Raw genomic sequence first — 106,435 nt, 5'->3', positions numbered from 1 at the left:
TGACAAAAACTGCTATGCCCTCCTAAACGAAAGACTAAAAGTGACCTCTTTAACCTTGTGGGCTGCAAATATAACCACATTTTGATGTACGTAAAAGATGCGTAAAATTTATTCCTACAAACAAATTACTAGATACCTTGTAGTGCATTTGGACGGCTTCATATTCCTCGAATATGACTTCAGTGATGACATGAATTTTATGCTCTGCGTGAATAAAAAATATCTCCCGCATGATGTTACGGTTTTGTCTTTAAAAACAAAAATTACCGGCTGAGAGTTTATTCTTCTATGTCTGACTTAGTATACCAGATATCTGTTGAGATATATTCAATTTAATTTATAGTCGCAATGAGCACAAACCAAAATAATGTAATAATGTGCATCGGAAATTTGGTCCGAAATTTCGCGAAATTTCGTAATCGTCGAAATTGGATGTTTAATTTCGCGAAATTTTAGGCGGAATTAAGCGAAATTCAACGAAATTTTTCGGCAATTTCGCGAAACCGAAATTTCGCGAAATTTCGGGAAATTTCGAGTTTTGCGAAATTATACGAAATCATTCGAAATCTCGCACAGCCTTAATTATCACAATAAATCAAATGACTCTGGTCGCAGTGATGAATCCACACAGGAAAAATAAAGAAGGCGTACATGTGTCAAATACTACCTTCTTATGTTTTACCATTTTTTTGTACCATTGCGCTCAGTAGTTTTTTTAACTTTTGTCACATTGTCCGAACGATTTTGCTGTACGCAGATGGCTTGCTTCCCGAGCACAGATAACAATAACACGGACGAAATAAATTTTACTTCCTACATATTTTGACTCAACAAAGTGTTTTGGTTTGTTCCTCTTTCTCCAAGCTATGTGGCCACGCCCTAATGACGAAAATCTACGCTGAACTCGATACAAAAGACTGCGTGTAGAAAATTCAGCTTCAGTTTAGTTTGTCACACAATAGCGAGTGCGGTGCAGCTGTTAAAGGTACGCGACATTGAGAAACGAGAGCTGCATACGAGTCAACTTCCAGGCAGTGCGGAGCATGTTACCTTGATTTTTCATACGGCAGCAACAGTTACGGCAGCAACATACGGCAGCAACAGTACGCTGCAGGATATTTTGCTGGCACAGCTACTGGAGGGCACAGCGGAGAGCAAATTTTATGCGCGGCCAACAAAATATTCAATATTACCGGTGGAGATGCGATTATCAGCGTTCTGTAGCACGAATTTCATACTGAAAATTATGGAAACGGTTCTTTTCAGAACTGTAGATGCTTGAAGATAAGAGTTTCGAGAATTTTCACAACTACTACTAGGGAACCATTTTCATGTATTCATGCATCGTTAGTTTTACAATAACGACCATCAAATATAAACGCCTATGAACAGTTTGTCGCAGCATATAATACATACATTTAGTCCTACGTCACCATTTCATACAACCCCTAGGGATGTATACCTTGTAGTATTTGTTTAATAGATACACATTATATTCTAAATAAGTAAACACATATTTTTTTATACAAGTTACAACGGAAACCTGTACATGCACCGGAATGATGTCGCGACCCAGTGCAAAAGGCATATTTTCTGCAGCAGTCAGCGCATCAGCCAGGTACTAGGGTAGCGCTAGGTTAGCCTATTTTAGGTGCGATCGTGGGATCGCTAAACTTAATTTTAATCAATATAGTCAGTTCCATTTTATAACTCTAATAACGCAGCTCATGTTTTTTAAATGTATCGCCGTCCGCGCGTATATAACTTACATAACATGAGATCATGAGATGTAGGTTATACCGCAGACTAGTGTTCGACATCGGAACGAAAACGTTGGGTCCGTGTTCTGGTCCGGTCTGGTCTGGAAAATAATCGGATTTTGAAGGTTCCGGTCCGATCGGACTTTGGACCGGACTGGATCGGACTTTTACCGGACCCTACCCGGTCCGATGTCGAACACTACCGCAGACAGACGTTTAAGCTGGGTTCCAAACTTGTGTTAAAGTGTTTAGTACTAGCAATATGTAACCAAATAGCGCTACCAGTGACGCCAGCCTCGTACACCTGCAAAAAAATATACATTGCAGCAATAAGGTCACTAAGCGACGCAAGTGTACAAGTGATTTATAACGCATTCCGCTTTGAAAATTTAAATTTTCGATTAATGTTGTACTTCCTTGAATGTCTGTGTGTGGTTATACCTTAACGCTTCACGTGAACGGAGAATTTTGCAAAATTACCCTTTTTTCGCAAAAATGCTGATCGTTCGTCTAAAATGTTTCGTCAAAAGTCTTGCAGCAAGAGAAAAAATTGGCTTGAAATTAAAATTTCTTCGTTTCCGAGCAGCCTAGCAAAGCATTGAGTGCTACATTCCGATTCGAAACTTGATCTTCTGTTTATTATAAAAAGACTTCGCAGTCAACTGTTATGTGTACTGGATAATTACGGGGCTAGCGCTACGATTCTTCCGACACTTAATGGTTTTCCGAGGTCCTGGGCACGCTACTATTATTATAAACAAGCCTGCAAAAATTCGGCCTGATCGAGTTAACGATTCTTTAGAAACCATACTCACCACAAGCACACTTCTATGAAAAAATAAGTTTGAGATAATCGCTCGTGAAGTGTGACACGCAACAGCATATTACAAGCTTACAAAAAATTTTCAAAAAAGATACTCTAGTTGAAAAAATCAAAATATTTTTATTGCATTTTCTGGAAGTAGGTACATATCTTTTCAGAAAATGCAATAAAAACGATTTCGATTTTACACGGAAAATGTGTCGAAACAATATTGGTAATGATTTTTTTCAAATTGAAAAAACCAAATTAATCAACCTAACAGTGAGACCCAGCGACTTCAATTTTTAGAAATAAATACATCTTGAAAATTTCTGCCGGATTTATTTTACACTTTAAATAACGATTTTCTGGTAGCCAACAGCACAACTATACCGAACATTCAAAACCTAACATTCACACACACATGAGCGTACATTAACACTCACTTACACATGCTATTAGCTGAAATAAGTATGTTTCAAATAAATCACGCCAAAAACTCCAGATAACTACTCCACTTTTATTAAAGGCAGACAGTGTGTGCAGCCGGAGAAGCGGAAAATAAGCGAACTTACAATATGATACAGATTTGCAAAAATATACCGCATCCAGACGGAACTTCAACCCGCAGTCTTCCTACTACTTCACTGGTTGCCGGAATACATCCTAAAATGGCCAAATTCTGCCTAATCTGGGTATAGTACAACATCAAATTTGAAGGCCAAATATTTTGATCGTTGCTTTAGTTTTAAACAGTCTCCGAGCTAGCTAGTTTCTTTTCATACCTTTTAAACCACATGTTTGAACATTATGAAGATCATGAAGATTTAGGGTCATGAAGGTTTAGGGTTTTAAAGACAAGTTTATTTGGTCATTTGAATCCAACTATGTTCAGATCGGTTGTTTAGTTTCTGTGGTAATTAAGTTTCGTGATTTTTACAATTTGTTACATAAATGACAAAGTCGAAGTCGGATAACAGTGTAATTGAATAGCATTTTATGCGCAACTAGATCTTTTATCTGAGACTAATTTTGTGAAAATCGGTCCAACTATTCCGAAAAAATTGAGTGAGCTTAACTCATTCCTCGCGGGTGATGCCAATTATGGATGCGGTTACTGAGTAATAAGAGTTTGAATGTCATTGTTGATGTAAAAACTGATTTCTCTCCGCAGGGATAGGGTTAAGCAGTCTTTGGAATTGTTTTCTTTTAAACGTGATTTCCTTCTTTTATACATAACGAACAAAATTATAGTACAAATAAAATGAAATTCAATAGGGTCTTGTGGGGTAACTAGACCTTCACAATACGACACTAGCTTTTAAAAAATTGGTTCAGCTAATTCTAAGAAAAACTAGGGAGTTCCAAAGCCTCCGAAACACGTTTCTTTTAAGAACTTCTGAACCAGATGTTTAATTATTAGTTAAGGATTTTCAAGACAGTCTTCGTTCAAATCGGTCTAACCATCTCTGAGGAAAGTGAGTGAGTTTAAGCAGGCTTTGGTATATGCTTTGCTTTTATAACGTGGTTTGACATTTTTATAAATAACGGACACCAACCAACCGATTACAATTAAATTCAATACAACCTATGGAACAACTATGCCTTCCATTCGAGATTAATTTTGTGAAAATCGGTCTAGCTATCTCTGAGAAAAATGAATGAGTTTAAACAGCCTCTGGAAAACATTTCTTTACATAACTTTTGAACCATATGTTTAATGTTTATGAAATTTATAAGTTAAGGGTTCTGGCGATAGCTCGTTCATTTGACATCAGTTGTGTTAAAATCTGTTGTGTAGTTTTTGAGATATTGATATTTCGTGATATTTTGATACATAGCCCCCAAACAAAAATCCCATTATAATGAAATTCAAAAGCAACCTATGGGGCACATAGACCTTTCATTTGCAATTAATTTCATGGAAATCAGTCCAGCCATCCCTGAGAAAAGTGAGTGCGAAAATAAAGTTGCACATATACACACACATTCACACGTACATACATACATACATACATACATAAATACATACATACATACATACATACATACATACATACATAATACATACAGAAAACGCTCAACTCGTCGAACTGAGTCGAGTGATATACGACATTCGGCCCATTGAAGCACTTTCATTTAGTTTGCAGTGATTGCTATATCTTTCTAGGAGAAAGGCAAAAATGTTATATGTAAACTTATGGAATTTGATCATATCATATATTTGATCACATGGCGTATTTCCGGTTTCCCGGGTTGTAACCAATTTTCGGCTATTCCGATCGGGTTGCCACCCTGATTATTGAAGAATTACATGCATACGTTTTCCGCCTCTCAAACTTACAAGTAACAAAATCCATAACAATTTGATGCGTGGTTTAAAAGTTATGGAATGAAACGAAACTGATTGATCAGAATATGTGGCCTCAACATAATTCGAATTTGGTAGTCATTTTTTTATTTCGCTGTTTCTTTAGCACAAAATTACGTCAAACTTCACATTTTATACTTCAATTACTACATTAAATACAACATCAATATTATACAGCCCAAAGAGTGAATATTGTATTGTATTTGGATTGTATTCAGCAATTTTAGGATATTTTTGAGGAAACGGAAGAAACGAAATCGGGTTTCAGGATGAAGTATCGAGTTGATTCCCGGCCTCTGAGCACTATCCCGGTTCATGAAAAACTCACAAAATTAGAAAATATTCGGTCACTTTAGGCTCGTGTTCGTATTCAGCCAACCAGGAGTAGTCATCTGGATTTAGAATGGTGTTTGAGATCGGATTTTGGCTTATTGGTGACATCCTGGTTTTAAAAACACATATCGAATGGGGTACGGATGCACCTCAGGAACGAAAGGAATAATGTCAATAAAAGCAACTGCATTAGTGAATTTTTGATTTAATATATATAAGATCGTTCGAGTAAATTCATAAGAAGAGTCAGAAAACATATTTAAAAAAGAATTATGTCGTGTAGATATCTTTGATGTAAACGCAGTCAAACTTAAAAAAAAATTTTATCAGTGTATATTGACTTTTTTACCTTGAACTCTAAACGCCAATTTGTTTTGTTTTAATACATTTTTCTTATATATTTTTATTTATATCTATTTAATTTCTATTTTCGATTTTATATTTTTGTTTTTTTTTCTATTTTATTGCTATTTGTTTATTTCTTTTAAAATATTTTTTTATTTTATCAACATTTAAAAAAATAGTAAGTTCGAAAGAGAAAGGCTGGGTCTAACCACTAGATGGATTCATTTGGGTTTTTCTCTGCCCTAAACCGATAAAAACTTTATTTTCATTTTATTTCATTTCACATCGATTGTAAAAATGTTATTCCGAGAATACCACCATTGAAAAACTTTAGTACCCGAAAGTTGCTTTACGGGAAGGGAAACGTAGCACGCAAAAAAACACGTAAATCTCAAAATTTGATTGAAAATGCCAAGTAAATTCTGGAATCCACGTAAAAATATTTAGATTCCAGAATTTCGGTCAAATTAGTGAAATTATGCAATGTATAATGTCCTTCCAGTTGGTTACGAAACGAATTCGCTTAACCAGCAGGACGATTTTTTTCATCTAAGTCCCAGCGAGACACAACACTATTCGTCTTCTTATAAATCACCACACCAGAACAACACACCCACCAACCAGCATACTTTTCTATTCTTCCGTTTCAAATTGGCTGGATTCTCCATACTATCTCGGTTCACCCGCACTTCACCTTCATGAGTTTCACGATTAAATTCACAGGAAAATAACAAATTATCACTCTGCTGGAATTCAAAAAAACTTAGCACCAAAAAACCGCGCACTACTGGCCAGCAGCCGGATAAACACTTTCGACACTATTTAACCCTCCGCGACAGTATTTTCTTACTTTAAACACGCGAATTTTTAACGCGACACGAAATAATTAAACTTCAATCACAACTCGATTGAAAATAAAAAAATGTTTGCGCTACGTTTGCTTTCGATGAGAGTAAACCAGACCGAGTCATGGCAACTGTTTCCTGAAGCTGCCGCCGATGATGATGACGCTAGTGTTGAATATATGATCATAAGCTCCGTTCATTGTGCCGCATGTGTTACTGTACAGATTTTTTTCGTGCTTCTAACTAGATTGAATTTAGGGCTATCCAGAACGTGTTGAAACATGTTTGAACATGACCATTTGTGTCCTGCACAAAATCCATAGAACGTTTAAAACAAAACAGTCGTTCTTCGCTTTTTGCATTCCTACACACCACTTGCAGCAACAGTTGATCTCGCATGGACGGAGCTTATTCGGCTGTTTCGCAAGCGCTGACAGCCTTTTGATGGATAATCGAGCCAGAGAGCCAGAGAAAAACGGCTTCAAGCAAAATGTATGGGGATGACGTTCGTGACAGGGATGTGGAATAAACAAGAGTTCAATACACACACCAATACAATAAATCGTGCATCTGTTTGCGCGACGTTTGCTATCGGTGAGAATAAGGTCTGCGCCAAAGCGAGAAAGACAGAAAAAACCGAAAGAAAGAAGCATTTCGATCAGAACTTTCATCATTTCTGTCGGATGTGAAAGTTAATTTTCAAATTGGCCGCCAAGGCGAAATTCGTGTTTTGGCCGAATCTTTTGATGGCCATAAACATCTTTTACAGTATTTGACTGAAAAGATGTATAAATTTTATTCTTTTGATGCCAAAAACGAGAGACCGTTTAAGGCTGTTTTGAAAGGTCTTTCAAATGACCAAACTATTGAGGAAATTAAAGAATGCTTGTCAGAATCACTTGGTTTTGCCCCCAACCAAGTAATTTTGATGAAACGAAAGGCAAATGCCAAAATTTTTCAAACTGGAATACACCAGGAAAATTACTTAGTACATTTTGATCGTACCAAAGTACATAATTTAAAATGTTTGAAAAAGGCACGTGTTTTATTCAACGTGCGAATAAAGTGGGAAAATTTCAAGAGACATGGAGGAATTCATAATCTTACGCAATGTCGGATTTGTCAAGCCTATGGTCATGGAACTCGAAACTGCAATATGGCAGCAAAATGTATGATTTGTGGTGACACTAGTCACACGAAAGATATCTGCCCCGTGAAAGAGACCCCTAATAGTTTCAAATGTGTAAATTGTGGGGGAAATCACAAATCTAATTTCTTTAATTGTCCTGTAAGGTCAAAAATTATTGCTTCCAGACAACGTAGGAATTCTAAGCAACCTTTTGTCAATGTGGGTATACAAAAGACATTCAATACTGTTCAGGCATCACCAGCACTTTCATTAGCAGGTGTGTCTGTAGGTAATAATTTAAATTCAGCTAACAAATTTCAAAAAATCCTGTTCAGGCAACACCAGGCTGTTCATATGCCAGTGTCCTTACAGGTAATATTTCGAATTCAAACAGTAACAAACCATTCGTGTTTGGTGCTGAAAAGTCAGCCAGTATTGATTTAGGTAGTCCAACTCCAGAAAAGATTGAATACCTACAACAATCCATGCCGCAGCTAATGTCCGTTTTGTTGAACTGTAAGTCGATGTACCAGGCTGTTCAAGAAGGTATAAAATTTACAACTAATATTGTTATGAAATTGAAATTCAGCAATGATTTTAAATAATGCTGTAAATTTTCTAAATTGGAATGCTCGCTCTTTAAAGCGAAAGAGGGTGAATTTTTCAATTTTTTAACAGTCCACGATGTGCATATTGCAAATGTGACTGAAACGCTTTTAAAAACAAATATTAAACTAAAAAAGAACCCAAATTATATAGTTCATAGGTTTGATAGAATTGATGTTGCCGGTGGTGGAGTTGCAATAGTTATCCACCGTCGAATAAAACATCGTGCTTACCCCATCTTGAAACCAAAGTTATCGAGAGTTTGGGAATTGAAACTGAAACAAGTATTGGCATTTTATTTATAGTCGCAGTGTATTTGCCTTTTCAATGCACTGGTGAGCGAAAAAATTATTTCAAGGGAGATTTGCAAAAACTCACAAGAAATATATCTAAATTTTCAATCATCGGTGATTTTAATGCGAAACATCGATCTTGGAATAATGCTCAAAGCAATTCCAATGGAAAAATATTGTTTAATGATTGCTCGGCTGGATTTTATTCAGTTTTATTTCCAAATGGTCCTACATGTTATTCTTCTATTAGGAATCCATCTACAATTGATTTGGTACCAACAAATCAAAGTCATTCATGCAGTGATTTATTAACTCATGCTGACTTTGATTCTGATCATCTTCCCATAACATTTTCTATTTCTCATGAAACTATTTTAAATCCCACTAGATCTGTGTTAAATTATCACAAGACTAATTGGGATAGATATCGTTCTACGATCGAAGAAAATTTGAATAATGATATTATTTTACAAAATAGTGCTGACATTGACAGAGCATTAGATAATTTTAGTAGCTTAATTCTCAATGCCTGGAATTTATCAGTTCCTAAGGCTCGAGTGAAATTTAATGCACCAATTATCGACAGTGAACTTCAACTTCTTATACGTTTGAAGAACATACGGAGACGTCAATACCAAAGATCTCGTGATCCTGCTTTGAAAATTATTTTTCTAGAATTACAAAAGGAAATTAAACATAGATTCACTCTCTTGCGAAATGAGAATTTCATGAGAGAAGTTGAACAACTAAAACCTTATTCAAAACCTTTCTGGAAACTTTCGAAGGTTCTTAAGAAACCTTCGAAGCCCATTCCAGTCCTTAAAGATGGTGATTGCATTTTTCTAACGAATGAACAAAAATCTCAAAAACTTGCTCGGCAGTTTGAGAGTGTTCATAACTCCAATTTGAACGTAGTAAGTCCTATTGAAAATGAAGTAAACCAAAAGTATGATCAGATCACCACCCAAGAATTTCTTTCCGAAGAGGTATTGGAAACAAACTTGAATGAGGTGCGAACTATTCTCAGAAAAAAAAAATCAAAAACATGAAAGCACCAGGAGATGATGGGGTTTTCTATATTATCATCAAAAGACTTCCCGAAAACTCTTTAAATTTCTTGGTAAAAATTTTTAACAGATGCTTTGCACTAGCACATTTTCCTACGAAATGGAAAAATGCCAAAGTCACTCCAATTTTGAAACCCGAAAAGAATCCGGCTGAGGCATCAAGTTATCGACCAATTAGTTTACTTTCCTCTATTAGCAAACTTTTTGAAAGAATAATTCTTAATAGAATGATAACACATATTAATGAGAACTCAATTTTTGCAAATGAACAGTTTGGTTTTCGCCATGGGCATTCCACTACTCATCAGTTACTTAGAGTAACAAATATGATTCGAACTAATAAATCTGAAGGCTATTCGACTGGAGCTGCTCTTCTAGACATAGAAAAGGCATTCGACAGTGTTTGGCATAAAGGTTTAATAGCTAAAATGGCAAATTTCAGTTTTCCGCTTTACCTCACAAAAATGATACAAAGTTATTTAACTGACCGCACTCTTCAGGTTAACTATCTAAATGGTAAATCTAATAGATTGCCTGTTAGAGCAGGTGTGCCTCAGGGGAGTATCTTGGGCCCAATCTTATATAACATTTTTACTTCTGATCTTCCTGATTTACCACCAGGTTGTGAAAAATCACTGTTTTGTGACGGTACAAGCATTTCCGCAAAAGGAAAAAGCCTTCGTGTTATATGCAGTCGGCTACAAAAAAGTTTAGATATATTTTCTTCATACTTGCAGAAATGGAAGATTTCCCCTAATGCTTCTAAAACACAGTTAATTATTTTTCCTCATAAGCCAGGAGTTTCATTTCTCAAACCCACCAATAACCACGTTATTAAGATGAACGGTGTGGTCTTAAATTGGTCTGATCAAGTTAAATATTTAGGGCTTATTTATGATAAAAATCTTACTTTCAAGGAGCACATTGAAAATATTCAGTCAAAGTGCAATAAGTATATCAAATGTTTATATCCTCTTATCAACAGGAATTCTAGACTTTGTCTCAAGAATAAACTGTTAATTTACAAACAAATTTTAGGCCAGCAATGGTATATGCAGTTCCCATCTGGACAAGCTGTTGTGCAACCAGGAAGAAGACACTTCAAAGAATTCAGAATAAACTTTTGAAAATGATTTTAAAGTGTCCTCCCTGGTTTAGCACGAATGAGCTACATAGGCTCACTAATGTAGAAACATTAGAACAAAAATCGTTGCAATCCTCAATTGCAACGATTAGCTCACTCTATAGTCAGTAAGATAGTTTTAAGTTTATTTTAAGTTTCGTTTTATTCCTTTTTTTTTCTCTTGACAAGTAGGTTTAATAATTTTCCTACAATTACAATAACTTAACTGCGAAAGCTAATAACATTAAATAATATAGAAAAAAGCGTACAATATATATATATATATATATATATATATATATATATATATATATATATATATATATATATATATATATATATATATATATATATATATATAATAGTGTTGAAATGTCACCATTTGTGACAGAACACACAATATTAATTCTGAATAGATATTTTAGTACATAAATAAATCATTACAAACCACCCCCCCTATTAAAAAAAAAAAACCGAAAGAAAGAGCGTCCAACACATAATTCGAGCGAATTTCGTTCAACCCGCATGAATTTTGAGAGAGATGGGTCCGATGGTCCGATTCGCGTTCCATGAAATTCTGACTGGGGTACGTATGGCGATTGTTCTCTTTCGTATTCACATTCTGCTTCAATCAGCAGAGAGTGATTCATCGATTTGTACAGCTATCGTGAATTCAATTCATGAGAGAAAATGAACTAACGAAGGAAACGTCTGAGTCTGCTCTCTCACGAAGTGAAATCGTATGATGATTGTTTAAACCGTCTGACAGACGAAGTTGATTCAAACCAAATATCTTAAAATAACAATAAAGTTCACTCTCGAATTTCCCATATATTCCCGTGAAGACAGACAGGGAACACCCCCTCTTGTGGTGAAAAAGGTAACTAAACTCATTGCACAGTGGTACAGTAAGGCAATTGAGGCGGACATAAGCTTTTCGTTGCGATTTTGGTTTGCGGTTTAAAGCCATAGTTTTTGTAAAAAGTTGTTTCTTATACATAGTCCTCTATTTATGTGCGAATGAAAATTAGGATGGTCCTAAAATCAACGAAATAAAAACAAACTAACTTGTTTTTATTTGCATAAATAATTGTTAACATTCTTTGGCAAACTTGTAGACCAACTAATTCTAAGTAACTCTGTAAAAAAATTTTTTTGTAGACATGAAATTTGGTTTCCAAAGACAGTCTTTTCGCTCTATTTTTTCAATTCAAATTTAAAAACAAAGTTTTCTTCGGTAACTTTAATCAAAAATACGCCAATTTTGACGAAAAAACATTGTCGATATATTGTACAGATGAAGAGTTTTCACTATTTCTATTTTAAAAATAGGCCCTTTTGATATATTGATGGCTACGTTTAGGGCAAACATAAATAATATTTTTTGGTATCATTTGAAAGAACAAATATTGTGAAGAAATACCGAAAGTTGCTTAAAATTGGTTGATCCACAACTGTGCCGATGAATGTATACATTTATTTATGCAAATAAAAAGTTAGTTTTTTCATTTAGTCGATTTCAGGACCACCCTAATTTTCATCTGCACATAAAAAATAGACTAAATATAAGAAACAAGTTCTTAGAAAAAAATTTTACTCTAAAACCACAAAATCGCATCGAAAAACTCATGTCCGCCTACATTGCCTTACTGTACCACTGTGCATTGTTGTTGAATTTCTGTGGACGTGTGACATTCTCACACACGAAACTGAATTTACTCAATTTTAGATTTAGTTGACTCAATTTCATACTTTCACAGAAAAAAATATGTTGCAGATTTCGTGCGTATATTGTTTGTATGTAAAACTAACGCCATTCCGGGAGTTAAATATTGATAATATAATACATGTAGCTTATCGAGGCACGAAGAAGAAATATTCAAATAATTAGGCCACGACGTGTAAATGGTAAACTAATTCCAAGTTGCTATATACGTGGTTCCCTCTGTAACTTCACTAGCTCAGATCCATCATGGGAAGCAACTACGAAATGTGCGGCCTTGACGGCTCAAGCTCAATAATCAGGCCACGAAGTGTACAATTAAATGAATATTTCAATTACCTCGTGAAAAGATAGAAGGAGAAACCGCACGATGGTTGTCAATAGTCGTATATGGTTGTTGTGCAACTTTTAGCTTAGATAACACTTGAATGTTCTATCAATTTAACAATTTAAGTATTGACACATATAGTGTTGTAATTGGTTTAAAAGCTTTATTATATTATACATAAAAGATATTTAACAAAACAAACGTACAACTGTTATGCAAAAACTATTATTTAATGTTTAGTTTTCTTCGTTTTGAAAGTATTTTTTTGTTTTTTTTTTATCCCTCCGAATTTTTTGCTCTCGAGTTCTAATCTTCGTATTTATCACTTGCAGCTTTGCTTTAACCAGCATATTTATGTATTTACTATCTGACCCGCAAACTTCGTCCCGCCTATTTTTGTGTTTAATTTAATAATTTTCAACATTCCAAATTCATTGATTTCCTGCGATTTATTTATATCGTTCTAAATTATTGTTTTTATCGGAATGACAACATCCTCGACTTTTGCCTTTAGTACATCACCTATATTCCGAAAACACTCATATTGGTGGTATGTGTATTTGGGGTTGGTGGGTGGTATTCAGTTATTTTCGTTGTTTTCCAGAAACTGAAAGTGATCATCTTCGAATTCAAGATGGTGTCCAGGGTCAATGCTTGGCTTCTATACATTATTTCGATTACGGAAATATTCATATGCAGTAGTATTCGGCTGTTTCTAAGAAGTTGCCATCTTACAATTCAAAATGGTGTCTGAGGTCAATTTTTAGCCCCATGCATCATTCTGGTTAAAGAAACACTCATATTGGGTGGTGTTTGGTCCCTTTCGGCTATTTTACAGAAACCGGAAGTTTGGAGACAATTTCTGGCTCCTGAGCGTCATTCTGGTAGAAACACCAATAATAGGTGTTATTTAGTCATTTTCGGCTGTTTTACAGAAACCGGAAGCCACCATCTTAGAATTCAAAATGGTGTCTGTGGTCGATTCTAGCTCCTGTGTATCATTCCGTTATCGAAGCATCTCATATTGGATGGAAATCGGCCGGTTGAAGAAATACCCATACTACAATATCGCACGCTCAGCCTTGGGGCTAATAGCGGTCTCGATTAACTAGATTAGTTGAGAGAATTCGTTATCGATATTGTTTTTGGCTCATTTTGTATGTGTAGGATAAGTACAACAATACACCGTGCCCCAGTGCTGAGTCGAGAAAATTTCCAGCTCGGAAAGATCCTCGACTCGATCGGAAATCGAACCCGATATCACAACCGTGTGGGAGAGCTAGCCGACCGACATCGCTAAGCACAGAGCCACGGGGACCACAGAAAATACCAAGAAATACTCATATTGGGTGGTACTTGGTCATTTTCGGCAGTTTCCCATTCACCGGAAGTCGTTATTTTTAAAATCTGCTTTTCCTGAGTAAAACGTGATTTAAAAAATTTTTCTATCGTTGTCCTTCGCTTTTTGAATCAAGATTTAAAACTGCTCGAAATCTGCTCGATATCGCTACGATGACAATTCGCCCATATACCGACTGTCATTGTAGCGATTTGGAGCGAATTTTAATTCTTCATTTAAAAATCGAAGGATAATGATATAAGGTTTTAAAAAATCACGTTTTGCTCAGAAAATTACACTCTTTCAGATGGATAGATATATACAAATCGGAAATCTTTGAATAGCTAAACAACCCAATTCGTAATGTTATCTGAGGTCGATTTGTAGCTTCAGTGCATCATAACAATCCCGGAAATACCCATAATGAGTGTTATTTGGTCTTCTGCCACTGTTGTTTAGTAACCGGAGTCGCCATATTGGATTTCGAAATGGCATTTGGAGACAATTTCTGGCCTCTGAGCATCATTCTGGTCAAAGAAACACCCATATTTGGTTGTTTTTGGGTCATTTTCGGCAGTTTTCCAGTCACCAAAAGTCGCCATTTTACAATTCAAAATGTTGTCTGAGGTCGATTTGTGGTTTCAGTGCATCATCACGATTTCAGAAATACCCATATTGGGTGGTATTTGGTCATATCTCACTGTTTCTTAGAAACCGGAAGTCGCCATCTTTGATTTCAAAATGGTATTCGGAGACAATTTCTGGCCTCTGAGCGTTATTCTGGTTAAAGAAACATCCATATTAGGTGGTATTTGGTCATTTTCGTCTCTTTTCCAGTCACTGGAAGTCGCCATCTCACAATTCAAAATGTTGTCTGAGGTCGATTTGTGGCTTCAGTGCATCATAACAATCGCGGAAATACCCATATTTGGTCATTTGTCGCTATTTTTCAGAAACCGGAGCCGCCATCTTGGATTTCAAACTGGCATTTGGAGACAATTTCTGGCCTCTGAGCGTCAGCCTGGTTAAAAAAACGCCCATATTAGGTGGTATTTGGTCATTTTCGGCAGTTTTCCAGTCACCGGAAGTCGCTATTTTACAACCCAAAATATTGTCGGAGGTCGACAAACGTACAAACCGTGGAACACCACCCATGGATTGCCTCATACATAGGCGAACTTTATTATTATAAAATATTCGGCTGAGTCCACTTCACAATAAAATGTGCATTTTTTTCAGTGTACCCATTAGGGTAATATTATTGTCAAAATTTACTCTTTTTCGCATGTCGTGTAGAACAAAATCGGAAGTGGCGCACCTAGCGGTCGAAAAGGTGACTAACGCTTCTGTCATTTTCAATTTGTCTTCATAATTTCACGTAAGTGAACTATATTGGTATTTGATATATTTGTTCAAACACTGAAAAAAATCGAATGTGTATCGCTGTTTTTATCATCGATCACCATCATTGGACGCAACAGAGCAGTTCCACAAAAAATGTTCCAATTTCAATACACTAAAGTCGCTTTTTACGCGGGGGATACGTGCCGCGTAAAAAAAACCGCGTAAATTCCGGAATCCGCGTAAAAAAACCATCGTTAATTTTGCATTCCGAGTGAAGGGAAACCGAAATCCGGGCAAAAAAATACCGCGTAAATTCAGGAATCCGCGTAAAGAAAAAACCGCGTAAATTCCGGAATCCGCGTAAAAAACAAACGCGTAAATTCCGGAATCCGCGTAAAAAACCGCTTAAATTCCGGAATCCGTGTAAAAAAAGCGCGTAAAAAGCGACCTTAGTGTATTTGTTTTCAATTGTCATTTTTGTTCTAGCTTAAACTTCGCATAAACGTTTCTATGGGCAAAAGATGCCATTTTGGACTATTGGTTTAAATTTTTAAAACATGACTCATTTTTTAGAAGATATTTAAAAATGCTATGTTGATAAGGTATTCATAATTTGATTACAAATATTTTTAGAGCCAAAACGGTTTGTTTAATCGGTGTGACGTCTTCGGCGAAGTTGTAGAATTGGGTTGTTTAGCTATATCAGTTTTTATATCATCTGAGAGAGCTGCATTTTATAAGCAAAACGCAATTTTCAAAAATTTTCTATCGTCATTCAATTTTTTAATCACGAGTTAAAACTGCCCTAAATCGCTACAATGACAGTTCGCTCATATACCAACTGTCATTGTAGCGATTTTTATTTTTTGTTTAAAAATCGAAACACAATGATATAAAATTTAAAAAAAACACGTTTTGCTCAGAAAATTACACTCTTTAACCTAATATAGATAAAAATCAGAAATCTGTGTGTCTTTCTGAAAAAAAAAATTCACTCTGAAAAAAAAGTTAAAATAAAAATTAATTATCTCTAGTAGCTCATTTTTTATGAAAACTACAAATAATTAGCTAACCAATGAAAACTGTTCGATCATAAAAAAAAAATGTTATGACCTGAAAAAAAATTTTTTTGGGATACATTTTTTTTACAGTACAAAATTATTATCTAGAACTTTGCTAAAGACACTCTGGCAATCACACGAACCATGTTGGATGTAAAAATATTTTTAGTCTCCAATAGAACACTCTAATGGTTGTGATGCATTGTTTAAATGCAGATCAAGGTTTCTCGACAGTGGCTGTTCAAAGCCCAAAGAGATTTGGTCTTAGAAACTTGGAAGCATGTTGATGCAGGGACCCGATCATCTAACGATAGTGATCAGTGGTGCTTATTACGGGAGTCACTTCACGGTGAAATATATTTCACTCTCACGCTCACTTCACTTTTTTAGACCTATTCCCGATTCCACCTCAAGTGAGGTGACAAAAATCCCCTCCGTGGAGTGAGATTGACAGTGAAGTGAAATTGAGAATAGGACAAGTGAAATGAGATTGTTTCCCAGCTCAAAAATCTCTAAGTCCCAGAAAGTCGTTTTTTCCCGTTTTTTTAGATAACACCAGATCTTGACGTGTTCTGCATTTCTAAAACATTCGGCATCAAAAAAAAGTTTTTTTTCGGTATCGAAAATTACCTGCAAACTAGTTGCATTTTTTTCACCGGGCAAAAAATGATAATTTGACCGCTTTAAGGCACGGAACAAATTCTGATTCGTTTCGTTACTGAAGAAAAAATTTAATATTTACCATTAGATCACAAATCAATCAACTTTAAAACTTATGACATCTTCGTGGAATCATTTCACCGTCCAAAATGGTCGTGAAATAATTCCACGCGATACGTCGCTTTTTCCGTTCTCACTTTACTGATATGACACTCATAATAACCCAGATTCCGCGGCAGATGTCACTTTGCGACGTTTTTCTCACTTACGTGAGTTACGTAATAGAATTTTGTTCACTTCACTGATTTCACCGTGAAGTGACTCCCGTAATAAGCACCAGTATATATGCAAGAGGACACGTATAGTAAACAGCGATGTATTGCAAAAGTTTATATCGATGAACAATATATTTCTAATCCTCTAACAAAAAAATACTGCGTCTCTATTTAGTACTAGAATGAAGTGAAAGTTGAATTGTACAATCATCCACGAGAAATGGTTTAAAAGGGTACACCTAAATCTGCGCCTAAACGTTAGCTTTTTATTTTTTTTCAAATTTCGGCAGACAAACAATAAAAAAATGTGTATATCATATAGGTGTAATATTTATTTCTATTCCATATTTTTTCGATCTCACAGCTCACTCATCACTCATACATGCATGCTTAAATGTATGCAGTTAGACATAACATAATCTAGATTGATTTTTTCCTCTTAAAATAAATGTGTTATATTTTTGTTAAATTAGCTTTTAAGGTCATATACAAACTTTTGTGCAACTTATATGTCATATTTAGTTCTACTATAATTTTATTTTATCTGCTCTTCTATAAAACCTAAGTCAATAAATGGTAGAGACTTTTTTTCATTACGATGAAAATTATTATGTGTAAACAAAATCAAAATAGAAACACTTTTCCATAAACAGGTTTCTTTATTCTCATTTTAATTAAACATAAACAACAGGTTAAAGCGATGCATGCATACAACAAAATGTTTCGTAATTTCAAATCTATCACTTTTTTTGTAATATAACAGTTTTAGAATACAAAAAACTGTTCCATGATTTCATGTAATAAAAAATGTTCGCCATATTATGCCAGTAGTTTTTGAATGCAGAAGATATTTTTCACTCGACCGGTTTTGCATTTTCGAAGTTACAGTTACAGCGTTGAGTTTTTTTTAATTAGGTTTGTAGTTATATGACCTACCATCTGCTCCTGTTAGACAGAAATTGAGGGAATCTTGGTAGTGTATAAACTGTGTTGCTATACTTCTGAGGCGTCGTTCACAAATTACGTAACGCATGAAGGGGAAGGGGGGTTGAGTCTGCGTTACTTATTGTTACATAGGGGGGAGGGGGGATAGTTGAGCTCGTTACGTAACTGTGATATTTGCTCAAAATTGCAAATTTGGAGGGGGGGACAGGTTGTCCAGCGTCACGTAATTTTAGGGGGGGAATCATATCTAACGTTACTTATCGTTACATAGGGGGGGGGGTCTGAAATCTAGGTTTTTAGCGTTACGTAATTTGTGTAGGACGCCTAAGCGACGTTACTCGTAAGTTTTGTCGACTCATTTATAATATAAGTTCACACACTACAGAAAATAACAAAATAACTTTGCCTTATATCTATCAACGCATAATCTATATGTGCAACAAATTTTAATCGCCAAAATTTCCTTAACTTGCAAATTTTTTATTATTTGCGTCTGTCATTGCACTTGTGAACTATTTGCCTTATTTTGATGCATCTTGTTAAGATTCATGAAATCAACAGACCTTCTGATGATCAATAACAATTCGTACAAAGTTTGTATATCGAACTCTTAAAATTGAAACCGCCTACATAATTACTGGCGACTTAAGCGGGAAATTATTCAGTCATGATTTTTTAACCTTAGTATATTTTATACACTCTTTTGTGAATTCATGCTGTGATGACGCAACAAAGTAAACAATATGATTCAAACACATGCGTCATCATGCTGTTGAAAATTATTTAGTTGCAAATATGATTCGGTAATACATTGAGCAGCCATAATATGTTTTCATCAGGTCAAAAACATGTCTTAAACGCAAAGGACGAGTGGAAAATAAGTATCTAAAAATAGTAGCAAGAATTTGAAGAATTCGGAGCCAAAATATTTTGGAAACTTTCGAGAATAAGGGCATAACTAGCAGTTTTAGTGATGGCAATAATTATAATAGAAGCTGGTTGAAATTCAGCAGGGCATCTTCATCATCAAAATTAAAACTATGATGCAAAACTATGATAAATCTGGAATCGTTTGAGAATCTCTGCATCGCCCAAGTGAGGGCCGGCTGAAATTATGTTGCCGATTTTGCGTTTGTTGATGTTGTTTTTTGTTTTGACTGCAAGCAGGCTGAAGCAAATGTTTTCATATATCCCAATTGGTTTCAATATTAACGAAGTTTACCGCGACTGTTTTTCTAATCGAACGTCTTCGTCAGTTTTTCTGCAGCAATCTTATGCAAAAGGGGGCCAGAAAACCACTGACGAAGACGTTCGATACCCTATATGATACAAAATGTTCATTGTATGAATGCTCCATTGCAAACAGCATCACACGATTGTAGTCACACTGAACTGTTGAATGTTAGTTGAATTGTCATGATGTAAGGATAATTAGGCCGTTACAAATTTCATTTTTCTTCTATGTACCAGAGATTGCATCGTTGCCTCATAGAATAGTGTCGTGCATTACAATTAAAGAGGACGTAGAATGCCACAACTAATGTGGCACAAAAGGCATACCGGAAGGAAAGAACCACTAGATTGGCCGTACTTATTAAGTGGCAGCGGAAACTGGCGGTATTTGAACGAATTTAGTACAATTTGTGATTAATTTGCTGGAAGGTGCAGTTTAACCAAATATGCCGAACATGTATTAAAAATTCGTTTGGTTTTTTAAAAAAGTAGGTTTCTTTGTTGATTATCGTTTAAACACGTTCTAAAAGTAACTAATGACAGAAGTGTAACATTCCATAGAAAACAGAACTAAATAAAACAAAAAATTATAACGAGATTAACGATTTGAGTAATAGGTGTAGCTTCAAACTCTTCAAAATGAACGTATTTTTAATTTAATTTCAATGTCAGAGGTAGAGCTTTGTTGGTTGTAATCCGTCTCAACTCGTTTTGCCATCTACTCCGCTGTATGCTTCAATTAGAAGCACAATAATTGGCTTCATAATGAACATTATTACTAATAACGTAGGTATTTCACAAGTATCCGTTTTTATATATGTTTTACCGACTGACGAATCACATTTTATCCATATTTTGAGAAACAGTTAAGGAGTAACCCAAAAATTTAGCAATTCTGTACTGCAATGTATCTTGTTTGAACTTTAAACTGCCGCCAAATGCATCATAATTTGCATTACACTCAAGCTCTAGGTATACTACTACAACCGAGACAAAAAATGTTGACTTGAATCTTGCATACGCGTTATAAATAACACGTGTGGTAAATTATAATACAGTTTAGCATAAAAAATCATGCCTTCAACGTTGTGTTGCGCTACACTCGCTTATTCAACCGCACGTGGCCCATCAATTGGCATCTGGTGCAGTACTTCATCTAGTAGTTGGAGCGCTCGATGTAGGTGCACTTCTACCCAGCATGGTGTTTCTTTGATAGATTGACGTGGATAGTCAGGTCCCCAACCTTTTACGAATGATAATCGCAATATACAGAGTCGTCGTAAATCATCAACTCCGATTCCAGCTGCAGCTGACAGATCTTAAAACGACGAAACATTTGATTAGTAGGTACTTACTAATTATTGTAGAAAATGTAACTCACTTCGGGGTGCACCAACTGCTAAACCCGAAACACCGGCTACTGCTGCCGCTTGCATTTGTGCCGCTTTTTGAGCACTTGTTGCCAGCGATTGCATTTGCAAATGACACTGACGGAGATCAAAAACCTTAATAAGAGAAATTTCAGTCAATTATAATTTATTACAGTATTTATTACAAGTTTCGTACTTTTATGCATGCAGCCGGATAAATTTTATGAACTGCATCTCCGGGTGTTCGACCAGCTTCGCGATCTAGGTAGTAACTTTGCACGAATACTGAGTGATCACTTAAGCACCGTAACCAGACATCTCCTTCTCCGCGCAGATCCAGCTGCACCCCTTTGCCAATGTGTAATCTGCATAACGAGACATAAAACATAAAACGGCCGTGAATATTTCGATGTTCTTGAAGGAAAAACAAATAAACTTAAAAAATGGGTACAGTTCAGTTTGACAGTTACGTGTAATTAGTCTATTGGATGTTTCTAGCAAGAAATAAGATTATATAAATCTTTTCGAAAGAGCAGGCATAAACATTGCCTATTATAACTTATTGCTAATAATCTTACACCAACGATATTTCAAGAGATTAACGCAACTTACCTTGCTTTCTCGCTTTGCTCGGTTCGATGCACATTACTCAAAGCACCTAAACAAAATCGATTGCCACCAGATGGATCAACATATCCGTCAACAGTGACATTAGGTCTATTTGAGGGTACTTTGAACATTTCTCCCACTTGAGTATCAAGTTCGAAGTATGCAACCGAACACCAATATTCTGGAGCTGGCTGTCTTGAGAGAAGCCGGGGTTGGCCAGGAACATCCTGTATTTGACCAGAGCTAGAACTACTATTGCCTGCCCCACTATTGTGTTGCCAATATTGCGAGTGGCCGGCGTGAGAACGTGGATCCGGTGCAGGAGGTTGAATGGATTGCGTATATGTTAATGTATTTGATCCAGACCATGTAACTGAACCGGTCTGGTGTTGTCCATATTGTCCTTGGACAGACGACTGATGTGGCTGTTGTGATTGTTGTTGTTGCTGTTGACTGCCAGACGCTGGAACATAACCATTTTGCTGCAAATGAGGTGATACTGGTGATGCTGTAGAAATCGAGCCTTGCACACCGAGGTTCTGTCCGAGTTGAGAATCACAGGTAAGAGGAGCATCTACTGTACTGTTGTAGTACTGCGTTTGCCCTTCAGTATTTATTAAGTTAGGTTGCGATGAGCTTCCGATTAGTCCACTTCCCCCGTTTGTCATTTGAGAATTTGATTGAACTGGACCTTGAGGCCCTTGAGATTGGGGAGCTTGCGGCGCACGCAAGCTACCGCTACTAGGCAGGTTCACCGGGTTTCCTAGAACGGATGCTTTTATACAAAGGTAAATCAGTATAGTCAACAACTCTAAAGATGTAAAGTTATTATTTTGGATACAAAGAAATTACAAAGGAATAAATATCAATAACTAAGTGTAATAACTTAACAATTTTAGAATAAACAGAACCATGAAAAATATGATGCTGGCTACAAAACTTGATAAAACTTAATTTAATGTTTAATGAAATAATTGATATATTCTTGAAATATCGCTTACAGTGTGGCAGAGACGATGAGAGCCTATTGAGTGGAGAAGAACTGGCAGCCGCTGAAGAGGATGAGCTTTGGCTGCTTATCCAGCTTCCATTGCTGTTTCGAGATTGCTCGGATGGCTCAAGTTTCGGTATCGACCGAGGGCCACTTCCTGGCGGTGGAGGAAACATACCACCTATTTGGGATTGATCTAGTTTACGTTTAAATTTAAATAAATGTACATAAAATCAATGAAACAAAATCAGCCAGTGAATAAAAAAAATGTTGATAAAAATAACTATAAAATGGAACATTATTTATAAAAAAAAACAAATTATATATAAAACAATTTTCAATTGACAACAACCTGGAACTGCTTGATGAAGCCCCATTGCATATCCAGACCCTGGTACCATTGACGGATGGTGTTGAATAGTTCCGATCTCATTTCCATCAATATCCATCGATCCTGAACTGACGGATCCAGGAGTGTATTCGTCTTTTATAAGGCGATTTGGACCAGCCTGTAACGTTAATCCCGAAAGATCTAAAGCAACGAAAATAATGTGAAATGAGATTTCATAGTTGTATTTTCCAGAACTATACCTATTCCAGGAGAAACTACCCGTTCGTAGTGATACGGGTTAACGCAGACAGAATCGCACTTGAGATCGAAAGCAAACTGACAATATTTCACATGCTTAAGTTCGTTTTTGTGTAAATCTGGCCAACGCCAAATACGAGCGTAAATTACATGAGGGAATCCTTTGCGCCCAGCAACCTGTACAAGCAATTTATTGTAAAAAAAAAAAACAATGTTTTTATATTTCAAATAAGTAATAATAATTATGTTACCTGTAAACGTCCGTCCAAAGTCCGTTGAATTGTTACGCACTTACTCGGATGAGCTCCATTCGTTGTAATGGCAGTGATCAGTGAGTCCAGCTCATCTCGCTTTTCCTTCAACTTTTTCACCAGTGATTCGATGGCCCTCTTGGCAAATCCTTCACTTTCTCCGCCTTGTCGATGACACATCAAGGAGTGTACAATACTGAGACAAGCATCAGCACTGGTTGGTGCAGCGCTAGGTATTGATGACATATCTCGAACAACTATGTCGATAATAGAAAAATGTTTAGAAGTACATACAATCCGGTATGCATAGTTTGCATGAGATGAAAAGAATTATTTTAATAAAATGTATTTTTGTGGCGTATCGATATCGGCCTTCTCGCGAGAGCAAGTGAGGACGAACTATCTATTAAAGGTTAAAACATATCAATGGCTGAATCGCGAATGACCAAAATATTGCCAATTTTACCGTAGTTCGCACCTATAATTGCGCCAATGAGTTGAAGAAATTGTGTATGAGATATGACTGCAAGTTGACATTGAATTACGACAGCCTGTCTTATGTCGAAGTTTTTCTTATAATACAGGGAAATGTGAACCGGTCTGTGCTAAACAGTTTTTCGCCGGAGAACAGGATTATCATTTGTGTTTTTTAATCGATTAGTTCGAAGGTCCTTAAAATAAATAACAATAATAATAATCATAAAGAAAGCAATTTTATCGAACGAGTCACTGGTAGTTCTTTTATTCGCTCTGTCATGAAGTGGCATTTAACTCTAAGGAGTTCAAGATTTCTTTGATGATTCTCCTCATGGATTTCTCAAAAATGTTGGCATCCATTGGCCCTGACAACTTTGTTAATATTGGTTTGGTTTTTACTTGCGAAAGTGAAGAAGGGAATATTTTTGCTTTTGTTTTTACATATAAATTGACAATTGCATATGAGAACTCGCGTAGGTGCGAACAGCCTTAAAAATCTCTTTTACTTGTGTCAGGGCCAATTCGCGACTACGAAGTTGGAGGAGGTTTTAAAGGCTTTTTGCACCTAGGCGAACTCTCATATGCAATTGTCAAAATGTGTGTGATGACAAAAGCAAAAATATTTCCATCTTTCTTTTTCTCATGCAGAAACCAAACAAATATCAGCACCTTCGTAGTCGCCGATAGAGCTTTCTACGCCAGATCTCATCAATACAGGCTTAGTCGTGTATCCTTAAAAAACTGATTTGTTTTCAACCAAAAAATCAGCTGATATTCAATTTCGAAAAACACCACTCATGAATCCTTGTTCATTAGTGTTAGCTGTTTTGACAAACTTTGTTTTAGTGGATAAATAGATGAAATAAAACGCATAAACCCCACATGATTTTCACGTACTTTTTACGTGTTATTCAGATAGAATCCACGTGATCTTTAAGTAAATAGAATACACGGCGCATATGACAAATAAAATTTATTTTCAAATATCAACAAATAATTACTTGCTCCGAATCGACATTTTCGACAGGAGAGAAACAGGACTGATCGGAACAATTGTCAACAGTTCATCCGCAGCTGGTGCCGGAGGTGTTCTGCTCGAAACTGACTGTTGACGATTCAAATCGTTCAAAAGAATTCACCAACTGAAAATTCAAAAGATTTATATGTTTCTTTTGTTAATATGAACATTATTCTGGCTACTTACATTGCGTGTTTTCCTATATTGAATTAGCTGGAGCAGCTCAGCAGGTTTTTGTCCGCCATATTAACTTTTCTGCATACTAAAAATTCACGTAAATATCGTTGTCGGAAACGTCAAACCACAGTCGCACTAACACTAACAAAGTTAAAAAAACACAAATACCAACGCGCTGGTACTAAGTTACTAACGTCACGTGAAATGGCAGATTTTCTTAAGGTCAGTCACTTACGTGATTTTTCAGGTGGATTTTACGTGCATATTTTTCAGCAGCCAACCAAAGTTTTTGACGTGGGACTACGTCTTTGTTTACTATACTGGGATGCATTCTGTAAAATTGGAAATGAAACTGGCAAACGTTGCGTCAGATTTCAAACCACGTGATGGAAAACAATAAGCAATATGTTGTCGGATAGATAAAATGTATAACAATTTTGTAATATGCTAGTTATCACTCTAATTTCATTGCAATTGATAAAAAGTTTCAATAACAAATTTACGCGAATAATGAACCAATTACATGCGAGCATTTCTAGCACAGACGACGGGAATGGACACCATCCGTTCCCTGTGATATTCTCTGTATCAATATCGAAATAAAAAATTGACAGACTCCCCATCCCAATCCAAAAAGTTTGAAACAATTACCATTCTTGAACAATTTCTAAATCTGCTTTCAGAACCTAATAAAAACTGATGTCTTTAAAGAAAACATGCCGGTAAAAGCAACAGTACCAGTGGAGTAAAGAACCGCAGGTCTCTCGTCGCCTTTGATTGCAGCCGTACTCTTCTATTCGTACATTTCAGCGGTACACGGTACTATTCGCTGCAGCGGTACAATTTGTATTGCAGTGGTACACTTTTGTTCGTACATTTCTATACGTGTGCAATCGAGGAGAAACTGCAATGCTGCTGTTGATGGTGATTGAAAGTTTATCTCATGAATATGATTACCATAAATTACTCAACAAGAATTGTAAATTTTTGCAACGGATATTTATTTAATTTTATCTTCGATATCCACTAAATAATCGTGACCGGATAGTATCGAAAGAGTAAATTCCTAAATAAAAGTCGGACTCGATTATCCGGAAAATAAAAAAATTTTCATTCCGGATAGTCGAATCACACAAAAATACTGAAATTTTGCGATTAACGAACATAAAATAAATATTTCTTTTCTTGATTTTACTTGTATGATGCATTGGCGTAACCAGAAGTTACTTCTGAGGCGAAAGAGGGTAAAATTTTAAGAAGCAAAAAAAAATAAATTGGACATTGATTCTTTTCACTCAATTCGAACTTGTCCCAAACATGCCAGAAGTGACTTAAATGATAACAAATATGCCAGAAGGGATGGTAAAGGCAAAATTTCGGAATAAAAATCGAAAACGGACACCAAAAAAATTAAATTCCGGATGATCGAGTCTAAAATTCCGGATAATCGAATTCCGGATAATCGAGTTTCCGGATAATCGAGTCTCCGGATAATCGAGTCCGACCTGTATATACATTTATAGAAGATTAAGAGCCTGCGAATGCTTGTGAATTTTTTGTTTTTTTACTAAGTTTTATTCAGAATCTCTTTTTACATTTCAAAATTGTTAGATGATATATTATTATTCTAAGCTTCACCATAATAAACGTATATTAGCTGTCTTCGTAATACAGCGAATGTAGTTGTAGGCAAATGAGAAAATTTGTCAAGCAAAAAACAAAAATGTAATTGTGGATTGCTACGATTTTTTGCTGGAACTTGTTGATAATTTTGTTTGAAATATCTTCTTATGTATGCCAAATAATGAACCTTTGTAAGAGTTTCCATATTATTTTGAAAGTAAGATCCATATTATAGATTTGATTTAATCAGAGTTAAATAAGACAAAACCATTCATTATGATAACGTAAGAATTATTGAATTTGGTTTTTGATGATATAGAATAAAATTCTGACTGCGACGCATTATGCTTGTGCCTTGTCAAATACATGTTGTTTGCACGAAAAAATACTACAGGCATAATATCGTCAGATATAAACGATATTCTTTCGAGTGTTGTTGAATATATTTCAAAAATTGATTTCCAGGGGAGGCTGAAAATAAAAATACGGACAGTCGCTGAGCAAACACATTGATTCTGTCTGCAGATTCTGTATATTTTGTAACAAAAAAAATCCCTAATTACAGTGTTTAGTCCCACGTTACCTTTTCATACTACGCTAGGGCTGTATATCTTGTAGTATTTTTATCATTTGCGGACTACATTTTGTAATAATCACTAAACAAAATCACTCACTACACTAAGAACACTTTGATTTTCAAAATGTTCACCAAAAACAAGCATTAAATTTGAGTAATTCCGACATAATTGACATAAATCGACAGTACTGCAGTGAATACCTAGACTGCCATTTTGCGCGTAAACAACTACAGCGGATACCTAGGTAAGCTACTACAACGGTATGCGGCTACGTTCATTAACAAAGTGATTAACTGTGTGATGAAGTTGTTCAAAGCGACGATGGATCGAGTGAAACCCGAAAAGGTCTAACGCAAGGTGATGGTCTCTCGTGCCTACTGTTTAACATTGCCCTGGAAAAACGAGTGGCACGATATTCCAAAAGTCGGTTCAACTGTTTGGTTTCGCATCGCATCAATGCATCGAAGACAAAGTACATGAAAGGAAGGTTCACGAGGTTCACGAGAGGACAGTACTAACCTTCCTCCTCGAGTTCAAATTGGTGGTGATGAAATCGAGGTGGTTGATGAGTTCGTGTATCTGGGCTCACTGGTAACTGCCGACAACGATACCAGCAGAGAAATTCAACGGCGCATTATGGTAGTAAATCGTGCATACTTTGGTCTCCGGAGGACGCTCCGATTGAGTAGAATTCGTCGAGACGCTGATCAGACCGGTAGTCCTCTACGGGCATGAGACATGGACTAAGCTTGTGGAAGACCAACGCGCCCTTGCGGTCTTCGAGCGGAAGGTGTTGCGTACCATCTTCGGTGGACTGCAGATAGAAAACGGAGTGTGGAGAAGGCGAATGAACCACAAACTGCAGGAGCTGCTTGGGGAGCTATCTATCGTCCACACCGCTAAGATAGGCAAGTTGCGGTGGGCTGGGCATGTTGTAAGGATGTCAGACGACAGCCCGGTGAAGATGGTTCTTGAAACCAATCCGTCAGGGACCAGACGAAGAGGTGCACAGCGGGCAAGGTGGATCGATCAGGTGGAAGACGACCTGCGGACCCTACGCAAACTGCAGTGCTGGCGAACTGCAGCCATGAACCGAGTGGAATGGAGACGACTCTTACGTACAGCAAAGGCCACACCACGGCTTGGGACTGTTTGGTATGGTATGTAACTGTGTTATGAATATGGGGGCGTCGTGAGATGAGGTTTTGAGAGTGTTGTTTAGGGAGTGTTGTGAAAAATGGATTTTTTTAAAATTTAGGATAGAACTAACTAAGTTTACCAAATTTTCATTGATGGGCGATTCTATGAGAGCATGTAATCATATTTTGTTTATATATTCAACGATTTTATGTAAATCTGGTGTTTACTCCATGCATTCTTCGTGAACGTCGGCCTAATGAGATGAATAATTAAACAAATACCCTAGACAGCGTTTTCAGCATCGCAAAAAATCGCTCCTTTGTTACGTGTTTCCACGTTGCATCGAATGTTTTCTGCGATCGGAAAACATTCAACTTCGGTGCCAGTCGAATCACAAATCATGTTAAAAATGAACATCGGTATCACGTTTACTCTGTCCGTGTGGATCACGAAGGCAGAGTGGCGAGTACAAATACATGAGGTTGAGTTCAGATGTGCATGGGCATGTTGACCGGTTCGGTGTTCGCAAGACCCTTTGAGTGGTGGGCCTGGTGCGGACCGCACCAACCGCACCCCCCTAGCTACGCTACTGAGTGGCGGTGATACGCTCTCTCGTTTACACATACGTTGAGATATTAACCTTTGAAACATGGCGCGATGCCAAAAGGCTGGGTAAACTCGTAGTCACTTCTTTGGCGTACATTTTCACTAGCAATACTCAGAGGGAGAGATATGCGGAGAGAATGTTGTGAGCCAAACGAACAAGAAAGGTAACACATTGAGAGGTATTGCAATCAGGTACAATAAAGGATATATTTACTTCCACACGTTTTCTATGTTCTTTTGCAATGCTCCAAAATTGCTTTATCAAAGTAATTTTTAACTGGTGGTTCATAAACCTTGTGTATGATCAACAAAATAATGATCAATTATTATGGTGAAAGTATAGAAAATTAAACATAAACAAAAAATTTAACACCTTCACAGTTTTTGTGATGCACTTTATTATTCGCCTGGACACCCACCGCCACCATCATTTATACGAGTCGAATGAAAAAGTTAGACAAACTTTGCCCTTTGAGAAGAGATCTAGCACCTCTGACATGTGAAACCTAGTTGCCAAATTGGCGTTTTTTTTATTGCTTATCTCTCTCTCTCTGAGTATCTCTAATTTTCACTTATTTGCAATCAGAGGCGTCTCTTCCACCTGTTCAAACTGTTCATAGGACAATCTAGTCAATCTCTTAATTTAGACATAGGACAATCTAGAGAATCTCAGAAAAAAGTGAACCGTTTCGCATTTGTAGAGTGGATAAAAAATCATCGAAAGTAATTTATTTGTAATTTCAATGTTATCTCGAACATCTTTATTCTGTTTATAACTAAGTGGAATCTTATGCGCCGAGAAGAATGTAACCTGATGGGCTACACGTCAGATTACGCCTTACAACTCACACGCAACGCAACCCACACTCAGTAACGACTACCGTTTGTTCAGGCTTTTCATTTGAACCTAGCGTCGTTCGAACACTTCTCTGCAACAGGGCAAACGTAGTTTGTTGTGTTCACCACTACTGATGCAACGCCTTGCGTGAAAATGACATTTTTGGTTCAAGCTCATTGTTGAACGAAGCTGATGGTGATGAGAGAAAACATTCATTACACACCATCTCTCCGCAGTGTCTTCTCGTCTGTTTAGTTATGCCTTTCTGTTTCTTCTCTCGACGTCATTGAAATTTGAGAGAGACCATGTGGCCGCGAGAGTACGCAGTTCTCAATTTTCAGAGCTTTCGTAGCAGATTCATTTATTTTGGTTGTCATTCAAGCCTTTTCATCCATTTTGTTCATTCGAAAACTTGAACGTTGTATAGTCCGTACGTTTGCCTTTATACGCGCTGCTTACTTTTTAGTTTTAAATTTTAACATTGTTTAAGGAAACGATTTTGCATTGAACCAAAATTCGATAAATAAAGCTGAGTTCTTTACTAACGCGGGGAGTTTAGAGGCAAAAAGATCATAAACATAATTTTGATTATCGTTGGACAAAACCTGCATAAAACTTTATCTGAACCCCTGCTGCTGGCAGAATGATACTGGCATTGCCTAACACAACGGCATCCGTCGAACGAACTTTATCAGTTCTTTGACGGATCAAGAGTTATTTGCAGTTGAAATCGGGCCAGAATCGACAATTGGCAATCATGATGACAGCTGTGAAAAAAATTTCCTCTATAAAATGATGCAGAAATCATTATTCTACGAGAAAATTATCTAAAAGTTCGCGCTCATAATAGACCGTAGGATTCCTTTGCCACATAGATAAATGCAGAGAAATAAAATCTTTTAAATCTGTTATCACAATACTGTTGTTTCAATGTTACAAAGGTTGATTGAACTTTGTTACAAAGGTTGATTGAACTTTGTCACGCGTCGCCTCTGTATTTGCAATAAACCGATTTCAATATTCTGGTGCAGCACTCAGAAGTAAATGAAAACAAATATAATGTCCATCAAAACAGGTCATTAGATACACAAACTAAGCCAATACTAACGTTTGAACATTTTCGCATTTTTTTCTGCCGCTTACTGTATGTTAGGAAATGCACTCGATTGGTGTACCCGCATTATCAATAACAATAAAAAGTTCCTTACAACTAGTTCGGAATATAGTCACGTTGAACCATATGGATTATCATCCGTTCGCGCATTTAATAATCTGAAGCGGTAAATTACAGTTACAATTTTCCCTCAACTCTCTTCTTTTGTCTCTTTCTTTCTGCTTTTTAACTAATGTCGAATTCGTTTTCGCTACACTCGGACTATACTTTTTAGCCCGTAAATGTTTTTTTTTTCATTTTCCGGACTACATTGCTACATTCCGTATCGGAACTCGACCTTCTGTTTTACTATACACAGACTTCGAAGCCGACTGTTGAGTGTACAGGACAATTGCGGGGCTAGCGCTACGATCCTACTGACACTAACAGTCTTTCCCGAGCCGGGACTCGAACATACGACGACTGGCTTGTTAGGCCAGCATCGTACCTCGAGACCAGCTGGGAGATTGGGAGACCAGCTGTGGTCCCCGTGGCTCTGTGGTTAGCGATGTCGGTCGGCTAGCTCTCCCACACGGTTGTGATATCGGATTCGATTCCCGAACGAGTCGAGGATCTTTTCGAGCTGGAAATTTTCTCGACTCAGCACTGGTGCACGGTGTATCGTTGTACTTATCCTACACATACAAAATGTGCCAAAAACAATATCGGTAACGAATTCTCTCAACTAATCTTAGTGATCGAGACCGCTATTAGCCCCAAGGCTAAGCGTGCGATATTGTTTTTTAACATTTCCAGACGTATGTGTCCAATCTGGTTTGTTTTGGTTCTCGTTTCACATGGTAAAGTGTCTGTCAGGTAAATCTTTTTCAGCACATTTGCGAGATGGAAATATGAAATGGAAACGAGACAAAAAGATGAAGGCGATAATGACCAACACAAAACAAAATGACAGCTATCCCTATTATTACGCATACAAATGCAACTACACTGAAAATGTTTTTTTCGAGCTGCAAAGTGTAGTCCGGGACAGTGTAACTACACTGCGAAAACGAATTCGACATAATTTTCATTGTTTAATATTTTTCATAGATTTCCTGATAGTTGAGCCATAAAACACAAACTATTTTTCAAACAATTGATGCAATTTAATTTTAAGAGCAAACTAAACTTCAATGTTTGCTTATTTAAGTTTTGGGTAGCTGCTAGTCTAGAATGAGTGGTTAAGCATCACTTACCTAGGCTTCTTTTAAATTAGCCTGCATAGTAGCTTCAAAAAGATTTTAGATATCAAAATGACGTTCGGAGTCAATATCCGGACTCTAAGCATTGTTTTGATTCCGGAAATAATGTATAGAATATAAGAAAACATTGTATTATCATAACTGTAGTCTATATTTGCTTGACAGAAATAAATAAATAAATACCCATATTAGGTGGTATTTAGTCGTTTAAGACTGTTTTACGAAAATCGGAAATTACCATCTTGGATTTCAAAATGTCTGGAGTCGATTTCCGGCTTTAGGACATGATCTATATTCCGGAAATACTCTCGATGTTTTCGGTATTTCAATTAGCACCCCCATAGCAGAATGTTGTAAAATATGATTCTACGTTAGAGTTAGAACTAGTACATATTAGAAAAGCTATACGTTTATGGCAATGCAGCTTTAAAATTCATTATTGGATCATATTACTTCTGAAATATGTGTTTAGAACATAGGTTGCCGAATATTTTTGTTGTTGTTAGGGAATTAGAATTACGTTGTCCATTGATAGGAACTTTTGTAATATGTGCGGAATGATTGGTGGAAATGATTGTAGGGTGAGGAATGGTTTAATCAGTGGCGCCTATTACATTCAGTCGAATAAAACGGGTCACAAACTCTTAAATTTTGATCATTATCGACAATTTTGATGACGGAAAGAGAAACTCTGATTATCCAGGTGTCTTACGAATACATATCGTTCGTCACAAAGAAATTTTTGAATAAATATCAATCGAAAAAAATCAACCAGGATTGTAGCAATTCAGGGGCTATTTGACTGCTGAAGAAAAACCCCTGCAAAACAGATGCAAACTGCTTAAAGTAGGTGCGGGGTGATTGAAGTAGTGTCCGCGGATTGGGAAATTCAATAAATAATTGTTGAAGTTTGCTAAATCAATTTTACAATCTGAAAATATGTGCTGGCAGAGAAATACTACAAGGTATACAGCCCTAGGGTTGTATGAAATGTTGACGTGGGACTAAACACTGTAATTAGGGGATTTTGTGTTACAAAATATACAGAGTCTGCAGACAGAATCAATGTGTTTGCTCAGCGACTGTCCGTATTTTTATTTTCAGCCTCCCCTGGAAATTAATTTTTGAAATATATTCAACAACACTCGAAAGAATATCGTTTATATCTGACGATTTTATGCCTGTAGTATTTTTTCGTTCAAACAACATATATGAGCAATTCTCGCTGAAACTAGGCCACTAGATGCACAAGGTCTTTCAAATTTGATATAAATGCACATAGTAATTAGAAATAGAGAAAAAATGATAATGCCATTTTTGTTTGATCGAATTTGTTGACCCCTTGGTCACCAAGGGGCGAAACAGTTTTCAGAAAAGTTGAAATTTTAGCAATTCCTGATGTATTATTTGAGCTATATCTCTAAAATTCGTTTTGTAAAGTACTACAAGTAGCACTTTTCTGTAATGAGAAATGATAGGGCTTTCATTTGAAGTGATCAGAATTTAAGCCGCCATCTTGGATTACATCAGAAATATGCAATTTTGACCGTGTTCGCAACTACCGATTTTCGATCTGAGACCAGCATTGGAAAGCTGAGAAAAAATGCTATAAGATGCAAGAAAAAAAATTTGGTGAGCATCAGTGTTAACCCATCAATTGAAGCTATTTTCCAAGCTGAGTTTCAAAATATTCATCGTACATCGCGCGATCAACGTAGTAACCTGTCTACTGAGACCAAGTAGATGCACATGTTATGTTCATATATGTCCCCCAAGCAGCACACATTGTTGCAATGAAGCAAATGCATCTCTCAACGCAGCATTCAAAGATTGTAATAATTCGCATCCGTTACTTTTATTTAACTTGCAAAAAACCGAAAAAGCGCAAGAGGTGGAGCCTATATGAAACAAACAGTGTTATGTGAAATCATCATCTGCATCGATAGTCGCTGCAGTATAGGAAGAAAAGAGAGGAGAAACAAAATTAAGTTTGTTTACCTTTACTCTCATTATTCTTCGGTGATGGTGTCGCGAAAATTCATATAACTACACATATTATAAAAAACCTCAAATATATCGATTTTTTTTCTACTTACGCTTCTGATAGGCAGTAATTCTACCTGCGATTCAAAATTTACCGTGCAAAAAATGTGGACAGGTTACTACGTTGATCGCGCGATGTACGATGAATATTTTGAAACTCAGCTTGGAAAATAGCTTTAATTGATGGGTTAACACTGATGCTCACCAAATTTTTTTCTTTCATCTTATAGAATTTTTTCTCAGCTTCCCAATGCTGGTCTCAGATCGAAAATCGGTAGTTGCGAACATGGTAAAAATTGCATTTTTCTGATATAATCCAAGATGGCGGCCAAATTCAAGATGGCGGCCTGAATTCCGATCACTTCAAATGAAAGCCCTATCATTCCTCTTTACAGAAAAGTGCTACTTGTAGTACTTTACATAACGAATTTTAGAGATATAGCTCGAATAATACACCAAGAATTGCTAAAATTTCAACTTTTCCGAAAACTGTTTCACCCCTTGGTGACCAAGGGGTCAACAAATTCGATCAAATAAAAATGGCATTATCATTTTTCTCTATTTCTCATAACTATGTGCATTTATATCAAATTTGAAAGCCCTTGTGCACCTAGTGGCCTAGTTTCAGCGAGAATTGCTCATATTTGACAAAGCACAAGCATATCGCGCTTGTTGAAGAAGCACCAAGAATTTCTCGTAATGCGCCAAAGTCAGAATTAACTCTATATCCTCAAAAACCAAATCCAATAATACTTACGTTTTCATCATAATGAATGGATTTGTCTTATTTAACTTTGAATGAATCAAATCTATAATATGGATCATACTTTCAAAATAATATGGAAGCCCTTACAAAGTTCAAACATAAGAAGATATTTTAAACAAAATTATTAACAAGTTCCAGCAAAAAATCGCAGCAATCAACAATTCCATTTTTGTTTTTTTCTTGACAATTTTTTAAATTTTCCATTCATTCGCTGTATTACGAAGACAGCATGATTGCATGATGAAAAAGTCAAACGAACCAGTTGTCCATATATTCGATTAATGAGTAGTACTCTTTCCAATGTATTTTTCATACAGAAAGTAATCTTTCTCATTCAAAGCTAAAATAGTAACTTTAGTGGCAATTTTCTTGTAAAATAGTAATTTTTGGTGTGAATAATGACTAAGCTCTAGCTCTCCCAGATGGTCTCGAGGTACGATGCTGGTCCAACAAGCCAGTTGTCGTAGGTTCGAATCTCGGCTTGGGAGAGACTGTTAGTGTCAGTAGGATCGTAGCGCTAGCCCTGCAATTGTCCTGTACACTAAATAGTCGGTTGCGAAGTCTGTGTATAGTAAAAAAACAGAAGGTCAAGTTCCGAATCGGAATGTAGCACCAAGGCTTTGCTTTTTAGTGACTAGGCTCAAAACAGTGACAAAATCACTAAAGAAGTGGCTCGATACTAGCTCTGTAGCTTCTTTTATAAAATGTACCTAGCAAAAAAAAACAAAGACGTAGTCCTACGCAGCGATCCCAGATTGGAATACATATCTTCAATTTAAAGGCATTTTACAAGCTGCGAAGAAATCTTGATTTCGAAGACAATCTGAAGATATTGGAAATTATGAGAAGACATCCGCATATAGGTGAATAAAAAAAAAAAAAAAAAAAAGACATCCGCAATTTGTTGAGATAGGTACTGACCTTTTTTTTACTTGACAAAAAGTGCGAGGTCAGTGGCGTATCGTGACTGGGTGACACCCAGAGCGGAAAATTTAAGTGACACTCCTCGAGTGGAGTAAGATTATCTTATAACCAATAATTTTAAAATATATTGAAAAACTCATTTGATAACATGGAATTTTACGAGAACACGAGATCACTGAGTGGTGCGCTATTACGGGGGTTAATGAGACACAGTTGAACCTGAACAACTACTATGCGGCACAGCAGCTGCTTTTCAAAACAGGCACTGAGTCGTTGTCGTGCAGGCTTATGAAAAGACGCCATTTTTATTAGACCGAAAAATAACAAACAAAGTAATGGAACCACGGTGGGTTCAAAATGGAAATGGAGCCACAAAAAGGTCACATACAACTCAGTGCAAAAGCATAGGCGTGCTAAGGCCTGTTGCCACCAGGGTTGCCACATTTATTTTTGTATTTTTTTCCGAAATTATCTGTACATCTGTATTACGAAATAAAAAATCTGTATAACAAATCTATAAACTAAAAATGTTGGACGGAAAATTTCTTCCTTGCAGAATATATTACAGAATATAAACAGAAATAACAGAAACATTACTACAGAGAGCGAATACCAATTATCAGGTACAGTATTGTGAGTTTCACTGAAACTTTTTCGCCGTACTATGCTCCGCAACTCTAAAACCAAATGCCCCTCTTGGTTGCCGAATCGATTTTATTTTCTTCGGGACACTATAAAACAGTCAAAATTAAATCTTCCTGTTTTGGCAACCCTTTCCAAAATCAAAACAACCTTCGATTTGGCAGCACACTGAAGGCAGCGTCAGGGGTGTCAGGTTTACAAAATAATCTAATATAGATGGATATCATAATGCTCAAAATAGATACCACCAAATGAGTATATGATCCGATAGTTTTATGTGTTCCTTATAGTAATCCATTTCAGTCTCCACCATTGCCAGTTGTGATTTCTTCAAGGATTTTCCCGATATTTTAACAACGAAGGTTGATGCAAATAAAAACAGCATGCATCTAGCAACTTAGCGCGGTCTTTGATTCAAGCGCGGTGTTTGGATTAGACCGGGGGCTCTTGTGGCTGTGAAACTTCATACATTTACCATCTACCACTCATTGATTCTGGTACCAGCGTTTCTGGTACCCACTTTTTGGTTGGTTTGCCCTAAAACAAGTGAAATAGAGTAAACATCACATTTTGTCGGTAGACTTATTCTCGAATAAGTATCGTTTGAGATGAAAAAACAAGAACTCAACTTTTGTTTTCATTACAATGTGCACTTTCAATGAATAAGATAAGTTTTGTAAGCATTTGAAACGAAATATTGACGCCGTGATGAATTTATGGTTGGTAGGCAAAATGTTGACGTTTATAGGCCTCTGGATTAGACCGCGTTCAGTTTTGGGCAAATCTTTTAATAACTATTCGTTAACTGGGCACGCTGGGCTTCTTTTTAACTGGGCGCTCGCTAACTGGGAATATTCCCAGTTAAAAAGACCGCGAACGTCAAATATCAAACGATCATGTGGATTGGAAATGAAAATTAAAAAATAAAGTTTTTTAATCGAGCATATTTTAAATACAAAAGGGGTCATCCACATACCACGTGGACAGTTTTTCAACGATTTTAACCCCCCCCCCCCTCCGTGGACAACTGCCCATATAAATTCTAAAAAAAATGTATGGACCGTGGGCATTAGAAAGAGCATACACATGCGGTCATGTCTTGGATACCACCCTTTCACTATTGTTATCTCGGTAGCATTTTCTACCATTCTTAGAACTTTGGACAACAGCAAGTACCTAGATAGGCATCAGAATATAACAACACGCGAGAGTGGCAGAAAAATCTCAATTAGTCACAGTCTTCACACACAATAGAATAATTTTGTTGCCTCTGCGACCATACCCGTTCTGCAATGACAAGAATTTTCAGGAAATTTCTGAATTTTTATTAAAAAATATTAAACAAAAATAAATTTTTAGATCCTACAATTTTTTTAAAAAAAAAAGTGATATTTAAAAAAAAATCTCATATAAGATTTTTTTCAAAATAAGTTTTTAGATAGACAATTTTGTTGCTTAATTTTTTTTGCACAATCCAAAGAAGGCACTCTCGAGAAATTTTTTTTTTTTAACACAGGCTTAGGAGCCGTTTCAGAATTTGTCAGCTTCATGATTGCACCTACTTCAGTATTGAAAAGCCCTTATAGTTACAATATATCTCTCTAGTCAAAATGGACCAAATATCTACGAGAAGTCGTGTCTTCTAGTCGTAAGCAAAGTTTGCTTTTGCCATCCTCCCATTTTGCTTTGAAATGCGAACAACTTGAAATATTTTATTTTGACGTGGGACTACGTCGTTGTTTTCTATACTGGGATGCATTCTGTAAAATAGGAAACGCAACTGGCAAATATTACGTCAGACTTCAAACGGTAATAACAGCATAACCACATGATAGATAACCATAAACAATATACTGTTGGATAGATAAAATGTGTAACAATTTTATAATACGATAGTCATCATTATTATTTCATTGCTCAACGGTGAAAATTGATAAAAAGTTACAAGGAAATTCATGCGAACAATTGACCAATCACACGCGAGCATTCCTAGCACAGACGATGTGAATGGACACCAACCATTCCCTGTGATATTCTCTGTATCAATATAAAAAAAATGGACAGAGGTTCCCCGTCCCAACAGGTCAGTTTAAGTTTGCTTCCATGAACTTAGACTTATTTGAAGTCTCGAAGGTAAAGATCTTTCGGAAAGTTTTGAAACAAGCCTTTTACTTGAACAATTTCTAAACCTGCTGTCAGAGCATAATAAAAACTGATGTCTTGAAAGAAAACATGCTGGTAAAAGCAAAAATACCGTTCAGTATAATTTACATATTATGTGGAGCAGAGCGCCACTGGTCTCTCGTCGTCTATCATTGCAGTGGTACACGACTTCTATTCCGTGAAATCAAGGAAAAACTGAAATGCTGCTGCATTGATAGTGATTAAGAGATTATCTCATGAATATGGTTACCTACCTTAAAAAATATAAACTACTCAACAAGAATTGAGCAAATCTAGAAAATCTATAACGAGCGTCTAAGCAGAGTGATTGAGATCAATCAAAGAAATAGTTATCGGTTTCCGTTATACTCTACTAAATTTTTCTAATGTACATTCTATATTTGCCATGAAGAGCTCACATAGAAAGGGAGAAAGAGGATTCCCCATTGGTGCCCCTTTAGTCTGTTCGTAAAATTTACCACGAAATGTGAAGTAGTTTTCTTTCATGCAAAGGCGTGAAAGTTTCAAAAAACTGTCAACTTTCTTTTTCCAAGTATTATCAAAATATTGGTCCACGTAAGCACATAAGCAGTGAGGAAGACTGTACGTCACAGTCGAAATATATATTTGCGGACTGAATTTCAATATTTATTTCCAAAAAATTTAGTAGAGTATAACGGAAACCGATAACTATTTCTTTGATTGATCTCAATCACTCTGCTAAGACGCTCGTTATAGATTTTCTAGATTCGACAATGGCATCCAAGCCAAATGAGCCAAATAGGTTTTTAAAGTTAAAAAAGAGCATTGCGGGTATCCACAAATCTATTTCCTTTCTTAAAAATTGTTTGAAATATCATGTCACTCCCACGAGTCATAGAGTAAAAGTTAAAAGTACTATAGCCCCTCCATTATGAAACATATGGAACGGGAGTGTTTGAAAAGTAGCATCAAGTTTCTTTATAGTAAACTTAGCTCCACAACTCTGGAATGTTATTCACTTCATTTAAAACTTGCCAAAGAATTTCCTTTTGAATTTCAAAATTTTCTTACTAAAGTTAAAGTAGCCGAAAAGTGTGAAGGGGAAAGAAAACGAAAATTGGGATTGAAAAAGTTAAATCAACTGCTTCTACGAAATAACAATAGTAGAAAGACAGCCAAAGTACACCTCATTGACGACTTTGTGGTCAATAGGTCTTCGTACGAGTTTTCACAGCCCCAGCAAAATCTTCTAAATATGGGCCTAAATTTCGCAATTTCTTCACGACCCAATATTGAACAATCGATCATCGATATAGAAGCTGGGATGGACAGTTGTAAACTTTCCACAGAACAAACTGGTGAAGTACACCAATTTTTTTCAAAAATTACTAAGACACTGCCACGTCATGAAAATTCGTCTGATTTAAAGACAGTTGAGGAATTACGTAAAAAACCTGTTTTCTATTTAAAAGCAGATAAGGGGAACAAAACCGCCATCATGGACAAGGATGACTATGATGAACAAATAACCCAAAAAATTGATAAAGGTCCATATTGGCAACTGCGACTGAATCCTCTTGCTGATATGGTAAAACGTGTAGAAAATACAATAAAAGAATGCAAACCCGTTTTGGGTAATGCGTTACAAAATCTTCGTGTTTCAAATCCAGTTCTTCCAAGAATAAAGGGTCTCCCCAAAATTCACAAACCTGGAAATGAAATGAGAGAAATTATCTCAGCGGTAGGGGCTCCCACAGAAAAATTGGCTAAATGGCTGGTAAAAGAATTTCAAGCCATGCCCCATAAATTTCCAAGTCGATCAGTAAAGAGCACCGGAGATTTCGTTGGAAATTTAAGATCCTCGGGTAACATCCAATCTGATGAGATAATGGTTTCATTTGACGTCACGGCCTTATTTCCTAGCGTTCCAGTGAATGAAACCTTAAACCTTTTAGGGGACTGGCTTCTTTCCCAATATTTTGATAATACTTGGAAAAAGAAAGTTGACAGTTTGTTGAAACTTTCACGCCTCTGCATGAAAGAAAACTACTTCACATTTCGTGGTAAATTTTACAAACAGACTAAAGGGGCACCAATGGGGAATCCTCTTTCTCCATTTCTATGTGAGCTCTTCATGGCAAATATAGAAAGTACATTAGAGAAGAGGAACATCTTACCGATTCGATGGTGGAGGTATGTGGATGATATTTTTTGTATTTTGAAAAGGGCGGATCTTGAAACTTTTTTCATATCCCTTAATAATACCCATAAAAATATAAACTTCACAATTGAAAAAGAACTTAACAACAGACTCCCTTTCTTGGACGTCGTTGTTTATTTATCGGAAACCCACGAATACAAAACGGGTAATACCTAACACTTCAAACCATCCCTTCCAGCATAAAATGGCATTCTTCCATCATATGATCCACCGCATGGAAACTTTACCTCTAAGTGAAGTAGCCAAGCAAAAGGAACTGGAAAATATTTTCGAAATTGCTAAACTTAATGGCTACAATGAAAGTATCATTCAAGCCATTGTTGATAAAAAGAAGCGTGCTCAAATTCGGAAATCTTTTACAACACTCACCCCAATAACAGAAGATCTGAAAAGGGTAGTCGTTGAATATGACGTTAACTTGACACGCCCACTTCGTTCAAAATTTAGAAAATTTGGGATGGATATTGTCTACACTAGTAGAAATACCCAACTCAAAACAAAATTAGGGTCTACCAAAGACCCTATTGATACCCTGAACAAAGCTGGAATTTATAAAATTTCATGCAGTCACTGTGACATGGTTTACATTGGACAAACTAAACGTAACCTAGGGATACGTTTCAAAGAACATTTCGCAGAAGTGACCAAAGCAAGTAAAGTTTCAACAAATGCCCCACCACACCATTTCAAATCAAAAGTGGCTGAACATATTTTTAACGAGGAACATCCACTAACTTCGGATAACATTCACCTCCTCCGCCCCGTTAATAATTTATGGAAATTAGACGTAGCTGAAAGTTTAGAAATTTATAAACAACACTCATGCACGCTTCTCAATAAAGACGCAGGTAATCACCCCTCATGGCTATTCAATCTGCTTCCCAAAAACCCCAGACATGGTACGGTAAACAATCGACCGCATAATTCCCTACCTAACTCCAATTAAGGGTGCTAAATTTTCATTTTTACCTACTACAAATAAAAAAACAGGATTTACGCTTTGCTCTTTACCAGTCCACATAAGCACTGAGGAAGACTGTACGTCACAATCGAAATATATATTTGCGGACTGAATTTCAATATTTATTTCCAAAAAATTTAGTAGAGTATAACGGAAACCGATAACTATTCCTTTGATTGAAGAATTGAGCATTTTTGCAACGGTCAAAAGATTTTTTTTGAATTTTATCTTCGATATTCACTAAATGATCGTGATCGAAAGAGTAGATCGCTGGAACTTGGTAATAATTTTGTTTAACTTATCTTCCTATGTTTCCCTATAAGTGAACCTAGCAGTTCTCAACCTGAGGTGCGCGTTGTAACGGCTTCGAAATTATTTTTATAATATAATTTGTATAATAATTTTTTTTTTGATCAGAGTTTAATAAGACAAAATCATGTATTATGATAACGTAAATATTTTTGGATCTGGTTTATGAGGAAATAGAGTTAATTCTGATTCAGACGCATAGCGAGAAATTCTGGGTGCTTCTTCAATAACAACGAAACGCTTGTGCCTTGTTAAAGAAATGTTGTTCGCACAAAGAAACACTACACAATATCGTTAAGTGTATTCGAAGTTCTTTCGAGTATTGTTCAATATATTTATAGAAAAAAAGTTTATGAGGAGTCTGCATATAAAAAATACTAAATCACAGAACAAACGAACTGTTGCTGTCTGCAGATTCTGTAACATTTGTAACTAAAAATCCTTCTAATTACAGTGTTTAGTCCCACGTCACCATTTCATACAACCCTAGGGCTGTATACCTTGTAGTATTTAACTAAAGACGAAAAGCACAATTCAAAATTTTTATGATAGAATGTTACATTTGTGGTTTTAAAAAATCTATCATTTCTGTCTGAAATCATACTTTAATTTTACCTTGAAGCCCTCAAGTCCGCCTTTAGACGGGCTTTAGTAAAATCACTATCAATCTTTAGTAAATACTTGAAAAATGTTAATATAGATTTACAGTGATTTTACCGAAGCCCGTCTAAAGGTGGGCTTGGGCACTAGAGGGATGAAGGCTATAAAATTTCCTCCTTGTTGTGTGGGTACTGTTTGCTTTTATAATAGAAAATTCTGAATTGACGGAAGCTGCTTGGAATGGCATGCTAAAATGAAATTGCTGGTTACTAGCCAGCATAGACCACAATTTTGCAAAATGGCATGAAGGTTGTAAAATTTGAAAATAACAAATAAAATTGTCAAGAATACGAAGATTTGCGAAGATGCGAATACAGGTGCCATCTTTATAGAATTATTGGGGGGCAAAAAGATACGTTACCCCTTAAAAATATTTAGGAGAGGGAGAATCGAGCCAATTGGCTTACCGATTTTGACGTTGATATCTCTGTTGATAGAAATGGTTCAATATATTAAGCTTTAAGCAGGTATTAGACGAAGCAAATTTTTGCTATTTTTCAATACAGATTTTATTTTGTGCAAATATAAAATCGTACCAGAAATAGCAAATATTTGCGTCGTCTAATACCTGCTTCAGACATGCTGAAGGATGATTTTGCTGGTGTGAAGCATATCTCGGTTTGCATGTTTTTTTGAAGTAGAATACTTCTCTCAGGAAGTTCGGCTACATAGGGATGTGAAATTAAAATCTAAAACCGAAAAAAGTGAAAAATATGTCCAATTTCAAATGCTAATAAATCGGTTAGTATTCGATGGATTTCCTTCGTTCTTGCAGCAATAGATTGGAAAATCTTCTAAGATTCTTCCCAAAACAAGATAATTGTAATTTTATTATACACACTATTGTTCTACTGAAAATAGTAAAGCCTTGTCAAAACGAAAAATTCGACCTCTGATTGGTCGTTATATGCTTGCTTCCCAAGCACGGTCGACAGGATCATATACCTTGCAATTGAAAACATGCTATTTGGCCTATATAAGAGCCTGTTTCAGCCGAAGCCGCTCATAATAGTTCTAGACAGCGACAACAGCAGTCGTCCTTCCTTAGCAGCAGCACTAACCCAGTGGTTGGTCACCACGTCTCAGGAGCAGCGCGGTTTTTCTTAGCGTGTGTCGCCAGACAGCCATTATTCCCCCCGTGTTGGGGCAGCATGAAGATTGCCATCAGGAAATCCAATTTTGGAAATCAAAATGCCTTTTTCAAGGTAAATAAACAAGTCATTGAAAGTTAATAATTTTTGTCAACGTAAGCAAGCATTCTGTGTTGCATCCTAGCAATTTAAATCTGTCGCACCCGTCTAATTTACTGAATGTGAAATAGCTTCCACAGTACATGTTCTCCGTGTATCTTAATTCCCCCAATGTTAGGGCAGCTCAAAAGTTGTAATCAGTAACCGATTTTGTACCACAAAATGCTTTTTTCAAGGCAAATAAAAATATAATTGAAGGTTAATAATTTTCTGGCATCAACACAAGCAGACATTCTGTGCGGGATGCGATCAAATTCTGTTGTAATTGTCTAATTTTCACTTTATTTAGTAAACCCCCCACTGTAGGGGCAGCGCAAAGGCTGCGATCAGCATAACCGACATTGAATAATAAACTGCCTTGTTAGAACGCATTCACAAAAGCAGTAAGATCGACTATGCAGAGCTAATATGAAGTCGATTCAATCAATCAGCATTAACAGAATTTTGTCGTCTCCCAGCTGCCAAGTTGCAACATGATGCAACACGCAACAGCGAGCAAATGAAATCGCTTGATGTTACAAACCGCAATAAGATACGGGTTAAAACCGTTGCGTGTGTGAGAGCACCATCGGTGTATATTCGCTGGATACAAAAACCAAATGCGAATTGTGGAAAAATTCGTCTAAAGAACATAAGGAAATGGTAAACCCGAACTGAAAGGCGTGGCCTATTACGTAGCACCCTTCGGCTATAAAAGAGTGTTTGTGGGAAGACTAGCTACATTCATTAGTCGGAAGGTGAACTGGATGGACCGTCCACTTAGTTGACAGCAGATATCAGCACTCGGTAGTAACAGAGGATAGCAGCGGGTTGCGCCTGTGGCTGCCTTCAAATTAAACAAATCACTTGCCCTGTGGTTGGTCACCACGTCTAAGGCCTCTGCCAGGCTGACTTTTGTACGATAGCGGCGGTATTAGCGGTTGATGCATTTGCCAACACTTACTCCAGTAAAGCCGTGTCTAATTTTCAATGTGAAAACACCTTTCTATTGTGTTGGCCGTGCGCATTAGGCCTCTGCCAGGCTAAACGCGAAAAGCGGCGCAAACCGATTCGCCCGGCCGTAGGTTAATGTACAGTCGTAAGTAGAGCTGTGTAAAAGTATTCTACTTCAACCTTGCGGTCGTGGCTTTGCACACAACCCTCCTGTGATTTTTTTTTTCTCTCGGTGAGTGGCCAGTGGCTTACTTAACTTTTGTCGCATGTTTACTAATTTGCTCTCGAATTATCAGAATGTTTGATTTGTCATAATTGCCATCAAAAAGCCTCCCAGTTGGACTCGAGTGCCTTGGCACTGCCGTATGTTTGAATCCTGGTTCGGGAGAGAGACTCTTAGAGTCAATAGGATCGCGCTAGCCCCGCAATTGTTCTGTACACTATAACGGATGGCTGCAAAGTCTGTGTCGAATAGAAACAGACTTTGCTTTTGCTTTATAAAAGAATGCGCTCCTGGCTCACTTTTTGGTTGTTTAAAAAAAAAAAAGCTTGTGATAACAGTGTCTTTCTTGTTCAGAAAATTTTGCTGAATTGTATTGTCTGTCGTCTTTTTTTCCGATGTAATTTTCTGTTGCACAACTGATACTCCTTCCAACATCGCCTGATAATTTAAACGAGAAATAGAAAGACTTTTTAGTAAAAAAGCAACCATTTCAGAAAAAAGAGACATTACAGACCTTCCGTTGATAAGAGACTTTTAAGAGACTAGCTTAAAAATAGAGACCAAGTCTCTAAAAAGAGAGCAAGAAAAAAAAAACAAAAACATTGGATTGGACGTTTCTATGTTGTGCTCGATGTTATGATTCATAGCGCACACCCTCGCATAAAATGGGCCGTCGTAATTCTTCGTTAACTTGCGGTCGTATCTCACGAACAACCTCTTCATTTTTTTTTTCTCGAATGCCATTTCATATTATTTCGGGAAGAATGTATTACAACCCGTGTTTGAAGAGTTAAACATTCACTGCAATCAGTCTAGTTTCTTTTCTGTTCTTTTTAGAGCAAAAATAAAAACTGCAATCGTAATCAAGCCGAATTACAGACACCACCGGCATACTTACTTTCCTGAGCAGGAGGTAACCCAGCTGCGTATAGATGGGCACCGCCAGACAGTCCCACCATCCTTTCAAAGTCCTGGGTAAGACCCAGGTTACTTTTGGAATCCACTTTTAATGATGAATTACAACTGACTTGTCAATTTGACCGCGGTGTTCGTTTTTCTCAAAACTTCCGTATCAATGTTCCAGTGTAAAATATTTCTCTTTTACAGAATCGCAGCTTATAATTAATCACATAAAGCAAAATTTGTTCCGTCTATAACGGCCTTTGATACATATTTGTGTTTGAACTCCAATATTATTGTTTACTTTGACCACTTATTTAGTAAAAGATATTATACTTTATCAAACAAAAAAGTTTCTCAACCATTTTGAAAGCTTACACAAATGGCACCATGTAACACAATTTTCACTTTGCAAAATTCAACTGTTCTACTGATAAGTCAAACAAGTTTTTTCATCATCACTGATATTTAGTGATTACAAGGTTTTATTCTACACTACGTTCTGGATATTGTCTTCCTCTTCGATAGTGATGCAAATCGCTTTTCTAATCTATATTAGCATATTAAGGGTACCTGTAACTGCAAAATTCACTTAATGCTCTACACTGTACAGCTATCCACTTAATCGTAAATTCACACGAAATCCTGAGGACAAAATTTATTCCATCTTAGCTGGAATAGTGAAAATCCGCATAAAACTCACTTTCTTGACTAATGTTAGACGATTTAAAATGGCGAACAATGTAACACTCTTTTACGAAAAGTCGCGATATGATCAGGGATGCCAGACATGTCTTTATTTGGAAGACGTTTGAGTTCTAGTGAAGACAAAAAGCAAAGTACAGGTACTACATTTCGTTACGGAATTTGACGTTATAGTGTACAAGACAGTTGCGTGGCTAGTGCTACAATACTATTGACACTAACAGTCTACCTCCCCAATCAGGATTTAAACATACGGCGACTGGCTTGTTAGACTAGTATCGTACCTTGAGACCAGCTGGAAGGATCATGTTAACACATGGAAGCCTAATTCACCCCGAATTTATGTATTTACAGGAATTTTAGCCAACTGACAACATTTCAATAAAAAGTTAACATATTTTTTATGGAGTTTTGAGCATTCGAAAAAATTACCTGGCATCGCTGGATAAAATGTTTACCTACACTTCAAATCAATACGCGTTCTTTGGAGCAGAGATGCCAGATGTTTTTGAAAAATATCTGCAACTGCTCGAAAAATCGGAAAAATGTGCTCGAAATCTGAAAAAAAATCTATCTGTGATCCAGGCAAAAGGGGCAAAAGCAACCCGGTGGCATCACTGACGTTTACGTACAACATAACCCGATAAAAAGACCCTCCTATTTTTCCCCATATTTAGTATTGCGCATATTTACAAAAATTTTCATTCCGCTGCGGAGGTAACGCACATAACAGAAACCCGCAAAAAAACACAGACAGAGTTGCCGTATTATAATTTAAAAAAAAAACATTGCAAAGACTTTTGGGGTTTCTAACCTCAAGAAGATGTTTCAGCACGACACAAAGTTTAAAAATGTTTTTACGAAAAATACTCGAATATACCCATAAATCAGTTAAGCTCTGCATGAATCATGAAAAAATAAAATTAGTAATCGTTGTAGTGCATTTACTTATTAGCACGGATAAATCTGTTTGGCAGCTCTGAAAACAAGCTAGTGTGTATTTTCATTTTGATGTATCCGTTGTTTATTTGTTTGATCCGAGTGAATTCGTACGTATAATTCTTTTTTAATGGAAAATATAAAAAGTTAGTGTACTACAATAATAAGTTTTTCCTTTCTAGCTTATTCAGAATGGCAGAGATTCGGTGTAACGTTCACAATCGACACGCATCAACAAATACGGTTTATCATTGTTTATATGGATTCTATTTTCTGGGCTTGTCAAAAGTTCAGTTAGCTCAAAAATATGGAAAAAGTGACGTTAAAATTGGGAATTGGATACGACGATATGAGGAAAACGGATTCTTCACTCGAAAAGAAAGGGCTCTCGTCTATTTACGGTTTAGTGCAGTACAGAGGCGATGGATTGTCGATCTCTACAAGTGCAATCTTGAAGCAAAACAACGATTTCAAATTACATTTTCTGTTACAATAAGTACGGCTTCTATTTGTCGTATTCTGCATGCAGAAGGCTTTACATTTAAAGCATTGGAGCGTCGAGCGATTCAACTCCGTGAGAGTGATGTAGTACGGTTTGCAAATGAACTGTTTTTAATTAAGTGGGATCTTCATATGCTGTTATTCTTAGATGAAGTGTCCTGTGACAACAAAGGAATTCTACGAAACAAGAGGTATGGACAAGTAGGAAAGCGCTTGATTTTTCGCGGAGAGTTCAACCGCTGTCCGCGTGTTTCCATGCTATCTTTTATGGGACAAACCGGACTTATTGAAACGTTTTATACAGAGGGAACGTTCAAACGTATTCGCTTTTTCAACTGTTGCCGCTCGTTGATTTGTTCAGGACTTATACAGAGATATCCTGGACAACATTCTGTATGGATTTTGGATGGAGCCAGAATCCACTGCCATAGAGCAATAGTAGAATACCTCCGTTCCCTTGGAATTTATGTTGTCTTTTTACCAGCTTATGCACCATTTTTCAACCCCATTGAGTTTCTTTTTGGTTACTTAAAAAGATATTTGAAACGAACCTACATTGAACTTCACACCAAAAATCTAATGGTAGCAATCGCAGAAGCTATCCAAAAATTTAAAAACTTCGACAGTACTAATGTTTTCAAAAAATGTGGATATCAGGCCGGAGGAATGTTTGATCCCAGATTGGGGTTGGCTCAAGATACGACACATTTTGGTTTTCGAGATGACTGCTAGGATGAATGGCTTATATTCATTATCATAAATAAATTATCAACTACATCATACGTAATAAATGTGTATTTATTCATGGTCAACATCAGTACAATCTGTGACTTTGCTTGCTAGAAATTGTGAATACTCATTATCTTCTACGGTAACTGTATTTCTCATAGCAGTGATCATATCGCAGTGGTTATGTAAAAGCTGCTCCATTACTAGAATTCTTCTTCCCATGACTGCAACTAAGGTGCGTAAATTATCACAATCTTGTTTAAGCTAACCCACGATTCGCGAGTAGGCTTTGTTTTCATTCTCTGCTACACTAAGATCAAATTTCGTCCTGAGAAGAACGGTATCCGAGTGTATTGGCACAGGTCGAAAAAGGGCAATGAGATGTTTCGGTGGCAGTTGGTTTATGAGTTCTTCACGCATTGTTGTTGGTTGGGTACTTACGTAGTTCGCCCAACAAGACCAGTTTATATCGTCTGACGTCAAGTGATTTCCATGTGAAACTTTGAGAGTTTCCTTTAACTTATGTAATGACACATTTGGCTCAGCTCCTGCTTGATCTTTTCAGCAGGTCGCAGCAACTGACTTTCGACAGCATGGTACTTATGCGCAGTTGACACAAAATCTGAATAGCGATAAACAACAACCGTAATGGTTATTGATAGCCATCCCTGTAACGTATCAGATGTCACATCTGATGGGGCTGTATTTCGTTTCCCTGATTTGTCCTGAAAAATTAAGAATTTATCTTTTGATTCAAACGATGGATCTTCATTATCCCAAGTGGCCTCCAAATTCGTTGAATGTCCTTTAGGATCAAAGTCCTTGAAAATAACAGCCTTCGTGATAAATTGTGCGCAGTATTCCCATATTCTGTTGAGCACTCCTTAAACAGAATCATCTGTAACTTTTACAGTTCCACGCTTTTCAAACGATTTCTGCCCTTTAAACTTTTTCTCCAGTATATCCGCATGAAAACTAAACAATTTCTCTTCGCTACTATTTCCTGCTGGTTCTAGATCATCCAATGAACTATATTCATCACCAGCCGTCGGTAATTTCTTTGTAGATCGCCTCTATGGAGGTAAAATAAATAATAAATATTAAATCCAATTTATAAAGTTTTTAAACGTACCTCATCATCTCGGTTCGATGCAGAAATTAATGTTGGTGAATTACTTATGGTACTCTGTATGTGCATTTCTGTCTCTCCGGATGATTCAGAACAAGAATAATGGGAATCTAGAAACTCAACTTCGTATGTACCTTGTTCTTCACTCGAGATAGAATTATAACCTTCTTCCATTTCAAAATTTTAATTATATGCTCAGTGGTGCTGTACGTTGTGTCTTTTTAGGGCTTTTTTCCCAAGACGTGAACTTTCGCTGATACACTCTTCCGGTCAGCGCTGCGTACGTTGTAATTGATCAACATCCCAGCTGTATCGATACCTTCTGAAAACAGTATCGATTCCTAGACCGTTTCTCAGGAACGGAAGCTTTGTTCATTTCGCAAATTCCGCATAATGAAAAGATTTCTTGCAACGCACAATACGTTCTCGTAGGCACAATTGCCCGATTTCGATTCCGACGAATCAACTGATTGTTGCAACAGTTTAACAGGGGGGTTTACCGATTGATCAGTATACGAAATCGGTCGACGAAAACCAACCAAATCGAGTCATTTTAGGGTGATTTTGTTCGAGCCCATATACGAAATCAGACGAAACAGGTAGATTAGTCTGGTGATGAAATTGCCTGAACCATACGAAATAGGTTGAGAAATCGGTGGATCATATTCTAAATCCAATTAAATCAGACTAAATATGCAGATTAGTAGAGCGATTATTTTAATTCAAGCATACTAAATAGGCTGATTAATCCATGTATAGAGTTGAAAAACAAGTAATTTGGAAGTTAAGTTTTAATTTGACCTTATATTTTAACTTACATCACAGCCGATCCATACCTTCAGTAGCACCTCTGGACCGGGTAATCCTCCTATTAAAGTTATCGAACCAGCCAGTTGAGCTTTAGCTGTTGGTCGTACAGCCGGGAAGTTGAATAAGGGCTTTGAATCGGCTCCGATCCCGGTAACTTTTCAGTGCCCTGTCGATGAACGGTTTCTGTTCCAAGCATCTGAACAAAACAAAACAATTCATTCGGTTAAAGATTCAGATTGTTCTTGTTTCGGATTAATAGATCACAATCTTACCAGGGCTGAAAGTGGTCAAACTGGTAAGAAAAGGTGACTTTAGTGACCAAAATTTCGAAAAAAGTGACCAAAAAGTGACTTCAAAGCTTGAAAAAAGTGACCAAAAAGTGACCTAAAAACTTGAAAAAAAAGTGACCAGTGGTTTTTTCTGATTGTCTTGCATAAATCGTTCAAAAGGGAATAGTTTTTTCCAAAATCGAGTGGATTTTTCAAGAAAATAAAATAAATATTTGCATAACAGAACGTTACGCTAAAATATGAAAAACGTTGATAAATCGATAAAACTAAAAGCGGTGATGACAATTCAACAATTCAGGAAGCCTCTCAGTATAAAAAAGCAGAGATAAAAGACACTAGAGAGCATTTCCAATTTAAAGCAAAGAGAATCGAATCCAACACAAAGGAAAAAACTGTTTTTGCTCTGCCAATTAAAAATTTAAAAATATCCGCTAAAGCGTAGTTTTATACTGTTATCCGATGAGTTACTTATTGTTTCACGAGAAAAAAATATTTTTTCCTTAACTAATGAACACTTTCCAGATTTTCTAATGTTATCTACGGACCCTAACCCTGTAAAACATTGAATAGGGAAATTGCAAAGCTAACACTTGCATAAACTTGCACATACAACCAACTCTTCATGATGCAGCCGATCGATTACGGTGCCAATGGAATGTATAGGAACGAATCGAGCTTCGAATTTTTTCATCGGTCAAAAAAAAAATAAACCTTCGATCACTACGAGCGTGAAAAAATCCAATTGAGCTGAAATTTTGCATCCAAAGGTGAGAACACGAAACTTTTAGCTCTACCGCTAAAAGATACTCGAAGGACTATATTTTTTCAGACCTTCCATTGGCCTCAGCTAAAAAGTTCCCAGAAAGTAATTTTTTTTCAAAAAAATAAAAAAACTCATAGACTTTTTAATAATTTTATTATTTTAATGCAAGACATTTAGCATAAAAAATATATTTCGACACATTCATGCAAATTTTTTACTTCGGAAAGTCGATTTTCGTCTTTAATGTTTGGTTCTGAAATGAATTGACTTAGAAAATTATCGAGCTTGGAGAGTGAATGGAGGATTTGATTGCAATTGCTGAGATTTTTTTTTCTTCATCTTCATCTTGCTGAGATATTCATGACAATCAGTGGCAAAACCCGGGCGGAAAATTTGCAAGTCAACAAGTAAAATCATCTTGTAACCAGTAATTGTAATTTTCAAATTTTCATGAAAAATTTTCAAATGAACAGCATTTAAAGCAAAGCAAAGCCTTGGTTCTACATTCCGTATCGGAACTCGACCTTCTGTTTATTTTACATAGACATTGCAGCCAACTGGTTTAGTGTACAGGACGATTGCGGGTCTAGCGCTACGATCCTACTGACACTAATATTCTCACCCGAACCGGGACTCGAACCTGCGACGACTGCCTTGTTAGGCCACCATCGTATCTCAAGAACAGCTGGAAGGGAATAACAGCAATTAGCAGTTTAATACAAATTCATGTTTTAGCCGATTTTGACACGTCTTGGCATAGCAACAGCAGATTGTCCGTTAACATCATCAAAATCAGTAGAGCATGGTCTTTTTCAATTGACAATTGGTAATTGATAGCACTGCACTGGTTAACAGAAGCGAAGAAAAATTTCTCTAAACTTCAACTGGAAAAATGAAAAAATTATAACTTTTTGAACCGTTCTACAGAGGAGTAACTCGAGTGAAAACCAGGCCAAAATTATTTTCGCTACTATTTAGCAATATTTTGGGTAATATTTGATTGTGAAGCGAAAATGAATTTAATTTTATTGAATCATTGTTGAGCTGAAACTCTGTTTGGAGCATGAGGCAGAGACCCATCAGGTATTTTATTTTTTTCTATTTCCAATGTACGCGTAAGTTCCTAACGTCAAAATTTGTTAAAAATAGCATTTTTCAAACGGGTCGCAAGTGTCAATCCGAACGTTTCCGGATGAGAAATTAACAAGAATATGCTCGTGATGAACTTTCATTCCCACGAAGATTATATGATACGATTCCACGGAATTCTTACCTTTTTGCCTTTCTCCTAGAAAGGTATAGCAATCACTTGCAAAACCGAAAGTATAAAAGTGCTCCAAAGGGCCGAATGGCATATATCACTCGACTCAGCTCGACGAGCTGAGCATTTTCTGTATGTGTGTGTGTGTGTGTGTGTATGTGTGTGTATGTGTGTGTGTATGTGCAGATTTTTATTCTCACTCACTTTTCTCAAAGATGGCTGGACCGATTTTCATGAAATTAATTGCAATTGAAAGGTCTTGTTACCCTATAAGACCCTATTGAATGTCATTGTAATCGGTTTCTTAGTTTAGAGGTTATGTTTAAAAATGTGAAAATCATGAAACATCAATATCTCAGAAACTACACAACTGATTTGAACAAAATTGGTCTCAAAAGAACGGGCTACCTAGAAAACCCTTAACTTTTGAATTTTATAAAGATTGAACTTGCGGTTCAAAAGTTATGAAAAGAAACGTGTTCTGCAGACTGTTTAATCTCACTCATGTTTCTCAGAGATGGCTGTACCGATTTTCATAAAATTAGTGTCAAATGGAAGGTCTAATTGCCCCATAAGACCCTATTGATTTGTTTTGCAGTCGGACTATTACTTTGCCTGTTATGTTTGAAAATGTGAAATCCAGCTATGCAAAGGAACATATTCCGAATACTACTTGGACTCACTCACTTTTCTCAGAGATGGCCGACCCGATTTCCAAAAAATTAGCGTCAAATGAATGGTCTAGCTGCCTCAGAAGACCCTATTGAATTTTACTGTAATCGAACTGTGACTTCATTTGTAATGTGCCGACTTGTGAAAATCACGAAACTTCATTATCTCAGAAACTACACAACCGATTTGATTATTATTATCAGATGAGCGGGCTAGTTAAGGGTTAACTGATGAATTATGATTGAACACGTGGTTTCAAAGTTTGGCTGCCCCACACGTTCCCATTTCATTTGATTATAATCGAACTTAAGCAACCGTTATGTATTAAATTGTTAATAAAACAACGAAGGCCTATTATTTCAAAGATTACATGACTTATTTGAACATAACTAGTGTCATACGAACGAGTCATCTCTCAAACTTACAAATAACAAATTTCATAACAATTTGATATGTGGCTCAAAAGTTATGGAAAGAAGAGAAATTCAAAGACTATTTAAAACTATACCTGCTTTGATCGATATATGTGGCCTCAACATAATTTAAATGTGGTGTCGTACTATTTGAACGTTCCAAGTTCATTGATTCCTTGCGGTTTGTTTGAAGTCTGCAAATGCACGACGAATCGGCCATAGGATATGATCAAAGTCAAATAACAAATCGTTTGAAATGATTGGTTTTATCGAAATGACAACATCCTCGTCTTTTGGCTTCTGACCATCGCCTTAATCCTGAATATATTCTTATTGGGTAGTATTCTGTCATTATCAGCAGACTTTCTGGCATCAATCTGACACCGGAAATACCCATATTGGGAGGTATTGTCCACATAAGCACTGAGGAAGACTGTATGTCACAGTCGAAATATATCTGCGGACTGAATTTCAATATTTATTTCCAAAAAATTTAGTAGAGTATAACGGAAACCGATAACTATTTCTTTGATTGATCTCAATCACTCTGCTAAGACGCTCGTTATAGATTTTCTAAATTTGAGGTATTTTTGGTTGTTTTCCAGAAACTAAAAGTGGTCGTCTTCAAATTCAAAATAGTGTCCAGGGTCAATGTTTGGTTTCTATGTATCATCACGTTTACGGAAATATCCATATTGAGTATTATTCGGTCATTTCCGACTGTTGCCTATAAGTTGCCATTTAGCAATTCAAAATGGTGCCTGAGGTCAATTGTTAGTTCCTTGCATCATTCTGGTTCCAGAGATACTCATATTGGATAGTATTTGTTTATTTTAGGCTGTTTTACACAAACCAGTAGTCGCCATCTTGGATTTCAAAATGGTATTTAGGATACTGGTTAAAGAAAAACTCATATTGGGTGATATTTGGTCACTTTTGACTGTTTTTCAGAAGCCGAAAGTCGTCATTTTGGACTTTAAAATTGCCTGTGAAATCAATTTCTGTCATCTGGGCGTAATTCTGGTTCCGGAAACATTCATATTGAATGATATTTGGTCATTTCCGGCTGTTTGCCAGACACCGGAAGTCACCATCTTAAAATTCAAGATTGTGTCTGTGATCAATTTTTAGCTTCTGTGCATCTTTCTGGTTCCAGAAATACTAATATTTAATTGGAATAGTCCATTTCAGGCTGTTTTCCAGAAACCGGAAGTTGTCATCTTACAATTCAAAATGTTGTCTGAAGTCGATTTGTGGCTCCAGTGCATCATTACGGTTCCGGAAATAGGGGTACCTGGGGTAATAAGCACCGTTGAGGCAAGATGCACCCCCTCTGATTTACAATAGAGAAACATTTTAATAACAAAATAATAATTCTATTATTTGAATCTATGTTTTCTATAGTCACCCTGTCAATTTGGCAGCACTAAAATGTCAGAAAATGTGAATAAATACAAAAAAAAAGGTTTTCGTTGCATACGGTCTATTTTTTTTCTCAGCTGAATTAAGTGTTTTTAGCTCTTACATTGATGTTTTCCACTATTTTTTTTCTCAGCTGAATTAAGTGTTTTTAGCTCTTACATTGATGTTTTCCACCAACGAAAAGTGTTATTGCATCAAATATACGTCGAGCAACATATTTCTGATGAAATATCGATAAGTTTCAATGAGAATTACCGTTATGCAGCCAGAAACATTTTTTTGTTACGTTCGGGGCATAACGCTTCCCTTAGCTCAAAAAAGGACTCTTTGTAAACAATTCTTTTGTTTACATTTCATCTCGTTTCCAGCATTGTCCAGAAGTCCAAACGGCGGTCATGGATCGTTAAACAGCTACGATCGGCGCTAAAGGCAATCGAAAACGGTGTTTCCCAAAACCATGTCGCTCGAGTGTATGGAATTCCATAGAAAACCTTTTTGCCTTTATTTATTAGATGACAAAATGAGTCGTACTGCCCCAATATTGTAGTGCGTTCTGCCCCGTAGACGGGGTGCATTTTACCTCATTCGCATGGTGCTTCTTGCCCCTTTGTTGCAGTGCATTTTACCCCAGGAAGAGTGCTTTTTGCCCCGATTGACGAATTTTATAAATATATTACACTCTCTTAAAAAATGTGTATTATGCATTTTCTATAATGTTTTAGCATCAGATGCGAGTTTTAACGAATAAATAAGGGTTTTTATATATTGATCAGTATATAACATTGGTTTTATCTCTCAGCTTTAACAAGAATATACTCTGCTTTCGTTAACTGGTGCGTTTCACCCCAGGAACCCCTACCCATATTGGGTGGTATTTGGTCATTTGCCGCTGTTTTTCCAACACCGGAAGTCGCCATTTTGGATTTCATAATGGCATTTGGAGACAATTTCTGGATTTCGAACGGCATACTGGTTAAAGAAAAACTCATATTGGGGGGTATTTGGTCATTTTCTGCTGTTTTCAGAAACCGGAAGTCGCCATCTTAGAATTTAAAATGCTATCTGTGGTCGATTTTAGCTCCTGTGTATTATTCTAGATCCGGATATTATTATATTGGGTGGAAATCGGCCATTTTCGGCTGTTTTTCAGAAACCGGAAGTTGCCATCTTACAATCCAAAATGTTGTCTGAGGTCGATTATGGAACATATTTGTTACCACTAAAAACATTCACCTGCCAATATGGTTCCATTTAGTTGATTAGTTCGCGAGATGTGCAAAAATTTGTGAAGAAACGTGTACTTCCAGAAGAGGGAGGGGCGTCAAACCATTATGGAATTATTTGTTACCTCTAAAAACATTCACATACCAAATTCGGTTGTATTTTCTTGATTGGTTCTTGAGCTGTGCGAAATTTGTGTTTCATTTTCATGGGATCCCTCCCTTATAGAAGAGGGAGTCGGATTTCAAACCATTATGTACATATTTGTTACCACTAAAAACATTTACCTGCCAAATTTTGTTCCATCTGGTTGATTAGTTCTCGAAATGTGCACAAATTTGTGTTTCATCCAACTATTATGGACATATTAGTTACCCCTTAAAACATCCACATGCCAAATTCGGTTTCATTTGCTTGGTTTGTTCTTGAGTTGTGCAGAAATTTATGTTTCATTTGTATGGGACCCCTCCCTACCAGAAGAGGGAGGGGTCTCAAACTATCATAGGAACCTTTATCGGCACCAAAAACCCCTACATACAAATTTTCACGTCGATCGGTTCGGTAGTTTTCGGGCCTATATGGATCAGACAGACAGACTTGACTGCATTTTTATATGTAAAGATTACAACATCAATATTTTAGAACCTAAAGAGTGAATATACATTTATTGGATTTGAGCGTTCATGTAAATCTATTTTTACAAATAAAAAATTGAATGAGAAAGGCTGGGTCTGACCGCTAGGTGGATTAATTTAGGTTTTTGATATTGCAAAAGCTTGAAAATACAGAAAAATCACTAATTTCGAAAAGTTTCTAAGAGTAGTTATAATTTTTTAGTGCCGGAATTTCCAACAACCGGTTTACTGGAATTGAACATAGAGAACTCATTTACTGCAAAATACTGATCAAATGTCTTTTTTTGACGCCTGGCACAAGTTGTTAGTATAAATGATTCGATTTCCAAAAAAGAAGCTTGAAAATTTGTCAATGTTTACAGCACTCTCAGCATATGTAAATGCAGTTAAAACTTAATCGAGTGATTCCATTTCGTAAAGCATTTATTCAAGCTGCAAAAAATATAGCGGCACCAAAAAGCCTAGAAAAACTTTTTTCTTATTTTGGCCAGCTTTTTGTTCTAGGCACTCCTCTGATCGTTCCTAAAAGTTTTGAGGTCCCTAGTAAATGTAGAAGTGCGTCAAAACGCCGCAGAATAATTGCGCGCCGGGTTCGTCGCTTCTACGTTCGTTGCTTACGGGAAAACTTATTTAATTCTCTGAAAAAGTTATCTTTGCTAGGAGCATCAAAATTCAAAGGAATGGTTGAAAAGCTAGAATCTTTCATTTTTTACAATTTTGGACAAAACCTGTGTTTACCAGTTTAATTATTCTCCCTGATGGCACCCATGAAGATGACACTCATGAAAAATATTCTCATTGATTTCACGCAATTGACCTTCTTTTTTTAAAAATTGAGAATTGGGCAAGGCGAATTTTAGTCGAAAAAGAGGAAAAAATGAAAAATTGTCGACATTTAAAATTTTATCATGATGGTTAACTTATTGTACATAATGAACCATTATTAAATTCGATTGAGATATTGAAGTCAATAGCATGAAATCATTGCCTATATCGTCGTAGGACGTGATATTTCTTTGAAACGATTCCCTTATTTTTCTCCGAGGTGGTCCTTTAGGTTGAAAATTACAAAAATATGTGTTTAGCAAGTGTAAACAGTCAACATTTCCGTATAGCTTGAACATTACGTTTGGAATGCGACACGACTTCAACTGAGGCGTATTTGCAGTCTTTTTTTTGTTTTTTGAAGAAATAAATCTTATCTACAACTTAGCCAAAACCGTTCTGGATTTTGTCCTGGATTGCATAGTTGGATTGTCCTGGATTGCATAGTTGAACGCAAGATCAGTTCCAGTCGCTTATCAAGTCCATATTTCGTCAAGCTTTTATTTTATTTTTTTTAATAAGGGTATTGTTAGTAGTTTAGGTATTTATGATAAATATTAGTAAAATGAGTATGTGTTTCCAAAAGGCTGTCCCAAAAAAAATCGATGTTGAAAAAGTCAAGGTGTTCAGCCCTAAATTGAAAAACAATGTTATTTATAGCAATTTTGTAGAACATTTCGACTTTCTTAAAGGTCGTTTTCAGGTTGCCCAAACGTGATTTATGAAAAAATGACTTTTTCAAGCTACAAAACCACTCTTTTGCACTTTTTTCAAATCTGTTCGATTCCTTAATTTTTCCATATATTTTTTTATTTTTGTGGGTTGTTTTTGAATATTTTGCATGGTTTGGTTCAGCATCGTATTCAATTATTTGACTCACAGAGCCCACTGAACATCACAAAAAAGTGAATTTTCCTTATAATTTTCAGATAAAACCCTTCAAAACACATATAAAAAAATTTTTTGATCAAGAACTGAAATTTTTACTGCAAAGCGGAATTCAAGACGAAAATTTACATGAAAAAAGATCCTTGATATCTTATCGGGGGGCTGAGATATCGGCGTTTTTACATGTGATGGAAAACTATGCATTTTGTCAAAAATGCCACTAAAGCTCAATATCTCCATTGCACAGTGTTTTATTTTGCCGTTTGTGTGTATGATTTTCTAAATAGTGATTCAAATGTTGATTATAGCCATGAGGTATGCTCGGAGAAGTTTCAGGATATTCAAAAATGCATTTTTTTATGTAGAAAGAAGGGTGATCTATCCACCAATGAGTGAGATAAAAACCTAAATTAATCCACCTAGCGGTCAGACCCAGCATTTCTCATTCAAACTTATTATTTGGAAAAATAGATTTACATGAACGCTTCAATCCAATAAATGTATATTCACTTTAGGGGTTCTAAAAATTGATGTTATAATCTATACATATACAAATTCAGTCCGGTCTGTCTGTCTGTCTGATCCATATAGGCTCGAAAACTACCGAACCGATCGGCGTGAAACTTTGTATGTAGGGGTTTTTGGTGCCGATAAAGGTTCCTATGATAGTTTGAGACCCCTCCCTCTTCTGGAAGGGAGGGGTCCCATACAAATGAAACACAAATTTCTGCCCATCTCGAAAACTAATCAACTAAATGGAACCAATTTTGGCAGGTAAATGTTTTCAGTGGTAAAAAATATGTTCATAATGTTTTGACACCCCTCCTTCTTTTGGAAGGGAAGGATGCCATACAAATGAAACACAGATTTCTGCACATCCTGAGAACTAACCAACTGAATGGAACCAAATTTGGCAGGTGAATCAGGCACCATTTTGAATTGCTTTTTGGCAACTTCTAGAAAACAGTCGAAAATGACCAAATAATACTCAATATGGATATCGAGATGTTGCATAGAAACCAAACATTGACCCTGGACACCATTTTGAATTTAAAGACGACCACTTTTAGTTTCTGGAAAATAACCAAAATAACTAAATACCTCCCAATATGAGTATTTCCGGTGTCAGATTAATGTCAGAAAATCTGCTGAAAATGACCGAATACCACCCAATATGAATATATTCAGAATTAAGGCGATGTACAGAAGCCAAAAGTCGAGAATGTTGTCATTTCGATAAGACCAATCATTTCAAACGATTTGTTATTTGACTTTGATCATATCCTATGGCCGATTCTCCGTGCATTTGCAGACTTTAAACACATCGCAAGGAATCAACGAATTTGGAACGTTCAAATAGTACGATACCACATTTAAATTATATAAAAACAATATCGCACGCTAGCCTGGGGGCTAGTTGAGATTAGTTGAGAGAATTCGTTATCGATATTGTTTTCGGCACATTATGCATGTGTAGGATAAGTACAACGATACACCGTGCCCCAGTGCTGAGTCGAGAAAATTTTCAGCTCGAAAAGATCCTCGACATGATCGGGAATCGAACCCGATATCACAACCGTGTGGGAGAGCTAGCCGACCGACATCGCTAACCACAGAACCACGGGGACCACTTTAAATTATATTGAGGTCACAAATATCGATCAAAGCAGGTATCGTTTTAAATAGTCTTTGAATTTCTTTTCTTTCCGAAACTTTTGAGCCACATAACAAATTGTTATGAAATTTAATATTTTTAAGTTTGAGAGATGACTCGTTCGTATGACACTAGTTATGTTCAAATAAGTCATGTAATCTTTGAGATAATAGACTTACATCAATCAAAGAAATAGTTATCGGTTTCCGTTATACTCTACTAAATTTTTTGGAAATATATATTGAAATTCAGTCCGCAAATATATATTTCGACTGTGACGTACAGTCTTCCTCAGTGCCACATAAGCACTGAGGAAGACTGTACGTCACAGTCGAAATATATATTTGCGGACTGAATTTCAATATTTATTTCCAAAAAATTTAGTAGAGTATAACGGAAACCGATAACTATTTCTTTGATTGAACTCAATCACTCTGCTAAGACGCTCGTTATAGATTTTCTAGATTTAAGAGACTTACGTTGTTTTATTAACAATTTCATAACGATTACTTAAGTTCGATTATAATCAAATGAAATGGGAACGTATAGGGCAGCCAAACTTTGAAACCACGTGTTCAATCATAATTCATCAGTTAACGCTTAACTAGTCCACTTGTCTGATAATAATGTTGATCAATTCGGTTGTGTAGTTTCTGAGATAATGAAGTTTCGTGATTTTCACATTTCGGTACATTACAGACGAAGTTACAGTTCGATTACAGTAAAATTCAATAGGGTGTTATGAGGCAGCTATACTTATCAATTGACACTAATTTTGTGGAAATCGGTTCAGCCATCTCTGAGAGAAGTGAGTGAGTCCAAGTAGTCGTCGGAATATGTTCCTTTTCATAGCTGGATTTCACATTTTTAAACATAACAGTCAAAGTAATATTCCGATTGCAAAACAAATCAATAGGGTCTTATGGGGCAACAAGACCTTCCATTTGACACTAATTTTATGAAAATCGGTACAGCCATCTCTGAGAAACATGAGTGAGATTAAACAGTCTTCAGAACACGTTTCTTTTCGTAACTTTTGAACCACAAGTTCAATCTTTATAAAATTCAAAAGTTAAGGGTTTTTCAGGGAGCCCGTTCATTTGAAACCAATTTTGTTCAAATCGGTTGTGTGGTTTTAGAGATAATGATGTTTCATGATTTTTACATTTTGATACATAACCTCTAAACTATGAATCCGATTACAATAAAATTGAATAGGGTCTTATGGGACAACAAGACCTTTCAATTGCAATTAATTTCATGAAAATCGGTCCAGCCATCTCTGAGAAAAGTGAGTGAGAATAAAATTCTGCACATACACACACACACACACACACACATACACACACACATACAGAAAATGCTCAGCTCGTCGAGCTGAGTCGAGTGATATATGCCATTCGGTCCTTTGGAGCACTTTTATATCTTCGGTTTTGCAAGTGATTGCTATACCTTTCTAGGAGAAAGGCAAAAATTTACTTTTTAATCAGAATAAGATAGACGCAAGGTGTCTTCGACAAAGTTTTAAGTTATCTTAAAACAAGAAACTTTACCGAAGACATTATGTTTCTATCTCTTACATATTACGAGCACATTAAGTTTTCCATTAGAAGGCACGAAAAATTATAATTTTCGTTCTAACTTTTTTCGCAGATTTTTCCAAATTTTGAAACCTTCTACTAAGTTATCAGCCATCAAAAAATGCATTTGTTTACCGAACATTATTATTTTTTATCTCCCAAAATAAAACAGTTATTTAACATGTTTGTTAAAATGCATAGTTTTCCATCACATAGAAAAATGCCAATATTCCAGCTCCCCGATAAGATATCAAGGATCTTTTTTCGTGTAAATTTTCGTGGTGAATCCCGCTCTGCAATGAAAATTTCAGTTCTTGCTCAAATTTTTTTTATTTGTGTTTTGAAGGATTTTATCTAAAAAAATATTAGAAAAATTAATTTTTTTGTGATGTTTAATGGGCTCTGGGAGTCAAAAAACTGAATACAATGCTGAACCAAATCAGGCAAAATATTCAAAAACAACCCCACAAAAATAAAAAAAATGTACGAAAAAAGGTAGGAATCGAACAGAATTGAAAAAAGTGCAAAAAAGTGGGTTTGTAGCTTAAAAAAGTCATTTTTTCATAAATCACGTTTGGGTAACCTGAAAACAATTTTTTAGAAAGTCGAAATGTACTACAAAAATGCTATAAATAACATCACCTTTCAATTTAGGGCTGAGCATCTTGAATTTTTCAACATCGATTTTTTTTGGGACTCCCTAGTGTCCAATCACAAATGATGTTTTCTCAACACTAAACATCGCAACCCCTGAAGCAGAGTTAGAATTCGATAAATATTTCATTCGTTAGGAAAACTGTTAAGTCAGCCTTGTGTGTCACTATTTAGTCCTCAATTTGTTTAATAAAAAAATACATCAAATTAAAAATAGTTATAAATAGTAAAACTTGTTTTGAATTGTTCTTTTTGAATCAAACAGTTTCTAAATAAACTAAAATAACGTTTTATTGAAATCATTGGCAACATTCGTTCCCAAATTATAGACCGTACCGGACTTGGAGCCGAACCGGAACGAAACCAAACGAACTGCACCCTAAACGGACCGCAACAGAACAATAAACAATATCGCACGCTAGCCTAGAGGGCTAATGCCGTCTCGATCAACTAGATTATGAGTTGAGAGAATTCGTTATCGATATTGTTTTTGCAATATTTTGCATGTTGTAGGATAAGTACAACGATACACCGTGCCCAGTGCTGAGTTGAGAAAATTTCCAGCTCGAAAAGATCCTCGACCTGACCAGACAACAACAAAATCCAGACCTAACTTTTCGTTCCGATGTCGAGCACTTTAACACTTGCGTACTCCGCAGCCGAAAAAATGAAAATTCTTTTACCTGCCATTCCACGAGATTTGAACCGGTTTTGATCGAACCTTTTTCAAAAGATCACAAATTTATCATAGTTTTTAGGACAGTAGAAGACATTTCGAAATTTTCCGTTGTTCCGGATTTACCGAGGGGAACCGTGGGGTAAGTACCCTTCCAGAGACACAGGCTAGAATAAAAATGGTAGCGAAACCTTGCTTGCGACTTATCAAACTTTAAGTTTTGCAAAGCAACACTATTGGCGATCGGTATTTGGCCGTATAAGGAATTGCATTCAAATCTTATATGTCAAATTCAATTCACTCTCCCGTTTCGAAAATTTCCTCTTATTACCAGAAAGTCGGTTATTCCTGAAAAAAATTTTTTTTTTGAGAGAACAGATCTCGACGTATCATGCATATCTGAGATATTTGGCATCCAAAATTTTATTCAAAAAAACAGGGCTGAGGAGGGCTGGTCAAGTTGGTAAAATAGTGACTTAAGTGACTATTTTTCGGAAAAAAGTAACTTTTTTTGACTTTTTGATGAAAAAAGTGACTTTTGAGTGACCAGCTTAAAAAAAGTGACCAAGTCACTAAAAAGTGACCAACTTGCAGCCCTGTCTTACTCATTATCATTATAAAATAAATTCTCTTACCTGAGATTAGCGAACCTATACATTAGAGAAATGTCAAGACACTCACCGTTAAGGCAACTGTCAACATCAAAACGGGCGAGCTGTATAAATTTGCATTGCCGTTATCCGTTTTGATGTTGACAGTTGCCTTAACGGTGAGTGTCTTGTCATTTCTCTAATGTATAGGTTCGCTACCTGAGATGAAAGACAAAATAAATCTTTTTCGAAATGTAGAAGTGCAACAGGAAATTTGTCTGAAAGTTAAAAACAGTTGCTATCATCTGTGAATGATTGAAGAAGTCACATAAACGATTCATGCAACTGTAGCGAACCTATACATTAGAGAAATGACAAGACACTCACCGTTAAGGCAACTGTCAACATCAAAACGGATAACGGCAATGCAAATTTATACAGCTCGCCCGTTTTGATGTTGACAGTTGCCTTAACGGTGAGTGTCTTGACATTTCTCTAATGTATAGGTTCGCTATGCAACTGTGAGAAATTGTAAAATACTCAAGAATGTGTTTTACTTACCTGAAATATATAGAATTATCCGACGAAAAATCTTGTGCTGCTTCTACTCCCGGAACCAATTTGAAAAATACTACGAAATCCTATTTCGTTTGCTTACTAATCAGCATAAGAAATATCATCCGATTTTACTTTATATAATAAAGCGATCTTATAACAGATTAAATTCGCATCTTACGAGAACTGATTTAATTATCCAAGAAATCAGGTGACAAAAATAGTCAACATACGTGGTTTGACGAAATTAACTGATCAATATGTCGATTGCACAAACATCCGATTTAGTTGATACATGCGTATAATACTATCTGTCAAAATTTTTTATCGGGAAGTGAAGCCAGGAAGCCAGCATTAGCTGGATCACTGGATCAATTTCACATGCAATTTGACAGCTGATTCATCGAAACACGGGAAAAAGCAGTGTTCATACGCGCATACAGTGTCGGTGCCAAGTATGATGACAGTTCTACAAGGTATGCTATTCACGTCGATGCATTAGTATTAGTGATCGTTATGAACTTTTTCCAATTTTGTATGAAATTTGAAATGATTTTGCATTTTAAACTAAACTTATAAAACATACTTTCCTGAAAAGTTATAGAAATGATGTTGAAACATGTTTTATTTGTGGGGAATACATAAACACCTTTTTGCACTTTTCGTTTGTTTATTGTAGTCTAATGGCGCTTCTAAATAGAGTCGCTTATGTTTCATACAGTAACAAAAGTCATGAGCTATGACAATGACTAAGATTATGCTCCAACTATTAGAAATATAGCATTTTTATATATTTTATTTCGACTTATTGTCGCAATTTTTCACACTAAATCTAAATTAATATCAATTTCTAGTGTGTTTCAACTGGAGATTCACTCTCCAATTAAAAAATCAAATATAAAACAACATAAAACGAGAAATTTCCGAAAATGTTCCGAATTCCATACAAAAAACGAAAATTTTCATAACGAGATTTGTTTGTGTGCGTGGATAGATAAAAATGTGGCATACCTTGTAGAACCGTCATCATACTTGGGTGTCGGTGTTCAGCTGCAGTGTGATTATGTGTTGTTTTCGGGTGATGTATTTATTGTACATAACGTCGAGTGCTTTGCTTGATGAAACAAAAAATGAATGCGTTGCATTCTTGTAGAAAGTACACAACGTTTAATCTTGCCGATTTCGAACGGCGGTGTTTCTTGCAGGCGGCTGACATCGCGCGATGATTTAAGGATAAACATCTCAACGTATGTGTAAATGAGATAGTATATCAACGCTACCTTTAAACATTAACAAAGTTAAGCTAAACTTTTATAGAAATGAATAAATTGATTCGAGCTGTACAACATATATTATGCTTCGTTCGTCATGCTTACACTGCTGTGTGAACAAACCTTCAAAAACATAGATGAGACTTGCGCAACTGTCTTTCACGGCAGCTTCAGGAAACAAGGCCGATGTCCCCGGGTTGGGCAAAAGTCTGTAAAAATCTGCACACGTTTAAAGAAAATCTGCGCGAATAAAAGGAGACTCTGACAAAAATCTGCAGATACCGTGGAAAAACTGCAAATATCTGCAAATCAATAAATACACTGAGGTCGCTTTTTACGCGGTTTTTCTACGCGGTTTTTTACGCGGATTCCGGAATTTACGCGGTTTTTTACGCGGATTCCGGAATTTACGCAGTTTTTTTTACGCGGATTCCGGAATTTACGCGGTTTTTTTTTACGCGGCATGTATCCCCCGCGTAAAAAGCGACTTAAGTGTATCTGCACACGGACTCCAAAAATCTGTGTTTTGTAGACAAATCTGCACATTTGGTATCCCTGCTTTGGAGGCAAAATGTATAACACGCTCTTTTATGTGGCTCTAAATAGAGTTATATTTACCCGCTGTTTTCATGTTATAGCGAATTTCTTTATTCCACTGCGTCAGGGCAAATCTGCGGAAGAATAAAGAAACGACTTCGCGATTTACGACCGAGCCTTTGGCATCCCTACACACCAAAATCTGAAAAGAATTTTCAGCAAAAAAATAATACTGAAAAAAATCAGTTAAAATATTCTTGCTGATTGTCAGCATTCAGAATTCTGTTTGCCGGAAATCAGCAAATTGCTGGTAATTGGGTTGTTTAACCATATCAGTTTTTTATATCATCTGAAAGATCTGCATTTTATAAGTAAAACGTGATTCAAAAAAAAATTTCTATCGTTGTCCTTCGCTTTTTAAATCACGATTTAAAACTGCTCGAAATCTGCTCGAAATCGCTACAATGACAGTTCGCCCATATATTAACTGTCATTGTAGCGATTTAGAGCGAATTTTTATTCTTTATTTAAAAATCGAAGGATAATGATATGAAGATTTAAAAAATCACGTTTTGTTCAGAAAATTATACTCTTTCAAATGAAATATAAAAATCGGAAATCCGTGAATAGCTAAACAACCCAATTGCTGAATTTCTGGCAACTCCATCCGTCAAATTGTCAGAACAATTGCCATTTTGTGCGTAAAAAGTTAACAAAACTATAGAGAAATAAAAATTAGCTCATAAGCGTATGTACCATGGATGCGGAATTTAAAAAAGCATTGCATGCGCTTAAGTAGAATAATTGTGATATAAAGAAAATGTGTGATAAGTTAATTTCCAGTCTAGGAATTTGGGAATATGAGCAATATAGGTTATGATTCGATTTTCAGCAAAATGGTGTCAAAAATTTGACGTTTCGATTTGCTGATCGTTTCAGCGAGAAGGTTTGCTGATATCATAGCTGATTTTCCAGCATGTAGAATATCAGCAAAATTTTGCTGGTTTCCAGCAATAAACATTTAGTGTGATATACCGAGTAACAGTGAATGACAATAAACTCATGTCCTGGGCTCAAATTAATTTGTGCCCATTGTCAGCAATAAGATAAAGATGTATGAAAAGAAGCGGTGATATGCTATCTCGTTTACACATATGTTGAGATGTTAGCCCCAGACCGATGTCATGGCTACTGTTTCCTGAAGCCGCCGCCGATGATGATGACGCTATGTTGAATGATCACAAGCTCCGTTCATTGTGCCGCATGTGTTGCTGTACAGATTTTTTTTCGAGCTTCTAACTATATTGAATGTAGGGCTATCCAGAACGTGTTGAAACCAGCTAGCTGGCATCTCTATCTTATTTGCTTTGCTCCGTTAGGAGCTAACATCACTGCGGATCCGCAATTTGCGGGCCCCATTGACAGATGCTATGTTATGCATATGAAAAGTGGCGGTGATATGCTATCTCGTTTACACACACGCTGAGATGTTGGTCCTCGAAACATGGCGGGATGCCAGCTAGCTGGTTGAAACATGTTTAAACATGACCATTTATGTCCTGCACAAAATCCATAGAACGTTCAAAACAAAACAGTCGTTGTTCGCTTTTTGCATTCCTACACGCCACTTGCAGCAACAGTTGATCTCGCATGGACGGAGCTTATTCGGCTGTTTCGCAAGCACTGACAGCCTTTTGACGTATAACCGAGCCAGAGAGCCAGAGTAAAACGGCTTCAAGCAAAATATATGGGGATGACGTGCGTGAGTCGTGACAGGGATGTGGCTAGCCCTTGAAATATGGCGTGATGCTAAACATGTGAAAAGGGCCCATGTGCCATATGTAAACAAGCCGAAGTTTCTCGTTTTTTTATCAATACAAGCGAAATCAGCCCTTTACAATAAGATTTGTTTATTAAAGAATTTACTTTTAATAAAAAAATCTTATTTGTACGGGTAGATTAAACTTGTATGCATTGAAAATCGTGGAATTGTGGCTTGTTTACTGAAAAGTAACCTCGTTGTATTTTCCAGAGATGCCAGACGTTTTTGAAAAATGTCTGCAACTGCTCGAATAACCAGAAAAATGTGCTCGAAATCTGAAAAAATCTATCCGTGATCCGAAAAAATTTCGCTCGCGCAGGAAAAAGTCTGTAAAAATCTGCACACATTTCAAGAAAATCTGCGCAAATATGAGGAGATTCTGACAAAAATCTGCAGAAACGTGGAAAAACTGCGAATATCTGCAAATCAATAAATATCTGCACACGTACTCCAAAAATCTGCGTTTTGCAGACAAATCTGCACATTTGGTATCACTGGTATTTTCTACGTGACGATTGCGTTATCCGATTCAGCCAATCAGCAGCCTGGTCGCAATTGGTTGCATGTAACGGTGACCAGCTGTCGCGTCTTGTCTTGGGATAGACTAAAGCAGTGATACCAAATGTGCAGATTTGTCTGCAAAACGCAGATTTTTGAAGTCCGTGTGCAGATATTTATTGATTTGCAGATATTTGCAGTTTTTCCACGGTTTCTGCAGATTTTTGTCAAAGTCTTCTTATATTTGCGCAGATTTTCTTAAAATGTGTGCAGATTTTTACAGACTTTTGCCTGCGCGAGCGAAATTTTTTCGGATCACGTATAGATATTTTTCAGATTTCGAGCACATTTTTCTGGTTATTCGAGCAGTTGCAGACATTTTTCAAAAACGTCTGGCATCTCTGGACTAAAGTACCTATATATAACCCAATGAGTATAAAAGAGAGGTGAGGAGGAAACTTACTAACACTTGCACGCGCCCCTCTGCTCATCCTCCTCTGCCCATAGTTGATGCCAAATAGTGACGTAGTTATTTGGGTTTCCCATTGAGTTCATCTAGTTGTTTACATTTGAAGCATTTACTAATACTAGAAAATTTCACTCTCCTCCTCACCTCTCTTTTATTCTCATTGTATATAACCTAAGACAAGACGCGACAGCTGACTTCTTATTTTTCTTTTCGTAACGGCCGTCATCCCCGTCGAAATTCTTTTGAACGTTCCATACCGTTGATGCCAGAATGATTATTTTTAACAACTTCTGCAGGTCAATGAAAATAAAACAAATTAAAATTGCAATATATAGGCGAATAATACTCAATTCTTATTTATTATTTTATGTTCAATGAAGCATACTTCTATTATCAAATTTTTTCTTCCTAAGTTTCTTGGTACCCAAATTTTTTCTTTCTAAGTTTCTTGGACTTCAACCGAAATAGTAATAAACGATTAATCAATGCATTTTTCAAGTTATAACAGTGAAATACATTACTCGGTAATATCATGTAGGTACCTTGCATACTTTTGCATCATTATTTATGAACAATTATAATAGCTAAATTATGACTCTCCAGCATCACTGCTTTACAGTGAAAAGTAACCTCGTTGTATTTTCTACGTGAAGATTGCGTTATCGAATTCAGCCAATCAGCAGCCGGTTCAAATTGGTTGAATGTAACGGTGACCAGCTGTCACGTCTTGTCTTAGCTGATAACACCAAACCTAAATAAAGAAACGTCCAAAAAAATTTCGACGGGGATGACGGCCGTTACGAAAAGAAAAATAAGAAGCCAGCTGTAGCGTCTTGTCTTAGCAGCAAACATCCTTTCTCTTTTCCCGTACGAGTTTAATAGGTTGATTGCTTAATGGGACACCGCCGCTAATTTTTGCTAAAAAATCACACCAGTGTGCGCAACTGTTTGTGTATTGCCATCTATTAAAAAATTTGCTGAAACTATCGATTTTTTCATTCACACCAGAACTAGATGTTGTTGCTTGGCTAAAGCCTGTAGTACACTCTTTGTCTGATGGTAAAATATTTGAACTTCTGACATAATGGTCAAATTTATTTGACATAAGGTTTTTGTTTGCTCGTGTTTGCCCCATGTTAAAATTGGAGAGTGACAAACAATTATATTTGATCAAATTTTTATTTGTCAAAAAGTGCCGAATATTTGACGCTTGATCAAAGAGTGTAATACAGGCTTAAGAGTATTGAAGCGGTTCATCATCAGATGGAAATGTTAAAACTTGTTAGCAAAGAGCCAGAACAAAATATTATTACTTCCATTTGAGCCCTCAAAAATCCTAAACTTATCGGAAGTCAATTACTGGTGACTCCGCTTATCGTATTGCATTTTAAATTTGTATGAAGATTTCTAAGAGATAAGTATTGTGCGTATCCGCTCTCAACCACACGCTCTCGCCCTAATTTTAAGCCGTTGTCAAAATCAATACCACGGGCTCATGGACGAATGGTAGTAAGACGCATTGGAGTTATATAGGAAAAACATGTGTTTTGATAAAAATAGATTGCGTTTAGTGAAAGTAAGTACCAGAAAGTTAGAATAAAATGTATAGAAGACATTTGATAGCTGCATTCTCGGTCAATGAGCAAAATACTCGGAGAAATTTTGATTTTACTACCACTGAAAAAGCGCCATCTCTTGCTATTGTACATTTTTTCAGGTGTCCTATTGGAATGACACTGACAGATAATTTTTATTCTAATTTTGACAGTGTCGCCACTCTATATTTATTTACAGGCGCTTTAGGGTAGATATTTTTCAGACTTCCAGCAAATTATTACGGGTTTTCGAGCAGTTGCCGACATTTTTCAAAAATATCTGGCAGCTCTGAAAAAAGCTTGACAGCCAAGAAATAAGTGCAATACATTTTTTTTGTGAAACATTTATATTGTTGGTTGTGTCGCTTTCATAAACTATTTATTTTCGCTCACAATTTTGAGATCAGAACAACAGTACACTCACGAAGCTGGAACAGGATTTTAAGGTTAATTAATTAAAAACCTTGCAGGTGTTTGGGGTTAAAAGACAAATGAATATTTGTATTAAAAATTATATCATTTTAGAGAATTTTGCACAATGAAATATTCTACTTCACCCGTGCCGACACGAAGTAATAACTTGCTTTCAGGAATGTCATCATCAAGAACCGCATCACCGTTACCTCCGCCGGTAAATCAAAGAACTGATTGCATGAGTGCCACTAACAAAAGTTATAAATACCTGCGACGATTCGTGAAGTTTGATCAAATGGATTTCGAGTACGCGCTTTGGCAGATGCTTTATTTGTGCATTGCTCCCCAAAAAGTCTATCGGACTTGCAATTACAGAAAGCGTATGCAATATGATATATATTGAGAATCGTGTGATAAATAATGTTTGTGTTTCAGACACTAAATCACAGTTTGCTCGCGATGATCCAGCCTTTCTAGTTTTGTTAGTTGGATGTCTTTGTGGTGAGTTTATTCAATAACCTTAGAAATTTGATTTTTATGTCGTTTTATGTTTTTTTTAGTCACGTCACTCGGATTTGCATGGGTTCTATCGTTGGACATCGGTCAATGCATACTATTTCTTTTGTATGTTGTTTTCGTAGACTGCATTTTCTGTGGAATGGTAGTTGCTACTATACTGTGGATAATTACAAATCGTTATTTGAGGGAGAAAACTGACCCAGATGTAGAATGGGGCTACGCGTTTGACGTACATTTGAATGCTTTTTTCCCTCCACTGATTTTATTGCATTTTATTCAGTTATTTTTCTATCATGCATTAATCAGCCAGAACTGGTTCATTTCTGCGTTTATTGGTAATACAATATGGTTAGCAGCTCTAAGTTATTACATTTATATTACGTTCCTTGGTTATAGTGTTATACCAGGTCTGAAAAACACGCGAATTATTCTAGTTACTTTACCGCTAGTTTTTCTATTTTATGTAGTAACCCTTATAATCAGGTGGAATTTAAGTATATCTTTAATGTACTTTTATCACTATCGAGTGCTGTAAAAGGTTATGTAAAATAGATGTTAATAAATAATAAATAAAAAAAATTAGTCAAAATGTATATAATCAATATATTTATACTTTTTTGACGTGGGAAACGTCTTTGTTTACTATACTGGGATGCATTCTGTAAAATTGGAAATGAAACGGGCAAATGTTGCGTCAGATTTCAAACGCTAATAACAGCATAACCACATGATGGATAACAATAACCAAAATGTTGTTGGATAGATAAAATGTATAACAATTTTGTAATGTGTTAATTATCACTCTAATTTCATTGCTAAGCGGTAAAATTGATAATAATTTCAATAACAAATTTACGCGAATAATGAACCAATTACATGCGAGCATTCCTAGCACAGACGACGTGAATGGACACCATCCGTTCCCTGTGATATTCCCTGTATCAATTTCGAAATAAAAATTGACAGAGTCTCCCCGTCCCAATAGGTCAATTTATTTTTGCTTCCATGAGCTTAGACTAATATGATGTCTCGAAGGTAAAAGTTTTCCTAAAAGTTTGAAACAATACCCATCCTTGAACAATCTCTTAACCTGCGTGTTAGGTACTGTAGAACCTAATAAAAACTGATGTCTTGAAAGAAAACATGCCAGTAAAAGCAACAGTACCAGTGGAGTATAGAACCGCAGGTCTCTCGTCGTCTATGATTGCATTGGTACTCTTCTATTCGTACTGCAGCAGTACTATTCGTATTGCAGTGGTACACTTTTGTTCGTACATTTCTATTCGTATGCAATTGAGGAAAAACTACAATGCTGCTGTTGATGGTGATTGAAAGTTTATTTCATAAATATGATTGCCATGAATTACTCAACAAGAATTGTAAATTTTTGCAACGGATATTTTTTAAATTTTATCTTCGATATTCACTAAATAATCGTGACCGGATAGTATCGAAAGAGTAAATTCCTAAATATATACATTTATAGAAGAGTAAGAACCTGCGAATGCTTGTGATTTGTCAAGTTTATTTAGTAAGATTCGTACAGAATCTCTTTTTATATTTCAAAATTGTTAGATGATATATTATTATTCTAAGCTTTACCATAATAAACGTATATTTCCTGTCTTCGTAATACAGCGAATGTAGTTGCAGGCAAATGAAAAAATTGTCAAGCAAAAAATAAAAATGTAATTGTGGATTTCTACGATTTTTTGCTGGAACTTGTTAGGAATTTTGTTCAAAATATTTTCTTATGTTTTCCAATTGATGAACCTTTGTAAGGGCTTCCATATTATTTTGAAAGTAATATCCATACTATAGATTTGATTTAGTTAGAGTTAAATAAGACAAAACCATTCATTATGATAACGTAAGCATTATTGGATTTGGTTTTTGAGGATATAGAGATAATTCTGACTTTGACGCATTATGAGAAATTCTTGGTGCTTCTTCAACAAGCACGATATGCTTGTGCCTTGTTAAATACATATTTTTTTGCACAAAAAAAAAATACTAAAGGCATAATATCGCCAAATATAAATGATATTTTTTCGAGTGTTGTTGAATATATTCCAAAAATTGATTTCCAGGGGAGGCTGAAAATAAACACATTGATTCTGTCTGCAGACTCTGTATATTTTGTAACAAAAAATCCCCTAATTACAGTGTTTAGTCCCACGTCACCATTTCATACAACCCTAGGGCTGTATACCTTGTAGTATTTTACTTTTTGTTTTGAGTTGATTTTTGCAGCTCAAAAAATTCTCTATACACAGTCATCCTACTATTATGGGCCAATACACTTTCTATTGGTTTCCAACGTATGTCAATAACTTGTAATAGTCAATTTTAAATTTGGTGAACGCTGTTCACGTTTACTAAATCTATATTTGACTATTTAAAGTTATTGAAATATGTTAGAAACCAACACAGAGACTGGCCCATAATACTGGGATGACTGAATATGTGCCAATTTTAATCCAACAGATTTCGAGAGACAATATTGTTTTAAAATCACGTATGCTCAGAAAATTACACTGATTTAACCGATTTATAAAAATCAGTAAACCGCGTATAACTCAATCTCAGACAAACAGACGTACCACTCCGTACAAAATTTTAAGGAAATAATGGTTCCTACCTGGGGGAAGAAACGAATACTGCACTCAAAACAGAAAACACGCACCCTAACTATGTGTAACTATCTTCTTGCATGACCTGAGCTAAGTTTTTAGTAACACCAGGAATACTGGATGTGCAAATTTTATAGACTTATTTTTCGAGCCTGTTTTTTTCCAATTTGCCGTTCAGAGTTTTGAGTTTGGCCGTGATGAAATGTGTTCGAAATAGTAAACAAAGCCTTAAATCCTTAGAAGCGAAAGTTTAATAATCGAAGTAGCTAGCATGATTATTACTTAAAGCTTATGAATTTTTAATTTTACGTAAAAAACCAAAATATTTTGTAAAACGACAATGAATAAAAAAACTGTTTGCGATAAATATTTTTTCGAGCAACGCGATACCTTTCAGTTATAACAATACTCATCGCAAAATAAATGCTTTTTCCTTGGTTCAAATTGACAGTCAATGACAGCTCATTCTGGTTCATTTTGACACTCACACAGCTTCGTATCCATTTTTCCATCCCAGGTTTCTACTAGAGATCCTCAGAGGGAGAGATAAGCGATGAAAAAAACCGCTGATTTGGCAACTAGGTTTCACATATCAGAGGTGCCAGATCTCTTCTCAAAGCGCAATGTTGACTAACTTTTTAATTCGGCTCGTATAGCTGATGGTGACGGTGAAAGTCCTGGGAAATAATAAAGTGCATCACAAAAACCGTGAAGGTGTTAAATTTTATGTTTATGTTTAATTTTATATACTTTCATCATTATTCTGTAGACCATACAAAGGGTTTGTGAGCCACCAGTTAAAAATCACTGTGATGAAGCAACTTTGGAGCATTCTCAATTCATGTTTTAGCAATAGAACATGAAAAACGTGTAAAAATAAATATATTCTTTATTGAACCTTATTGCAATACCTTTCAATGTGTAACCTTTCTTGTTCGTTTGGCTCGAATTTTGACATGTTTGTTTGGCTCACAACACTCTCTTCGCATATCTCTCCCTCTGAGTATTGCTAGTTCCTACTAACCTAGCGAACCTATACATTAGAGAAATGACAAGACACTCACCGTTAAGGCAACTGTCAACATCAAAACGGGCGAGCTGTATAAATTTGCATTGCCGTTATCCGTTTTGATGTTGACAGTTGCCTTAACTGTGAGTGTCTTGTCATTTCTCTAATGTATAGGTTCGCTATACTAACCAGAGTCTATGTGTATATAGAGTCGCGCAAAGAGAAAATCCATCGTTTCGGCAACACAGTTTTTGTGCCGTTTGTTGCCTACACGGTAAGAGTCGAAAACCCATTAATGGGTATTGTTGTACCCATTTTTTTCTGTCATATGCGGCTGTCAAAAGAATGGGTAAATTTAAAAAATGTGAATGGGTAAAATTGTACGCATTAGAAAGACATGTTCTTAGAAAACAAAATGGGGCATTTGTTTACCCATTAATGGGTGAAAAAATACTTCAAGCACCGTTTTAGTTTGCTCTGTCGATTCGTTTCGCACGCGTTACTTCTACGATCTGTTTTGTTTATTATTCGTCAGCAATTGCCATGGAAGTACTTTAAAAGAAATTCGTTACTGCGTCGTTTAAGAAGTTGCTAGGTAAACAGTATGTTATATCAAGTATTGAATTTTACAATGTGAGATTTTTTTTATATTAGGTCTAGAATGTTCACTCTCCGTCTGGTATTGGCTTTGTTGCAGAGAATAGCGATTCTGACAATTGATGATAGCGGATAAAATACTCCTGTTTTCGTAAATAAGATTCATTTTTGCAAATAATTAAAAATAATTGATTTCACTTTCACTTCTTTTCATTTTTTTGAGTGATAATCACAAAGTTTCCGTTTATTTAATAATGGGTAAAATTTCACCCATTTCCTTGAGAAAATTCATTTCTCAAAATGAGTGATTTTGTACCCTGTTTTTGACGTTTAATCGGTTTACCCGTTAATGGGTAAATCGATTTTACCCACTAAATGGGTTGGCTCACTTTTTGGCGAAATGGTTGAAAAAGTACCCATTAATGGGTTTTCGACTCTTACCGTGTAGAACTATGTTCTGTTTTTCACCATGCATACTGTGCTGGATCGAAACCCGTACAGTATCGAAATCCGTACACCTTGATGTTTTTTCAGTTTTAAGCATTATAAAAATGAAAACTCGTATGATAGTTACATGTACATTGTACATGTACACCTTCATTCTTGTTTACGGCCGTATCCAACATTCGTACGAAAGTATGGATTCGAATGAGTTCGAAAATGCCATTCTTGTTTACGTACAGAGGCCGTACGAATCCATTCGTATCCCGTACGAATGCGATACGTATGCGAAAAGGGTGGATGTCTATGCAAGAACGGTTGATGTATAGACTTAAGGGTTAGAAAAGGTTTAAACGTCAGGCGAGAAATGTCAAGTGTGTCAAGCCGATTGAGCGAGGTTCCTGACGGCAATCATTTTTTTTACTGAATAAAAATTAAATATGTTTTCATTATGATTTGCATAATAAAGATGTCTTCTTCTTAGAAATATCGTTGGTAAACGTATGCATAAATACAAGATAATTCAGGCTATTCAAAATTTCCCTTCCAGGAATGATATTTGTTTGGCAAAAAATGAAATTGGTACCAAATTTACAAACACTGGTGCAAAAACATAAGCGCGTCATGGGCCTGCATGATGCATCAAGAAATAAACTATTTACATTTTTGTGCAGGTCGGGCTGTATTTTGTGGGCAGTTTATTCTGCTTAATTCTGGTGAATATAAGTAATAATTGGACGTGTAGTAGATTTGTAAAGGAGACTAATATGCACGGCCGAAAAGGAAATCAGCCAGGTCAACAAGCGGCCTGAATAGCAGGTAAGTTTGCTAGAGGAAATAATTACTTTCACTAGTCAATACTGCAATATATACCGATTTTCTCGCGAACTTGTGTGCAGTTGTTTTCAAGTTTTTGTTTTGTTACAGAACAAGCCGGTCGAACTTACAGTCAACGACGTTCTTCATCCAAACTTACGTCCCATCGCAAACTGCTGCTGCTTAAAAAGCTCCAGAAACAACAAGTACAACAAGTGCGCGGAAAACAGGATAAATCGGATAACATTGCCGCATAGGTATTGTATTTGTTAGTAATTTAAACGTAACTCGTTTCTATTTAATTTTTTACCGTTTCAGTTATTCTTGGAAAATAAAATAAATTTATCTGCTTATCTTGCTTCAAGTAAGATACTACCAGGCCGGAGGTGAAAATCAGAACACCTATTTTTCGACATGAATTATTATTATTCGATGTATAAATAAATTAAACTCGTGGTATGTGATTTGCACATCAAAATGCTATGCGGTTGTTTATCTATTTAACATGTTTCTCTAACGATCCAATTTAATCAAGCAACTTTGAGTTTTTAGGTTTTCGTAGTTAACCAAAGAATTCAGCACACGTAAATTATTTAAAATAAAACATACATATACATATAGGCACTTTTTTCAAGAATTTAGGCTTTGAATACATGGAACTTTGTCAGATTTTTTTCTTTTTATAAGCAGGTGTCAGTTTTTTCTTCGTCTCAGGGAACTCATTCAGGCGCGGTTTAGTCTATTCTCAAAGAGGGCAATTAACAGAGATTTCGCGCGCTATTGTTTTACGCCCGATATGGCTCTCTGGTTAGAGACTTCGTTCGTGTTTTTTCTTCACTTCACCAGTTTTCCAGCGTGTAGCAGATAAGAGAAAAATAATCATAAAATGTCAAACAAAAAATGTAAATATAAATATAATTGTTATGGGCACTGACATTATGTTTTGTTATTCAAATATATATATCACTTCACATTATTACTGTACACCCCTATTTCCGTAACGTCAAAACAGAGAATGAATGCGGGAGCCAATCAGAAACGTTCGTGCGCTCGCGCAAGTATATAAAAAGGGCTTCGTTCAGTGCATTGGGCCAGTTTTACGAACGAAGATGACGAGCCTTTAGGGCTGACCAATTATCCTGTCATAAATTATACCTCTGTAAACAATTTCAAAAAATAAAAGACAATTCAGCAGTCAGCAGCAGCATTGGGCCAGTCAATATTCTGATGCGAAAGAAGTAACATCAGCCAGCAGCAGCAGCCAAACAAGAGTTAACATTGAATTTTCTGGTTAGTCCGATAGGCATCGGACTGCGCCGTTCGGATTGGCTATATAAGCCCTCCGTTAGGTGCGTTCACGTCAGTCGTCATTCGGATGCGAAAGAAGTAACATCAGCCAGCAGCAGCAGCCAAACAAGAGTTAACATTGAATTTTCTGGTTAGTCCGATAGGCATCGGACTGCGCCGTTCGGATTGGCTATATAAGCCCTCCGTTAGGTGCGTTCACGTCAGTCGTCATTCAGATGCGAAAGAAGTAACATCAGCCAGCAGCAGCAGCCAAACAAGAGTTAACATTGAATTTTCTGGTTAGTCCGATAGGCACCGGACTGCGCCGTTCGGATTGGCTATATCCCAAGTAACAATATCAGTTTTAAGATGTACTTAAAGAAGTTTTGATTGCTTGTTCTTTAAAACAGGGCATAAATCTTATTATTCTCACAAACTGCTACAAATCAGCCGTAAAATCCCCATAAGATCAAGAGGCCCATGCTAGAGAAGGTTTTCAAGAATAGTTCCCAAAGTTTGCTTAAAACTCTATATTTTTATCGATATGTACTCATGATGACATTCAGGAGTTGCTCACAACCATGAAAAAACTGTAACAAATTTCGAGAGTTTTATAAATCAGGTTCGCAACTCTTCTTTCTAGCTTATTTCGCTATGAACAGAATTTATTTTTTACATAGATCAATTTATGAAACAAACCCCATCGATCTACTCTTTCTCCAAAATGAATGTCATCGCAGTCGTTGAATAAAATAGGTAGATAAATCTACATGTATTTTCAAGTTTATATTTGTAAATTTTTAATTGCCACGTTAAGTTTATACGTTATATGACAAAAAAGTTTGTTATTTTCAACGCGCCATAATATTACTGGCAAATTAGTAATTTATTTAGAAAATAAAAAATATATCTGAATTTTCGTTAAGTTCGGGTTTGCTGGACTACGGAACATTTTATTAAAGTTCGTGTTCAGCATGATCAACATTCACTACTGAACTGCCAGAATTATTAGTAGCATTAAGAATCTCGGCCTTTTATTACCGTTTAATTACAAATGGCTATTATTTTGACGTAGTTAATTACAGTCTGTTCGCCATATTTGTTGTTGGTTTTATTTTAATCCCTCATAAGACGGCTTCTAACTAAAACTTCTTGAGCAAGGCCAATAAGATTTTTTTAGTATCTCGACAAGTTGGCATTTACTTGTTGCAGTCACGGAGAAGAATACTTGCGCTTGAATAAAACTTGCTTGAACTTTCCAAGACAAACAAATTTTATCTGAGATAGTCCCCTCTCCCGTTTGACAACTGTTTGTTTACAGTCAAGCACCATTTTTGTGATCATTGCTGTTGGAAAAGTGTTACTTGTAGCGATTTTTGAACAAAAACTATAAATGGTTCAGAATAAACATCCGGTGTATTTTAAAATTTGGGCCTAAACATGAGCAAAATGAAGAAATGCGACATATTGCATGAAACAGGGGAATGAATACCATTCCTCTGTCATTCTCAGGTACAAGTCGGACTCGATTATCCGGAATTTTAGATTCGATTATACGGAATTTCATTTTTTCGGTGATCGTTTTAATTTTTATTCCGAAATTTTGTCTTTACCACCCCTTCTGGCATATTTGTTACCATTTATGTCATTTCCGGAATGTTTGGGACATGTTCGAATCAACTGAAAATAATCAATGTCCAATTTATTTTTTTTTGCTTCTCAAGAAATAATTTCTGGTTACGCCACTCCATCATGCAAGTGAAATAAAAAAGGAATTACCTATTTATTTATGTTCGTTAATCGCAAATTTCAATATATTTCTGTGATTCGATTATCCGGAATAAAAAATGTTTTGGTAATCGAGTCCGACCTGTATTGGAATTTCTACCATCTTATATTTCATGTCCGTTAGTGAGTATTGAGTTTTTACTGTTTTTAACACCAAAAGTAATATACCCTTAAATGACTTGATTTAGTATGATTTAGGTTGATTTGATTTAGTATGAGTTAGTTGCTTGAATGAGCTAAAAAATTTTGTTTATTCTAGATCCTTTTCTTTCACCAACTTTTTTGCTCTTTCATGAGACAAAATGGGTTTAAGAAAATTTTATGGGCACATTTTCAAGATAGATTCATCTTAAAGATAAGTTCCATAAAACTATCGTAAAACTCTAATGAAGTTTTATGGAAGTTTCTCATAGGTATTTTGAAAGGGATATTGAGTGCGTTTCAAAACCGCTCCTCAGGCTTATTACACTTATTGATGAAGGAATTTTATGGAGGACTCTTCAAGTGTTCTTTAATTACTCTTGGGAACTGTTGATAAATAAAAACCACAAGTACTTGAATAAATTTATGATAAAACTCGATAGATTTAGTAATGTTTTGATAAAACTTCTATAAAATATAAATAAAACTAAATCGTCTTTGGATTGTTACTTGGGATAAGCCCTCCGTTAGGTGTGTTCACGTCAGTCGTCATTCTGATGCGAAAGAAGCAACATCAGCCAGCAGCAGCAGCCAAACAAGAGTTAATATTGAATTTTCTGGTTAGTCCGATAGGCATCGGACAGCGCCGATCTGATTCAGTTTATCCATTCGAGATGGAGCAGCCACCGTCTGCTGTCGGTCGCGACAATGGCGCAGTCGAACCTCACGCTCCTGCCAAAAAGTAAGTATTGAGTATTCAAACATCAAAAAAAAAAAAAAAATTGATTTGCGATGAGAGGACGCAAATCACAGAAATATCAAAAAAATTGATTTGCGATGAGAGGACGCAAATCACTAAAATTAGTTATAGCTCCGTAGTATAGACGGAAACTAGAGTTTACAGAACCAAAAGTGTAGATAACCTTAAATATCCGTAGTATAGACGATATTTATGTGTATATACAGTAAATATTTACTGTATGTTTCCTCGTTTATAGGAGTACATCAAAAAAGAAACTGCTGAAGAGCTCAAGGAAGCGCTAGAAAGAAATAACTCTCTCCGGGAGCAAGTTTCGCAGTTGGCTACAGCGAGTAGCTTTGGAGACGGTCCACCTCTAGCACATTCCAGTACTATGCGAGAAGACGTGAATCAAACAAGAAATGAATTACTTATGTCGAGTATGAGCTATTGGACATTGGGTGCGCTTAATATGCCTGAATGCGTTCCTTCGGAAGGCGAGTCAGAAATCGACAAGCGAGCATATGAATATTGGAAAGAAATTATGTTTTCCTCGCTGGAGCTTATACATGCCGTGGATGAACAAACCAAATTTAATGTTTTTAAAATCAAAGCGGGTGCGAAGCTTCGAGAATTATTTCATACAATGACGACCTCACCGGGGATGCCAGATGAAAAAACTGAACCATTCTCTAATGCGATGGCACGATTGAATGATTACTTCGGATCAAGAACATATATATTGTCTCAACGGGGCAAGCTCATTACGATGCATCAGTCGTCCGTAGAAAGCAGCAGTGAATTTGTTCGTCGTGTGGCATCAGCAGCGAAATTGTGCGGTTATGGACCGGATGAAGAAATGGAAGCCATCGTCAGAGCGATTACAAAGGGGGCAAATGATAGCAAAGTAAGAGTGCTTGCCCATCGAAATTGGGTCAAGCAAGGATCTATAAAGGACTTGTTCGATTCAATAAGAGATCGAGAAATCGAAAAGTCGAACGAGGAGGAATTCCAAAGAACACATGGAAACAACGACAAATCTTTGGTAGCATCGGTCGTTTCCCAGAATTACTTTGCTCAACAAGCACAACCAAATTGGAGAGCTAGAGGTTTACAACGGTTTAATCGAGGTGGTAGACGAGGCTTCGGTCAAGGTGGTCCACGCTATCAAGTAACAACTAATTGTTGGAGGTGTGGTGGTATTTACCATCGACCGTCTGATTGTTCAGCTATGCAGAAGGAATGTCGAGGATGCGGTCGCATGGGACACATTGAGCGAATGTGCTCCATCCAACAAAATCGTTCCAGACCTTTTAAGCTAGCTTATAATGACGACGATGAACCAGCAGTGGAGAAGAAGATAGCAGCCATCAAAGGAGCGAAGCACGAAGAAGAAGTGAAGGTATGTGATGAAAATGAAGAACCAGAGTAATTTTTTTTTTGTATGAAGCAAATAATTAAAAAAGAAAATTAAAATAAAATTTGTGGTAATAAAACGGAATATTTTTATTTACGTTTATAGACAAATCATCAAAAATCTGGTATATCGATCGTTGAAGGTTTATATGAAAATGGATCATATATCAACGCACTAGTAGCGGGAGTTCAGATAAAGTTTTTAATAGATTCCGGCGCTCAAATAAACACTATAACAAAGGTTTCGTTTGACAAAATTCTTTCGAATGATGCAGCTGCATCTCGACTTTTGGCTTTGAATTTCTCCTCGGACAAACAGTTAAAAGCATATGGTATGACGGAACAGATCAATGTCTCCGCTATTTTTTCAGCTGAATTATTTGTATCAGAAAACAGACCCGTAATGATCGAGAAATTTTATGTCGTTGATGAAGTAAGGTCGCTCCTGGGTTACAATACCGCTATAAGATACTCAGTTCTCGACATCGGTCTCAGGGTTCCTATACGACAGAACCAAGCCTTGTTATGCCAGCAAGTAGCTGAAGTAGATTGCTCAAACGAATTCCCAAAATTTAATATTCCACCAGTATCGTTAAAATACGATTCAAGTATGCCTCCGGCAAGGAATGTATACACCCACGTTCCGGTGGCATTCAAGGAACTCACCAAACAAAAAATAAAAAAATTTACTAGCAGAAGGTATAATAGAAGAAGTTACAGGAGAAATGGATCGATCATTTTGCTCGTCAATGCTAGTAGTACCGAAAGGTAAAGACGATATTCGCATTGTTATCGATTTGCGAGGGCCAAACCGTTGCATTCACCGGACGCCATTTAAAATGCCAACATTGGAGTCAATATTAATGGAGCAGCATGGTGCGCAGTGGTTTTCCACCATAGATTTGGCCATGGCATTTTTGAAGTAGAATACTTCTCTCAGGAAGTTCGGCTACATAGGGATGTGAAATGATAATCTAAAACCGAAAAAAGTGAAAAATATGTCCAATTTCAAATGCTAATAAATCGGTTAGTATTCGATGGATTTCCTTCGTTCTTGCAGCAATAAATTGGAAAATCTTCTAAGATTCTTCCCTAAAGAAGATAATTGTAATTTTATTATTCACACTATTGTACTATTGAAAATAGTCAAGCCTTGTCAAAACGAAAAATTCGACCTCTGATTGGTCGTTATATCTTCTTCCTTTAGCTTCCCAAGCACGGTCGACAGAATCATATACCTTGCAATAGAGATGCACCGAATAGCACTATTCGGCCTTCGGCCGAATATAGAATAACCTTTTTTCCATTATTCGGTGAGACGAATATTCGGCCGTATATTCGGCTGAACACAACGTTGATCGTATGATAACAAAATAACCAAATGGGTATTATTTGAAGTTTAAGGTGTTTCTGTCGCTTTCCAATTGTTCATGTACGAAAACGATTGAAAATTGTCCGAACTATTGCACAAGAAATAATTAATTTTGCGTCTATGGAATAAGGCACGCTAATCCGTGGCGCACCTACTTTTGTTCTTATTTGAGTTGTCGTTTAAAAATAATGTTTTTGAGGATTATGGTTAACACAATTTAAAAGTTTGTGTTACAACTACATTGTAAAATAAAATGCGAGAAATGAACGAGAACTGAGGATGTGACCTTGGCTCAGAAAAAATATACCTCATGCAGACAAGACATGAAATATTGTATGGAGATTGCGGTTCGTGTTCCGTTTTAATGAGATATAGGTGCTTATTACGGGAGTCACTTCACGGTGAAATATATTTCACTCTCACGCTCACTTCACTTTTTGAGACCTATTCCCGATTCCACCTCAAGTTAGGTGACAAAAATCACCTCCGTGGAGTGAGATTGACAGTGAAGTGAAATTTAGAATAGGACAAGTGAAATGAGTTTGTTTCCCAGCTCAAAAATGCCTAAGTCCCAGAAAGTCGTTTTTTCCCCTTTTTTTAATAACACCAGATCTTGACGTGTTCTGCATTTCTAAGACATTCGGCAGCAAAAAAAATGTTTTTTTCGATATCGAAAATTTCCTGAATTAGTTTGCATTTTTCTCATCGGGCAAAAAAATGAAAAATTGGCCGCTTTAAGGCACGGATCAAATTCTGATTCGCTTCGTTACTGAAGAATTAATCCAATATTTACCATTAAATCACAAATCAATCAACATTAAGACATCTTCGTGGAATCATTTCGCCGTTCAAAACGGTCGTGAAATAATTCCACGCGAAACGTCGCTTTTTTCGTTCTCACTTCACTGATATGACACTCATTTTAACCCAGATTCCACGGCAGATGTCACTTTGCGACGTTTTTCTCACTTACGTGAGTCCGGTAATAGGATTTTGTTCACTTCACTCTGATTTCACCGTGAAGTGACTCCTATAATAAGCACCATATTCCTTTTTAAGCCCAAGTTACATCTTCAGTTTTCGTTTACCCCCGTTCATAAAACTTTGCACTATACTTTTATATTATTTTCTGATAATCATTGGCCACTATTCGGCTTATTCGGCATATTCGGCCGAATAATAAATTTACTATTCGGCGAGCCGAATATTCGGTAAAATCCAATTTTTGCTGATATTCGGCCCGAATATTCGGCGACCGAATATTCGGTGCATCTCTACCTTGCAATTCAAAATATGCTATTTGGCCTTTATAAGAGCCTGTTTCAACCGAAGCCGCTCATAGGGGGGAGGGGGTATTCTGAGCGTTACGATTTATTACACAGGGCTGGGGGGGAGGGGGGTAAGTTCAGTGTTGCGTAATGAAAAATCCCAGGAGAAACTCTCCAAAAACGAGCATTTTTAACAAGAAAATCCTTCTGCAGTATTACGTAATTTTTATGGTGGGATAGATTTTGGCGTTACGTTTCGTTACATATGAGGGGGTGGGGGTCCAAAAATCGGGTTTTCGCGTTACGTTATTTATGGATGTCGCCTTAGCAGTGCAGTGGATACCAGCGATAGCGGATAGCGGCCACAGCTGTGGCATAGCAATGGATAGAGCACTAGTTGCAGCGGATCTCAGCATTGATAGCAGCTGGGTCAGCTGATGCAGGGGCAGCGGATACCAATGGCAGCGTAAAGCGGCCACAACTGTGGCATGGCTACGGATAGCGTAGCAGTTGCAGCGGGTATATCTGACCATGAAGCATTTATGCAATAATTGAATGAAAATTGCAATTACAGCAATCGGCCTTTTTCAAGGCTACTAAATGTATTTGGAAGAGCATAATGAATGGTTATTAATAAACTGCAACTGAGGTTTGATGCTGCTGCAAATGCACAGCAGTGTGATGTTTATTACAATTTGTTGATACTGTGCTTAACAAGCGGTATATACGAAACAAGTCCGATTTCGAACAGAAAAGTTCGGCACGTTCTCCTCACGATGCTGAGTCTGTTTAGAAAATTCATTAACAAGGATGTAACGTCTTGAAGAAAACGGTTGTAGCTTGACATCACAGCAGAATTTCGACCTTCATACTCATGTCTACCATCGGCAATATCAAACACGCAACAATCTGCTTCCATGCGACACGGGGACGGGAACATTTTTTTCTTTCAAGCCGCACAACACGACACAATACATGTTATTTTGTTGCCTTAATGAGAGCTCTATCGTTCCGGCTCGACAGAATGTCCACAAGAAATCGTGTTTGTACATCCGTGTTATGAAACTGAGAAAATCTGTAAGAACTGATATAAAAGGCGGGGCCAGAATGAATGAGATGTATTTTTCGTACATTAGTATTACGAAATACGAAATAAAATTTTTCCAACGTTGTAGAATGGTATAACTGGAAATAATTAAGTCACACCCATTTTTTCAGTTATATCATTCCACAACGTTCGAAAAATTTACGTTCGTTTATTTACTAGAAAAAATGACTGACATGCAAGCAGCCGGGTTATCTCTCTTGTAAAAGTATTCTACTTTAACCTTGCGGTCGTGGCTTTGCACACAACCCTCCTGTGATTTTTCACATAGAGTTGGATAAAGATTCGCGTCATCTTACCAACTTCTTCGCAGGAGATGCTCTTTATCGATATCGTAGACTTCCTTTCGGGCTCTGTAATGCTCCAGACATCTTTCAGGAAGTTCTGCAAACTATCGTTCTTTCTGGATGTGAAGGAACGGTTAACTATTTAGATGACATCTTAGTATATGGGAAAACTAAAAAAGAGCATGACGAGAATCTGGCAAAAGTTATGAAATGTTTGATGAATCATAATGTTAAGATCAACCAAGAAAAATGCGCCATAAGAAAACGCTCTGTGAAGTTTGTGGGATTTATTGTATCTGCCGAAGGATGGAAAATCGAAGAAAGTAAAATAGCGGCAATCAAGAGTTTCAGAACTCCAGAAACATTAGCTGAGGTGAAAAGTTTTTTGGGACTGATAAACTTTGTTGAAAAGTTTATACCTAAACGAGCTGAAAAAACATGGAAACTCCGTGAGCTTGCTAAAGCTGATGCATTCTACTGGAATCGAGAGTTAGAAGATGAATTCTGCAATATGAAAAACAATGCATGGAGAACGATTTCTACATTGGGATATTTCAACCGAGAAGATAAAACAGAGGTGTTTGTGGATGCCTCACCTTACGGTTTGGGTGCGGTACTAGTGCAATTCGATAATAAGTTGAAACCAAGGGTGATTGCTTGCGCCTCGAAAGCACTTTCAGCATCAGAACAAAAATATCCTCAGACACAAAAAGAAGCACTAGCGATGGTCTGGGGGGTTGAACGATTTTCAGTCTATTTATTGAGTATATTCTTCACGATTAGAACCGATGCCGAGTCAAACGAGTTCATTTTCGGTGGTCTTCACAGGATTGGCAAACGAGCTGTAACAAGGGCGGAGTCATGGACTCTAAGGTTACAGCCTTATAATTTCTGCGTGAAGAGAATATCAGGTGAAGACAATATTGCGGATGCTTTATCAAGATTAGTGGCTGAAGCCCCGCCAGTTGCTTCGTTCGATGATGAAGCAAACGAAAACATTTGCTTTATTTTCTTGATAGTGGTGCTATAGAACTCACCTGGGACGAGATAGAAACTCACTCCGAAGCGGATGAAGAACTGGCAAATGTGAGAAAATCAATCGAAACAAACACCTGGGAGTATGGGCTAAAAAGATTCGAATCCCAAGCTAAAGAACTCCGTGTATTAGGGAGCTTATTGTTCAAAGGTGATAAAATAGTTCTGCCACACGCTATTAGATTGAAAGCAATAGAATCAGCCCACCAAGGTCATATAGGTATCGGATCGACAAAAAGAATTTTGCAGATCGATTGCAGATCGATTTTTTCACCGACAACGAGTTCGGTTACGGAGAGTTCCTAGTAGTGGTTGACACTTACTCACGATATCTGCATGTGATTGAGATGAAAAGCATAGATGCAGACTCAACTAATGACGCCTTGAATAAGATATTTAATGTATGGGGCTATCCGCTAGCAATGCATAGTGACAACGGGCCTCCATTTCGAAGCGACAATTTTGTAAAAACGTGGGAGAATAGAGGAATTAAAATTCGTAATCAATACTCCTTAGCCCGCAATCAAATGGAGCCGTTGAGCGACAAAATGAGGGCATTAAAAGGGCATTGGCAGTATCCAAACTGGACAAAATTAATTGGAAGTTTGCGCTCAACAAGTATGTTCACATACACAATAAAGTTCGCCCACTAACTCGTTTAGGAGTCACACCATTTGAACTACTGGTCGGCTGGAAATACAGAGGCACATTTCCTTGTCTATGGTCTCAGCAGACAAAAGACCTAGATCGTGAAGACATCAGAGACAGAGATGCGGTTGCTAAGCTTGAGAGTAAAATATATGCAGATTTTAAAAGAAGAGCGAAAGACTCCGATATCGTTGTGGGAGACAGAGTTGTTATAACACAATCTAAGCGACTAAAGACCGATCCTACTTTCGGCCCTGAAAAGTATACAGTAATAGGTAGAGAGGGCTCGAAGGTTATCATCAAAAGCGACCGAGGTGTTGTGTATTCTAGGAATGTGGGTGATACAAAGAAAGCCATCGAAAACTTTGAAGGAATGGATCATGATCACACCTCAGATGACTTTCTTACTAGAGATCCAACCAACGATGAAAGTCAGCCGAGGGATGAAACAGTACCATATCAAAGAACACGACGTAATACAAGGAGACCGAATAATTTAAAAGATATGATTTTTTTTCCTCACATAACATTTATTTGACACGGCACAAATACAATTTAATGTTTAACGGCGCCAATTATATCTGATGACTCAAAAACTAAAGCAAATTTTTTATCCTGGCTGCCGACTACGAGCTGAAATTAAGTCTAACTTAAAACTAGCATGGAATTTCCAATCTGTGTTTTGTTGTTCAATGGTCGTCTGATAATCGTCGAATGGCATGTATGGATTCGTACTGCTGAGCCACGATGTCGTGAGTTGGGACAGAGGCTCGTAGTCCTTGGGTCCTGGTTCTATTGTGCGGGGTCTGGTTGCTGGTTTTGTGCTTAAGGTTCAAACGTGTTCTTGTCGTTTTGTTGGGTGTAGACGGAGGGAAACGGGACTAGACTGGGGCATGGATGGATTTAAGGAAAACGTATATAAGGGTCATGTAGGCTAGGTCACGGCTCGCCAAGACATCACGAACAGGAACAGCTGGCCGTCTACCTCCGGCCTGAAGGGAAGCTACAAGTTTAGACCTGGCGTCACGGTGAACAGGGCATGACCAAACAACGTGCTCTATGTCGTGATAACCTTCACCACAGGCACAGATACCGCTTTCTTCGAGCCCAATACGACGGAGATGCGCGTCAAATCTATAGTGGTTGGACATAAGCCGAGACATCACGCAAATGAAATCTCGACCTACATCCAACCCCTTGAACCACGGGTTCGTCGATACCTTGGGAATTATGGAATGTAACCACCTTCCCAGTTCCCCTTTAGTCCATGAATTTTGCCAACTGATGATCGTATTCTGACGTAAAAATGCGAAAAATTCATTGTAAGCAATTGGTCTTTCATAAATATCGCCGTTTATTGCACCCACCTTAGCCAAAGAGTCCGCTTTCTCATTGCCCGGTATCGAGCAGTGAGAAGGGACCCACGCTAAGGTAATCTGAAACGATTTTTCGGATAAAGCACTCAAATGTTCCCGTATTTTCCCCAGGAAATACGGAGAGTGCTTAACATCTTTCATCGATCGGAGAGCCTCGATAGAACTGAGACTGTCCGTAAAGATGAAATAATGGTCCGTGGGCATTTTTTCGATAATCTCTAGGGTGTACTGAATTGCAGCTAATTCTGCGACGTAAACAGAAGCAGGATTATCGAGCTTATAGGAGACGGCTAAATGATTATTGAAGATACCGAAGCCAGTGGACCCATCCAGAAGTGATCCGTCAGTGTAGAACATATTGTCGCAGTTGATGTTTCGATATTTATTGGAAAAAATTTTAGGGATCTGCTGCACGCGTAAATGATCCGGGATTCCACGAATTTCTTCTATCATGGATGTATCGAAGAACACAGTAGAATCAGAAGTATTCAATAAGTTGACACGATTTGGAATATTCGGAGAAGGGTTAATATTCTGAGACATGTGATTGAAATACAATGTCATAAAACGGGTTTGAGAATTGAGTTCGATTAACCTTTCAAAATTATCAATCACAGGACGGTTCAAGACCTCACATTTAATAAGAATACGAGAAGAGAGGCTCCAAAAGCGGTTTTTCAATGGTAGAACTCCAGCTAAGACCTCCAGACTCATCGTATGGGTCGACTGCATGCATCCCAAAGCGATACGCAAACAACGATATTGTATTCGCTCCAGTTTGATCAAATGTGTGTTTGCTGCGAAGCGGAAGCAGAAACACCCGTATTCAATTACAGACAATATCGTTGTTTGGTAAAGCCTTATAAGGTCTCCTGGGTGGGCTCCCCACCATTGTCCGGTTATTGTACGAAGAAAATTCACTCTTTGTTGACATTTTTTCATCAGATACCTCACGTGACAACCCCAGGTGCCTTTAGAGTCGAACCAGACACCAAGATATTTGTGTACTAAAACCTGAGAAATCGTTTTACCCATTAACTGTGTTTGAAGCTGAGCAGGTTCATGCTTCCTAGAAAAAACTACTATCTCAGTCTTCTCCGGAGAGAATTCGATACCTAGCTGTAAAGCCCAAGCAGACAAATTGTCCAAGGTATCTTACAATGGTCCTTGCAAATCGGCAGCTTTGGCTCCTGTAACAGAGATTACACTGTCGTCTGCAAGTTGTCTTATCGTGCATGAATTTGCCAGACATTCGTCGATGTCATTTACATAAAAGTTGTAAAGAAGGGGGCTTAAACATGAGCCCTGGGGAAGACCCATGTAGCTAATGCGAAAAGTTGCCAAATCGCCATGCGTAAAATGCATGTGCTTTTCGGACAACAAATTGTGCAAAAAAATGTTCAAAATTGGAGAAAATCCTTGTCGGTGAAGTTTACCCGAAAGAATGTCAATAGAAACGGAATCAAAAGCCCCCTTAATGTCCAAGAACGCAGACGCCATTTGTTCTTTGCGAGCATACGCCAACTGAATATCTGTTGAAAGCAACGCAAGACAATCATTCGTCCCTTTGGCACGGCGGAAGCCAAATTGAGTATCTGATAGTAGACCATTTGATTCGACCCAATGGTCTAAACGACGGAGTATCATTTTCTCCATCAATTTCCGGATACAGGATAGCATTGCAATCGGCCTATAAGAGTTGTGATCAGAAGCTGGTTTCCCTGGTTTTTGGATGGCGATCACCTTCACTTGCCTCCAATCCTGCGGTTCAATGTTTTGCTCCAGGAACTTATTGAACAAGTTCAACAAGCGCCTCTTGGCATTGCCGGGTAGATTCTTCAACAAGTTGAATTTGATTCTATCTAACCCAGGCGCGTTATTGTTACAGGACAGGAGGGCAACTGAAAATTCTGCCATCGTAAAAGGTGATTCTATCGCGTCGTGACCCGGAGACGCATCGCGAACAATGTTTTGCTCAGGAACAGAGTCCGGACATACTTTCCTGGCAAAATCAAATATCCACCGACTTGAAGACTCCTCGCTTTCGTTGACCGTTACGCGATTCCGCATTCTTCGGGCTGTGTTCCAAAGAGTGCTCATCGATGTCTCCCTCGACGTCTCGTTGACGAACCGACGCCAATATCCGCGTTTCTTTGCTTTAGCCAGGCTTTTAAGCTTGGTATTAAGCTCCGAATACCGTATATAGTCGTCGGGTATACCTCCCTTCTGGAAGGCCAAAAACGCGTCGGATCTTTGCGTGTAGACATCGGAGCACTCTTGGTCCCACCACGGAGTGGGAGGCCGTTCTTTGATCGTTACGCCGGGATATTTCTTCGTTTGGGCTTGCAACGCGGCGTCGAGAATCAAGCCCGCGAGGAGGTTGTATTCTTCAAGTGGTGGATGATGTTGAATCGACTCGACCGCTTTTGAAATCATTTCCTCGTATAACTTCCAATCGACATTCCGTGTGAGGTCATACGGAATGTCAATTGGTCGCATGCGAGTTGACCCGTTTGTAATTGAAATAAGAATTGGCAGATGGTCGCTACCGTGAGGATCGAGGATTACCTTCCATGTGCAATCCAACCGTAGCGACGTCGAACATAAGGATAGATCCAAAGCGCTTGGGCGCGCTGGAGGTTTCGGGATACGTGTCATTTCACCGTTGTTTAAAATAGTCATGTCGAAGTCATCGCAAAGGTTATAGATTGAAGAGGAGCGGTTATCATTGTAAGGGGAACCCCAAGCCACGCCATGAGAGTTGAAGTCTCCCAAAATCAAACGTGGTGAGGGAAGAAGTTCTATTAAATCAAAGAGCAGCCGTTGCCCAACCTGTGCTCTGGGAGGAATATATATTGAGGCAATACAAAGCTCTTCACCTTGTATTGTCATTTGACATGCGACAACTTCGATGCCTGGAATCGAGGGGAGGTTAATACGATAGAAAGAATAGCACTTTTTAATTTCTAAAAGTACTCCTCCATATGGGGTGTCTCGATCAAGGCGAATAATATTAAAATCATGGAAGTTGAGATCAATATTTGAAGTAAGCCAAGTTTCACAAAGGGAAAATGCATCGCATTTGTTTTTATTTATCAAAACTTTAAACGAATCAATTTTTGGCAGAATACTTCTACAATTCCACTGTAAGACAGAGATAGAATCCTTCATATACGCAGTTGAATTAGGCATCGAAGGATACAATCGCTGCAAGGAGGGGCCATTGGGCAGTCAACTGCTTCAGAATGGTTTAACTGTTGGGAGGAGCGCTGTAAGAAAGTTTTTAATTGGATCAGGTATATTGAAATTTTCGAAAATCCAGTCCACAATATTAGAAAAATTCACCAATCCAGCATTTGTTTTGTCAACTGGATGTGCAAAAGGAGCAACTGGGGTTTTAGATGTTCCAGAAAGTGCTGGGAACTCCTTCTGAGACTTTAAATTGCCAACCCCAGGAGGGGTTTGCTTCGGTTTTTCCGTAGCACCTTTAGTTTTGGTTGTACTGTTCTTTCCACTTTGGGAAATCTTAGGACCTTTTCTGGGAAGCTTAGGGGAGGAAAGATTTTTCCTCTTTCTAGACTCCCCAAGATTGGCAAGAAGTTCCCTCTAGTGGTTCGTCAGAGTCGGTTTCATCTGAAGACAACAGATCAAAGGGGTTCGCTGTTATGGTAGAAGTGGTCGTGGTCTTCTTGAGCATATCAGCGTAAGAACGCTTTGAACGCTCTTTGAGAGACCGTTTAAAAGATATGATATTATATAATATTTATGAGTAAAGAGTAGAGGCAGGAGGAATTGTAGCAGATAAGAGAAAAATAATCATAAAATGTCAAACAAAAAATGTAAATATTAAATATAATTGTTATGGGCACTGACATTATGTTTTGTTATTCAAATATATATATATATATCACTTCACATTATTACTGTACACCCCTATTTCCGTAACGTCAAAACAGAGAATGAATGCGGGAGCCAATCAGAAACGTTCGTGCGCTCGCGCAAGCATATAAAAAGGGCTTCGTTCAGTGCATTGGGCCAGTCAATATTCTGATGCGAAAGAAGTAACATCAGCCAGCAGCAGCAGCCAAACAAGAGTTAACATTGAATTTTCTGGTTAGTCCGATAGGCATCGGACTGCGCCGTTGGCTATATAAGCCCTCCGTTAGGTGCGTTCACGTCAGCATATTCTTCGTCTCACGCTTGGTGTGTACAGACGTGTTTGTTACAACAACTGAAAGTTTTAGTTTACCTATCGCATTCGTTTATTTTACCTATCGCATTCGTTATACAACAGTACGTTGTCGTGTCCCAACGAAATGGGAAAAACGGGTTCCAGTAAGGAGCAAAACAATAAGCGTCCTCGTGACCCTGCTGTAAAGGATGATGGAATCGCCAAGAAGATACTAGCTGCTAACAAGTTTGCATCGCTGGCTGACCAAACTACCGAGAAAACGGAAAAGAAGGAGAAAATGCCGCCTTTCTACGTAAAAGGTTTCCCGCCTGGACTAAGGCAACACTTCAATGAACTTATCAGCAAAGGGCTGATAGCTACCCTGAGGCTATGCACGGACGGCTACAAAATCGTCGTTCCATCCACCCCACATTACAAGGCAGTAGAGGCTTACCTGAAGCAAACAAAAGCGGAGTATTTTACTCACGATATTGCAGCTACAAAACCATTCAAAGTTGTACTGCGTGGTTTACCGGAATTGGAACTGGACGAGTTAAAAACGGAGCTTGTCGCTTGCGGCCTAGAAGTGGAAGCAGTATACAAAATGATAAGACACAACAAAGCCATCAAGTATCGTGATCAGTTATACCTGATCCACCTGACCAGGGGTTCAACTACACTGAGCACAGTGAAAACAATCACCGCCCTATTCAACATCATCGTGCAATGGGAGCGATACAAACCGATTCATCGCGATGTCACGCAGTGTTCCAATTGCTTGAACTATGGACATGGCACAAAGAATTGCCACATCAAGAGTCGCTGCATGAAATGTGCAGGTCCGCATCGAACAGTGGATTGTCTTGTTGAGGAAGCCGAACAAATCAAGTGTCTCAACTGTGACAAAGAGCATGCTACGAACAGCCGTTCCTGTCCAAAACGAGCAGAATTTATCAAAATTCGAAATGAAATTGCCAATCGCCAGCGACCGTCGAATAGAAAAAGTGTACAACCTAGCGTTACACCAACCCCGCCAGCGACTTCAAGTACGTTGCCGTTTCCACCTCCTCCAACTGGTGGTGTTCCTAGCCGGGACCCCCCCGGATTTTTGAGTTATGCACAGGCTGCCAGCATGCCCCCAGCAAGTAGCAATTTGTACTCGATGGAACAGCTAGCTACGCTGTTTCTTAAACTCGATCAGCAAACAAAGGCTTGTCGCACCAACCAGGAACAGATTGCGGTCATGATGACTTTTTACTACCGTCATGGATCCATTCTTTCGAATCCTTAACTGGAATGCCCGCTCTGTGGCCAACAAGAAGTTAGAACTTCTACATTTTCTGAACACACACCACATCGATGTCGCTGCAATAACCGAAACACATTTGAAGCCGAACATAAACTTCTGCCTGCCGGAACACTCGGTAGTCAGACTGGACCGCACAACCTCAGCTGGGGGCGGGGTTGCAATCGTCATAAGGAGAGGACTACCATACAAATCACTACCGAGTTTCAACACAACCTTTGTCGAAGCTGTAAGAATCGAAATTACCACCACTGATGGACCACTCACATTTATTGTGGTCTATTGTCCGAAGCAGTCTCGTCGGGCAAATGGAACCACGGTGAAGTTGAAGAACGACATCCAAAAGCTGTCTAGAAGAGGAGGCAATTTCGTCATCACAGGTGATCTCAATGCTCGCCACTCCGCTTGGGGTGACTCCAGGTGCAACTCAAATGGTAACATCATCGTAGAAGATTCCGAAGCTGGATATTACTATCCCGCTCATCCGGAATTGCCAACTTACATCTCTCCTGGTGGTGTAGGCTCTAAGCTTGACATTTTTCTGACCAACATCACCGATCGATTTTCGATTCCGAAAACCATAACAGAGCTCTCCTCGGATCATCTTCCGGTCATCGCTGAGATTGGTGCTAACATAGAGCGGCGTCAAGTTCAACAAAGAAGAAATTACCATCGTGCAAATTGGGTTCAGCTGCAGCGGTATGTTGAAAACCATCTTGATGCGGACATCACTTTGAACAGCACTGGAGACATCGATCGTACTCTACAGTCCATGATAGACGTCATCCAGGAAGCAGAGTGCCGCTACATCCCATCTGTTCCAGTGACATGTAAGTTTGCGCAAATCGACGATAACACCAAGCGCATAATTTCCTTGCGAAACTCGCTGAGAAGGCAATATCAACGTACCCGCAACCCTAGGCACCGATTCTACGCTAGACAGCTGACAAAAATCGTTCAAGAACGTCTGGAGAAAGTGAAAAACAGACAGTTTGCAACCGAATTACGTAATTTGCCCAACTACTCACGGCCATTTTGGCGTGTGGCTAAAGTGTTGAAGAACAAACCAAAACCCATTCCGCCATTAATAGTGAATAGTGAAACTTTGCTAACTTCCCGCGAAAAGGCTTGTGCTATCTCTCAGCATTTTGCCGCTTCCCACAATCTTGGTCGTGATATTGTGAGTGGAATCGAACCAGCTGTCAGTGAATCGATAGTAATTCTGGCCCGCACACCGAATATCTTACCACCTGATCAGCGGATAACGGTGGACGAGGTACAAAACAACATTAAATTCTCTCGGAACATGAAGGCTCCCGGATTTGACGGAGTGTTCAACCTTGTGCTCAAAAACCTTGGACCAACAGCCTTGTCTGTGGTGGAAAAAGTGTTCAACCGATGCCTTGAATTAGCGTACTTTCCAACAAAGTGGAAACTGGCGAAAGTGATTCCCATTTTGAAACCAGGAAAGGATCCCACATGCCCCAAAAGCTACCGTCCCATCAGTCTGCTTTCTGCCCTCAGCAAGGTATTCGAACGATGCATCTACAGCCGTATTCTGTGCCACGCAGAAGTGAACAACATATTCCTGGACGAACAGTTCGGTTTTCGCAGAGGCCATTCAACAACATATCAACTGCAGAGAGTAACAAAACTCATCAATCGGAACAAGGAGCTATCTAAAACAACTGCCATGGCCTGCCTGGACATAGAAAAAGCATTCGACAACGTGTGGCACGACGGGCTTATCTACAAGCTACAGCGTTTCAACTATCCCGTTTATCTAGTGAAGATTGTGCAAAACTATCTTACGCTGCGCAAATCTCAGGTCTGTGTGCTGGGTGGCCTATCTGACCCATACGACGTAGGAGCTGGTGTTCCACAGGGCAGCATCCTTGGTCCTGTTCTGTACAACTTATTCACATCAGATATTCCTGAACTACCCAATGGAGGCATCCTGTCACTGTTTGCTGATGATACCGCCATTATGTACGAGGGCAGACAGATCAACCAAATAGTTAAAAAGCTGCAAACTGGGCTTAACGTCTTCGTGAATTACCTCACCTCATGGAAAATTTGTGTGAATGCAGCAAAAACTCAGACCATAGTCTTCCCACATCGGAATAGTCAACGTTTGGTGCCAACAACAAAGATTCGGTTGAACAATGTGGATATTCCCTGGTCGTCAAATGTTCGCTACCTTGGTTTGACCTATGATCATAAGCTACTTTATCGCCCCCACATTGAACAAACAGCAACGAAAAGCTTAGTGCTAATGAAGAAGTTGTACCCGCTAATCAACCGAAAATCGAAATTATCCGTCGTGAATAAATTGACGGTATACAAACAGGTCATCCTGCCGATGCTTCTATATGCCTCGTCGATCTGGAGAACCTGCGCGAGAACCCACCTGCAAAAGATTCAACGGATCCAGAACAAGCTCCTGAAAATGATCTTGAACGTGCCCTTCGGAACCCGAACATCAGAAGTGCATCAAATAGCTGGTATCGATATGACCGAAAACATAATCTCTGCACACGCTGAAAACACTAAAAACAATGCACTTAACTCTAGTGCGGTGCTCATTCGTGAGCTTTATTTATAAGTAGCTAGGTATATTTATTTAATAATTAAAACTCTCTATATTTATTTAATAATTAAAACTTAAATATTGAATCCAAAAAAAAAAATGCGTTCACGTCAGTCGTCATTCAGATGCGAAAGAAGTAACATCAGCCAGCAGCAGCAGCCAAACAAGAGTTAACATTGAATTTTCTGGTTAGTCCGATAGGCACCGGACTGCGCCGTTCGGATTGGCTATATAAGCCCTCCGTTAGGTGCGTTCACGTCAGTCGTCATTCTGATGCGAAAGAAGCAACATCAGCCAGCAGCAGCAGCCAAACAAGAGTTAATATTGAATTTTCTGGTTAGTCCGATAGGCATCGGACAGCGCCGATCTGATTCAGTTTATCCATTCGAGATGGAGCAGTCACCGTCTGCTGTCGGTCGCGACACAGCGTTGTAATTTTTGTTTCCCGTACAATTGCCAACAATTTGCATTCGGCGAAAGATTTGGCTTACGTTCTACGAAATCAATTCGTGACTAAGAAAATGGTGCACAAATTGAAGCGGGCATATTTCAAATTATTAATGATTAGGTATTAGGTAACCGAAATTTAATTGATATTTCTATTTTCTTGTATACCTACACAGCGGTTATGTTACGGAGTCATTTGATTGTCTCCTGGTGGTCGGAAGCCTAGAGACCAAGTAGTAACCTTATCATGAACGTAGTTGTATAGCAACGATCGCGCCACCTACCTCGGTGATCCAGATCAGTTCCATTCCACTACCACTAACCCCTTTCTTCGATACTTGTGGATGCTGCACAGGGTTTCTCAAACTCTAGTAGCAACTAGTATGGGATTTCTACTAGTGAAAAGCAAAATCACCAGGTGTTGCTCACCAAAAATAGTTTGCTATTCCCAGGACGGTTTTGACGGTTTTTTGTGCAGTTTCAGCTGATCCTGTTTAATCGCGGGCAACACACGGGCGATATGCTATGCTATGCTAGTTAACTCCTGATGCTTGTCCGAATGTGGTGCTCATTTGCTAATTTGTTGTTTTTTTTTGCTGCAGTGCCAAAAAAGCCGTTCAATAAAATCACCATGCGTTTTAATTGAAGAGCTACTGCAATGCATGATGGGGACGCATCTGATATATTTTGTTAAAATAATGGTGTACGCATAGTTATTGTTGTTTAAAGCACAATTAGATATTTTTCTCGAAAGACCCAGTAATTATCTTCAATTTAAGGTCTAAACACTCAAAATCGGTAAAGCGGCTCGAAGGTTACAAATTTATGATACATAATTAAAAAGTTAAAATATATATATATATATATATATATATATATATATATATATATATATATATATATATATATATATATATATATATAATTTTAATTTAAGGAGTAAATGTAGTAATGAAGATAGAAAATTAAACTAACTGAAAATATGATTGAAGAAACTACGAAAAATATAGTTCAGCAGGTGGGACCCGAACCCACAACTTCCAATCTCCGGTCAGATGTGTTCCCGTTACACCACCGCAGAACGTTAAAGACGTAGTTCTAGAATCGAGTTTTGTATCGCTTATCCAATTCTCGCACTTCGTACATTTACTCAGTAGAGACTATTATTTATAGCTGGCTATTGTTTCAACACCCTCAGTGGAAGTTGGAATGACTTCTCAGTGTGAGAGATAGAAACGTGCCAGTAAGTTGCCATCTCTACCAGCAGCAACATCGACTTGCGTCACAAACATTTTTACTTTTCTTTTTTCGACTCTAAGCAAAGTCATGCTATTTTTAATTTTAATTTAAGGAGTAAATGTAGTAATGAAGATAGAAAATTAAACTAACTGAAAATATGATTGAAGAAACTACGAAAAATATAGTTCAGCAGGTGGGACCCGAACCCACAACTTCCAATCTCCGGTCAGATGTGTTCCCGTTACACCACCGCAGAACGTTAAAGACGTAGTTCTAGAATCGAGTTTTGTATCGCTTATCCAATTCTCGCACATCGTACATTTACTCAGTAGAGACTATTATTTATAGCTGGCTATTGTTTCAACACCCTCAGTGGAAGTTGGAATGACTTCTCAGTGTGAGAGATAGAAACGTGCCAGTAAGTTGCCATCTCTACCAGCAGCAACATCGACTTGCGTCACAAACATTTTTACTTTTCTTTTTTCGACTCTAAGCAAAGTCATGCTATTTTTAATTTTAATTTAAGGAGTAAATGTAGTAATGAAGATAGAAAATTAAACTAACTGAAAATATGATTGAAGAAACTACGAAAAATATAGTTCAGCAGGTGGGACCTGCTATTTTCAGTTAGTTTAATTTTCTATCTTCATTACTACATTTACTCCTTAAATTAAAATTAAAAATAGCATGACTTTGCTTAGAGTCGAAAAAAGAAAAGTATATATATATATATATATATATATATATATATATATATATATATATATATATATATATATATATATATATATATATATATATATATATATATATTTTAATCTCTTTGCGCCACCCCACTTCAAGTCGGATTGAGCTGAAATTGTACAGGGTGTTTTTTCGAGCAGGTGAACATTTTGTATAGGGTTTATATATATATATATATATATATATATATATATATATATATATATATATATATATATATATATATATATATATATATATATATATATATATATATATATATATATATATATATATATATATATATATATATATATATATATATATACATATATATATATATATATATATATATATATATATATATATATATATATATATATATATATATATATTTGGCAGAGCTGTATGCCACCACGGGTCGGTAATTGGCGATTACCGAAGGCCACGGAAGTGCTCACTGCTAGCAAGCAGTCCCGGACCATCAGCGGGAGCTAGCCTAGGTCGTGGCGAGATTCAGGCCACACTGGCCGGAAGCAGCTCCGACGGAGCGAGTAGTGCCGCTCCCACCACCCAAATGCACTATACCGCCCATTGGGACTGATGCCAGTAATGTTCCCAATTACGGCAACTGGTCGCATCACTATAGGATAAGAGTCGGATTTCGTTTTCGTACCATGATTTTGGGCTGGCACCTGCGCCGAGCTCCCTTAGTAATGTCGTGTGATAACGGCTTGAAACGGCGAGAGTACAACCGGTGCAGGGGTCTCCGTCCCGTAAAACCTGGCAGGCCTTCCAGTACGTTCCGAGTCCATTGCCTGGTGGGAACCCGGCAGGAGTAGGATCAGATGTCTTTTCCTGACTTGCGCCGGTCGGGGGTGTCATAGTTGCCCATGAGGCGCTATGGCAGCCGCCCCTAGCCATGGCCTCACTGCTCCGGCATAGACTACCTTTGGACCATTTAGGCGACTACTCCATTATGGATAAGGATAGCGGCTGGTAGGGGGACCCAATAAACAAAAATGCAGCAAAACAAAACTCTGGAGATGGGGGCAGATGGGTTGGAAAACCCATTTGCGCGAGGTGGCATCCAGCGGTCTCCGCCTAGAAAAGTGGAGACGGATGCAGTGAAGGTCGCCTGCGAAGACGGTAAAGGCAGTACGCCTACCGGATCTACGCAAGACATCGCGGTGGCTGGTCCACAGCTATTAAAGGCGGTCGGAAGACAGCGGGACACGCTACCGAGGGTAGTGGCCCTGTCTGAGCAGCTCGATGCTATAATCGAGTTTGCGAAAAGTCGCAGCAATACAACGAAGTACTTGAAGCAGGCCCTCTACATGCTTCGGTCCTCCGTCGATGCTGCGAAAAAGGAGCATGCCGAGCTCGAAATGAAAGCTGCGGCTGCGGAGAAAGAGGAGACGAAGGTGACCGAGCTGGCGACGAAGTCGGTCCAAACGGACGCCAGCACGTTTGCGGCGGTTTTCGCGGCAGGACCAGCTGCCAAACGAACGCGACAGTCCCCGGGAGAGACGGCCCCCGGGGGCACCAAGAAGCGTTTAATCGCAAACAGCCCTCAGACCGGTGTAGGAGTGGCGCAAGCAACGCCCACGGTGGCAGCCAAGGAGCAGAAGGCTCCCGGTAACCCGTGGGTAACGGTTCCGGGAAGGAGTAGGAACCAAAAAGTGGTGGCCAAAAAACCGCACCCGGTTACAAATCCTGCGACGAAGAAAGTTAAAAATAAGGGCGACGCACTCGACCTTAAGACAGAAGAGTCAAAGTACTCGGAAGTCCTTAAGGCAATGAGAGGCGATGCGAAGCTCAAAGATCTGGGGGCAGATGTGCGTAGCATCCGCCGATCCCGCAAGGGAGAAATGATCGTCGAGCTCCGCAAGGAAGCCAGAAACAAGGGCCCAGCCTATCGGGCATTGGCCCAAGAGGCGCTTGGAGATAGAGTGCAGGTTCGGGCACTCACGTCGCAGGTAACCCTACAACTTAAATACCTGGACGAAGTCACCGAGGCATGCGAAGTCGTGGATGCCCTCAAGGAGCAGTGCGAAGTGGTTGTGGCACCAGAGGCAGTTCGACTGCGCAAAGGCCCAGTAGAAACCCAGACCGCCACTGTCAGGCTTCCGTCAGTAGACGCAAACCAGGCGCTAAAGGTAGCGAGGCTCAAAGTGGGCTGGTCAATGTGCCCACTCAGCATCTACCAGCCGCCGGAGGTCTGCTTTCGATGCTTCGAGCAAGGACACAAGTCCTTTAGCTGCAAAGGGCCTGACAGGAGCTCCTTATGCAGGCGGTGCGGTGCTGCAGGCCACAAAAGCAAAGACTGCGGAGAGCCCCCGAAGTGCTTGGCGTGCGCCGGGAAGCGTGACGCAAAGCACATAATGGGAGGCCCGAGGTGCACGGCCGGTAAGCCGACTAGCAAGCCACGGGCGCGAGAGTGACACAGCTAAATTTGAACCACTGCTTCGCGGCTCAGCAACTGCTATACCAAGCAGTCACTGAGTCGTTGTCGGACATCGCCATAATCTCGGACCCCTACCGAATTCCTTCCGGAAACGGTAACTGGATTTCGGACGGGTCCGGTATGGCGGCAATATGGACGACGAGCAGGTTCCCGGTTCAAGAGATAGTGTCAACTTCAAACGAAGGATACGCGGTTGCCAAGGTGAACGGAGTGTACTACTGCAGCTGCTATGCTCCGCCTCGTTGGTCTACCGAGCAGTTCGCAAGGATGATCGACCGAGCCACCGTGGAGCTGATCGGTCTATCACCGTTGGTAGTGGCGGGCGACTTCAACGCATGGGCAACTGAGTGGGGAAGTCGACGCACAAACCAGAGAGGCCGGATCTTGTTGGAGGCTTTGGCGAAGCTCAACATAGATCTGGCCAACGTCGGCTTGAAGAGCACCTTCAGTAGAAACGGCGTGGAGTCGATCATCGATGTGACATTCTGTAGTCCAGGATTGATCACGAACTGGAGGGTAGACGATGGCTACACTCATAGCGACCACCTGGCGGTCTGTTATAGCGTAGACTGTAAAACGAGTCCGCATGTGGCGAGTAGAATTAACACTCCAGCTCCTCGCGGTTGGAGGATATCACACTTCAACGAAGAGGTATTTGCGGAAGCAATTAGACTAGAACACGAGGCGAGCAGAACTCGTAACCTGAGCGCTGATCAACTTGTTGCATTACTTTCGCGGGCGTGCGACGCCACTATGCCTAGGAACCGCCAGCCTAGGCATGGAAGGCCACCAGTCTACTGGTGGACCGACGCGATAGCGGACCTCCGCAGAGCGTGTCTTCAAGCGAGAAGAAGGATTCAACGTGCGCGAACCGACGAAGAAAGGGAAGATCGTCGAGGGGCATTCAGTTCCGCAAAAGCGGCGCTTAAGAGAGCAATAAAAGCTAGTAAACGTGCGTGCTTCGAAAGACTGTGCGCTAGTGCCAACACTAACCCGTGGGGTAACGCCTATAGGATGGTGATGGCCAAGACTAAGGGTGCGATGGCGCCCGCAGAAAAATCACCAGCGATGCTTGAGCGGATCATAGAGGGACTCTTTCCACGCCACGAGCCAAATCCTTGGCCTCCGGCTGGCGAGTCACTTCACCGACGTTCCAGTATCTCAAACTCAGACCAGAGGTGGTCGGCCAACCTGCCGAACACCCAATATATGAGTGACGGCGTTAGCCGTGCCGAGGCAGAGGAGGCGGAAATGGTTACGAACGAGGAACTCATCGCGATCGCCAACTCCCTGAAGGTGAGCAAGGCACCGGGATTGGATGGGATTCCGATTCTGGCTGTGAAGAAGGCCATCAAAGAGGCCCCCAGACTATTCCGGGAAGTCATGCAGAAGTGCCTGGATGACTGTACATTCCCAGAGAGATGGAAGCGACAGAAGCTGGTCTTATTGCCGAAGACAGGGAAACCACCTGGTGACCCGTCGGCATACAGACCGATATGTCTGCTCGATACGGCGGGTAAGGTGCTCGAGAAGGTTATTCTCAATAGACTGGTTAGGTACACCGAAAGTGCAAACGGTCTGTCGAGTAACCAGTTCGGCTTCCGAAAAGGCAAGTCTACGGTGGATGCTATTCTGTCCGTCACCAAAACAGCAGAGGTAGCACTCCAGCGTAAAAGATGGGGCATTCGCTATTGCGCAATCGTCACGTTGGACGTGAAAAATGCGTTCAATAGTGTTAGCTGGGATTCCATAGCCCACTCGCTTCGGAAACTAGACATTCCGGTATCTTTGTACAGGATTCTGGAAAATTATTTCCAGAATCGTGTGCTAGTTTACAGCACAGACGAGGGTCAAAAATGTGTCCCAATTACCGCAGGGGTTCCACAAGGTTCCATCCTGGGCCCGGTACTGTGGAATATCATGTACGATGAAGTGCTGAAACTAAAGCTCCCCCAAGGGGTTGTGATCGTTGGGTTTGCGGACGACATCACACTTGAGGTCTACGGCGAGTCGATCGAGGAGGTTGAGTTGACGGCTTCGCACTCTATAAGCGTCGTCGAGGACTGGATGCGCTCCAAAAAACTGGAGCTTGCGCATCATAAGACGGAGATTTCAGTTGTCAATAACCGCAAGTCGAAGCAACAGGCGTTGATCAGTGTCGGGAATTGCACCATCGCCTCTAAGCGCTCCCTGAAGCTGCTGGGGGTGATGATCGATGACAAGCTCGCCTTCGGGAGCCATGTCGAATATGCCTGTAAGAGGGCTTCAATGGCTATTGCAGCATTATCTCGCATGATATCCAATAGCTCAGCAGTGTACGGCAGCAAGCGGAAACTTCTAGCTAGCGTGACTTCGTCCATACTGAGATACGGCGGGCCAGTGTGGTCCAAAGCACTAGGTACTAGTAAACATCGGGGTAAGTTGGAAAGTACCTACAGGCTCATGTGCCTGAGGGTTGCGAGCGCGTATCGAACTGTGTCATACGACGCAATCTGCGTCCTGTCCGGCATGATGCCTATCAGCATAGCCGTTAAGGAGGACGTAGAATGCTTCGATCAACGTGACACAAGGGGTATACGTGGTACCAGAAGATCATTCTCGATGATCAGATGGCAGCAGGAGTGGTCCAATTCCGTGAAGGGTAGATGGACGCATCGACTTATTCCGGATGTATCCGGATGGGTCGGGAGGCGCCATGGAGAAGTAAACTTCCATCTGACACAGATTCTGTCAGGCCATGGTTGCTTTAGGCAGTATCTACACAGATTCGGGCATGCGGGGTCCCCCATGTGTCCCGAGTGCGCGGAAGCGGAAGAGACTGCTGAGCATGTCTTCTTCGTGTGCCCTTGTTTTGTGCATGCGCGGAGCGACATGATGGTAGTGAGCGGGCCAGACACCACTCCGGACAACCTAGTTCGGAGGATGTGTAAAGACCCAAACATTTGGAGGGCGGTTTGTACAGCCGCCTCTCAAATAGTTTTAGAATTGCAAAACAGGCGACAGGTTGACCACCGACACGCCAGTGTTAGCTAACGGCCAGTCTCCAGGTTAGTTAGCTAAGTTAGCAAAAAGACCTAAAGAACCAAGAGGGTGCACAGAGCACAAAAGCCGCTCCCCGAAGCAATACCTAGCGGTGGTCCCGGGGAGTATTATGGGCTGGAGACTGAAGGGGTTTTAGTGGGTCCGGTCACTGATTCAAACCAACCCCACACTCCCTGAGGTTGGTCACCTCAGGGGTTTGGATGCAAATTTCCCCTTCACCTGAAACAAAAAAAAAAAAAAAAAAAAATATATATATATATATATATATATATAT

The 106,435-nt window shown here is 38.0% G+C and overlaps 3 protein-coding genes and 2 long non-coding RNA genes across 6 annotated transcripts; 3 read left to right on the top strand and 2 right to left on the bottom strand.

Annotated features, from left to right (window-relative positions):
• Window positions 1–17,716: 17,716 nt before the first annotated feature.
• Window positions 17,717–46,964, bottom strand: LOC129729436 (mothers against decapentaplegic homolog 4). Its single transcript, XM_055687998.1, has 9 exons — window positions 46,180–46,964; window positions 23,393–23,649; window positions 23,144–23,318; window positions 22,905–23,084; window positions 22,563–22,748; window positions 21,565–22,336; window positions 21,149–21,317; window positions 20,964–21,087; window positions 17,717–20,900 (listed from the first exon to the last, which is right to left on the bottom strand). Exons 1-9 carry the CDS (start codon window positions 46,238–46,240, stop codon window positions 20,689–20,691), a joined length of 2,136 nt encoding a protein of 711 aa, XP_055543973.1. The 5' UTR covers window positions 46,241–46,964; the 3' UTR covers window positions 17,717–20,688.
• Window positions 46,965–47,904: 940 nt separating this feature from the next.
• On the top strand, window positions 47,905–49,062 carry LOC129731972 (uncharacterized). The gene is made up of 2 exons (XM_055692405.1): window positions 47,905–47,935; window positions 48,008–49,062. Exon 2 carries the CDS (start codon window positions 48,018–48,020, stop codon window positions 49,056–49,058), a length of 1,041 nt encoding a protein of 346 aa, XP_055548380.1. The 5' UTR covers window positions 47,905–47,935; window positions 48,008–48,017; the 3' UTR covers window positions 49,059–49,062.
• Window positions 49,063–49,199: 137 nt separating this feature from the next.
• On the bottom strand, window positions 49,200–65,227 carry LOC129727843 (uncharacterized). The gene is made up of 4 exons (XR_008728598.1): window positions 65,100–65,227; window positions 64,758–64,816; window positions 50,188–51,190; window positions 49,200–50,128 (listed from the first exon to the last, which is right to left on the bottom strand). It is a non-coding gene; the product is annotated as an uncharacterized LOC129727843 (long non-coding RNA).
• A 6,352-nt stretch (window positions 65,228–71,579) lies between these two features.
• LOC129727840 (protein unc-50 homolog) lies at window positions 71,580–75,913 on the top strand. Of its 2 annotated transcripts, none has more exons than XM_055686057.1 (4): window positions 71,580–71,731; window positions 71,811–72,079; window positions 72,135–72,200; window positions 72,260–75,913. In XM_055686057.1, the coding sequence occupies exons 2-4, from the start codon at window positions 71,824–71,826 to the stop codon at window positions 72,751–72,753; spliced, it is 816 nt and encodes a 271-aa protein (XP_055542032.1). In that variant the 5' UTR covers window positions 71,580–71,731; window positions 71,811–71,823; the 3' UTR covers window positions 72,754–75,913. The 2 variants fall into 2 exon arrangements, with proteins under 2 accessions (XP_055542032.1, XP_055542033.1); XM_055686058.1 differs by having other exon boundaries at window positions 71,580–71,757.
• A 1,348-nt stretch (window positions 75,914–77,261) lies between these two features.
• On the top strand, window positions 77,262–78,648 carry LOC129727841 (uncharacterized). Its single transcript, XR_008728596.1, has 4 exons — window positions 77,262–77,393; window positions 77,449–77,717; window positions 77,826–77,971; window positions 78,033–78,648. It is a non-coding gene; the product is annotated as an uncharacterized LOC129727841 (long non-coding RNA).
• The last annotated feature ends 27,787 nt before the right edge of the window (window positions 78,649–106,435 follow it).

This window comes from Wyeomyia smithii, chromosome 3, assembly GCF_029784165.1.
Source record: "Wyeomyia smithii strain HCP4-BCI-WySm-NY-G18 chromosome 3, ASM2978416v1, whole genome shotgun sequence".
NCBI classification, from domain to species: domain Eukaryota; kingdom Metazoa; phylum Arthropoda; class Insecta; order Diptera; family Culicidae; genus Wyeomyia; species Wyeomyia smithii.
Note: the sequence above shows the minus strand (reverse complement) of the source record. Positions and strands in the feature narration are given on the sequence as shown.

Coding starts and splice junctions, on each gene's coding strand:
- LOC129727840 (XM_055686057.1), top strand. CDS start 71,824: ATGAAATATTCTACTTCACCCGTGCCGACACGAAGTAATAACTTGCTT. Junction 72,080..72,134: donor GACTTGCAATTACAGAAAGC/GTATGCAATATG, acceptor TTTGTGTTTCAG/ACACTAAATCACAGTTTGCT. Junction 72,201..72,259: donor GTTAGTTGGATGTCTTTGTG/GTGAGTTTATTC, acceptor TGTTTTTTTTAG/TCACGTCACTCGGATTTGCA.
- LOC129731972 (XM_055692405.1), top strand. CDS start 48,018: ATGGCAGAGATTCGGTGTAACGTTCACAATCGACACGCATCAACAAAT.
- LOC129729436 (XM_055687998.1), bottom strand. CDS start 46,240: ATGGTGGGACTGTCTGGCGGTGCCCATCTATACGCAGCTGGGTTACCT. Junction 21,318..21,564: donor GAGCAAAGCGAGAAAGCAAG/GTAAGTTGCGTT, acceptor CTCGTTATGCAG/ATTACACATTGGCAAAGGGG. Junction 21,088..21,148: donor ATCCGGCTGCATGCATAAAA/GTACGAAACTTG, acceptor TCTCTTATTAAG/GTTTTTGATCTCCGTCAGTG.